Source organism: Sarcophilus harrisii, chromosome 4 (genome assembly GCF_902635505.1).
Source record: "Sarcophilus harrisii chromosome 4, mSarHar1.11, whole genome shotgun sequence".
NCBI classification, from domain to species: domain Eukaryota; kingdom Metazoa; phylum Chordata; class Mammalia; order Dasyuromorphia; family Dasyuridae; genus Sarcophilus; species Sarcophilus harrisii.
The window spans coordinates 42,605,271-42,749,449 of NC_045429.1; positions in this window are offsets into that span (position 1 = coordinate 42,605,271).

Genomic DNA, 144,179 nt, shown 5'->3' on the forward strand with positions numbered 1-144,179 from the left:
ATAACTTCTAAATTTTAAAGGATACTCTTATCATGACAATTTTGCAAGGTAAGTAGCCCCAGCAATACCACTAGTAGAACCAAATTCTAAAGAAATAAAAAATGAAAGAAATAAGGCATATATAAAATAATTTAAAAAAAGGATTTGTAGCCATTATTATGGTAGCAAACAAAACAGAAGTCAATACCCATCATTTGGACAATGACTGAATAAATGATGATTAATGAATTTAGTGAAATTTAATAGAATGGAATTGTGCCATCAGAAATGACAAAAGGGATAGTTTCATAATGTGAGAAGTTATTATTAATAACCAACATCTTAGAAAGTTTCAGAACTCTCCCTTCTTTTTTCCAAAGTCCTGACTTTGTTTCATTTTCTTGTAGGACATTAGTGATAATGAGATTGCATCAAATTTTGTCAGTCTTGGTAGAACCCAACCAGGTTGACTAGAAATTTAATCTAAGGTAGGGAGGCCCATTATGTTCTGCTAAAGTCTGGATGGAGTTAATAGGAAAGACATTTTCTCAAGTTAATTCTCTAAGTCTCAATTTCTACTATAGATGCTATTATTGAGTCATTTTTCAGCCATATGCAACTCTTTATGATCCCAATTTGGGTCTTTTTGACCAAGATATTAGATGATTTGCCAATTTACAGATGAGGAAACTCAGGCAACAGGGTTAAGTGAGTTGTCCAGAGTCACACAGTAAATGTGTGAGGCCAGATTTAAATTCATATCTTCCTAATTCCAAGACCTGGGATTCTATCTTTTGTAATCTAGCTATTCCTTGTATGGAATTAAGAATAACACTGACTATACAGAGTTGTTGTGAGGATTAAATGAGTTAATGTCTATAATTTTTTTGATGGTAATGATGATTTACCTAAACTTGACTTCCCATATCACCTACCTCCATTTTTATTTGTTTCCTTCTGAAAATTTAAATGTTTATAACTCATATTTGGCACAATCTTCCATCTCTATACTCCATCCCTTTTCCTCCCCAACCTTCAATTGATGATTTAGTTCTTCCCCTGAAAAACCATTTTTGATAAACCAACTGCTTTCTCTGATGAGCTATACAATAACAGTTTCATCTGTCCTCTGACTTTGAAAATTTTTGTTTAACATCATGAAAACCTAGGGTGTAGAGATAAAAGACATTATAGAGAGCTTCAGTCTTGTTGGAAACTCAAGTTCCTCAGAGTATCTTTAAGATAGTCTCAACATCTCAATACACATACTTTTTTTCTTCCTCATCCCCTAAGATCTTAAAAAAATGTGTATCCTGAAAAGCAAATCTCTGTTCATTTATGACTTTGTGTTGTATGTGCTTGAGCCCGTGAAGCTTTTCATGTAAAATAGAATAGCAACCTGTGCAACCTATGATGGATGTCTGGCTTGATTTCTTTATGTTAATTGAATTGTAACCAAATCTCTGTTATGTGATTTTTATATAATATTCTTTTACAGTTATGCTCTCCTAAATCTATTTTATCATTCCTGGTACTTATTTTGTATTCATATACACACATACCATATTCATATATGTGTGTTTGTATTTGTAGATATGTATACACATATATGTATGCACATATATACATATATTTATGTTTATGTGTTTATATATTTGTACACACATATATACATAAGTGTATATCTGTATGTGTACATTGATCTATGTAAATTTTCCCAGTAGATTTCTTGAAGACAGAGACTTTTTTCTTTTTTAATATTTACATTACAATATGCTGACATATGCTCCCCAAATTAGAATCATAGATCTGAAACTGGAAGGAAACTTACAAGTCATTTCATTTAACTCTTTCTTTATATATGGGAAAATTGGAACCTAATGAGGGACAAAAATTGCCTAAAGTCCCCAAAATAATACGCGTACCCAAACAATTTAATTTGATCCTTAGCTTGTTAGGTAATTGGTGAATTCACCCTATTTTATAACTAGCAAATGAAGGATCAGAAAAGTTTTGCATTTCTCAAATTCATTCTATAAGTCTAACATTATTTCTAATCCAGATGTTATTCAGTCATTTTTCAGTCATGATCCTGTGTAAGTTGATTTTAAGGTATTTTCTAGTCAGTCAGTTAATCAATGAACATTTTTTGATTGCCTACTTAAGATAGGCACTGTCTTAAACTCAGGGAATACAATTACAAAAAAAAAAAAAAGAAAGAAAGAAAGAAATGAAAAGGGAAAGGAAAAGAAAAAAAAGCTAGTCCCCTTCCTCAAGAATTTTATAATCTAATTGGGAAAAACAACTCACAAACGATGCTGTAATGAGAGAAAAAGGAAGTACCTGATATATGGGGCATGATGGAAAAGTTCAGGGAAGTGAAACCAGAAGGTAAAGGAAGAGATGGTTAGCCTGGGCATCCTTCTTAATTGGAACTTCCTCCCCTCCAATCAAATATAGTCCAAGCTTACCATTTTCTCCATTCTGCTTTCCTGTTTCTTGATTAGCTTAACTTTAGACTTGTATTATTAAAGAATACAACCTCATGTTTTGCAGACCCGGAATACATAATTTAAATGTTTCCAACTTAAAAGTTTGTTTTGTTTTGTTTTATTTGCAGAAATGAGGAAATGAGGCTCATCTATTGTCTAGCAGTTTCCCATTGCCATGTAAAGTCAAAGGAAATAGAGACCAGCCATGCTCAAGGTTCTTTGTCTGCCAGACTATTTGCTTCATAGTCTGCAAGCAGCAAATCCCCAAACACATCTTTCCCCTTCATTTTACCCCAAGGGGAAAAAAGGGAAATGGATTCCTTATGTTTTTGCTCTATTGATATTTAAATCATCAAAGTGTTTATCTTTTTTCAAGTCATTGGCCTGATGAGGTTTTAATTTTTTTTCCTTTCAGCACTGATAACTCAAATGTTACTGACAAAAAGGAAAATCAGTCCCCCTCAAAATGTTGGATTAAGAAAAAACTCGAAACCCTTGTGTTTACACTTATACCACTGCCTTGTCAACTCGAAAAAGTTTATTTTCTCCACCTTATTTGACTATTGTCTGGTGGGAATGATCAGGGGTAAAGGCAGGCTTCTGTAGTTTTAATTTTTTTCCTACTTGGAGGAGGGTATGTCATTTAAGCCAAATCAAGATTATGACAAGAAGTCTTTTAAAATGTCAAAAAAAAAAAAACTGTTAAATGAGTGGGTGGCCTTGGCCCAAGCTAGAGTTCCTTTATTCTTTGCTAATTGATTCCCTTTCAGTGATTTAACTGGAAAGTTTATTTCTGGTTTTGCCATTTACTCAAATTTCCAGTTCCAACTAGATCATTGGTTATAAACAAGCCCCACAGGGAGGGACCAAGTTTTTCAATAATCTGAACAAAATTCTGCCAATATTATTTCAGTCAATGCCTAAGAAGTTCTTTTCAAAATTGATGTGAAGTGAGTAATTAAATAGAATTATTTATGACTTCTTCATACCTATTTCACATCTTTGATTTAATTCCATCACTCTATGTTCCCATCTGATAAAGTAGTAGAGAAAAGTAAAGTGGGAGTCAGTTATATATCCTTCAGCTCCCACAGTTAGAAATACTTGTTGATTGATCATTTGTATTAATACAGGAAAGCTCTTCTACAACATAGTCAACAAGTGATCATCCAGCCAATATTTGAAGATTTCTAATGAGGAAGAACATATCACTTTTCTAAGTAATCAGCTTCCTTTAGGATAGCTCTAAGTCTTAAGAATTGTTTTCCTTCTGATATCAAGCTAAAATTTACTTCTTTTGCAACTTCTGCCTGATGTTTCTTATTCTTCATTTTGGAGTCAGGACTGAGTCCTGCTTTTTTTTTTTTTTTTTCAAACTCAGCACAGTGTTTGCATTTTACTGGTTTCAAGTATTCTGCCAATAAGCTCATGTGAAATGAAAACTGTTACCAAAAATAAATAAATAATCAGTTCTTATAATTTTGCATCCCTCAGTACTTACTTTATAAAATAAAAGAAGAAACCTTAGGCTGTAGGGAAAAAAAAATCAGTTACAACTGAATGAAATGAAAAGATAAATCTTACTTTGTCTTGATGGACCTTCTGATGCCAGACATCTAAGCTTCAATGTATATGTAATGTAGAAACACCCTATGGCCCCTCAATAGGATGTTAATCTGAGGCATAAGCATCAGCAGAGACAGAGAAGAGATAATTTGTTCACTGTCTCCAAAATAACCAAAATATAGGAAATTTAATAGTCTGCAAAAAAATTTCTCTTGCATAAGCTTCTCAAAAGCTATGATTTAATCACATGTGGCATAGCAGAAACTATTTTATTTATAAATATTTTTGAATACCTCTGAAAGTGTTTGTAAATTTAAACTTTATAAATGACTGTTGAAACCCTCAAATTTACTAAATCTGTTTCTCCTGTTTTGAGATTTTTTTTTCAGTCTCTGTGGAATGAAACTGACACATGATTTGCCTAAATGGGATTGAACTTTCCAAACAAAAGAAGCATCTGTTTTTCTAATTTCATTTGTGAATTTATGTGATTTTCACAATTGGTTATGCTGCAAACAATATATTTCAGATTACAATGACATTGATTATAATTTTGCTTTGCATTAACAGCATTTTTCATCTGACAATGACTACTGACAATAAATATGACTTTTTGCCCCTCTAAAATCAAGGAATTATTCTATCTCATATTTTTTCAGGGCTTTGAAAAATACCTTTATCACAAAGATCTTAGGAAGTAACAATCGCAATACCTGGATTATAATACATCAGAAAACTATTGGTCAAAGAGGTTATGATGTCGTTTGACCAGGGAAAGTTGTCTTTCTATCTAATATTCTGGAACAAATCACTTCTGGAACATTGTGTTCACTTCCAGGCACTGTATTTCAGAAAGGACACTGGTAAACTAGACTGTACCCCCAAGGGAGAGCAATCAGGATGGTTGGAGAACTTGAGATCAGGCTGTCTGATGATAGGGAATTGGGGATATTTAGCTGGAGAAAAGAAGAGAAAGTTGGGGTATGACAGCTGTCTTAAAATATAGGAAGGGCTGTCAGGTGGAAATAGAATCAGACTTGTTCTTTTTAGCCTCAGAGGACTGGATTAAGAACAATGGATAGAAGTGAAAAAAGGCTTAATGTAAGGAGAAAACCATCAAATCAAAACAAAGAAATAAACAAATCAAAGATGAAGGGCTTAACAAGAAAAGTTAACCCAAAATGGCATGGACTTCTTTGGGGAAAGAAAACTCCATCATTCAACATCTTCTTGCAAAAGCCAAAGAAAGGACAACCTTTTGGGTATGTTTTAAAATTAATTCTTTTTGCAGGTATGTTTTGGATTCTGATATTCTCTGAATTCTGAAATTCTGGGGTTTTGTAACTTGCTCAAGATCACTTAGCTAATAAGCAATCAAAGTAAGTGTGTCATCCAGGTCTTCTGATTCTTAGTGCAGTAGAGCTTTTGATCTTAGTGGACATTGGGTCCAACTTTCATGATTTACAGATAATAAAACTGAAGTCCTAGATGTTATATGACTTAGAATTAATCAAAGAATCAATATTTATTAAGCATCTACTATGTACTAACTACTAGAGATACAAAAAGAGTCAAAAGACAGATAAAATTCCTTCCCAGAAGGAATTTACAATCTAAGGTGGGGCAAGGGGGAGAACTATGCAACAAATATTTACAAAGAAAACAATATTCTGGTTACAGGTCATGATCTGGAAGCACTCTGATAGATAAGAAGACAATCAGGAGAAAGTTGTATACAAAATCCTAAAAATAAGAGAATATCAGGAAAAGGAAATGCTCAATAATATGAAATATTGTAAAGAAATCAAGAAGGATGAAGTTTGAGAAAAGGCTACATCATTTAGCAACTAAAAAAACACTGAAGAGAGCCATTTCAGTGGAATAAGTCTGGAAGCCAGATTATAAGGGTTAAGAAGAAAGTAAGAGAAGAGAAAGTAGAGTTAGCTATTGTAGATGGTGTTTTTGAGGAATAGCTACAAGGGACTGAAGAGATATAAGGCAAGTGTTAACAGTGGTGGATGGGTCAGGTGATTTTTTTTTTTTTTTGAAAATGAGAGACATGAACATATTTATGGGCAGTAGGAAATAAACCCATATATGGGAAGAGATGGAAAATAAGTGAAAGAATAAGGATATTTGCAGTCTGGCAGACTCTTAGAGAAGAAGGGAAATAATGGGTTAACTTGTTTAAGTAGAGGAGTTCAGTAAGGAGTAAGACCACTTAATCATGTGAGATGGTGAATGAGATAAAAGCAGCAGAAGAGTGATAGGAGAATATGAAGAGGAGAGAAGAGAGAGCTAATGGCTTAATTATTTTCCCCTGTAAAATTTGAGCAAAGGATCTCAGTTGAAATTTTGGCAGAGGGGGAGCCATAAGAGATTTGAAGAAGTATGAAAAAGGTTTGGAAAAGCAGCTGTGGAGAGTGTAAGAGTAAGTTAATAAGAGAAATACACTGGGATTGCCTAACAGCAGTGAGAGTTCAGTTGGATTGTGTATCATATATTTGTACGGAACTCTATCAGAAACATTGTGTGGTTTTCTCCACCTGTTTGGGTGATAGAATTGAAGGAGTGATCCAAGACTTGAGCTTGGCTAAACATAATTGCTAAAATGATAAGGGATCTAGGCATTCAAGAGAAGAAGGCAGTATGTAATTATATTGATTCACTAATGGGTAAAAATAGGAAGAAAAGAGAGTATAGGGGGAAGATAGCCTATGAGATTATATTGAGGGATCAAGGGATAGAAGGTCACTGTGAACATGAAGAATATGATTCATAAGGGAAGGATCATAAAGTCATACATTTAGGATTTGAATTAAATTTAGAAATCATTGAATACTTTTCTCTCAGCTTGATAGACAAGGAAACTGAGGTCCAGCTATATGTAGTGACTTGTCAAAAATAAGCCAGACAGTAAGTTTATAAAGATAGGATTTGAAACCAGGTCATACTGGTTTTTATGTTTCCTACTTATTATATTTTCATGTCAAAGTGAGGAATTCAAGGTGTCTATGAATCATATTTATTTTCATGTCAATTTCCCTAAATCTTACAGTAATCTTTCCCTGCTGTATGCACTGTGCTATTTATTTTTTTTATAATGTTTCACAATCTTTTTATGACTGTCATTTTTCCTACAATTCAATTATAGGTTCCTTAAGGACAAAGTTCAGGTTTCACAACTTTATATATCTCCATCACCGCAAACAGTGCTTTATATATAGTGGGTGGTCAATGTTTGATAATGAGGGCAATGAAAATGATGATAATGATGAGAATATGGAAAACTAACCTAACTCTAAACTCTTCTGAAGCAGTATTTTCGTTTCCCACAAAGTATGTATTTTTGTTCTTCTTTATTTCTATAGCTCTACAGTCTTGATCCTAATGAACACCATTTTGCACTCCCTTTTTTAAAAGTAGAATTTTCATTCCCACCTGAACTAAAAATGTTAAACTGTTAATAGCCTCCCCAGAGTTTTTCTTTGTTATAATATCCTTAGTGATTTCATTATAGTGTCTAGAAATACCACAATTTCTTGCTTATGCAGGAGAAACTCTCAATGGCCATGTCCTTATGATGAAAACAAGATGTTACAGGAAGAAATTAAATTGAGATCGTTTCTAACCAGAAAAATCAGAATAGCCTGCATAAATATTTTGTTAAATGTTGTTCTCTGCTACAGCAAAGAGATATTTCCAGCAAAATGTTTAATTAAAACCTAATTCAGATGGGCCAGACCCTAAATTACATGTTAAATTATTGTTACCTGTGGATAAGTTGTGTCTCTTCCAGGAGCATGTGAACTCCTGGAAGGCAAAGACTATGACTTGTTCGGTCATATTTTTTTGTACCCTCAGTTTCCAGTGGAAGATGTTGTGTATTATGGCACTTAATTAATTTTTCTCATGTTATTATTGGGTAACTAATCCCTTTGCCACCATCTTTTGATTAACTGAGATGTTATATGAAAAATCTCTTAGACTGTTGCTATTGCAACTATTCTGATCACTCAATAACTTAGTAATAATAAGTAATAGGAAGTAATAAGTAACAAATTAATTCATGAATTAACTCTTATTAAAAGCATTATAGTCTGTAATCAGGACAGGGAGACTAAAACATTTCTCTAGGGCATTAAAAGCATTTGCAGTTCTTTAGCAATATAGGTATAATGGAGGTTAGCACTCTGTTCACAGGAATAATTAGGTGAATTGTTTTTATTATTATGAGATCACAGCATTATAGATTTGAAGGCCATCCAATTCAAGGCCCTTATTTTCCACATGAAGAATCTGAAGCTCAGGGAGACTGACACTTACCTAAAGTCACATGATTCATCACTGGTAGGTTAAAGTTGGAATGTAGGCTATGGTGGGTTCCAACTCACCCTAAAGTGGCCTTCTAATGCTAAGATCTAGAAACCTCTGTTGATCCACAGGATAAAATTCTACTGAAGCCTGAGGGAACTCTTTTTGTCACTTGCCTTGGGCTTCATTTGGGGAATAAGTAAGGAGTACATAATGCTGCTTTAGTTATAGTTCTGAGTATACTAAAAACTTCTTTGTGGTAAGAAGCATTTTCATTTTCCAGGGCCTAACACAGTATCCTTCATACAATAGACATTTTTGGCCTTTATTTATTTATTTATAACTTAAATACAAAATAGGAAAAAAAAATTTCCATGTACAAGAGCATGAAGGAACATGATGATTCAAAATTATAGATTTCCATTTCAAGAAACCCTATATAATAAATACTACATACTGTTCACAATCTTTGCTTCCTTATCATTTTTTCTTGTTCTCTGATTTTATATATATGTATATATACATATATATACACACATGCATATACACATACACACATACACATATATACATATATTTGAGATATTTGTAGTAGAAGACCTATACCTTCCACTTTTAAATCCAGCTTTTAATTGATTTTTCTTCTGAAAATGAATTTCTGATACATTTAATATTCCTCTAAAATGTTAAAATTCCAGTGGAAGCACAGAGATTATCGATTTTATTTGACTTATGAAAATTTGGGTATTCAATGATTAAATCAATCCATGAGTCACTGCACTGTACTTAAAGTGACAAAATTCTGGGTATTGATAAATTTATTAAGAGAAAAATCTGTCAATTGTACACTAACTGTGAATAGGGCCTGGGTGTCTCCAGAAATCAAAGACATCTCAATTAACTGTGGCAGGAAGTCTTCTGATTGAGTAACCAATAATAACCAAAGGAACACATTTCAAACCAAAGCATGCAATCAAAACCCTGGAGAATTGATTAGCTTGAATAAGAATGAAGTGTTCCAGTGTGATCCCTGAGAAGGAATCAAGTTGGGGGAGATTTCAGGAGACATTTCACTAACTTTTGTCTCAGTATCTCCCCCAATCTCTTTATCATTAGCGGTCCTTTTGAATGTCAGAGATCTGGAAAAAAAAAAAAAAAAACATCTTTTCATTGTGATCCTAGCAGAGTGTGTGCAACAGCCTACTGTAGTATCACAGTTCAAGAATTTGAGAACCAAAGCTATCTGGACATGATAAAAAAAAAAAAAAAAAAAGAAAGATTCAGGAGTCTCCATCAACAGCTCAGCAGCAAATTTATATCATACCTAGGGAAAACAGACATGTTGAATGAAGAACTTCCAGAAGCTATGAACTATCTTCTTGTAATATGTATTAAATCTGTACCTGTTTTCCCCAGACTCTGTATCTAGTTGTAGGAGAGTAGTTCATGTAATAAAAATGTTTTTTTTTTCCTAAAAAGCTAACTAAATATGATTAATAGATAGCAATAGGTATGATCCAAATGGGGTTATGAAGAGTTGTACATGACTGAAATGAATAAACAATAACAATACTTATTACAGATTGAGTCTTTTGTCTATAACTATTGATGATTAGATTTCTTCTAAAAACTATTCATATCTTTTAGCCATTTATCAATTAAGAAATGACTCTTTTTATTTTTATATATTTACTTTTGCTCCTTGCATATCTGAGAAATGAGACTTTTGTCAGAGAAACTTGCTGTAATTTTTTCCTGCCTGGAGTTTCCTAATTTTCTTATAATTTGCCTGCATTGATTTTGTTTGTGTATCACCTTTTATAATTTAATGTAATTAAAATTATTCATTTTATCTTTCATATTCCCCTGCATTGCTTGTTTGTTCATGAACCATCTCTATCATAGAGCTCTAGGTAATTTTCTCTGTCCTCTACTAATTTATTTATGATATCACTATTTGTCTAAATCATATAACACTTTAAATTTATCTTATATGATATGAGATGTTGATCTATGCCTGATTGTTACCAGACAGTCTTCCAGTTTTCTTAGAGCAATTTTTTTTCAAATAGTAAGTTCTTGTTCCAATAACTTATATTTCTGGATTTATCAAACATGACAATATTTTACTCATATGCTTCTATATGTTGTTTACATATTCTATTGATGACACTCTATTTCTGTTAAGTCAACAAATTAATTCCCCATCTTTTGATGGATAAGGAGATACAACTCCAAACTGTTATATGCTTTGACTGAGAAATAGGGAGTAAATAACAAAATTGGTTTTAGATTGAACACTGCTTTAAATAGGAGGTTGTGGTTGACCAGTAATTATAGCATTGGTCTTAACTAAAATTACTGGGGATGGGTGTTTGGAATTAACAAATAATTAGAAACAAATAGTTAAGTTCCTCAAGGGGAAAAATACAGCTTAAGTATATTGGGGCTATGACTGATAGCCCCATATGACTGATAGTGATTCAATCCATTAATTACTTTGTTGTAATGTTCACTTGGTCTTTTAAGAAAAATGAGTCAATGCTTTCCCCCTCTTTTAACATTTCATAACATCTTTCGTGTCACCTTTTAAAATATGCATTTACACACATATGTATCTATGCATTATATGTGCAAATACTAATCCATAGTATTAGTGTATTCTAATATTATGCAAAATGTAGGCTGTTTAGTTTCTCCTCAACTCTCCATAAGGTAATTCTTGATTGGGATATATAGATATTGTATTATTTAGCGTAATATAGCATATATCAAATTATAAAAATTTTAGATTCAAGGTAAAAAAAAGTCACATACATATTTTATGTCTTAAAATGGAATTTTCACCACAACCACCATTTTCCTTTTAAATATGAGCTGCATTTTGGGAGCAGTCAGTCACAAAGATATAATGATTCTTGTTTTTGGGACACATTAAGAGAGAAGGAACCTTATCTCCAGGAAAATCCGGTCTATGACCCTTGCCAAGGATAATTGTCCCAATCCTTATCACTTTCAGTCCTGATCTAATGGAGATAATAAAGGGAATGAAAATGGAGATAATAAAAGGAATGTGGGAAGAAGAAGGGCACCAAGGTGATGGTCCCTTATATGTGCTAAGCTAAAGTCAAAAGGAGAAGCATGTAGAAGATTGTTGTGGGGAAAAACTATGGATTAGTATTAGAGAACTGAGGTAATGACCCTGTCACTTCTTTCCATTCAGAAATTGGATTAGTGGTTTCTTAGTTTTATAAATGCCAGGACCAATCACGAAAACATTTCTAAATCAAACCTAGAAGAATCTCTAGGAAATAGAGCAAAATCTAAATTACTTTCTTTTATATGGAGGGAAACTGAGGGAAAGAGTCATAACATTGCTTCTTGTTGCATATAGAGATGGGAATAGACTCTTGGCCTTCAATTCTGTACTCTAGTCATTTTCTCCTTTCCCAGAGGAAAAGTTTATAAGCAGTTAAGATGCTGGCAGCAGCAATATCAAATACTAGCATTTTTGTGGTTCTGATTTATTTGCTGTTCATTTAAGGGTGTGACTCTGTTCTCAAAGTAATTTGCACATGCCAAAATATGTTTCCGACTGCCAAGAAAATCCATAAATCTCATGCTTTCAATATGCAGAAATGCAGTACTATTGGGTACAAAACAAAGAGTTTCTGGATTTTTTTGTAGTGATGGAAGGTTTTTTAAAGCTATATTGCACTTTCATGTACATGCATATGCATATGTAAATGTGTATGTGCCTATCTATATGTATGTATACATAGATACGTAATTATTTGCCCCTCCAAGACTAGCTTTTTTTTTTTTATCATTCTGAAAAATGTTGTACTATTAGTACAAGTCAAAATATTTGGTGGCTCCAAGCATTAAGATTTTTGACTTTTGATTCACTAGGGGGTGAACATGGGAGTGTTTGATGAGAAAAGATATTGCTCTGAGGCATTTAAAAATGAAATGAATAAAATATAAATTACTCATTGGGTATTCTTTTTGCTTTTTTTTTTTTCAGGTTAGTAATTACATTAGGATTGTATGATAGTAAGCATATTCCCAGGCAAGACATTTCTGGAATGTGTCATCTGTGGCTGTCCTAACTGGTTAGCAGATGAAGGTTTTTTGAATATATAGGCTTATTTGGGCTCCAGCAGCTGCTTGATAGCATTGAATGCTTTTCTAGCTCCTAACTTTCTTCGCTATTTTTAGAATCATTGGTTCAATTAAATTTAGTTCATCAAGCATTTATCTTGTCTTCAATCAAGAGAGCCGCATGCAACCTATTTACTAAAGAAGGTCAAAGTTTGGATACACATGATCCTCGCCTTCATTGAACTTATAGGTCAGTGGAAAATGATACTACCCCTAGAAAAACAATTAAAATATTAAATTGTTCATGGAAAATGAATTAAAGAAGTGCAAGCAATGTACTAGATGAAGAATCTAGGTACTTTCCAGCTAGAAGAAATGAAAGGATACTTTCTGAAGCAGGTGGCACTTAAGTTTGCAATTAAAAATGGGCAGAAATTAAATAATTTCAAAAAGAAAGAATTCCATGTATAGGAAGCAAAGTGGAAATTAGACATTGGTAAATTCAACAAGTATTAGAGTTCATCTGAAAGTGGCATATGGAGGGGTTGAGAATAGGGTATGGAAGGTGCCATGATTGTTGAGGTCATTGATTAATATAGCAAAAAGCCAGATTTATTTTATAAATAGTAAATAACCATTACATTTTTTAAATGGTAGATATTTGCCTCACAGTGGCTTGTATGAAGGCTGAATTAGGATGAAGAAAAAGGAAATACAGCAATGATTTGAAATATTCTAAGATCACCACAAGATGAGAGAGACAGAGACAGAGAGATGGAGAGTGGAGGAGGAGAAAGAGAAGGAGGAGGAGGAGAACAAAGAGGAGGAGGAGGAGAAGAAGAGAAATAGAAATGGAAATAGATGAATAGATATAGAGAGATAGATGGGGAGATATAGATAAGGATAGATCCATAGAGATAAAGGTATAACATGAGAGAGAGAGAGAGAAAGAGAGAGAGAGAGAGAGAACTTTAGAGGTTACTTGGAACACCTCTTATTTTATAACAGAAGAAACGGAGGTAATTCATAGAGGTTAAAGGAGTTGCTGAAAGTCACATAGGTATTAAGTGGCAGAACCAGAATTTGAAGCTTGGTCACATGACTCAAAAACCTATACCCTTTCTATTCCTTGTAGTGGGAAAGTTGATGGCAGAAGACTGTAAGATCCATTATAAAGGTTAATTAAGCCCATAGAATTCTGTACCTGATTAAGAGAATAAATAGTGTAAAGTCAAAGATAATAACAAGGTCTTAAACATGCTGACACAAAAAATTAAAGAAATAAACCCATTGAGAAATAGAAAAATTCGACTGAGCACACATTGAGAGGCTATCATGATATATCCAGATAGAGTTGTTTTTTGTTTTGTCTAAGCCACCAGAAAATATTGATAATATTAACTATTAGGATGATAATAATGATGATTATGATTTATATAGTGCTTACTTTGTGTTAGGCATGTTGCAAATATTATCTCATTTGATTTTCACAGCAATCCTGGGAGGTAGGTGCTACTATCCCCATTTTACAGATGAGAGAGGTAAACAGAGTTTCAGTGACTTACCAAGTTTATATAGCTACTGTCTAAATGTAGATTTAAAATTAGGTCTTCATACCCAAAGTTGCAACCTAGTTTCCTACATACTTTCCTGTCAACATTGCTCTCTCTCAGGGCTAGCCTAAATGCAAAGCTGTGAGTTAGGGAAGTTAGTCTTTAATTGTTGATTATACCCAACATCTAACTTTGCCAATTCATCCTCTTCCATTCAAACCAATATCTCCTTCCTTATCTTCTCCATCAAATCATTCCAATCTGTTTTAAAGGGTTATGCCATAGTGCAGATTTATATTAATCTCTTGGGAACTAAAATTTTTTGCACCGAGCTGTGCAAATATAATCCAGAAAGAATAGGCAATATATTTCAGCAAAAAACAATTCTGAGTACAGTCAAAGTATTTTAGTTCACATTCTACTACTACCAATTTTATTAACTATGTGACCTTGAGCAAGTAACTTTTTTCTCAGGGTCCTCAATTTCCTCATCTATAAAATGAAGGTGTTGGATTAGATGAATCCTTATAAGCCTCTGGCTGCAAAATCTATCACATTAAAAATAAAGTAAAATCTAAGATACAGTGAAATTTGCATTTGAAAGAGTATTCATACATTTATGCTTTAACCAAAAGGCATCCTTTCCCACACATCTATTGGTCAGAAGGCAAGGTCAGTGAACAAGATATGTTGAGGCAAGAAAACTTTTCTGATTCGTTTCTATAATAAGACTATAGAGGTTCACTGCATTGTATATCTCCATTTTTGACTTATTGGTCTGGCCTCCTTCAAATTCTCCATTTGACACCTTTTTCTTAATGTCCAGTTCCTATTTTATACATAGACTACAGTAGTACATTTTGCATCTCATGGATCATGAGTCAGAGCTCCTCTGGTAATTTCCAGGGATATCTATGGATCAATACTGAAAGAACATGTTACTATAAAATGCAAAAGCATCCTATATAGGCCACCAAGCAGAAGGAGACTATTTGAACTGAGTCATAGAAAAGAAGAAATGTCATTCAATTGTCCCACAAAATACTTCAGATTCTATATTTTAAGCTTCAATCTCCTGAGATAGTGTAATAATAGGTATAATTATATTGAGATCCTCTTCCCAAATATCACAAACCAATTTTCCTCCAAAATATTTCCTTTTTAAAATTTCTTTTTTTTTCTTTTTTAAAATTTCAATGTCATTTCCTATTCACCACCAGGATTTTCCCCAATGAATGTTTACCTTAATAGAACAGGAGTCCAAACAAAAAGGTTTTTATTTACTTTAAAATGATAGATAGATTAGGAGAGGGAGAGAAAGAGAAAGGAAGAGAAAAGGAAAGAGGGGGGGGTAAGGGAGAGAGAGGAAGGGATAGAGAGAAATAGGAGTGAAAATATAAATTGGAGTCTGAGTTGGACAGGAGCATCATTGATTAAGAGGAAATGAATACCTTTGAATTCCAACTTAAAATCTGTTTTTTTTTTTTTTTGTTGGGGGGGGAGGGTTGTATATCATTCTTTTAAACAGTTTGATATAGGATTTTTAATCCTATTAAAATGCACTTGGACACTCTGGAGGCTGAAACCAGAGAACCATGTTTCTTCAATTTTTATAAGCATAAATTTCTTAAATTCAGAGAGACCTCATAAAAGTAGATCCAATTATATGAGGAAGCCATTTTTATGGGAGGTTTGTAGGTGAAAAGTGAATGTGACTCTGGTAAACAGTGTTACTTCTTTCATTTTTAAGAAAATGTGCCTATTATAGTGAGAACTTTATTTTCATTAATTTTGTTTCTTAAACAAATATACTATATTTAGAAGTTATTAAAATTTGGCTAAATTATAATTTAAAAGAAGTAAATTGCAAAGATGTTAGAAAGAAATATTAAAAATGAATTAATCCAGGCTAGAGGAACCCATTCATTGCATCTCTATACTATGTATAATTTAATTTCACAGTGCAAAAGATTTTATAGGTTTAACATTCCAAAGCCAAATGCATTATAATCTAATTAGATATTGCCTAGACTCCCCATTATTCTTATTTCTTTATATATCTTACATGTATTGTGCTATCAGGTTGTGCAATGGAATAGTTAAGAATTCAACCAGGTCTAATTTTTAAATGTGGAAAGAATTGTTAATTTACACTTCATTTTCGATATATACTAATATTTGGACTCAAATATTACAGTATCTTTATAATTCCATCTTTCACAGAGATTCATATCATAGCAATTCTATGTAGATGTTTAGAGGAGAACATTAGAATGGGTTGTTAATAAGAATTATGATTACAGTCACATACTTTTTTACTGGAACATTAATTTACTATATCCTAATATACTAAAACAGTAGTATAAAATGAAATATTATTTGCAGGGCACATAAAATAATACTGTCTATGCCAACAATCCAAATAAAATAATATTAACATACAGAATTTACAAATATATGTGGTTAATATGCTTAGCATAGCAGAAGTTCTCTGTTTTGAAAAATATTTTTGAAGCCAAAATTTGACAATAAATCTCTTAAATATGATGCATCCCAATTCAGTGTGATATACAATTCAATTCAATTCCATAAACATTTATTAGGAGCGATACTTACATGCTCTAGGCACTATGCTCAAAGTTTAGTGAGACAGTAGCAAAAATAAAACAGTTCCTGTCCTTAAAGGACTTACCATCTCCTTGGGGAAACAGTGCTGAAAAATAATACAAAATCTATACAAAATAACAAACTGTAACAATTCTATGATTCTTCTGTATATATTAAATTATTTGTGATTTGTGATGCTTAAATTCATAATAAAATGAATTTGAAAGTATGCAAAATATAAGGTTTCGGGAGGAAAGCACTAATACCTAAAGCTTATGAAAAACCTAACATTCTGCTCCCAGGATATGACATACATCCAAATATAAAGTGAAGCTGATTTGTGAGATCTATTTATATCAAACATTATGGCAAGGTCTTGAATTGATTGAGAGCTAGCCACTGAAGGCCACTTCTGATGGCACAAAGATAAAATTGGGTAAGTATATTCTATTTCCCAAACCTATTTTAAATAATCCATTTATATACCTGATGTATTAGGTCACTCAATTAATTTATTTCAGCTTCCATCTCTAATCTACAACATGGAAGATTTAGACTATAGGTCTAAAGTGGCTTCCAACTCTAAGAATATTAAATTGAAACAATCCCATATATTTTAGAGAGGTGGAGACAAAGTGAATAGTAAAGATAGGGATTCCCCTAAGCTTTTCTCCAAGCCTCACTGAATACCTTTAAATAATTATTCTAAACAAAATTTAGAGTTTCAAAACCCAAGTTGAAGTAAAATAATTTTCCAGCCAAAGACAATTTAGAATATCAGCAAGAAAGGTCTATTGCACCATAGTGCGAGAGCAGCACAATCCTGGTATAGGTAATACCAACACAGCCCTAGCCCCAGCAAGTCTTGGGGCTTCTGAATTAGTGTCAGCACTGGTGGTTTCCAGATCTTAGTCAGTAGGAAAAGTTTTTGAGAAAGCAGAAGAAAGCTTTAGGGAACCAGCAAACCAGAGGCTGGCTTGGAGAGCTATGGAATCAGCCTTGCATGTAGCAGCAAAGGTAAGCAATAACATCAGAGGCAGCAGCATCTTTCAGAAGTCTCCCACAAACAGTGGATCAAATGGCTAGTCAGGAGGAGGTCTCTTTACTAGCACACAGGAAGGACTCTGTTGCTTTGCCCATACTTAAATCAAGGATGTAGCTCACAGTGCCAGGAATTAGAGGGAGCAAAAACATACTGGAACATACAGTCAGAGTGGATTAGGGATCCTCACAATTCCAGGGCAGAAAAGAGTGGTTTTGGTCATTCACAGAGCATGGGCCAGGAGAACAACAAACACATTTCTTGAATCACATCACTTTGGAAAAGCTAGAAAGATCTTTGGAAGCAGAAGCAGCTGCACAAAACAGCTGAGATTGGGACATTGCATCCTTTACCCTGGAAACATATTCCTACTTTAATAAATTTCTAAAGTAATAGATTAGCAAAATGAGCAAATAAAGGGAAAATATTCTGACCATAGAAAGCTACAATGGTGGCAAAGAAGATCAAGACATAAAAGAAGATAACAAAGTCAAAGCTCTTACAAACAAGAATCTAAGAATCGGTCTTAAGCTATGGAAGAGCTAAAAAAGGGATTTTGAAAATCAAATAAGAGAGTAGAAGAAAAACTTGGAAGAGAAATGAAAGCAATGAAAAAGTAAGTACAACAAGTACATGAGGAGAAGCATGCTATAAAAAGCAAAACTGGCCAAAGGGAAAAGGAGACATAAAAGCTCACTGAGAAGAATATTTTCTTAAAAATTAGATTTAAGCAAATGTAAGCTAATGCCTTTATGATAAATCAAAAAAAAAAAAAAAAAAAACAACCAAAACCAAAAGAATGACAAAATAAAAAACAATATGAAATATCTTATTGGAAAAAAAAAAAACAACTCACCTGGAAAACAGATGCAGGAGAGATAATTTTTAAATTATTGGTCTACTTGAAAGCCATGATCAAAATAAAAAGATACTAGACATCATCTTTCAAGAAATTATCAAGGAGCGGCAGCTATATGGTGCAGTGGATAGAGCACCAATCCTGAAGTCAGGAGGACCTGAGTTCAAATCTCCGATTTCAGACATATAACACTTCCTAGTTGTGTGACACTGGGCAAGTCATTTAACCTCAATTGCTTTAGCAAAAAAAAAAAGAAAGAAAGAAAGAAAGAAAGAAAGAAAGAAAGAAAGAAAGAAAGAAAGAAAGAACTGATATTTTAGAATCAGAGGGTAAAATAGAAATTGAAAGAATTCATGAATCACTTCCTAAAAAAGATCTCAAGGTGAAAACTCCCAGTAATATTTTAGCCAAATAGGAGACTTTCAAGCATTTGAGATGAAAATACCAGAGCTGAATAGAAAATTTGACTTTCAAATACAGGTCTGAGGAGAAGCATCAGGGGGCAATCAGGAAAATGATATCATAAGGGACTTTATAAAGTTAATCCATTTATATTCCTATATGAGAAGATGATATTTATAACTCATAAGAACTTTCTCATTATTAGAGCAGTTACAAAAAGCATATATAGAGAGAAGGCACATGTGTGAGTTGAATATGAAGTGATTATATCTAAAAAATAAGATTAATGGGTGAGAAGGGAGGGGAAAGGGAATGACTGATCCTTACTCTCATCAGAATTAGCTCAAAGAATAAATCACTCTTTGTACAGCAAAATAACGGTTTGGTATGTATACTTATTGTGTATCTAATTTATATTTTAATATATTTAACATCTACTGGTCATCCTGCCAGCTGGGGGAGAGGGTAGGAGGAAGGAGGGGAAAAATTGGAATGAGAGGTTTGGAATTTGTCAATGCTGTAATGTTACCCATACATATAACCTGTAAATAAAAGGCTATTAAAAAATTTATGTGAAAAAAAAGAATAAATGACGTACATACTCTATCTCTTTTTGCAGAAAAGTAGGAAGAGAAGGAAATAAGAGAAAGGAAAAGCATGGGTATATAGGGGGAGAGAGTAGTCAGAAGCAAAACACTTTTGAGGAGGGACAAGGTGAAAGAAGAGAGACAAGAATAAATAGAGAATAGTAATTGTGAAAATAATTTTAAACAAATTTCTCTGAAGGCCCCATTTCTCAAACATAAAGCAAACTGAGCTAAATTTATAAAAAAGTAAAAGCCATTCCCAAATTGATAAGTGATCAAAACTATGAAGTTTTTAGATAAACTAATCAAACTATTTACAGCCATGTAAAATATTCTAATTTACTCTTGATTTGATAAATGCAAAATAAAATAATTCTGAGGTATTACCTCATACCTAGTGATTAAAGGGCTAGAGTGGGTAATGACAAATGTTGGAGGGAATTCAGGGAAAATGAGCCATTAATACATTCTCATGGAATCATAAACTGATTCAGCCATTCTCTAGAGCAGTTTGGAACAATGTCCAAATCAAATTATGCATGCCTTTTGAACTAACAACTAACTAGTAGTTTTTTATCCCAAAAGAGATTTTTAAAAAAGGAAAAGGACTTATGTGTACAAAAATATTTATAACATATTTTTTCCAAGGCAAAGAGTTGGAGATTGAGGAGATCCTCATCAATCAGCAAATGGATGAATAAATTGTGATGTCTGATGAAATGATGGGATACCATTGTTCTGTGGAAAACAATGAGCAAGATGCTCGCATAAAAACCTGGGAAGTCCTCCATGAGCTTTGCAAAATGAAATGTACTGCATACAAAGTAATAGCAATGTTATGGGAAGACCAATTGTAAATGACTTTGCTATTTCCAATAGTACACAATCATCCACAACTATTCTGAAGGACTTATGATGAAAAATCAGACCCATACCCAGAGAAAGAGCTGATTGTGTCTCAATACAGATTAAAGTCTACTTTGCCCCTACACTTAATCTTTCTTCAGGTTTTTTTTTTTTTTGATGGTAAATCTATATTTTTTTACAACATGACTTTCATGAAAATGTTTTACATAGCTTCACATGTGCCTTCTCAGTGGGGTTGGGATGGGGAGAGAGGAATGGATAGAATCCAGAACTCAAAATCTTAAAATTAAATTTTAAAATTATTTTGCATATAACTTGGAAAATAAAATATCATGTAAATGGAAAAAATAATAAGAATATATTTTAATTCAATCAACTTATTTGAATGAAATATGACTAGGCCTACACATAGGGTCAATTCCATTTGCATAAAATGAAGATGCTATCTTAGAACTGTAGGCAGAGGTTGTGATAGTATGGATTACATTGGATGGATGCTACATGGCATTTCCAGCATATGTTTTAGGAGGAAAAGAAGGTTTGAATTGTAGCAGAGAAGAGAGATTATCAATGAAATTCAATAGTTCTGTATCAAGTGAAACTTAGAGATGATTGTATTACCATGCCTCCTGTTCTTGTTGTAACACAGTATTATAATTCTATGATCAAATGACTAATTAATTAATAAGTATTTATTAAATACCTTCTATATTCTAGATACTATATTTGCCACTAGTGATACAAAGGAAAAGTCTTAAGGGCAATCTAGAGAAGAAATAAATAAATATATATATATATATATATATATATATATATATATATATATAACACACACACACATATATATATATGTATATAACATGTATACACACACAAAGATATATTACCATGAAGTAATAAATAATTTTTTTTCCTTTTCTGAACTTGTCTTATTTTGAGTCTTCCAGGATACAAATTTAATTTTATGCATAAATAATTCACTTCCATGCTTCATGGATCAATTGGCCATCTTGTGACTGGTGGCCTTCCTATAGGATGACAAAACACCATGACTAAAAGGCAGTCATTTTATGACATGATTTAAGGGGCACAGGAAAGTTCCCAAAGGCAAACAGTCATCTACATAGGCTCAGTGTCTACAAGTAAAGGAAAGAATTGGATTTCTAGCTATTACCTCATTAGGAACCCTTGGAAGAAAGTCAATATCAAGCAGTAGACATTTAATGTGGCAGGCAGCTAGACAAACCAAATGCCAGTAAAGGATAGACTTCAGACAATGGTGTTCAGAGAATGCATGATCTGTTTATGCTCCATTGCTTAGTGTTAGTAGTTATGCAGGCGATTATGGCCTTGCTAAACTCTACCATGAATAAAAGCATAGCCACAAAAAATATATACTTTCATGAAACAATAATCCTAACCAGACATTATTCCATGCAGTGTAAAGAATTTGTTTTCCCTAGGCTGAAGGGATATGGTTGGGGGGAAAGATAGAAAATATTCTAAATACAAACTGTAAGGAACAATATGTTATTTATTCTTCAATATCCAAGAGAACTGAGCAGTAACAAAAACCTTGTGGAAGCCAGTTGAAGATGCAATTAGCAAAGCATAACAGTAAAAATCATTAAAACCTCAGGATGAATTGCAGAATTGTGATGAGGAAAGGGGAAATTCTATTGTATTCTGTACTGCTCTGACCATATTTCAAACATTGTGTCCAGCTTCCATGGTCAGATTTGTGGAAGAATCCTTGAATCCTGCATAGTGTCCTGGTTAAGGTTCTAGATATTATCATTGATTGAAGGAATAGGGAATGTTTGGCTTGGAGGAATAATGGAAGAGAAGATGAAAGGAAGATCGAGAATGAGATATAATTTCACTTATATGAAGAGTTCTCATTTGAAAATAGGATTGAGCTTTTTTTGCTTTTCCTTAAAAGACATCATCATCATCTTCTTTTTCATCATCATCACAATATTAGTAACTAGTAACTAGCCTCTGTATAGTACTTCAAGGTTTGTAAAACATCTGGAAATATTACCTTATCTTATTTTCACAATTCTGGGGAATATGACATTATCCCCATTTTGCTATAAGGATATTGTGGCAGATAGATGTAAATCACTTTCTCAGAGTTACACTGCTAATAAATGTCTGAAATCCACATGTCTGACCATCTTAGGTCTTCCTGACTCCACATTCATTGCTTTTTCTATAAGAACTAAGAGAAATGTGTGAAAGTGGCAAGGAAACTAATTTAATGTTGATAAATAGAAAGAAAAAAGGTTCTAATAATTAGATCTATAAAAGCATTAAATTGGTTATATCTAGAAGAATTAGTTTGTTTCCCCTCAGTAGATGTCACTTACTCAATATTATGGCAAGAATAATTTTGTTCAGATATAAGTTGGACTAGCTAACCTCTAGAGGTATGAGATTTGATTTTCTGTGATTATTTTAGCACAAAGGATGGCAAAATATTATTATAAAATGTGAATAAAAATTAAGCAATGAAAGAAATGAAAGGATTGAAGAGTACTTTAAAAATCTTTCTCTAGAATAACATCAATTATGTCTCTTAGAGTGGAGTAATATTTTTGAACACAAAGAACATTAAATAATATTTTGAATATTCAAAACTATCTTCAAAACCTTGGATAATAAAAAAAATACTAATCATACTGATAATATGAATTAAGCAGGCATAGTTTCTACATTAGATTGCATAGTTTAGATAACAAGAAAACTAAGTTTAATAAAAAAGATTAAACTGATAGACAAGATTTAATGACATGAAATTTAATACAAATAAATGTAAATTTCTGTACCTGGGTTTAAACAATAAATACACACATATGAAATGAGGACTCTGTGGGTTTAAATAATAAATGTATGCATATGAAATGAAGACACCTATTCATATGTAAACTTAGGGTTTAGTGGAATGATGATAGAGATGAAGATGAGGATGATTATTATGATGAACTTATAGTGATAGACAAAATATAATGCTTTAAGGATTTTAGAACCTTTTATTTGCATTTTATCAACATGAATCAATCTGATGACATGATATTTTTAAAGTGTAGCCTTAACATACATTCATACCAGCTTGATGCCCACAAGAGGCCTTAGTCCTATTCAATCTTGCTCCATTCATCTAATGGTTTAGTTCTCGATGGCTCATTTTAGGGACAATAGTGACAAGCTAGTATACTCCCAGAAAAGAGCAATTGAGATTGAGACTAGGATTCATATTGTTTAGTTGAAGGTACTAGGAATGTTTATCCTGGAGAACAGAAAACAAGGGATGTATAATGGTTGCATTCAATCAAAAAAGGCTATCGAATGGAAGCACCAAGTTTTTAAACATATAAGTGTTTCATAAATTTCTGTTGAATTTAGTTGATATTAGACCTTCTGTTTTACTTGAAATGAGAAATATAAGCTATGAGTAGAAGTTGCAGAGAAACAGATTTTAACTTATGGGGAGAAAAATCCGAACACTTAAAACTGTCATAATATGAACTTATCGGTTTTGGGAGATAGTGCCTTTTTGAACAATTGAGGGTTTCTAGGGAAGGTTAGATGACCACTTGTTGAGGATTCTGTGAAAGGGATTTTGTCAAGTATGGGTGGAACAAAGTTTTCTGGGAGTATACTAGCTTGTCACTATTGTCCCTAAAATGAGGCATCGAGAACTAAACCGTTAGCTGTAACAGATGCAGTCTAGAATATTCCTGGATTCTGTTGTTGGGATCAAAATTTGGGTAAATACCACCAAATTGCATTTCAGGAGTGTGTATCAGGAGGCCTGATGCTACTACTTCTCCTGGGTCATCAATCACACATTTTTGACCTATATTGGTGACTGGGATATTTGCTACACATTCCCCAGTTTCCTACATTAGTGTATGAATGGATACTGTTTTGTAAGTACTCTCAGGAGGTGAAATGGTCAAACCTACTGTGCCTGGATGCAAGGGATATATAGGCCAGACAGGGACAGGTTTCAGTTCTCCAGGGGATATTTCAATACTCCCAAGGGCACACAAGTCTATTTTCACTAACTGTAATCCCCTTCCCCCACAGGCTTACTTAATGACTCTCTGGGTGTAATAGTAGCCAACATGCCCCAAGTGTTTTTTTGGCCTGGGTTCTTGGAGCTAAGCCCCGCCTCTTGTTATGAGTACATAGGGGATGGGCAAAGTGTTTCATGGGTGGTGCTGATGGTGTCATTGCCCCAACTACGCCTCCTCCTTCTGCCTAGGAAGGTGGAGTTGAGGAAGAAGGGTCAGGAGATGGGGAATACCTTAAGGGCACATGCTCAAGTGTAGGCAGAATTGAAACAGAACTTTGAAAGTAAAAAGCAAATTCATCAGCAAAGTACAATTAGTGCTACCCCTTTGAGATGGAAATTTGAAGATAAAACAGGAGTTTTTACTTCTTTTGTAGTTAAAAAAAATCCCCATCAATCTGTGGGGAAGAGACTATTATATCACTCTGAAAAAGGAGGATATGAAAAGATTTTCCTTTCAGTACCTAGCGTTAAATTCACTGAGCCTTATAAAAGATTTGAATGGAAGTTTTGCACAGGGAATGAAAAATAGCCCTACTATGTGCCAAATGTATGTTGCTGCTGCTCTTACACCAGTTAACAAAAGCATGTCCAAAAGTTATATGGTTATATTACATGGTTGATATCTTGGGGTGTGCACCTGAGAAGCAAATGTTAGAACATGTCTACAAAAGAACACAGAAACATTAAGGAACTATCAATTGTATATAGCCCCAGAAAAAATTCAGAGACATGCTCCTTTTCAATATTTAAGATATGAAGTATATCCTAAGATGCTTACAGTACAAAAACTTTCTTTAAGAACAGAAAAGTTGAACATCTTAAATGACTTTCAGAAATTGATAGGACATATCAGATGGATGTGTCCAGTGGTAGGCTTAACTACCTATCAATTACAACAATGATATGATTTTTTAAAGGGAGACAGTGCTTTAAACTCCCCATGCCAGCTTTCAAAAGAAGCTCAGGAGGCTTTGAGAGAAGTTGAAATGACTTTATCCAATGTGGTTGAAAGAGTCATTAAGAAATCTTTGGAAATATCAGTTTTTGCTTCAAAAAAGGCACCTACAGCAGTCCTTCATCAAAGAGACAGTGTGATCGAGTGGGTGACCCTCTAAGCACAACCAGACCATATCCTTATTCCTTTCCTAGTGCTTGTAGCTGGAATCTTATTAAAGGCCATTAAAGGAGTAATACAATTATCTGGGATAAGACCAGACAAGATATACACCTTTTATACCTATGCACAAATTAATGCATGCTATGAAAACATCTCAGACTTTATTTTTTTGGCAAATTTTATTGGCCACAGCTCCAAATTTTACTCATGGGTCTCCATTAAAGATAACCCTATTACATAGTTGGCAATGGATTCTTGAAGAAAAGGTTTCTAAAGTTCCTCTTAAAGGACCAACTATCTTTACAGATGCATCCAAACATAACATTTGTGCTGTATACTCTCATGACTTAACTATAAAGAGAGTAGTCAGAACTCCTTTTCAGTCCACTCAGCAGAATTAATTGTATGCAATCATGCTAGCTCTTACTTATTATCCAGGAGATGTAAATATAATATCTGATTGGGCCTATTCAGTAGGTTTGGTACAACCCAAATAAAATCTGTAGCTTTTAATATATATCAGTTCTTTAAGGAACTTCAAGAGCAAGTGAGAAAGCATCCAGGTAAGATTTGTATCTTGCATGTCCACTCACATAATGGACTTCCAGGTCCTATTATTTTATGGAAATTCAAAGGCAGATCACCTTTCAAATATGTTAGCCAATACTGCTTTATTTAAATCAGCTCAAGAATCTCATTCTAAATATCATCAGGCTGCTTGAGCTTTACATTTGAAGTTTGGGATAACAAAAGAGGAAACTAGGAGTATAGTAAATCCTGTACAGCTTGTCTTCCTTTCCATGTTCCTACGCTCCCTCCAGGGAAGAACCCCCGTGTTTGAGACCCAATGAAATTTGGCAAATGGATGTGACCCATTATAAATCTTTTGGTCATCTGTCTTTTATCCATGTTGTAGTAGACATATTTTTAGGATTTACTTTTGCAATACCAGCAGCAAAAGAGACAGCCCCAGTGGTCACTGAATTCCTTATTCAAGCTTTTGCAATTAAGGGTGAACCACAAGCAATAAAACAGATAATGGGCTTGCATAAACTTTTAAACATTTTGCACACCTTTGTGTACAGTATTAGATTTTATGCACCTCTGGCATACCTTTTAATCCTCAAGAACAGACAATAGCAGAGAGAAGAAACAGAGACATCAAGACTCTCCTCCAAAAACATAAGAAAGCGGGGGGAGGCACAGGTAACCCTAGAGAACTTTTAAACTTAACCCTTTATGCTATTATTTTTTTAAAATTTTTGATGGAGATGCACTGACTGCTGCAGACAGGTTTTATAATCCAACGGAAGGGCAGTGTCCAGTACGAGCAGCTCCATTATCTTTAGATAATCCCTGAGTAATGTGGAGAGAACCAGAAAGTGTTGAATGGAAGGGACCAGATAGTTTAACTGCTTGGGCGAGCTTGCTTGTATCTCTACAGAATGAGAAGGAATTGGAAAGGTGCCAATGAGCCATATTTGCCTTGTCCATCAGAGAGAGATGGAAAAAGAGAAGACCCAAGAAATGAAGGAGAAGACTTAGGAAACGTTGGGTGGTTCCATCTCTGACAATGTGTACCACTGAAAGAGCATGGCAGTTAACCCTATGTGTATGGCAATTGACCCACGAACATCAAAAATTGTTAATGAGACAGTTGCAGGACTTCAAAAACTGCAGGAATCATTGGATTCCCTGATAGGTAAAGTGATGGTCAATAGATTGGTTTTTGGACTGCCTCTTGCCTGCTGAAGGAGGTATATGTGTAATTGTTATTTATATACCCTCCTAGAAGAGAGGCATTTACATATCAATAACAAGACACTTATAGTTAACACTTGCCCAGTGTGCTGTGGTGATGTGGTGATATAATGGTTCTATAGTTGGCACATGCTCAGTGTGTTGGAGTGATGTAATTGTACTAAGGTACTTAGGGGCTGAGAGGACTTAAAATAAATGGACTCCATCTGTGATCATCCTCCTGGGTCTCTTGTAGAGGGCTGGGACTCTGAAAAGGTTTACTTGAATCCAGAACAGCAAAGTACTTAAAGCTAAGTACCTACTCAATGTGATATAATAGTTCTATAAACATATTCTTAGATGATATGGTAATGTGATGGCTCTCCTCAGTATTGGTACCTGCTGAAGGTAGTGTGGTGAGGTAATCATAGGGAAGGATTGGAGGGCTAAGGAGAAAGTCAGAGTCTCTCTGCCACAGTTAGCTCAGCAGGGAAGACTTCAAGCTCCAGACATCAGGGTCCAGGATTCATCTTTGATGAGCCATGTGGCAGCTTGCCTGCCTCCTTCACTTCTCCTCCTAAAGACCAAGGACTTTGACTGATCCTGACTCTGACTGGTCCTGAGGCCCTCTAGCAAGCTAGCCCAGGCATTATAGTCTCCTGCCTTCTACACTCATCTACTAAGACCAAGGACTTGGGCTGGTCCTGCGATCCTCCAGAGAGATAATCTGGATGTTATATTTTGGCACCCTAGTGTGGGGACTCTAGAAAGCATAGCATATTTTGGAACCCCAATATGGGGACTCTAGAAAGTAGATTACAAGTCACATTATGAGAAATAAAGAAACAATTAAAAATTTAAAAAGACAATGTGAAATATAACTGATATGGGAAATAGATCCAGAAGACATAATTTAAAAAACTATTAGAATTTAAGAAATTATCATTACAATCAGTCTGATATTCTAGAAACAGAGGATAAAATAGAAATTGAAAGAATCCACAATCACTTACTGAAAGAGATCCCCAAATGAAAATCATATCCAAATTCTAAGAGATCCTAGGTAAAGGAGAAAATATTGGAAGCAGTAAGAAACAATTCAGACATTAGGGAGTCACAGTCAAAGTAATATGAAAATACTTTTACATTAAAGAATCAGAGGGTTTTGAACAAGACATTCTGGAAGGAAAAGATGCTAGGTTTACAATCAAGAATCACCTACTCAATAAACCTTACTATAATCCTTCAGGGGGAAATGGAGATTCAATGAAATAGAGAACTTTTAAGAATTCTTGATGAAAACATCAGATCTTAATAGAAATTTTGACTTTCAAATACAAGACTCAAGTGAAACAAAAAAGGGAAACAGAAAAGGGAAATCATAAGGAATAACCTAAGGTTGAACTATTTAAATTCTTACATCAGAAGCTGATACTTGCAACTCAGAACAACTTTTTCATTAATACAGTTAGAAGCAATACATATAGTCAGAGGATGAAGATTTAGTTGAATGTGAATGATTGATATCTAAAAAATTAAATTAGCAGGTGAGGGAGGGAGCAACTTATTAGGAAAACAGAAAGGTAGAATGAGATAAATTATATCACATAAAAGAAACAAGAAAAACTTTTACAGGGGAGGGGGAAAAGGGGAGAATAAACATACATAATTAGGTAGAGAAGTTTCTCTTGCTCAACAGGAAAGAATGAAAGTAAATGAATGAGAACAGTGGGGAGGGGGCACTTAACAATACTCCTACCAGGTTTGTATCCCAAAAGAGATTAAAAAAAAAAGAAGGATCTATATGTACACAAATATTTAGAGTAGCTCTTTTCTAGGGGCAAAAGATGACCACCAATTGGGGAATGATTGAATAAATTGTGGTATGTAATTATTATGGAATACTATTGTGGTATAAGAAATGCTGACTAACTTTTCAACATTGAAATGCTTCAAAGACAATTCCAATAGACTTGTAATGGAAAGAATCATTCCCATCTAGAGAAAAGACTATGGAGACTTGAGTGTGGATTACAGCATGATATTTTCACCTTTATTTTTGTGTTGTTTGCTTGTTTTTTTTTCTTTCTCATTTTTACCCTTTTGATTTTTTTTTCTTGCACAGCATGATAAATGTAGAAATATGTTCGGAAGAACTGCACATATTTAACCTATATTGGAGATGAGGATAAAGGGAGAAAAATTTGGAACAACAAGTTTTGCAAGGGTGAATGTTGAAAACAATATTGGCATGTATTTTGAAAAATAAAAACCTATTATAAAATTTAAAAAGAAATGATAAGCAAGATAAACCAGTTAAACCTGGAAAGACTTCCATCAACTTGTGCAAAGTGAAATATACTGTGAACAAAGTAAAAGTCTTATTGTAGGATGATCATCTGTGAATGACTTGTCTATTCTCAGCCATGCATTGATCCAAGGCAGCTCTGAAGAATGCTGTTTATACCTAGAAGGGGAATTGATGATGTCTTACAGATTGAAGAATACTTCTTAAACTTTATTTTTCTTGAGAGGTTTTTTGTTTTTTGGTCTATGTTTTCTTTCAAAACATGACTATTATGGAGATGTTTTGCATGACTGCACATGTTTAATCTGTATTGAATTACTTGCCTTTTCAATAAGGGTTTGTGGGGAAAAAAAAGAGAATCTGAAGTTCAGAGTTTTTAAAATGAATGTAGAAAATTGATTTTACATGTAACTAGGGAAAATAAAATACTATATAAATGGTGGAAAAGGGATGGGAAGCATCTTGATGATGTAGATATACTTCAAAATGTGTCCTGTGTAAATATTTTTTTTTGTCAGAGAGATGGTTGCTGAACATTTATCAGAGCACGTTTGCTTGTTGACATCCCTATAGACAGGAGAACTGAAGAAGTGCAGCTTTCTTTGCTGAGAGTTTATATTTAGTGAAAAATTCCTTTAATAAAACTTATTTTACTGATAACACATTCTTTCCAGATCTTGCCCTCACTTGGGAAATACATTTTCATGTCCTAAAGTAGTTATATGGTTAATATTTGTAAGAACTGGGATTCAAACCTAAATTCTCTTAAGTCTAGCTCACTTTGTTCTATGTTGTAAAAATCTATTTTTGAGAAAAGATAATTTTAAAGATACTCATTAACTTGGAAAGAACAGCCAAAACAAGAAAAATCCTGTTCCAAAACCCAGTCAGCTACTAGTTTATTTGAAGTCAGGGTCATAGTTATTTAGGGCTTGGTTTCTTCCAGGTACTTTGCACAAGTATCTGCATGTCTTTACCAACTTATTGTTGCTCTGGAGAGAGAGAAGACATTTCTTAGATTTTCCCAGTTCATATACCTAATCATAGAACTTTTCCCAAATATCATTTATTTATCAAACATCCAAATTATATGTGTAATTATGCTTCTTCTCTTTATAAGCCTTGTATTCCTTAATCATTCAAACCTAGGGCAAACAAATAACTTCCTTAAGCATGATATGCTGGGATAAGAAGACCTGACTTCAAATACTAGTCTTACTACTTATGGCTAATATAACTGTTGCTAAATCATTTAACATTTCTAGGTTTTTATTTAGTTATCTATAAAATAAAAATATTGGGACAGATAGCATTGAGAGTCTCTTCTAGCCCTAGAATTTGACATTGTTTCTTATACAAATCACATTTTCTCAGGGCTGATTAAGAAGAAAATATAACCTTCTATTATTCAGATTTATTGTGTATATATTTTCATTCATTAAGATTGTCTCACCTCTATTAGTGTCATTTTTGTTCATTCTTCAAGCTCCCTATGAAATATTTGATTTTCTCCCTCAATGGTTCCTTGTTTTTCATTTACCCTTTATCCCCCTACTTTAGAGTAGTTCCTCTGTCTAAATTCTTTTTTTGGAGAAATCTTAGTCCCATGTGCAATTGGATTATTATTCTTTATAAACCCTAACTGCTTGAAGAAATATAAATACATGACCTAAAAGTATAAGATAAAATGGAAAATATTAAGTAACACCTACTCACTGAAGTAAAGGGATTATTTTTTGTAAAAAATCACAGTTAGGGTTTTATTTATTTTGAATTTGCGATTTTCCCTATCATATGGGATATTGTGGGTTTTTCATTGTTTTTCATTAAAGGTGTTTATTTTTAAAACATATGTAGAGATAATGTTCAACATTCATCTTTACAAACCCTTGTGTTCCAATTTCTTTTTTTCTTTTTCTTGCATTCCCCCCACTCTCTCCCCCAGATGACAAGTAATCCAATATGTAAAATGTGTGCAATTATCCTATACAAATATCATGCTGCACAAGAAAAATCAGATCAGCCAGATCTGTAAAATTGTCTTGGGAGATGAGATAAACCAAGTTTATTTTGGTGAGTTTGAGGGATGTCTATCTAGACATATGAACATTTCCCCTGATTGGATATATGGATGAAAACAATTTGTTAAAATTGTTAGTTCTTAATATATGGGCAGATACTTAACACAATGGATAGAGTGCTGGGCCTAAATTAGAAAGACCTGAGTTCAATTCAGCATCAAATAGTTTTGAGTGTTTAAGTTAAGGTGAATTAGTTAATCTTTCTTCACCTCCTTTTCTCATCTGTAAAATAGCATTTAACTCCCAGGGTTGTTGTAAAAACTAAATGAGGAAATCATTTTAAAGTACTTATTAGCACAGTTCCTGACACATAACAAGTTTCCTATAATTGTTAACTGTTATTGTTTTTGGATAATTGTTGTTGTAAATAATTCATATCCCCTATATGTATTGCTTCATTCTGAAAGAAGATCAATAGTCTATATCCCTGGCTTTTTCATTGAACATGAACAAATTTTCACATCAGTCTTATTTGACCATTTTCTTCTGATAAAATATATATATTTAAAATGTCTTTAAATTTAAACTATAATTCAATTCCACTAAAGTCAAGAGACATTTGCTAAATGTCCAATATGTTCCAGATTCTGTCCTTAGAGCTAGAGTTCAAATAACTAAGTTTAGTACTATAATGGATAAAATGTGGGAACAGATTGGTGAAGACCTGATTCTAAATTTTATTCTAGATATTTACCAATGGTGTGACCCTTGACAAGCCACTTCATCTTTTTTGTACTTCACTTTCCTCAAAAAATGAGAGGGTTGAACTTGATGCCTCCAAGGATCTTTTAAGTTCTAAATCTATTATCTTTTGATTAAAAGTGAATCCACTTCTCCCTTCAGGGAACACACATTGTACTGAGGATTGGGAGAAAGAGAGATAACATGAACAAAACTAGGTCCTGACCTATGAGTTCATTAATACATGGGATTCTTTGTAAACAAACTCCTTCCTCTAATAAAGATCAACAGCTCATATGCAACTTTTCAGAGTTAGAAATTTTTCTAGGCCATTAGGATCATTCACATCTGTCATATATCAGATATAGAACCTGAATCTAGGTTTCCAGCACTGAAAGACTGTTTATATATCCACTATGCCACACTAAATCTTGTGCATTTATGTTATATTTATCTCTGCATATATATTTATATTATATTTTAGTATAAATATGTACAAAGTAAATGCAAACTGCTTATTGGGAGGGGATAAAGAGAGCTAGGGCTAACAACTGAGAGTTGTCTGACATCAAAACCTTTTCCCATTAGTCAAAAAAATCCAAACAGATAATTTTTTTGAATTCATCCCAATTGAATGGATAAATTGAATAAGAACTGTGTCTTTTCTTCATTTGCAACTAGCCTATTGACATGAAGAGAATGATCTCAACAACGTCACTGTTACAAGCTTTCTTCAAGTAAAAGTAATAAAGCTCCTACTGTGTGCAATTAATTCTATTAGACATTGGAGGAAGGTATAATGGTACAAGAGATGCTCTGTCCTTTGAAATAAATAACCACTATGTTTGGTATGTAGAGAAAGAAAAACAAAAATGGAAAAATCTCTGCCTTCACCATTCCTAAATTTCTTTGTTCAAAACACTGTTCCCTTAATTTCACTAATTTTGTCTTCCCAAGCTTTTCTGAAGGATTTTCTATGTTCCAGACATTGAGCCATGCTTGGGGCTATAAGTAATATCAGAAAGGGAATCCAGTCTTCAGGAAGCTTCCAATCTAATAAGTGAAGACACTGCCTAAAAGGAAACTGAAAAGCATAATAGAAAAGGGAGAGAAGTCACTGATAGGATATAATAGTAAAAGAAACTGGGAAAATCAAGAACAGAAAATCTGAAAAGAATGGAGTCAACATGGCTGGCTTTATGTTAGCTTCCTTAAATTGAAAATTTCAGGAGGAAAGACTTCAGAGTTAAAGAGGTCTTCAGTATGAAAAGACTACCAAGTATAGAGGAATATTCCAGAATGAAAAGGCTGTTGGATCATGGTGGTGAAGACAACTTCCAGGGGTAGAAAGTTGATGGAATATAGATAAATATAGAATATAGAATATAAATATAGAATAAAGATATCTGGAGAACCAGGAGTAGGACCAAAGAATTCATTCTCCTTCATGATAGACTAGGGCTTTTTCCCCTTACAGAATTCATTTCAGTTCTTGAGAGATAATGAGTGCTTAAGAATTTTTCTCATTTACTTATTCATATTATAGCATGGATCAGAAACATCTATACAGATAGGTAAATGCAAAATATATGTGTAGTAAATGTAAAATATTTTTGGGAAGTGAAAACTTTGATATCTGCTCATAATTACTATTTACATGTATATCTTCTCATTTCTTCACATCTCCACTCTTATAATTCTTATGAAAAGCAAATATTCACACAATAGAAAAATATATTTTCCCCTCTGAGTCATTCTTTCCTTGCCTTCCTTTTCCTAACTTGACTTATTTCTGCAATTCACTTTTTCGTCCGCATTCAAATTTTTCTGCAAAATTTCCATTAGAAATTGATAGATGAGAATCATACAAATTTTAATAGAACGTGGAAAGTGGAAAATAACAGCAATAGCAGAGCTCAGCCTATTTGCCACTCCTCTACCATGCTATCTGTTTTCATCTTCATCTTCCTACTATGTGAACCATGGATTCTGCCTCTTTCCCACCCAAGTGCGCAACTCAGAGGTAAAATTCTACCTTATCTTAATATCACTTCTCTAAACCAGTTCCTAGACTTCTTAGGGAAAAATGTCATTTCCAGTTTAAAGAATGATTTCCAGGTCATGCGCTAGCCTGTTGAGATTTTTTAAAATTCTGATTCATTCACATAGTATTAATAACCTATCTCTATTTAGTGTCTTCTACAAGGTCAATTATGATATCATCCAAGCTTTTATCCAAATCATTAAAAAGGAAGTTAAAAACACAAAACCAATGGAAAGCCCTTCAGGCATTCAATCAAAGACCTTGCTTTGACTCAATAGTGTCCTATTAATGTCTATACTTTAGATTACTTTATGCATTTAAAAATATAATTTTGGCATAGGATATATAGATTTCTCCAGAATTCCAAAGGGGTTCATGAAAAACACAAAAGTTAACAATATGGAGACTTTTATCATGATGGTAACTCTTGTTTCAAGTCTGCAAAGCACTTTTGCATGTATAATTTTATTTGAGACTCAAATTATCTTCTGAGATAGAAATTATCTCCATTATAAGGATGAGAAGTCAAGTTCAAAGAAAATCATAAATATAGGATCTACATGCAAGTCTCATCTACCACTATATATGCAACATTGTACAGCCTACTCCTATCTTCAAGTACAAATCTGAAAGTCCTTAGAGACTAATTTTCTTCTTAAATTGTAGCTGTCCCTATGGCATCCTAGTTCCAAGATCTTGTTAGCCACTTCTTAGAGATCCCTGATACAATCCTCTATTTCATCTAGTTCCTAATGTGCCTAAATACACTAAGGAAAGATAATAACCTTCTGAATTCTCTCCTAATCTCTTTGCTGTTTGTCCTTGAAAAAAAGCACAGAGTCATTGTTTAGATTTTTCAAAGGATTTTGTTTTTTGGCTGCTGCTTACAATTGAGAAACAGATGGTTTTACAATAACAAACAAAAGGAGAAAATTACAAAGTTCCCAAAAGCTTTAAAAGTTAATTCTGGGCTGCTTAGGTCAACCACACAGTAATTCTGTTTAAGTTGTAATCCAATATATGTTAAACATGGTAAATATATGTTAAATCCAATGTATGCATACAAATTTATACAATTATCTTGCTGCACAAGAAAAATAAGATCAAAAAGGGGGAAAAAAGAAAAAAGAAAAGAAAATACAAGCAAAGAACAACAAAAAGAGTAAAAATACTATGTTGTGATCCACACTCAGTTCCCACAATTCGCTAACTGGGTGTAGATGGTTCTTTTCATCACAGGATCATTTAAAATAGCTTGAATTGTCTCATTGTTGAAAAGGACCACATCCATCAGATCATCATATAATGTTGTTGTTGACATGTACAATGGTCTCTTGGTTTTGCTTATTTCACTTAGCATCAATTTGTGTAAGTCTCTCCAGGCCTCTCTAAAATCATTCTACTGATCATTTTTTATAGAACAATAATATTCTATACCATTCATGTACCATAACTTATTCAGCCATTCCCCAACTGATGGGCATCCACTCATTTTCCAGTTTCTTGTCAATATGTAAAGGACTGCCAGAAACATGCTTGCAAATGTGGGTCCTTTTGCTTCTTTTAAGATCTCTTAGGGATATTGGCCCAATAGAAATACTGTGGGATCAAAGGGTATCCAGAATTTGATAACTTTTTGAGCATAGTTCCAAATTGCTCTTTAAAATGGCTAGATCCGTTCACATTTGCATCAACAATGTATTAGTATCCCAGTTTTCTTACACACCCTCTAACATTCATCATTATCTTTTCCTGGCTTCTTAGCCAATCTGAGAGGTATGTAGTGGTATCTCAGAGTTGTCTTAATTTGAATTTCCCTGATCAATAGTTATTTAGAACACATTTTCATATGACTAGAAATGGTTTTAATTACTTCATCTTAAAATTGTCTGTTCATATCCTTTGACCATTTATCAATTGGAAAATGACTTGAATTCTTATAAATTTGAGTCAATTCTCTATATATTTTAGAAATGAGGCCTTTATCAGATCCCTTGAATGGAAGAAAAAAAATATTTTCTCAATTTAATGCATCCCTCTGATCTTGTCTGCATTAGTTTTGTTTGTACAAAAAATTTAGCTTAATATAATCAAAATTATCTATCTGGTGTTCAATTATGACCATTTCTTCATTGAACACAAATTCCTTCCTTCTCCACAGATCTGAGAAATAAACTATCCTGTATTTTCTAATTTGCTGATATCACTCTTTCTGTCTAAATCATGAACCCATTTTGACCTTACCTTGGTATATGGTGGTAGGTGTAGGTCAATGCCTAGTTGCTTCCATGCTAGTTTTAATATTTTATCCTATCATGTTAATCTATTCCACTGATCGATTATTCTATTTCTTAGCTGGTATCAAATGGTTTTGATAACTGCTGCTTTATTATATAATTTTAGGTCTGGCACAACTAGGCCACCTTCATTGGCATTTTAAAAAAATAATTTCCCTTGAAATTCTTGACCTTTAGTTCTTTGAGATGAATTTTATTATTATTTTTCTAGGTCTGTAAAATAATTTCTTTGGAGTTTGATTGATATGGCACTAAATAAGTAGATTAATTAGGTAGTACTGTAATTTTTATTATATTTGCTTGACCTACCCATGAGCCCTTGCTATTTTCCCAACTGATTAGATCTGACTTTATTTGTGTGGAAAGTGTTTTGTAGTTGTGTTCATATAGTTCATCACTTTCTCTTGGCAGATAGATTCCCAAATATTTTATACTATCAACAATTATTTTGAATGGAATTTGTTTTGTATCTCTTGCTGCTGTTCTTTGTTGGTAATATATAAAAATGCTAATGATTTATGTGGATTTATTTTGTATCCCGAAGCTTTGCTAAAGTTTTGAATTGTTTCTAATAATTTTTAGTTGATTCTTTAGGGTTCACTAAGTATTCCATCACATCAACTGCAAAGAGTGATAATTTGGTTTCCTCATTACCTACTCTAATTCCTTTAATCTCTTTTCCTTTCCTTATTGCCAAAGAAAACATCTCTAATACAATATTAAATAGTAATGGTGATAGTGGGCAACCTTGTTTCCCTCCTGATTTTACTGGGAATGGTTATAGTTTGTCCCCATTACATATGATGCTTGCTGGTAGTTTTAAAAAAGATGCTACTGATCATTTTAAGAAAAAGTCCATTTATTCCTGTAATCTTTAGTGTTATTAATAGGCATGGGTATTGGATTTTATCAAATGCTTGTTCTGCATCTATTTAGGTAACCATAAGGTTTTTGTTAATTTGGCAATTGATATAGCCAATTGTTGGAATCTTTACAAACTGTTAAGTCATTAGAATTGATAGAGACAATAATTATCTAAGCATGGTTCAGTATGATTGATCTGATCCTACAAGGAGATGTTATGGGCCAGAACTTGAAACAAGGTACTAAGTACAACTGATAGAAACAATGCTTGTGTTCACACCTTTAGAGAGCTCATATTAGCAAGAAATATTTAAGTACTCATTGGAGTTCACAAGTTAGGGAGATTCACAAAAGTTAACTTTAACTTTGTGAATTCACACCTCCCTTAATCCCTGCCTCCAGAAGGTGGAGTCAACCTTTTACATCAGCATAAATAGAGTTTCAGTGAGCCACTTGAGAGTTTTACTTCAGAACATTCCCAGACGTCAATTATGCTAACAGTCTTCTTAATATTTAACTAACCCTGCATTCCTAGTCTACTTGGTCAATGGTGTATTATTGTGGGGATGACTTTCTGTAATCTCATTGAAAATATTTTATTTAAGATTTTTGCATCAACATTCATTAGAGAAATTGGTCTATAATTTTCTTATTGTTTTCAGCCTACCTGATTAGCTATCAGGTGCCATAAAAGGAATTTGGTAGGACTCCTTCTTTCCCTATTTTTACAAATAGTTTGCATAATATTGGAATTAATTTTTGTTTAATTTTTTGGTAGAATTCACATGCAAATCCAACTGGCCCTGAAGATCTTTTCTTAGGGAGTTGATTAGTAGCTTGTTCTATTTCTTTTTCTGAAATGGAAGTATTTAAGCAATTTACTTCCTCCTCTGTAATGGGGAATCTATATTTTTGTAGATATTACTCCATTTCATTTAGGCTATCAAATTTATTGACACAAAATTGGGCAAAATAACACCTAATTATCGCATCAACGTCCTTTTCATTTGGTTGAAAGTTCACCCTTTGCCTTTTTGAAACTAACAATTTTATTTTCTTCTTTCCTTTTTGTAATCTAATTAACTAAAAGTTTATTTTGTTGTTTTTTATAAAACCAACTCTTGTTAATTCAATAATTTTCTTATTTTCAATTTTGTTTTTATTTATTTTATTATAGCTTTTTTATTGACAGAACATATGCATGGGTAATTTTTGCAACATTGCTCCTTGCACCCACTTCTGTTTTAACTTTTCCCTTCCCTCCATCCACCCCCTTTGCTAGATGGCAGGCAGTCTCATACATATTAAACATGTTAAAGTATATCTTAGATACACTATATGTGTGTGCAGATTTGTACAGTTCTCTTGTTGCACAAGAAAAATTGAATTCAGAAGATAAAAATAACCTGGGAAGAAAAAAAAACATGCAAGTAGTTCACAATCACTTCCCAATGTTCCTTCTCTGGGTGTAGCTGATTCTGTCCATCATTAATCAATTAGAACTGAATTGGATCTTCTCTTTGTCAAAGATATCCACTTCCATCAGAATACATACTCATACAGTATTATTGTTGAAGAGTATAATCTCCTGTTTCTGCTCATTTCACTTAGCATCAGTTCGTATGTCTCTCTGTCTATCTGTATTCATCCTGCTGGTCATTTCTTACAGAACAATAATATTCCATAACATTCATATACCACAACTTGTTTAGCCATTCTCCAATTGATAGGCATCATTCAATTTCCAGTTTCCATCCACTACAAAAAGGGCTGCCACAAACATTTTGGCACATGAAGGTGCTTTTCACTTCTTTAATATCTCTTTGGGATACAAGCCCAGTAGTGACACTACTGGATCAAAGAGTATGCACAGCTTGATAACTTTTTGAGCATAATTCCCAATTGCTCTCTCAAAGGGCTGGATCTGTTCTCAGAACCACCAACAATGCATCAGTGTCCCAGTTTTCCCGCATCCCCTCCAACAGTCATCATTATTTTTTCCTGTCATCTTAGCCAATCTGACAGGTGTGTAGTGGTATCTCAGAGTTGTCTTAATTTGCATTTCTCTGATCAATAGTGATTTGGAACACCCTTTCATATGAGTAGAAATAGTTTCAATTTCATCTGAAAATTGTCTGTTCATATCATTTGACCATTTATCAATTGAAGAATGGCTTGATTTCTTATAAATTAGAGTCAATTCTCTATATATTTTGGAAATGAGGTCTTTATCAGAACCTTTAACTATAAACATATTTTCCCAGTTTATTGCTTTATTAGTTTTGTTTGCACAAAAGTTTTTTAATTTGATATAATCAAAATTTTCTATTTTGTGATCAATAATGATCTGTAGTTCTTCTTTGGTCATAAATTTCTTCCTCCTCCACAAGGCTGAGAGGTAAACTATCCTATGGTCCTCTAATTTATTTATAATCTTGTTCTTTATGCTTAAATCATGAACCCATTTTGATCTTATCTTGGAGTACGGTGTTAAGTGTAGGTCCATGCCTAGTTTCTGCCATACTAATTTCCAGTTTTCCTAGCAGTTTTTGTCAAATAGTGAATTCTTATCCCAAAAGTTGGGATCTTTGGGTTTGTCAAACACTAGATTACTATAGTTATTGATTATTTTGTCCTGTGAACCTAACTTATTACACTGATCAACTAGTCTATTTCTTAGCCAATACAAAATGGTTTGGGTGACAACTGCTTTATAATGTTGTTTTAGATCAGGTATAGCTAGGCCACCTTTATTTGATTTTTTTTCATTAGTTCCCTTGAAATTCTTTACCTTTTGTTCTTCCATATGAACTTTGTTGTCATTTTTCTAGGTCATTAAAATAGTATTTTGGCAGTCTAATGGTATAGCACTAAATAAATAGATTAGTTTAGGTAGTATTGTCATTTTTATTATATTTGCTTGCCCTATCCAAGGGCACTTAACATTTTTCCAATTGTTTAAACCTGACTTTATTTCTGTAGAAAGTGTTTTATAGTTTTGCTCATATAATTCCTCAGTTTCCTTTGGCAGATAGATTCCAAAATATTGTATGGTATCAACAGTTATTTTGAATAAGATTTCTCTTTGTATCTCTTGCTGTCAGATTTTGTTGGTGATGTATAAAAATGATCAGGATTTATGTTGATTTATTTTGTATCCTGCAACTTTGCTAAAGTTGTGGATCATTTCTAATAGCATTTTTAGTAAGTATGCCGTCTTATCATTTGTAAAGATGTGCTTTCCTCATTACCTACTCTAATTCCTTTATTCTCTTTCTCAACTTTTATTGCCACAGCTAGCATTTCTAATTCAATATTGAATAGTGAGGATGATAATGGGCAAACTTGTTTCACTCCTGATCTTACTGGGAATGGTTCCAGGTTATCCCCATTATATATGATGCTTACTGAGGGTTTAAAATATGTGCTACTGATTATTTTAAGGAAAAGTCTATTTGTTCCTATACTCTCAATTGTTTTTATTAGGCATGGATGTTGGATTTTATCAAATGCTTTTTCTGCATCTATTGAGATGATCATGTGATTTTTGTTATTTTGAGTTATTGATATAATCAATTATGCTAATAGTTATCCTAATATTGAACCAGTCCTGAATTCCTGGTATAAATCCTACTTGGTCATGGTATATTATCCTGGGGATGATTTTCTGTAATCTTTTTGTTAATATTTTATTTAGGGAGATTGGTCTATGATTTTCTTTCTATGTTTTTAACCTACCTGATTTAGGTATCAGTACCATATCTGTGTCATAAAAGGAATTTGGTAGGACTCCTTCATTTTCTATTTTTTCAAATAGTTGATATAGCATCGAAGTTAATTGTTATTTGAATGTTTTGTAGAATTCACATGTAAATTCATCTGGCCCTGGGGATTTTTTCTTAGGGAGTTGATTAATAGTTTGTTCTATTTCTTTTTCTAAAATGTGACTGTTTAACCAATTTACTTCTTCCTCTGTTAATCTGGGCAAGATATATCTTTAAAGGTATTTTTCCATTTCATTTAAGGTATCAAATTTATTGGCATAAAGTTGGGCAAAGTAACTCCTCATTATTGCTCTAGTTCCTCTTCATTAGTGGCGAGTTCTCCCTTTTCATTTTTAAGACTAACAATTTGATTTTCTTCTTTCCTTTTGTAAATGAAATTTACTAAAGGTTTATCTATTTTGTTGTTTTTTCATAAAACCAACTCTTGGTTTTATTTATTAATTAAATCATTTTTTTATTTTCAATTTTATTAATCTTTCCCTTTATTTTTAGAATTTCAAGTTTAGTATTTAATTGGGAGGTTTTAATATGTTCCTTTTTCTAGCTTTTTTAGTTGCAAGCCCAATTAATTGATCTTCTCTTTCTCTTTTATGCAAGTAGGCCTCTAGAGACATAAAATTCTCCCTATTACTGCTTTGGCTGCCTCGCACACATTTTGGTATGATGTCTTATTGTCATTTTCTTGGGTGAAATTATTTATATCTATAATTTTCTGTTTCACCCAATCATTCTTTAGGATGAGATTACTTAGTTTCCAATTATTTTTTGGTCTATTTTCCCCTTGCTTTTTATTGAATGTAATTTTCATTGCATTGTGATCTGAAAAGGATGCATTTCCCATGTCTGCCTGTCTACATTTGAATTTGAGGTTTTTATGTCCTAATATGTGGTCAATTTTTATATAGGTTCCATGAACTGCTGAGAAGAATGTGTACTCCTTTCTGTCTCCATTTAGTTTTCTACAGAGATCTATCATACCTAACTTTTCTAGTATTCTATTTACCAATTTTACTTCTCTCTTATTTATTTTGTGGTTTGATTTATCTAATTCTGAGAATGTAAGGTTGAGATCTCCCACTAGTATAGTTTTGATGTCTATTTCCTCTTGCAGCTTGTTCAATTTCTCTTTTAAGAATTTAGATGCTACACCACTTGGTGCATATATATTGATATTGCTTCATAATCTATGCTATCCTTTAGCAAGATATAGTTCCCTTCCTTATCTCTTTTAATTATATCAATTTTTTGATTTTGATTGATCTGAGATCAGGATGGCTACTCCTGTTTTTTTTTTTTTTTTTAACTTCATCTGAAGCACAATAGATTCTGCTCCAACCTTTCACCTTTACTCTGCATATATCACCCTGCTTCAAGTGTGTTTTCTGTAAACAACATATTGTAAGATTCTAGCTTTTAATCCAATCTGTTATCCACTTCTACTTTATGGAGGAATTTACCCCATTCACATTTATGGCTAAAATTACTAATTCTGTATTTCTTGCCATCTTGTTAACCCCTGCTTATGCATTTCTCCTTTCCTTCCCCTTACCTCCCCCACCCTGTATTAAACTTGTGAGCACTGCTTGTCTCTCACAGGCTTCCCTTTTTTGGGATCCCTCCCTACACCTTAGAGTTCCTCCCCTTTTCTTACCCCTTTTCCTCATAATTTCTGTATTCCCTCCTACTTAGCTTATTCCTTCCCTTTTCATTTTTCACCTCCCACTTTTCAATGAAGTGGGAGAGGTTTCTCTGTAAATAGAATATGTCTAATATTTTTCTCTTTAAGCCAATCATGATGAGAGTAAGATACACACTATGTTCATCCCCCTCCTTTCTTTCCCTCAGATAGAATAGGTTTCCTTTGCCTTTTTGTGAGATGTAGTACCCCCACTTTACCTGTTTTCTGGTACAATTTTCTTTCCACCTTTAGTTTCTTTGTTATAACTGTAAAACCAAATTATACGTGTGTTCTTTATGTATATTCATAACAGAAATGTAGTTCCCAAGATTTTTTTTACCTTTTTATGCTTCTCTTGAGTCCTATATTTGGTCATCAAACATTTTGTTTAATTCTGTTTTTTTTTTCATCAGAAATAGATGAAATTCACCTATTTCATTGAATGTCCATCTTCTTTCCTGGAAAAATGCTCATGTTGGCTGGATAAGTTATTCTTGGCTGCATACCAAGTTCCTTAGCCTTTTGGAATATCAAATTTCAGGCCTTTGATCCTTTAATGTGGATACTACTAGATCCTGAGTAATCCTTATTGTGGCTCCTCTATATTTGATTATTTTTCCCTAGCTGCTCAGAGTTCTGGAATTTAGCCACAATATTTCTTGGAGTTTTGATTTTGAGTTCTTTTTCAGTAGATGATCGATGAATTCTTTCAATGTCTATTTTACCCTCTATTCCTATATCTGAGCACTTCTCTTTGATGATTTTCTGGAAAAGTGTCTTTTGTCATATTTTTCAGGAAGTCCAATAATTCTCAGATTATCTCTCCTAGATCTGTTTTCCAGGTCTCATTTTCTTAAGTAGGGATTTAACATTTTTTTCCATCGTTTCATTTTTTTTTAGTTTTGCTTGACTGATTCTTGGTGTCTCCTCGAGTCATTTATTTCCATTTGTTCAATTCTGATTTTAATGAATAATTTTCTTCATTTACTTTTTTTATTTCTTTTTGTAATTATCCAATTGAGTTTTTCAGTGAGTTGTTTTGTTCCATGGAATTTATTTTCCATTTCGCCAATTTTATTTTTTAGAGAGCTATTTTCTTTTTCCAATTCACTAATTCTGTTTTCCTTGGACTTGTTTACCTTTTCCAATTCATTAATTCTGTTTTTCAGGGATTTGATTTCTTTATCTACTCTATCTTTAAATGAGTGGGATGGCTTATCCAGACCCTCTTGCCAAGCTTCCCTTTCCTTTCCCCATTTTTCTTCTAGCTCCCTTATAAGAGCCTTTTAAATTTCTTCTATGAGAGTCTTGTGTGGTGGGGACCAGATCATATTCCCCTTTGGGGATTCATCTGGAAACACTCTGTTTTTAGTCTCCTCAGGGTTTAAAGTCTGCTCTCTATCTGTATAGAAGCTATCTATAGTTAGAGTTCACTTTAATATTTTGGTCATTTTGACAAAAAAGAATCAAAGAAAACAATCAAACAAACAAACAAAAAAGCAAATGTGGTCTGCTTTTTGGGTAACATGGAAATACCAAGCTTCCTCTACAGACTACAGGGGATAGCAATGAAGCAGCAGTGGAACAACAATTGCTGTGCTGCTTGCATAGTGGCCACTCTCTAAGACTCTGAGAGCATGCTGAGTCTCTCAGGGTGTTGGGTGGGTGTGGTAGGTCCTGAGAGACCCCAGTGTTTCAGGATTAAATTCTTTACTCTCTGTGGTTATAGCTTCTCTGCTGATCTACTGGCTTGCTGCCAGGGCAAAGAAGGTCACCCTGGGTAAGGTTCTCACTGCAAATTTTCCAATGGCTGTGACTACACCCTGCCCCTCTCCAGTCTGCTCAGTGTGAGCTTTCTTCTGTGCTCTCACTGCCTGTCTGCAGTCTGCACCTGTGTCTAACTGTCCCTGCCCATGAGCAAAAACAGACCTTTTCTTGCAAATTTTGAGGATATCTTCTGTTGGTAATGTATTTGTGGGTTTTTTTTTTTCAGTTAAACAGTAATTCCACGGCCATATCATGAAAAAAAAGTATTCTGAGGGCAAGAAAGAGCTTAAATAGATCCATGTGTCCTCTCTGCCATCTTGACCAGAAGTCTCCTCTTATTTTCACTTTTATTAATTTCCCCTTTTATTTTCAGAATTTCAAATTTGGTATTTAATTGGGGGTTTTTAATCTGTTCTTTTTCTACCTTTTTTATTGCCAGTCCAATTTATTGATCTTCTCTTTCTCTATTTTATGCAAGTAAACAACTAGAGATATAAAATTTCCCCTGGTAACTTCTTTGTCTGCATCCCATAAATTTTGCTATGTTGTCAAATTATTGTTATTCTCTTGGATGAAATTATTAATTGTGTGTATGATTTGTTGCATTGGGTGGGCATATGAAGTCTTGATATTTTGGGATTTTGAAGCTCATTATTTGCCTTTTGTATGTTTTTGGATGCCTTACAGCTAATCTGCTGATCCACTGGTTTGTAATCACAACAGAGTAGTGCAAGAGCCTAACAGTAAATTCCCTGGTTCACAGACACTGCAAAGCCCCAGCTCCCTGCCCCAACTTCTTGTTTTAGGCTCCCCACACAGTGAATTAGGCTCTACACCCTTTGTCTCTGCCTGATTGAAAGCTTTAAAAAAATCTTCAAAAATATCTTCTGGAAATTTTTTGTATTCCAAATGTTTGTGGATTCTGTCATTCCAAAACCATTTCAAAGGTTCAATCTGCTGTTAATTTTAAAGAAGCTTGGAAGTGCTCAGATAGAGACATGTCTACTCTCCACTATCTTCCCACTGTCCTCTGTCTACAGTAATTTTAAGTATAATTTCTCTTTTTATCTCTTGCTGATATGTTTTGTCAGTAATATATAGAAATTTTGATGACTTGTGAGGATTTATTTTATATCCTTCAACTTTGCTATAGCTATGGATTGTTTCCAGTAGGTTTTTGAATGATTTTCTAGGATTTATTAAGTAGATTATCATATCATCTGCAAAGAGTGACAGTTTTATTTCTTTATTGCCTATCTTAATTACTTTATTTTTCTTTTTATTGCTAAAGCCAATATTTCTAGTACAATGTTTAATAATAGTGGGAATAATGGGCATCTTTGTTTCACCCCTGATCTTACTGGGAATGTGTCCAACTTCTCTCTATTACAAATAATGCTTGCTCTTAGTTTTAGAAAGATACTGCTCATTATTTTAAGGAAAGTCTCCTTTTTCCTATACTCTCGAGTGTTTTTAATAGGAATGGGTGCTGTATTTTTCAAAAGCTTTTTCTGCCATCTACTGAGATATGATTTCTGTTGGTCTTATTTTTAATATTTTGAACTATCCCTACATGCCTGCTATAAACCCCACTTGGTCATGGTGTGTTATTCTGTTGATAAATTGCTATAATCTCTTTGTTTATATTTTATTTATTTTTTGCATCAATATTTCTTAAGATTGGTCTGTAATTTTCTTTCTTTGTTGTGGCCTTTCCTGGTTTAGGTATCAGTGCCATATATTTGTGTTATAGAAAGAATTTGGCAGTACTCCTTTATCTCTTTTCCCAAATAGTTTACCTAGTATTGGCATTGATTTTTCATTAAATGTTTAGTAGAATTCACTTGTGCATCCATCTGGCCCATGAGATTTTTTCTTAGGGAGTACATTATTTCAAAGTTCAATTCTTTTTGTACAGCAAAATAACTGTTTGGACATGAATACTTATATTGTATTTAATTTATACTTTAGCATGTAGTGGTCAACCTGCCATCTGGGGGAGGGGATGGGGGAAAGGAAGGGGAAAATTGGAACAGAAGGTCTGGCAATTGTCAATGCTGTAAAATTATTCATGCATATAACTTTTAAATAAAAAGCTATGATGAAAAAATAAAAAATAATAACAATATTTTCATTCATACCCTATGGAATTAATTTTCTTTGGCTAAGACTCCTTGATATATGTTGTCTTCCCCTCTTAGAATGTCAAGTCATGGAGAGCAAGGACTGTATTTTTTTTCTTTATATTGCTAGACTTATCTAGTTTCTGACATATAACAAGTATTTAAAAGACACATGGTTTTTGTAAAAAAAAATGAGTCACAATGAGAATTTTCAGTGCTACAACTTTTGCCTATTTCTTTTTATCATGGAATTCTATCTTTTCAGTGTGATGGCAGCATTCATTGATTATTTTAATATTTTTGCTTAACTGGAAGCACTGTGAAGTAGAAATTTCATTGTGGTATCAGGAAAACCTCATTCCAACACTTGGTGGTTGTGTGAATGTGAAATTTCATCTGCCACTTTCTTCACTTTCCAAAGAATTTTGACATAAACATAACAAATCTTAATCAAAATCTATGACCTATGATCCCTGTTCTTTCCACATGAACTGCCAGGTCAGTTTCATTACTCATCACATATATGTTTTATGATATCTCTTCATTCTTCTTCATCTTAAGTAATAAGCGGAAGCTACTTTTCACAGAAGAGCAGAATGTGAAATTAAAAGGTAAGCTCTTTGGAGATAGGATCGTTTTCATTTTATCCTTGTATCCATAAAACTTAGCCTCATGTCTAGTATAGAATATATTAAAAGATATTTGTTGACTTTAATTTGAGCTAGAATGACGCTATAGAAATGACCTGGTAAAAGATATTATTTAATAGGTGGTAAAAATGAAATCCAGAAAAGACAAAAGACTTCCCAAAGTCATTTCCAAAGTCAATATTCCTTCCTACCTTTTAAATTCCTGTTGCACCTTTGATTTCTTGCAATTTTTGTCTTATTAAATAATGGTATTCTATTATTCAGAATCATTTACTATCACATAAGATGCTTTTAATTAGGCAGATGTGATTTAGTAGATAAAGAAGCAGCCCTTGAATCAGGAGGATGGGTTGAAGTCTGATCTCCAATACACATCACTTCACCTATCATTGTTTCAGGTGACTCTTTAAGACTCTAAGTTACAGTGAAATTGTCATATATGTCACTTTGAAAAACTTAAAGAACTGTATAAAGAATATTATTATTATTATTAAAATTCCTCTCTAGAATTTGCTACGAGGGTAAATTTATAATTCAAAGTAAAAGATGAGCTTACAATTTTATTTTAGAAGGGGAAAAACAACCATCTCATACAATGATGATATAGACAAGTACAACCATCAAGAGAATTGTGGCATGGGATTTTTCTACTCAGAGAAACAATAAGGGATATGCAAGGAAATATCTGACAATCAGATTGTCAAGAAGAAAACAAAGACACATTTAAATTTTTTGAATCTGCATTATTTACATCTTGGCCATCATTTTCTTAAGTCTAGACAATCAATAATGTATTAAATCAAACTCTGATTGATTATAATTGTCTATTTCTATTATATAAATTTTCCCACTGAAAATTTAATCACTGGGTCCTTTGAGTCAATCTGAGGCAGCACCTGAATATTACTATGCACAATAATTTTATGTCTTTTCTGCTCTTGGCCTAAAAACATTCTGCAAGTATGCATTTAGACATAAGCAAATTAAAAAAAAAGGTAGATAGATATACAAATAAAGTTATCAGTGATGTTTGCAATGGAAATTCAGCAAAAATGATCAATGATAACTCCCAAGACCAAGTGGGAAATCATGCTTCCTTCCTATCCATGGAAATAATGAATGAGACATTACTGTGCCCAATATTGCACATGTCATCAGACCTAGTTCCTTTTTACTCAATTTTGTTTGTCTAGAAGCATAATACCGAATTTCAAAACCTGAAGGCACAATTTAAAAGTGTAAGGGAGATAAAGACCTGGGGATTCCCTAGATTAGCTCACTCTCACTGTTGATCTTGGTTGGAAGAAGAACAGGAGGGTGATTACTGTGACCAGATTTTAAGAAGGCAGTCAGTCTGATATGTCAAAGTCACTTCAATGAGAAAGGTAGAACTTTGAAGAACATCTTGGAAAAGATATCATAGAATCATATATAAATATGACTATAAATGTATGACTTCTGGAAGAGTCCTGAGAGGCTATGGATTTAAATCTTATTTTACAGATGAAGAAACTGAGGCACAGAGAAATTTAGGGACTTTCCCTAGCATCATGCAAGTGTTAGATTTGATCACAGGATTTCCTTATTCAAAATTCAGTACTTTGCCAACCATTTCATGCTGCAGGCTAAGGATGAGGAACATCCTCCCTTTCTTTGGCGAGCCCCAGTACTTCCAGGGTTAGTTGTTTAAGAGGCAAAGCATACTTTCTCTTCTCCTAAGCTTTCCATCACCTGTATGATGGCAGGTGAAAAATCTGTATCCTCATGTTTACTTCCTAGGGAATATTACCCAAGCTGATTATAGCTTTTTACTTAACCATGAATATGTGGGGTTTTATTTGTTTCAATTGGTTTTGTAACAAGGAAGATTTCAGTGTGTGTGTGTGTGTGTGTGTGTGTGTGTGTGAGAGAGAGAGAGAGAGAGAGAGAGAGAGAGAGAGAGAAAGTATGCATGTGTCTGTATAGCTATAAAGAGAGTTTTGTGTGGTTATTTATATATATAAGGGGAAATGACTGTAACATGTAAAACAATTATAAAAATTAAACTTTTTTTTTAAAGTCAATAAGACTTGAAGGTCATTAAAACAAAATGTGAGATTTTCTTCTTGTTTTTTTTTTCTTTTCTTCTTTCCATTAAAAAAAAAAACAAAACCTGTATTTTTGGTTACTTAAGAAGCATGTGTTAATTCAATTTGATTCACAGAATCATAGAATTAGATTGAGAAGGGACCTTAGAAGCTCCCCGGTCCAACCCTTTCATTTCACTTTTATGGATACTAGGTCTCAGAGAAGCTGAATGGTTTGCCTAAGGCTGTAGAGTTAATACTCAGACCTAAGTCCAGTCTTCCAGCCCACTACTCAAGATAGTGAGTTAGTTTTTAATATTCAGATGCTAAGGGAGGCCTCCTAATGGGACTGAAAATTTCATTGCCATAAAAAAGAGAAGAAAAAAAAAGGAAATATCAAATCTATCTAAGTAATCCCCCTAAAATAATAAAACAATTATAAGACAACATAAAAGCCATATAAAAAGCTGGGTGAAGGGAAGATCAAAGATTCTTGTGTCAGGACAAGATAGAAGGCAAGCTTCAAAATTCAAAGCTTTTGTGAGCTCTAATCATTTCACTTGCATTCATAAAATCTTAAACATTTTCTCTTCTCGTTTTTGATGTATAATATTCGATCAATTGTAATAGAATGTAAGTGCACAGTAGTGGGAATGGGCCCTAAGCATGACATGCTGCCTGTAGGAATGAAAATTGTATTTTCTCACTGAGTATCCCTATGCCTGGTCTAGAGAAAAAGAGGAGGAAATGTCTCTGTTATTACTGGTTCTTTTTCAGGTTAAAATTGAAACAGACAGATTGTTCCCCTTGTAGTAACCATTTTGAAGTGAGGGCAATCCCTGGCTGGATCCACTAGTGGGCTGGTATAACTTCCCCAGGCAGGATCATTCTTTTAACATATGGAAACTTTGTTTTATCTATTGGAGATACAGATGATATTTTAAAACTGGCACTTCTTCACATTAAAGCAGGATAAAATGAAGTTCTATGCAATGTAAAAATGTATAGTTAATTTTGATCAAAGGAAAGGGGTAAACTTGTCATTTTAATTTAACAAATATTTAATGAATATTTTAAAACATCTAATAATTATAACTGATATTATACACTTTTGGGATACTTCTCTAGGGTATATCTGTGACTTCCAGGTTCTAATGTTACTTATTTGGTCCTTATTTCTAAAACTATATTTTACAAGTCCCCATTGATGTGCTTTTCACAAATTTTCAGCCAGCAGAAACAATTTGCTCAAAACTACAACTAAAATGACAGGATAATAATAGTAGCTATGAAATGTTCCTATTAAGATAAAAATTTCTAGTGTCCATGGGAAGAGTGGACACAAGCTTAGAGTAGGCTTAAAATGATAGTAAAGCAAGCATTTAGGAAACACATGTGGCCAAGGAAATCCATGCCTCTGTCACTGAAACACTTTCAGGTCTTTCTATTTTCATCTTTATTCTTGCTGGGTAAGTATGGCATCTGGGCTGAATTGATTGTTTCTAGACAAGTTGTTGCTAGAATGGACTTAACTCCTGAAGTTGTGCCTGAGAGACTGGGTGGACTGGTCAACTGGAATTCTTTGTCTTGTTCCTTGCTGGATAGTCTCCATTACTTCCAATTTTAGGCTCAGATGCAATCTTCAATTGAAATGCTGCTAGGTTCTTTCAGAAAGAGTAGGTATTGTGAATCTAGGAGAATTAGAAAATTGTTCAATTTATTCTCTCACCTCTAGAGACATTCACCTTCCATGTGGAGGTAGAAGAGGAAAATCCTCTCAGGAAACTAATGCCTTTTAGGCATAACTCTTCTTCTCCCCCCAATAAGTGCTTCATTCAAGTGCTTTAATTTTTTCCCTCAAATACGTGTAAAATATTTAAATATATTTTTAACTTTTGAATTCTAAATTTTATCCTCCTCTTCCTTCATTCCTCCCTTCCTGAGATGGTAAGCAATCTGATATAGGTTATACTTGTGTGATAATGTAACATATTTCCAAATTAGTCATTTTGCATGAGAAGATTACAAGAAAGAAAGAAAGGAAGGAAGGAAGGAAGGAAGGAAGGAAGGAAGGAAGGAGAGAAGAAAGAAAGAAAGAAAGAAAGAAAGAAAGAAAGAAAGAAAGAAAGAAAGAAAGAAAGAAAAGAAAAAAGGAAAGAAGGAAGGAAGGAAGAAAAGAAAAGAGGAAAGGGAAAGGAAGGATGAGGGAAGAAGGAAGGAAGAAAAGAGGAAAGAAAAAAAGGAAAGGGAAGGGAAGGGAAGAATGATGGAAGAATGAAGGAAGCAAAAAAAAGAAGAAAAAGAAAAAGAAAGAAAACAGTATTATTCAGCCTATATTCAGAAAACATTCATTCTTTCTTTAGAGGCTGATAGCATGCTTCATCATGAGATCTTTGGGATTGTCTTGGATAATTTTATTTCTTCCTTCCTTTCTTCCTTTCATTTTTTTCTCACCTGATATACACGTCCCAATTTTCGTTTCTTAGCCTCCATTTAAAAGAGCTGCTATAAATATTTCTATACAAATAAATAGCTTCTTTTCCCATTTTTCACTTCTTTGGAATACTGACATTGAAGTGATACTATTGAATCAGAGGGTATGCACAATTTTATAGTGCTTTGGATATAGTTGAAACTTTCTCTTGCATCAGTTCACAACTTCACTAATAGTGCATCAGTGTTCCAGGTTTCCCTCCAAGATTATCATTATCATTTTTTGTCATGAGGCAGTGCTTCAGAGTTGCTTTAATTTGCATTTCTCTAGTCAATAGTACATTTCATCTTTTTGACATTTTTTTTCAGATATTTGGATAGATTTCTGATGAGAGATTTACCTAACTTATGATGATGATCCATCATATTTCACAAATTGTCATCTCTGCAGCAAAGTAGCCCACAAACATACAATAAACACATATGCTCATCAGTACTGAACAATCACAAATAATATTGGAGTTAGAGATCTTAGTGTTATTTTGTTTTTGAATCAAAGGTGCCCCTATTGCTCTAACCAAACAATTAGGCAAAAAAAAGATAAGAAGAAATCTGTGCTCCAGAGAAAATTATTTTATTCCTGTTGATTGAGCAGCTGTCTCCCTGACCTTTTTGTATGCAAATGAGTTACTCATATCCTTTATAAGATGCAAAATGATCCATTCAAATATAAAAGTCTCACACTTTATTTGTTACAAAAGTAATCTGAATGAAATTTCTCCTTTCATCTCATTGTTTCTGTTACTTGTCCCTTAAATTCCAAAATCTGAAAGGGGCAGACATTTATTTATACTGCCACTTATTGGACAATTCATAAAGCCCTTTACATTACCACATTCGAACCCCATAACAACGTTAGAGTATTTCCTGTAATAACAGGAAATATTATATCCTGGCTCTTTTTTATTTATTTATTTATTTATTTATTTATTTATTTTTGGTCACGAATTTCAGGTAGTCCAATAAGTCCTAAAATAGTTCCCCTTGATCTGTTTTCTGGGACAGTGTTTTTTTTTTTTTTTTTTTTTTTTATGAGATACTTTACATTTTCATCCAGTTACTGAGACTTTTAATTTCATTCTAGTATTTCTTTTCCCCCCAGTCTTCATAGACTGAATTAACTAATTTTGACAATTTTAATTGTCAGGGAGTATGTTATTTGGATGAAGTTTTGATACTCTTACACTACAAAGCTGTTAATTCACTTTCTGTTTCTCCTCTTCAATTGCAATTTCTTTTCAAATTCTTTTCTTTCTCTGTTTCATTTTATTTATAATTTAGTCTTTAAAGGGAAATGTTCATTTTATTTCTTCTAGTAATTCAAATTGATGTTACAGGCAGGATTTGTTTTCTTTTATAACTTTCTTTAGTGGATGTTTGTACTGCCTTTTCTACTTTAATAATTCTTCAATGAATTTTTGTGCCCCTTTTGCCATTTGGCCAATTCTGTTTTTGAGGATCTTATTTTCCTCAATATGTTTTCTGCTTCTTTTAATAAACTATTGACTTTCCTTTTCATGATTTTCTTCTATCACTCTATTTTTCTCTTATTTGCTCATTTATTTCTTTTATTTTATTTTACAAATTGTTTTTGAGTGCTTCCCAGTCTCTTTTTTGGTTCTGAGACCATTTCACATTTTTTTTCATCCTTTGGATGTAGAAGTTTGACTTTGTTCTCTCTCTCTTTTTTTCTCTCTCTCTTTCTCTTTAATTTTTATTTTGATCTTTTCTGTCACCACAGTTACTTTTTATTGCCAGGTTATTTTTCATTGTTTGCTCAATTTTCCAGACCACTTGTTGACTTTTAACTATATGTTAAAGTTGTGCTCTATTCCTGGGGTGAAGGGAACCCTGTTCTAAGTTTCAGTGTTGTTTTCAGAGCTTGGTGTGATGGATAGTTTTCTTTTTTCAGTTCTTTTAACATAGTGTCATCTAAAAAGAGGTGTGCTCACTGCTTTCCTGGTCTGTGATCTGATTCATGAGTAGCCATATGCACTCTTTTCCAGCCTGGAAATGTAACTGGGTTGCTGCTCCCCTATGATTATGAGTTCTAGGGTGCTAGTATTCCTCTTTATTTTGTTGCTCACAAGTGCAACTCAGATTCTTTTATAGGTAATGAATAAAACAGAGTCCTGTACCCATTGCCAGAAAAGGGACTCTTGTAATCTCTTTCTGACCAGTTGTTCAAACCCCTTAACATCTGTGACCTGAGAGCTCTGGGAGCCACTCTTGCCAATTCAGTAACTCCCAAGGCTTGCTGCTGTCTTTTCAGGGCACTGAGCTGTACTACTTTCACCCAGGTGTGAAGGACCTTTCCTGCCAAATTTTTAAATTCTCTTGGCCTGGAAAATTATTTCACTCATCCTTCTATGGATTCTGCCATGTTAGAAATCACTTTGGGACATTATTTTTAAATTTTTAGGAGAGAAATTAGGAGAGCTTGAGCAAGTCCCTCCCTTTGTTCCGCCATCTTGATTCTAATCCTGTTAGTTGATTTTTGTGCCAGTTTTGTATATTGCAAGTTAATTGTTAGTTCCCTGAGTATAAGAATTTGTTTTTATTTTGTCTTTGTTATCCAACAACATATAATAATGATCACTTAACAATAAGTACTTACCTAATAAATGTGTGTTGAATTTAACTGTAAAAATATGAGAAGAAATATGGAATTTAGTTAAAGGAAAGAAAGGAATTAAAAAAAATCTAAATGTAGGACAAATACTAAGGTGTCTATCTTTTTTTGGGGAAATGAACAGAAGATAAAAGAAGCATTAAACAAGATTTAAACCTAGTTTCAAGTGTCAGGTGCCTCGAATAATAAAGGAAGGCCTGCTAATTCATTGGCTTTCAATATGATGGTTGGCATTGGGGAGGGAAAATGTAGGTATTGAAACTTGCACATTGGTAGGCTGAATTTTGGGCTTAGAAAATTAAGTTCCTGAAGAAAAGTAAAGTTTCTGCTTTGGGTTGCATTACGGAAGGAGTATGAGAAGACCCAGGTATCAGGAAGGATCAGATTAGAATCAATTACAAGGCACTTATTTTGCTAGTTCAGATATATACCACATCCTGGGACAGGACTATACTATGCAAGGGGTGGTTCAGCTGTAAAATTTTTGGGATTCAGGGCCAGGGAACTTGGAAGATCAATGCAACATGTGTCATCATACAAGATAAATCAGTTGTTATTCCTTGTGTTTCAGAGTTTGTTACAACCACAACTAAAACTTTCCAAGGAAAACAAATGTAAATTAATATTTAACAAATGTTGTCTTCATAAACAATAGATTATTTTTAAAATGTTACTACACTTCCAGGATCCCCTATGGGCTTTCACCAGCACATCCTCATTGCATTAATCTCTGGAAGGAAGGAGAATGTTATTAAGCAGTAGTGTCAACATGTCAAACCCTTTCTCCTGGGAGCAATGCAAAATAACTAGCATTTTTCCCCTTTAGGGAACATTGTGGTACCATTTTCTTGTATGTCTAAAGAAGTGAATATTACTTAGAGTGATGATGATTCTATTTTTAATCTCTCCCCTTTTCACCTGTCTTCTTCTCCCCATATTCCTCCTTCTGTCTTTTAGTTTTTTTTCCTCTTTATATTAGCAATTTTGGCAAAAAACATTTAGGAATTTCTTGGGAACCCCAAACCAATAGAGTTATTTAACTTCTTCATTTATTTGAGAAAATTGCTGGGTGAGAAATAGGGTTGATGGTAGTGCCATGCTCCAAAGATCTTAAGAGGGATGTGCAATAAATCCCAGAACTCTCCATCATTCCCATCATTCAATGGAAGCTAATATATATGTATGATATGTTTAAAGTGATGGATCATTTTATTATCATGTTTATTATTATTATTGACTAGTTTCTAGGCTCAGGGTTCACAAAAAAAGTAGGACAGATTTTGTTGATTTTTTTTTTGGGGGGGGGGACTAGGTCACTCTATCTTTTCCAGATAAAAAATGTAACACTCACATGTAAATTGTGGTTCTAATTTGCATAGACACCCTTACAAATTTTGTATTTGATGTGGGCCAGCAAATCTCTTCCCATTAGGCTTCTTAGTGACTCCTTTTTCCTAATGATTCACCAGTCATAATGCAGACACCTAGATGACCTCAAGCACTACAATTTTGAACAAATAAGCTCAGTGATCCACCAATTTCAACCTCCTTCTCAGCTGAAACTATAGCCATATACCACCACATCCTGTATCCAATTTCCTTGAATGATTTACTGAGTTTCTGGATGAACCACATCAGGCAGCCCTGCTGGTTCTTGTTTTTTGGTCCACGCAAGAAATCAAAATTTTCAGTGGCAGCAAGATAATCCCAGGCAGTGTTGGATCAAGGCAGTAGTCAGGAAGACCTCAGTTTCTGTGTTATCCTAGACAAGTCACAATATAGTCACAATGGGAAGAAAATTGGATTTAGAGTGTAGACAGCATAATTCTGAATCTTGCCCCCAGAATGCAAATGCTGTGCAGCACTGGGCAAATCGCTGAATCTTGCTAATCTATAGTTTTCTTATTAAAATGTATCTACTTATAAAACATGCCAGACAGATAATTATGAGAGATAATTTTAGAAAGACTTTTGCAAATATAAAAGCCTTATATAAGTGACAACTATCATTGTTATAACCTCATATTTTTTCAGTGGGGGAGAGATAGGGATGGAATAGTATATTCTGGAATTAAAAAGCCATTAAAAGGGCAGTTAGAAGAAAACTGTTTGGTTCTGCACACATATGCTTTCTTGATATGGAAATTGCTGAATATTTTGAATCCTCTCGTTCTGCTGTGCATATGACAATATTTTTTCTTTTTCCTTTCTTTTTTCTTTTTTGATTTTTTTCTATTTTGTATTTAAGTTTTAAATAAATAAACATATTTAAAAATCAAAAAAAAGGGCAGTTAGTTGGTGTAGTGGATACAGCACCAGCCCTGAAATCAGGAGGACCTGTGTTCAAATTTGATCTCAGACACTTAAAACTTCCTGGCTGTGTGACCCTGGGCAAGTCACTTAATCCTAATTGCCTCAGCAAAAAACAGACAAACCAACCAACAAAGAAAAACTATTAAGAATATATATTTGAAGACAGTTGGCAGTACAGTTAATTGTATGCTGGGCCTGAAGTGAGGCAGTCTTGTCTTCAAAATTGGCCCCAGATTTCACCCATGTGATTATGGGCAAATCATTTAACCTCTGTGTGATTCAGTTTACTCCACTGTAAAATGAAGGATAATAGTAGTGTCTACCACATAGAGTTGCTGTGAGTATCAAATGAAATGATAATTGTAAGCACTTATCATAGTGTCTGGAAGATAACATGTGATATATAAATGTTTGTTCCCTTTTCTTATATTCATATAAAATAAAATAATGGCCAATTTATTTAAAAATAATAAATATTCCAGGAACTCTAAATGTAGTTTTAGCCTTTAAAAATATGATTAATTTTTTTTTTACATTTTTTATATTTCTCTCTCTCCCCTGAGCTCTTTTAATTGGTTAATCGATACACATTTAACTTTGTACCTGATACATATATAAAGAGCGGATTGGAAATAGAAGGAAGATAGTTGGGAAAAAAAAACTTAAAGAAGGTGGAATTTTATTTGAGATTGGAAGAAAGTCAGGGATGTCAGGAAATGAAGATGTATAATAGAGGAGGACCATTCTAGTCATAAGGAATAGTTGCTGAAAATATTTAAGAATCAGAAGATAAAAGTGTCTGAAGTAAGGCATGCCCTATGCATAAGACAAAGAAGGGGAAAAAAGTTCATAAAGACTATTCATTAAAGTGCACACCACCACTACCACCACCATTACTATTACTACTCCTGCTACTACTATTACTATTATTGCTATTACTAGTAGTAGTAGTGTTATTCAGTACTACTACTGCTATCACTACTACTATTCCCACTACTCCATTCATTAGTACCACCTCCACTACCACTACTACTATTATAGCAATTACTATATTACTACCATGACCACCACTACCACAACTACCATCACCATCATAACTTGTACTCTTCCTCTCCCAATTACTATTGATACCACTATTACTATTATTGCTACTACTACTAGTGATAGTGTTATTCAGTACTACTAGTGCTACCATTATTACAACTACTGCTATTATTATTGCACTTACTATATTACTACCATGACTACCACTGTCACCACTACTACTACCATCATAACTCCTCCTCCTCTCCCAATTACTACTGATACAACTAATACTATTATTGCTGCTACTACTAGTGATAATGTTACTATTACTACTACTACTACTATTACTATTATTGCAATTACTATATTACTACCATCACTACCACCACCACCATCATAACTTCTTCTCCTCCTCTCAAATTACTACTTAAAGCACTAATACTATTACTGCTGCTTCTACTAGTGATAGTGTTATTCAGTACTACTACTGCTACCACTAGTACTACTACTTCGTTTTCTATAAAATAAGTGGTTATACTTATGATTACCATATGATAGAGAAGGCATACATTGTGATTAACAATAAAAATAATAATAAGACTAATCTCTTGAAAGGAGGGATTAGCAGAGAAGATTAGATGAGGAAGTCTGAAAGCAGGAGTCACAAGCTTCTTTACAATGAAAATGTAACTATTATTGTCAAAGGAAAGGGCAAAGCAGCAAGACCTGGGAAGACATTTCTTTTCTCTACTTCTGTCTTTGTCTCTCACTGTCTTTCTATCTCTGTCACTGTCTTTGTCTTTCTCTCTGTCTGTCTCTGTCTCTTGCTCTCTGTGTCTCTGTCTGTCTCTATCACTTTGTCTCTCTGTCTCTTCTGTCTGTCTTGTCTTTCAACAACTGGTCTTGCTGCCACCTAACAGCTGTTTTTTGCTCTCTTAATTCCCTATGAATTAACATAGGGAGTCAAAACCCACACCCTGAGAAATACTGAGCGATTTTTAAATTATTAAACCAATAAGTTTTAAATCATTCTGGAGACTGTGGAAAATGCTGTCTTCAGAAAACTAGGGTAAATGTTGGAATCTGGTGCTCTACCCTCCTTCCCGACCTGCTCCCTTGAGTCTTGGCAGTTGCCTGAGCCAAGAGGCAATATTAATCCTAAGAATTCCTTATTTCACTTATGGTGTAAGACATGGGAAGAAGAGAAATCCTTAACCACAGGTTTAGATTAAATGCTGATCTTTGCAGGTTGTATAGAAAAATCTATTTAGATATCCAGAAGTGGAGTTGGTTGTAGAACTAACTGGGCTTGAGTTTTGGAGGTTTTTGATCATTGGATGCTCTAGTAATATGTTGTGTTTTTGCTGGGCACTCCGATAGTTAACATCCCTAAAGGAACTATGCATAATCTATAGACAAGTCTACTTTGTTCTCTCTCCCAATCTCCCAGAACCCCCTTAACTCAATATTCATAAAGTAGATGTTTGTGATATTGTTGCCCAGTAAGAAAACATTGACATATTACACTAAATATTTGCCCACTGATTGTGAATGACTTGGATTTTACACAACATCTGACTTGCAACACATTTTTGAAAAGAACAATAGCACATTTGAATGTCTCCTAAAGTAAGAATAACTGGCTTTACTATCCCAGAGTGACGCTGGCTATATCCTACCTCAATGTCTGAGAGATATCCCTATGACTTGGAACCTCCAAGCTCGATTCACCAGATTCAGCTCTTCAGATTCATCCTTCTCTTGCTGTCTTTCTCGTCTGGCTTTACATTTGTCTTATCACATTTTGTTGAATTTTTTCTAAGGACTAAAAATAATACTTTCTTACTATCTTTTATTTGGAAGATTTCAATACACATGATAATTTCTAGCCTTTGATTCAATCATGAGTTACATTTAATTTTATATCAATTATTGGTTAATAGTATTTAGCATTTATATCTCAATTTTCATGTTTATAATCCTTTTTCCTTTCCCTCTCAACCACCTCCTTAAATCAATAAAAGAATCAAATGCTCATCTACAGTTTATATGTAAGGAAACTGAGGCACAGATGGATTTCCAAATCCATCCAAGGCCATGTCATGAGGGAGTTGGAACATTTGGGAATAAAGTTTCCCTTGACCCTTGAGTTTCCAAGCTGTTGTTGAATTATTGTACTGAATAGTCTTGCATCTTGGGGGTAGCAGGGGAAAGGGAACCACATATTCACAGTCTCCATCAAATTCCTTTGTGCCCTATGGGAACATTTGCATGCATTTCCAAATGGCATAAAACAAGTGATTTAAAGTTTGAATTTTTTTTTATGCAAGGAGCTTAAAAGCTCTTTTTTCTTCTATCAATTCATATTTTATACTTCTTATCAGCATATGTTTGGGAGCTCAATTCCTAAACACAAGTGTGGTTTTCATGTCAGTTCCCCTAAAGACTTGCACAATGAATTTCATATGTAACCCAGAGAAAATATGTCAAGTAATCTATTGGAATTTCTTCCTTTATCAGAGCTTACTGGTTTGAGATGGGACTTGGATCAGAACTGCTTGCAAAAAAAAAATCAAAGCATAAAGGAAAATGGCAAATATTTGAGGAAATGAAATGAAAAAGGAAGTAACAGATTGATGGATATAACATTTTTAAGTGAAAAGGGGAGAGGTACCTACAAACATATGGACTTACCATATACAACCTTGAAAGTGTTGCATGAAGAAAAATGTATAATTTCAATGACTTTTGAATCATTACTGTGAAATGTTAAGGCATGAGAGAAGTGTTTTTCAATTGTGTTGTAATGGATTAGATGCAAGATTTCTTATATCAAGAATGCATCTTTCCCTCCCTTTACTTTGAGAAAATATTTGTGTTGTGGCCAATGAGAGTGAAATATTTTTTTTCTTAGAGGACTATTAAACTCCCAGATGAATTTGCATATTATTCAGTGTAGGAGATGAATTTGTGGAAGGAGTGAATCTGGTTATATACAGTTTTAAATGACCATATTTATGTCCAGCCAAAAATGGGATAATGTGGGAGGTGAGAACAAAGGGTAAGATCCAAACTGATTTCCCATTAATTCTCATCATATACACTTACTTTATACTAAGGATAGTCTACTTTTTGTTCCCCATAGATTTAATTCAATCTCCTGCATGTGTTTGCCGAAGCTATCATGTATTTGTAACTTGATTTGCTCTTTCCCTCCTTAACAGATGCTTTTTGAAATTCCTAGCTCCCTTCAATGTTTATGTCTTGACCCACCATGCTAGGTAACATTCATTTCAAATGTGAATTAAATTTAAATGCATTTCAATTTTCAAATAAATTTAAATTTTATTTTAAAAATAAATTTACATATATTTGTATGTGTATATATGTGCCTCTGGAAACAATATATTATAAATAAATAATAGAAATGTGTTATAGAAATACACACAAAAGATGCATAAACATGTGCATTTATATATAAAATATATGTTATAATATGTAATATAATAATTATATATTTATGTACAAATGTGATATTTGTATTGATATTACTTTTGTTATTCCACATAGGTATTTTTTTATATTCATTTAGACATTATATTCTTATGTATACATATATAGATATAAGTGTATATATGTTAGTACGTTTGTGTGTTTTTATATGTCTTTATAAATGTTGTTCCATACCTTTATCTCCACCTCACTAACACTCAAGAGCTTAACTATTTCATTTTAATCTATGTATCCCCATCATTGAATGAGACTCCACCCAATGAATCTATCAGAGTAACTAAAATTAGCAATGTTCTTCTCTCAAAGTAAAAACAATTTCTTTAAAGTAGAAAGCATTGTGGTATCAAGAAAAAAAAATATGGAAAATTTCAAGTTCAGTCAAGCTCCAGCCTTGGGATCAATCCAAAGGAGACAGAATGTTAATACATCAATTCATGACTTCAAGAATCAGAAGCTACCATTCTCCACATCAAAGTTACTCTTGTGGAATAGGGAGGCTTGAAGAGGTGGGCTGCATGAAGTTTCAATTCAGGCATCTGTACTGCAGACTCAGGAGCCCATGTACAACTAGCAATGATATTAAATTAAAAAAAAAAATCAGAGACTTCCCACTTTGAGTAAAATAAAGCAGATCATACCATTTTTCCTTATTGCTTTCTTCCTTATATTATTCTTTCTTAGCCACGGTTTTAGTTATCACTATGCTTTCTCATAGGTACATGCCAACCTAGCTGGCTAATCCCATAATGTGGTCCCTAAAGCTACATTATAAGCATCCAATGAAATCAGCTCCTGGAAAATAGAATTCAAAGGAAACTTCATTACATCTACACAGCCCTTACTATAATATCACAAATTACTATGAATGAGTTCACTAGCTCTCTCTTGAATTTAGTTTATATAGGGCAATTGACAAATCATTCTCTTCAGAGAACCTTACAACTACTATTTCACAATAACTAATTCAGTAGTTCACGGTTTGTTTGTGACAAAACTTGTACTTGTATCTTATGACTCAGAATCAAAACTCATCTAATATTTTCCTAGGATAGTTACCCACTTCACAAAAGGGATCAAAACTTTAATAAAATTTTATTTTATTTAGTTGATATCCATGATTATAGTCCTTATTGACATTACACTTATTTTTTTTTCTAAAACTAATAAATAGATAGCCTACTTGTCTTTCTATCTGAACATTTAAATATTTGGATTTTTCATATTTAGAAAGTAATATACAATTATGGAATCAGAATGATAGAGTACAAAGAAATTCATCTTCAATTTAATTCAATAAGCATTTATTAAGAACCCAGAAGGAGCCAGGAACTTTACTGAATTCTTTGGTTACAAAAAAAAAGAAGAAAAGAAAAAAGAAAGTCAGACCCTGCCCTCTAATATAATACAAAATATAAAAATCTAAAATACAAAAAAATACAAAAGATAATACAAAAAAGGAATCTAAAAAAGGAGAATGTTGGGATGTTGTACTTACATTTGCATCATGATATTTTATGGAGTTGAAACTAAGCAGAATCGCTGGTGGAAAAAGTCACTTTGATACTAAATAGAAGCATTAAGATTTGACCCTCAATCCTCTGACTATCATATTATCCTTGAAGAAATATCAAGGATGTACATATGATACACATAGAGACTTAGGAGTTCTTTACAGAGAAAAGCTTTAGAAGATGTTTATTGCTCTACCCTCCTAAACTTTAATTAGTGGGAGGAGACAACTGAGGGAAATGAGAAGGTATTGAATGTCAAAATCTGCATCAGTTTTCATAGTGATGAGACTTCAAGTGATCATCTTATCCTGTGGGTGGTAGGATATTTCTAGGAGTTTAAATTAAGAAGAGTCACTGATAGAAAAAGGGGATCTGGGTCTCAGAGGGTAGAAGTAACAACAGTGGGTGAAGATGGCAAAAGAGAACTTTAGGCTCCAAGCAAGAAAATAAACAATAAACTCTATCTGAAAGTGGAATGAGAATTAATGGCTTCTTTTGCAATGGAAGTCTTGGAACATAGCCTGGATGACCACATCTTATAAATCACTCTGTCATACAGTCAAATATTTAGATCCTATAGAGAAATATTATCTATATGATAGATAGATCATTAACAAACCCCTCTAAATGTGTATATGAGGACATCGAGGCCCAGGGAAGTTAAATAAGTTTTTCAAGGTTATGGCTCCTGTAAAAGGCAAAGGGGATTTAAATACCTTTTATCAATATCCATCCTGATATTCCTTTCACTATAACACAGTGCCTCATTTTAGACTCAGAAATCTAAAGCCCAGAAAGGAAAGTTTACTTGTTCAGAAATTAAATGAAGAACAAGCCTAGAACTCAGGTCTTTCTGATGAAAAAAAAATCTATTATTGATTTTATAGAAGAGTCCTTTGCTTTAGATAGTAATTCACTTCATTGTTTGTTTGTTTGTTTGTTTGTTTTTGAATAATGAATTTCCTTAGGGTATTTGAATGAGGATTCAATTTATAAAAAAAAAAAATGTCAATCTGTGCACCTTCCAGGGAAGTCTCCAATACCTCCTTATCTCAAGGTCACTCTAGAATCTGAAAAGCATTGAGACACAAGCGCTGAAAGGATCTCATAAGATGCAAAAAGGCTTTGTTCCCTGTCCTCAATACATCAAATAGCTATTGTCCATAAACAAGTCTTGCTAGCTTCAGAGAGTATCATCATGAGGGTGATGAACTATTAGATGTTTGGAGTATTGGGATGGCATGGATGTCTCTTGATAACTGTCACTATTTTAAAAACTTAGTGTTCTGTTTTGCTGGAAGGAAAACCATTGTGGTGATCATGGAGAGATATTGATTTAGAGTTTGGAAGGACAGAGTTGTTCATTAAATCTATCCCCCTTACTTCAATAAGTTGAAAGAACTCAAGTAAAGTCACTTTGATATTAAATAGAAGTAATAAGATTTGAACCTCAATCTTCTGGTTTAAATACCAGCACTCCATTCACTTTACCACATTATTCTTGAAAAAATATCAAAGATGTACACATGGTGTTTTATGAGCATGAGCATGTCTGCTGTATAACACACTGTTACAACTCTTTTGACATTAGTATCTGTGCCTCTGTTGTCACTAAGATAGTTTTTTTTTTAATAAAATATGTTGTACAGTAGCATCTACCTTCACAAAATGAATTTAGGGGAACTTGGAGAGCCCCTCACCAAATAAGCACTACCAACAATAACTAACATTGATTTGCCCCTTAATGTTTGCAAAGCACTTTTCACAGCATCACACTTGATCCTCATAACTACCCCATGAAAGAAGAACTATTAATTTTCCTATTTTATAAATGACAGACTTGCTTAGGGTTCAATAGGATTGGATTTGCACTCAGGTCTTCCTCATTCTGAGTTCAGTACTCTATTGATTTCATCGCCCAATTGCCAACTTCTCTCCATCACTGGGAATAACAGCTGTCTACAAGACTGACATGGGTAAATGGGATTAGACTTGTTTTGCTAGGCCCCAGGAGATAGAAATAAGAGAAATGGCTAGAAGTTGAAAAAAAAATGCAACTTTAGTATCAAAGCAAAGTTTCTAACAACTAGTTCTATCTTCAACCAGAATGGACTGCCTTGAGAGGTAGAGGTTTTCCCACCTTGGATGTCTTAGAGCATAGCCTGGATGACTATATTCCAGATATCCTAAGAACAGCCTGGATTAGATATCTTTGGAAGACCTTGCCAATTCTAAGACTATGCTGCTCTGTGGTATGTGAAATTCCTTTACTGTAGATATTTGAAATGGTCACTGCAAACCTGAAAAAAAAAAAAAAACTATTTTTTAAAAATAAATCTAAGCAATAGAAATATTTTCCATGAGCATTTTGATGTTTGTAATTTTATAAGTGCTAAGAAATAAAAATGTTTTCCTGGGATTAAAACATGTATGCAAAGACTGGCCACTCAATGCATAGAAATAATGTTTGACCCTCAATATTCCTGCGCTCATATGGTATGTTAGTTAGAAAGGCACAGGAAAAAAAAAAACTGTACCCCAGATGAAAGGATTTAAGAGAAGTCAAATGTTTTTCCATGTAAGTGAATAAAGAATGAAAGTCTGCAAATGGAGTCCATCTTGTTATGCCTTCAGGGAACCTCCTCAATGTCGACTGCCGTGCAAAATTATCTCGGTGTAAATAAATCATCGTCCACTCCATCTGCAGCTCTAAATAGGGAAATGTGAGTTCCATTAACTAAATTAAAAAGTAAATGGGCAAATGAGTTGAAAATTGTGTCGAATGAAGAAATGGGGGTTCAGGTAGACAATCTGATGCAAAGCATGTGAAATTAGTGCTGCATGGAATACATCAAACATCTTCTGAAATCTGTTGTTTAGAAAGAAACACTTTTCTGTCCAGGGGGGAAAGTAAATGATATAACTCTACTGCACTTGATTCAGTGCTTCCCTGGTTGTCAGTATTCTAGACAGAGGTCACTAATGCCATAGCAACAATGATGGAAAGTGTGGTTCCATGTCCCAGACTCTTGTTTATGGCATGAAAAAGATTGTGTATTGGATAAAAATGAAGAGAGATTTCCAGACATTGTACTGTTGGTGACTAAACAGCACATAACTCTTAATGGGGAAGCAAGAACAAACCCCAACAAGAGACATGGGAACTGATGGGCTTTTTTACTCGGTTCTGATAGAGATTCTCTTTTACAAGAGAGGAGAGAGAGGAAAAAAAGAGAGCGAGAGTGACAGACAGACAGACAGAGACAGACAGATAGGATAGCCTTATTTAATAAAATGATATCTATCATCTTTAAATAGCCCCTCTGCTAACATTCCCTGCTGGCTGTTCAAAATTAGAAAAGCAAGGGAAAAGAGCATAAGGACACATGAAAGAAACAAACATTCCAATCAGAACAACAGTGCCATAAAAAATATGTGACACTCAATTGCCTTTTGGTGTTTCTGGTAATTGATAAACCATTTTTGAGACTTGAGTTATTTTTATTTCATTTTTTGGCTCACAATTTCTTGATAAAAATATGTATAACCTATGATTAAAGTATCAACTTATCTATCTATATGTATGTATATATATATATATACATATCATCAAATTATATATATATATACCTATATATCTATGTATATATAGTTTTATATATATACATATATATATATATATGAATACATGCGAGATAGAGACAGAGACAGAGATAGATAGAAAGAAAGAAAAAGAGAGGGAGGAGGGAGGGAGATAGAAAGGAAAAGAGAAAGAGAGAGAGGGAGAGAGAGAGAGAGACAAAGAGAGAGAGGCTGGCATTAATGCATATTTCTTCATACTAATACCTACTGGCATTTTTTGTTCTGTGTGCATATATATGAATATATATTCTTTAGGAAATGATGCTATATCTTAAGAAAGATCACAATCATAACAGTACCTAAAGGAGGAGAAGATATCAAGAATTCCAAGACACAGAACATATGTCCTATTTTCATTATACCTAGCACTAGGCACAGAGCTGCTTATCATACACTATTTAGACAGGTGCTAATTAGTAGACACTAACAGCTTCAAGGGAAAATCATCATGTAAATACTTATTTGGGAAAAATATTTAAAGTAATCATTACAGAGATTTTTCAAATTATAATATATTTGATAGCAATCTCTTTTCTAAAATGGATCAATAGAACCAAACTGTTCTGTTAAAAAAAAAAAAAAAACACTTGTAATGTCTCCATACAATTGAATGAGGCATTATGTTGCTTCAGACATAGATAAACCAGTGTAATTCCTTTTCCTCTCTTCTGAAAATTGTTACCTTAAAGAAATCTATTGTTATAAAGAGAATTCTAGGGACTGGGGATCACCGTTTGTGTAACTATGCATAAATTATCTGAATAATATAGTCATTCTATAGCCTAAAAATGGTTAATTGAATTCAGTGTATGTTTTCAGACCTCAGTAATCCAGGTAAGTGACACAGAAAAACACATTTCAACTTTACATAAGAAATCTAATAATCCCCAAATTGAAGTAGCTGAAAGAGGGACTCTAAAAATCCATAGTATAAGCTGAAAAACAATTCATTTTCAAATCGACTTAGGTGTCTTTTGACATTAGGAAATCTGTTTAAAGCTATCCCTAAGAGTTTGAGTACAGGGAAAAAGAGAAAAAAAAACATTGCAAATATCAGAACTAGAATAAATGGAAGGGCATTTATTAAGTGTCTTCTCTTGCAAACATGTACTGGCACAAGGAATACAAATACAAAACTAGGGCAGTTCTTATGCTTATGGAACTTATATTACTATAAGAGGAGAACACTCTTATACAAATAAGTTGTGTTGAGGGAAAGGAGTTTTTCTATAGAGTGTCCCTGTAATGGTAAAGAGCTACAGAATGATTTATTGGAGGTCGGACTCATGCTCTGAGTTTGGGTGAAGAAGGGAAGGCAGATGGGAAGATGAGGAATGCAGGCTAGGGCAGAAGGCACAATGATCCAGGTGGATAGCTTAGTTCTATGTAAAATCAGCTAGATATTATAGACCAGATAAGTAGAAAGTCACCAACTAATCATGTCAGCTCAGCCCTTGGAGGAGTATTCCAAAGCTTATTGTATTGATTTTTCCAGGACGTTTCAATAGGTCATTCAGAAGTGTTGGTCTAGGTGTGGAGAACAGCAAAGTGTCAGAGGAGGTTGCAAGAGATCCTGGAAAGAGTGAAAGATGGAAAAGCTATACCTTTTTATTGTTTGGAAAATATTGGATATATCTCATTGGTTGAAAGACTAATTAATTTCAAAATATAATGTTAAATATGGTGATATAATACACACCATAACATAATAGAATATAACATAATTTATGATATAATCTGATATATGATTTAATGTGATAGAATATAGCACATAATATAATAACAGAGTTTGACATAAAATAATCACATGAAATTACATAATTATAATATATGATGACATGACATAATATATCATATAGATACAAGTATATGCATGCATGTACTTGTGTATTTATGTGTATATATGTGTGTATAGGTTTGACCATTCTTGTAACTTTGGGATGATCTAGGACTCCCAAGGCCATTTGAACTCTTTTGGTCAGTTTCTAAACAACTGGCTATGCAGATAAAGTCTTTCTATTCCTTTTACCATGTAGCCATTTCAGAGCTACCATACTTCAATATACAATAAGCTCATTAATTTTAATAATTTCATAATTTATCATTATTGATAATATTAATAACTCGAATTTAAATGCCACCTTAAAGTTTGCAAAGCACTTCATATATAGTATCTGATTTGATTTTTACAAGAAATTCATTGAGTGATTTGTTCCCATTTCAGAGTTGTGAAAAACATGATTGAGAAATTATGTGACTTGATAAAGATCAGGATTTGAACCCTTGTCTTTTCAGTTTGAAATCTAGCATTCCATATACTATGTGATGCTGTGACTAACAATGAAATAATGAGGGCTATCATTTAATCCTCACACGTAATCCTCATAATTATTGTGGCAGATAGGACTATAGAGACAGTATGATACAGAAGATAGGGTGCTAGATTTGGAAACAGGAACATTTAGGTTCAAGTTTTGCCTCAGAAATTTATTAGTTGTGGACTGGGACAAGTTAATTTAAATCTCCATTTTTCAGTTTCTTCATCTGTGAAAAGAGTGGGTTGAACTCCATGTCCATAAAGTCCTTCCAGACCTAAACTTAAGACTTTAGGATGGCTGATATTATAGCTGCTTGACTGTTGAATACAAAGCATTTATACAATGCTTTGAGAATGGAAAATGATTTTTATCAATATCCTCACAACACCATTAAGGAAATGGGATATTATGATCATAAACTAGAGGACACTGAAGCTATCATGTGATTTATGACTTGGCAAGTCAAGTGACTTGCCCAAATCACATAGATAAAAGTGTATTGAGACCAGAATTTGAACTCAAGACTTCTTGATGGAAAGGACAGAAAACAATTAATTATATCACACTTTCTCCATAAGAAATAAAGAAAATGATCTCATAAAATGTTAACACAGACATCTTTTCTACTTTCCTTTGTCCTTTAGAAGATGTATGATTAAATCCACATAGTGGTTTTCCGTGGAGGAATATTCTCTCCCCTTATAGATTAGCACCTTCTTCAGACTTTATATTTTAAAGATTTGCTTGAGCATATCAATAATACTACTATCAATACTGCTATTATCAGTGGCAATAACAAAAATAATGAGAGTTGACATTTATAAGACAATACACTTTACAAATCATTTAAATATATTTCCCAATTGAAACACACATCCTTAATATTGTCACATATGTATTAAAGAGCTCATAATAAAAATAATACCTCAAATTTTTAGAGCATTTTAAATTCTGCAAATAACTTTACATGTATTGTCTCATTTCATCTCCACAATGACTGAGTCAGATAAGGAAACAGAAGTCTGAGATAACATAAGTGATATGCTCAGGAACATACAGCTAATAAGTACCTGAATTGGTATTCTAGTCCAGGTTTTCCTGCTTCCAGATCCAGTGATCTGTCTACTATACAACCTAGTTATAATAAGGTACAGCTGGAGGTGAATTTTCTTCTAGATTTTTTGCCCTCTGAAATTTTATGCTAGATTCTAATACTAAAATTTTATCATTTTGTGGAAACATATGATTTAGGAAAAAACTTGGTCTATTTACAAAATTCAAATTGCAGATTAGTCTTTGAGTACCTATTTGCAGATACAGTCTAGACAATTGCAACTATGACTATTCAATAATGAGAGATTCAAGTTGGCACTCAGTCTTTCTTGTTAATATCATAAATAGGCCGAGGCTTGATTGTTTTAAGTGTCAGAAAAATATTTTTATAGGTGGCCCATACAGCCACATCTTGGTAATTAAGCTTATCTGAAGTAAGGGCAAATGCATCACCATATTTATGCTTTGTACCATGCAGTCTCTTTTTAAGTTATTTTATTAACATAGGGGTGCCTTTAATTATGCAGAACTACAAACTGCATTATTGATATTCTATAAACATTAACTACTGCTGCCTCTAATGAAGCAAGAACAAAACACACTTTCTTATTTGTCAAGATTCTTTTAAAAAGGAAGTTAATGTTGTGTTACAATATAAGGGGTGCCCAAGGCTTTAACTCCATCAGAATCATTACTGCTAGGGAACTAAGGAGGGGGTTAATTTCTCCTTTGCTGATAAGTTTTCCCTAGCTTCCTATCTCTCTTTGAAACTTTATAGTATAGTCTCATGGTATTCTCATCTAAAATAAATAACATGTAAGAATGGACATAAGCAACAAGTGTGGGATAAGACAGTTTGCTTCCTCTCATTCATCACCCTTATCCCCTTAAGCTGCACTATTGCACTAGCTTTCTGTTTGGTCTTCTTGCTTCAAGTCCCTCTCTTTAGCCCAATCTATTTCCTACTCAGTTGTCCTGTTGAAATTACTAAGACACTGTCCTAACTATATCACCACTCTTTGTACTCTATTCAATAAATCCTACTGGCTCCTTATTGTCTCTAGCATCCATTATAAAATCCTCTGTTTGCAGTTCGAAACCCTTTATAACTCAACACCCACTTACGTTGACCTTCTTCTGTCACCTTCCTCCCTTCCATATACCCTATGATGCAATAACATCTTGTCTTTGATTTCCCCAAAACAAGATTCTCCATCTCTAAACTCTGGCCATTTTCTCTAGTTGTCCTCCATATCTGGAATTTTTTTTCTCCATCTCATTCTCTTAACTTTACTAGCTTCCTTCAAGTTCCATCTAATATTCTACTTTCTATGAAATTTTCCAGTCTTCCTCAATTCTAGTCTCTTCCCTCAGTCAATTTTCTCCAATTTATCCAGTCAATACCTAATGGATAGGTATTTGTTTTCATGTTTGTCAATAGATGTTGAGCTTCTTAAGAGCAGGCATACTCCCTCCTGCCTTTTCTTTGTATACAATTTCTAGCACAGAAGACAAAATGAATCATTAATAGATATTTAATAAAACCTCATTGACTGACTGACATACACTGAATCTGAGTAGAGGGAAGTATGAGGGTGAAGTGAGGTGGGGCTGGGCTGTGAGGTGGTCTATTGAAAACATCAAAAAAGCAAATGGAGAGAACTTTTAGATGTTCTATAGGAACGTCTCCAAATCATCAATGGCCTTTCTAAACTGTGGCTCCCAGACCTAAACAGATTTCCTGTTTATAGTCTGGCCAGTACAGAACATGATGGACCAATACCTCCTTTTTCCAGCAAGTCATACATCTGTTAGTACAGCCAAGTATTGCAACTTTAGCAACTTGCTAAATTGTCATATTGTCTTAGTTAAATGTTAGGATTACAATATAAGAATTTAGAGATAGAAAGTATCTTCAAAATTATCCAGAATGTTTACTTTATTTTATGGATTAGGAAGTTGAGACCAAGAAAACATAATGTAATGTCAAAACAGTACAAACTCAATCAGCACCTGACTTCAAATCCCACATCTGAAGCTTATTTATATAACCTTAGAAAAGTAAAACAAATTGTCCAAGCCTCAGTTTCATTAATTGTAAAATTAGGAGGTTCAAATAGCTATACTCCAAGATACCTGGCATATCTATATCCACAATCTTAAATAAGGGAAGTGATTTGCTCAAGATTATGCAGTTAGTAGCAGAAGCAGTATTGGAACCTGGGTCCTCTGTCTATATTCATCACTCCTCTTATTTGACAAGGAGAATTCAAATCCATCTTCCATATAACCATACTTCAACTATTTGAAAGTAATGGGTCCTTGAATATTCTCTTCTCCAGGATAAACAATCCCAATATTTTGAAGCAATTCTTTCATATGATATGATCCCTAAGTCCTTATTCATTGAGACTGCTTTCTTTATATGCCTTTGCTTTCTGCTTAACATTTGATTTAGAACTTTGTATTCCATCAGAGCTAAACTAAACTCTTAATGGATTAAAATGAAGTAACTAATTACTAGAGCTAGTTTGGTGGAGCTGTATCTCATCTTGACCTGAATTACTTCACTGGGTTCAGTTAAAATCTGGATCATTGTCTAAACTAAATGAATTTAATGTATAATCTCTCTGTGCCATCTTAGCCCAAGGGTCCAGTTGCATGCACATAAATCACATAGTATGCTAAATGTAATTTATTGCTGCTGCAAAATGTAGTAGTAGGGCACAGAACAGTGAATTATAAAAATAAGACTGTATTTTCCTAAACTTGGAGAAACTCTATCATTGAAATGATGAAAAGCCATTGTTTTGTATCAGTCTCTCTACTTCAGGATTCTTCAAACCAAAAACTTTAAACCATATGTTCAGATGAGTTAGGCAAAATGAGAATGTTATTTGAAGAAATTGAGTTATACTGCTATGTGAATCTGGCAATGAAAAAAATATAGGATTGATGAAATGAAATAGTTCCAGATAATGAGAGATATGCAAAACCGAATGGACTGTTTCAAAGAGGTAGTGACTTTCTGATCAATAGGTCTTTAAGCAAATATTGTAGAACTACTTGTGAAGAAAGTGTCAGAAGGAACTATTGTTCAGCTATGATTTGGATGGACTCTGAGGTCCTTACCAATCCAAAGAGTCCATGAGTCAAAGGGTCATTTTTTTTCATATTTTAAAAAATAAATAATATAAATGCACAATAGTTTGATTCCGTTCTCTCATAGAATATGATGTGTAGGCCCTTTCCCACCCATTGTGCCATCCTTCTATGGCTTTTGCTTCTGGTGGACACTTGATTTAGAACTCTGAAATCTATCAGCATTAAGCTAAACATTTAATGAATTTAGTCCTACCCAAAGAATCAAAGAACAACAGATCTTGATGTGGAAGAGAACTCAAGGCCATTTAATACAATATCTTCAATTGTAAAGGAGGAACGTTCTCCCCTGGAGTAGTGGGGAATTGAAATAACTTGCCTGTAGTCACATAGTTATTGTGAGATAGAGGTAAGTTCAAAAGATTATGCATTTAGCTTCTGAAAGAACCAGAGAGGCTGGTTATTCATTCAAGTTTTTTTCATTTTAAAAAGGAAGAAACTAAAAGCTGGTTAATTGCTTTGCCATGGTCATACAAGGAGTCAGTATGGGAAGCAAGCTCTAAGCCAGATCTTGACCTGAGTTTCTTACATTACTGAATGTCTCATATCCATTTCTGCGCATAGTAGGAGCCTTAATACATTCTTTTTAATTGATGTGAATTAATTGTGCATTGAATTCAGAAAAGTATTTAGTTTGTTTATATATCAATCTTAGTAGGGGAAAATAAACCCTATGTAATTCCTATTAAGTATTAGCAACTGAAGGCTTTGCAAAAAAAAAAATTGTGTAGTCCCTTTGCCCCATCTTGTTTGCTCAGCTAATTAAACAGCTACAGAATATCGTAGAGGACAATCACCTAATTTAATATACTGAACAAAAGGGTCTATTCAGGTAGAAATAGATTATATATTATGCAGTAAATGGCCACAAACCTGAAAGACTTAACATTAAAATATTCATTCAGGTCATATTAATTTAAATTTCCTGTGTTCCTTTTCCTTAAACAACACAGCTTACCAAGGTTATACTGTATGGAAAAGCTGGCCCTTCTTTTAAGAATCATCTCAGTTCAAGAACTCAGAAAGAGTGAAGGTTGATGAGTAAAGCTAAGGATAGGGGGGAAAAAAGGGTTTTGGATGCATATGTACATGTGTATGAGTACAGATTTTGTAAAATCCTTGGGAAAAGAGGAAGACCAAAGAAGGAACAGAATTACAACTTAGAGCTGATGGGACAGTAATATTTCAAAAATTACAGAAGGTAGAATAACCCAATAATTTTTTTCCAGTCTAAGTGTCAATAACTTTTGGAGTAAAAATAAATAAAAGAATAATGGCTAATGAGTTCATACCTATGGCAAATAAGGTGACAAAAAAGATAAGTGCCCAGAGTCAAGAAGACTCATTCTCCTGAGTTTAAATCTGACTTCAATCTAATTCAGTTCCAATTGATCAATGATGGACAGAATCAGCTACACCCAGAGAAGGAATACTGGGAAATGAATATGGACTACTTATATTTTTGTTTTTCTTCCCAGGTTATTTTTACCTTCTGAATCCAATTCTTCTTGTGCAACAAGGGAACTGTATGGTTCTGCACACATATACTGTATCTAGGATATACTATATTATATTTACATGTATAAGACTATCTGTCATCTAGGGGAGTGCATGGAGAGAGGGGAGGAAAAAGTCAGAACAGAAGTGAGTGCAAGGGATAATGTTGTAAAAAATTACCCATGCATATGCTCTGTCAATAAAAAGTTATTTAAAAAAATTTGGCTTCAAATTGTTATTAACTATGTGACTTTGGACAAGTCACTTAACCCTGTTTGCTTCAGTTTCCCCATCTTTAAAATGAGCTGGAGGAGGAAATAGCAAACCACTCCAATATCTTTGTCAAGAAAACCTCAATGAGATGACAAAGAGTTGAACAAGATTGAAATGACTGAACAACAAAATAAGGAATAGAGTAATAATATGCACTTGAGGAATTCATTATTTGATTCAGATGAACAACATCTTTGAATACTGAAAGAAAACAAAACAAGGAAAAACAAACAAACAAACTGGGGGTGCATGAGTGCTAATAGCCTTTCATGAAATAGGACAGATTGTGGTAAATTGGTAAGCCATTATAGTATTGAGGAAGGGCTAATTAATTTATTGTTTTTACCTAAAAGAACAATATTTGCAAACTATGAGCTTGATTTTCCATTCCTGATTAAATGTTAGACACTATTATTCAAAGGATTAATAGACAATTAGAAAAAGATATCTCTCTCTCTGTTTCACACACATGCACACACACACATGCACACATTGAAATTCAACATGACTTCATCAGAAGCTGATTATATTGAATGAACCTCATTTCTATAACATGTTGATATGTCTCCTCCATGAAAATTATGAAAAAAATGAATTTAGAACCAGCTAAATGATTGTTAATTGACTGGATATAATTAAAGAATAGGTATTAATGATTCCACATCCATTTTGCAAGTGTATAATGGAATATTTATTGATGACCCTGTGCTGACACATGTCAATGACTTGAATAAAGGGCAACCTTTATAAAACATTCAGTTGTTAGAAATCTATCAGGATAATTACCATACTACATGAAGGCATTAAGTTTCAAAAATATCTTGACAGGTTATGACAGCATCATGGATCTCCATGTTGCCAGGGTTGGATCCAAATCTTACCTCTAATCTATATAAGCCAAATGATCATGGGTAAAACAATAAACTTCTTAGTAGCTCAGAATAAGTAGTTGCTGAAGGGTAGTCCATAAACTGAAGAACAGCTGGCCATCTTCAATGACAGGGTAGGATTTCCTTATCAGGAGTTCACATGTCCATATTTCTTCCCTTATCCTTTTCCCCCTAAAAACGTGCAAGGAATAGTGCTATTATTTTGTACTGTTGTTTTGCCTTTGGAATTTCATCACTATGAAAATTCCCTGGTGAGGAAGGAAGATTCTCCTGATCTTGATGCCAATTAGAAGTAATTTTGGAATTTATAGTTCTGAAGGTTTCCTTGAATAGAAGCTAGATATCTTCCTCATATTTTTTTTTCTTTTTCCTCCATTGTTTCAGTCACGTGCAATTCTTCATGGCCCCACTTGGGATTTTCTTAGTAAAGACATCAGAGTAGTTTGCCACTTTCTTTTCCAATTCATTCTATAGATGAACAAACTAAGGAAAACAGATGTAGGTTACTTACTCAGGGTCACATATCTAATTAAATGTTCCAGGTATGATTTGAACTCATGTCATTCTGACCTGGCACTCTACCTGGCCACTGTTCCACCTGACTACCTCTCCTTATATTTATACAATCAATATATATCCAAGGGGTGAAGTTCTTTTGGGATTTTGGGACTAGCTCTCTATCCACTTTATGATTCATATACGCTTTTGTATATGGTAGTTTGCATGTTGTATCCTTCCTTAAAATATTACTTACTTTAGGACAAGGGTATTATTTGATTTTTTTTAGAATTTAGCACAATGCCTGGCATATGGTAAATACTTAAATGATTGTCCACTGACTGACTGACTGACTAATTCACATTAAGAAAATTGTTTTACTTGCCTGAGACTCAGTGACCTCATCTATAAAACAAAGGGCTATATTAAATGAATTTAAAGCCTCTGCCTATCAAGGCAGCTGAGTGGCACAGTGGATAGGACACTGGGACTAGAAAAGACAGAAACTTACTTGCTGTATGACTATGGGCAAGCCATTTAATTTTCTTTGTCTCAATTTTATAATAAGGATAAATTATAGTATACATCTCACAAGATTATTGTGAATACTAAATGATATTTGCAAAACTCTTAGCATAATTCCTGGTATGAAATAGATGCTTTATTAATGTGCTTCCTTTAAACTCTAGATCTATGTTCCTCTGCCAGGTTGCCTCTCTTTTATATAATTAATACATTTTAAGTATTATTATAGTTATCTGTCAACATGGCATTGGATAAGTCATTTAATCTGCCTCACTTTCCTCAACTAGAAAATGGGGATGATGATGATGCTAGTACCTATTACACAGGTTTGTTGTGAGGATAAAATGAGATCATATTTGTAGAGCATTTTGTATACCTTAGTATGCTATGTAAATGATAGTTATTATTTTTATAATTATCACAATCATCATTAAATAATCTAAGAATTTTTATGATGATCAAATGTAATAGAAAGAATAGTGATAAGAATAGTGCTTGAAACATAGTAGATGGTTAATAAATGATTGCTGCTTCTCCCCTCCCTTCCCAAGGTTGTTGTAAGGCTAAAATGGGATGATATTTGTAAAGTGCTTTTCAAAATTAAAATAGGTATGAAATAAAATGGTAGTGTTGGTGGAGAAAAGAAGAAGAAGAAGGAGAAGAAGAAGGAGAAGAAGAAAGAGAAGAAGAAGAAGAAGAAGAAGAAGAAGAAGAAGAAGAAGAAGAAGAAGAAGAAGAAGAAGAAGAAGAAGAAGAAGAAGAAAAAGAAGAAGAAGAAGAAGGAGGAGGAAGAAGAAGAAGGAGGAAGAGGAGGAGGAGGAAGAGGAGGAGGAGGAGGAGGAGGAGGAGGAGGAGAAGGAGGAGGAGGAGGAGGAGGAGGAGGAGAAGGAGGAGGAGGAGGAGAAGGAGAAGGAGAAGGAGAAGGAGGAGGAGAAGGAGAAGGAGAAGGAGAAGGAGAAGGAGAAGGAGAAGGAGAAGGAGAAGGAGAAGGAGAAGGAGAAGGAGAAGGAGAAGGAGAAGGAGAAGGAGAAGGAGAAGGAGAAGGAGAAGGAGAAGGAGAAGGAAAAGGCAGTAATGAGATAGAGGGAGTAGAGTAGAAAGTCATTCTCGGTATAGGCAATACCATATTAAAAAAACAGGAAAGAGGGAATGAAGGGCCCACAGTTCACATAGTAACTCATTATGACAAGGATGAAGAATCCTTGGCAAGTGCAGTATGAGATAAAACTGAAAAAGCCAGTCAGGTAGCAAATTCAGGTAGCAATAACTGAATGCCACAAAACCATGAACTTACTTGGTGATCACTGGGAGCCAGGAAAGAATTTTTGAAAAGAGAAATAGAATGATCAGAGTCACACATAGGGAAGATGAATTCATGGTTTGGAAGAGGAAGGATATGAAGACAAAACCTTGCACAGAGCTCAGTACATATTAGAATTTTCCTTAAGAAATTCTTATTGAAATGATTTCCAGTGAATTGATTTGTTAAGAAGCTATGGAACTGGTGTAGACATACAATATGAGGTACCAGTTTAGAACAGTGGCAGGGACAGTATTAGCAGAGGTTACTATCTATAAAACAATTAGCAGTCATATAAACGATGTGATCTTGGTCAAGTGACTTTACTTCCAGGGCCCCAGCTTTCTCAACTGTATCACAAAGTTTGGATTGTAGTGTCCAAGGGTCCCTTCAGCTCTCGATTTGTTACAACAATGAACCAATTTTCTTGCCCTATTTGGAATGCTTCATACTGACCTCTGTGCTTTCCCTCAAAAACTGGTAGGTAACATTATAAACCTCACCTGGATGTTTCCATTTAATGCAAATGTCAGTGGAAGGAAAATAAAATATTCAGAGACTTTTCACATCCTTTTTAACCTTGCCCTCCTATTCACTGCCTTTTTTTTTTTTTTTTTTTTTTGGTTTCATATGTGAAGCGAAGCTTATATTACAAAATCTGGGATGTATAAGCTCCTTTTGGAAACTAATGGATGATCTGAATAGTTCAGTGACTTGGGAAGCCTGAGCCATTTCTGATGCAATTCGTTTCTAGAAACCTATAACCAAAATTCAGTTTTAAGTTTACAAATCATGGTATGCCTGAGTTTCAGAAAAAAATAAATCCAACCAAAACCAAGCCAAACAAATATAAAAACAGCCATTTTCTTTCAATGATTATTTGGACTCAGAATTTAAGGAGATCTTGTAATGAGACCCAGAAAGTGAAGCGAGAGGCTGCAGCATATCAGGAGAAAGGCCAAAGGATGCAAAGCGACAACCCAATAAAAAGTGATGTGGCTCAGCAATGACTTGTCAAGGCTACACAACTGAAAGAGCTTTGGTTCTCTTAAAACCTTGGCTCCAGCCTGGTTTCACTTAGTGGCATGTATGGGACCTTCAGTATTTCAAAAACATTTATTAAAAAAAGTGCTTGCACTCAGGAAAATTTTCTTTTCTTCCCTTTCTTTTGTACAATAAACATATTCCTGAAGAAAGGGAGCCATTGGCATTGGAGTGCTATTCAGTTCTCAAATATTAATTATGTTCCAATTAAGATGATGTTAAAATTAAGAAGGATAGCAGGTTATGGGGCAGAAGAGTGAGGAGGAGACTGGGTTGCTGTTCTCTATATAAAAAGCCTATCTGGGAAAACAATCTGTGTGTTGCCAATGCTTTGAAAAATGTCCAAGGAGGCAGAAATAAGAAAAAAGAAATTAAAGTTTTTTCCATTTGTTTTTCATGTTGTTATTTGATTATAAACTTAATTCATATAAACTTATTATAAATATATTATAATTTAATTTATTATAAGTTTAATGTAAAGCATTAATGCAGAAGCACAAGTGATTTTGTAGTACTTTTCATTGCATTGCTTTGTAGTTGAGGTTCAAGGCTGATAGGTGAAAACTCCTCAGAATCACCTAGTAAAATGGCCTCATTGTATAGATGAGGAAACTAAAGATGAGGAAATATCTCATCTCTGAAGTCACAGATATGGAATTAATGTCAACTTTTGCAGCTCCTGATCCAGAACTCTCTCCACTATGCCTTGTTGATCACCATCTCCTCATGGATTCTTTCTCTGTTCTAACTTTTCCTTGACACTGCTCTGTTCTGGTACTCTTCCTACTTCTATGATGTTTCCTCAGTCTCTTCTGAACATTCACCATCCATGCCATGCCCATTGCCTATGGATGTTCCCCAAGGTTCTGCCCTTAAATTGATAATTAATTTTGAAATTATGAAATTGGGGTAGGTGTGCTCAGTTCTTTTGCTACTCTCTAAGAAAGATCACAATTGGCAGTAGGAATAGGATGGTAATCATATTTTAAGAACTGCAAAGCGTGTGAGGGAAAATAGCACAGAAAATACTTAGACCAGTGACAAAATATAGGTAGGGTTATAGAGGCAGATGGCAAGGGACAAAGGATGGAATAGTGAAATGAGGAAAGCAGCACGGGGAAGTGATAGAAAGGAGGAGAAGTAGAGAAATCATTCACCTGACTATGACTTGGTAGCATGAATCCAGTGGAGTTGAAAGAAGGCCCTGGGGCCAGAATCTTGCGGTCCCATTTTATCAGGTTTTTGTGGAAAATAGACAAATACCTATATGTGCCACCTTGAGATTAGTTAAAATAACCAAATCATCTCAAATTCATATATAAATCTTTAAATTTAACCAAAGATATCAGCACCTTTTAATTGTCTGCTGGTCCAGGAATATGGAGGTCTGAAATTTGTTTGGGATTTACGTCTTAGGACCAAGAATCTTGACCACAGCAGTAATGATCACATGATGGCTTGATATTTATATCCAGCCATAAGCATTCTATTCAGCTTTAGTTTGACATTAAAAAATGCACAGTATCTCAGATTCAACACATCCAAGGCAAAAGTCATTTTCCCCTCCCAAACTTACCCTTTTTCTGATCTTTTCTTTATCTGTAGAGGACACTTCTTTTAAACACACAGGTTCAGCCACTGTTTCCAATAGTTGAGAATTTTTTCTCTCTCCAAATCATCTCTAGCATATGTGTCCTTCTCACCACCTCTCAGTCACCCTCATAGTTTAGATATTTATCATCATCTCACTTAGGCTGTTTTGATGCTTCCCTATTGGGTCTCTTGACATCTAACCTCAGAGTGGCTAGGTGGTACAGCAGATGGAGCACTGGGCTTGGAATCAGGGAGATTCATCTATTCAAATCTGGGTCCAGATAGATACTAATACTCCAGATAATACATGTATGACTCTGGGAAAGTCACTTAGCTATGCGTGTCTTAATTTCTCATCATTAAAAACTGACCTAGAGAAAGAAAAGGGAAACCATGCTAGTATCTTTATAAAAAAAAAAAACCCAAATGATGTCACGAAGAATTGGATGTGACTGAAATGACCAAACAACAATAACAGCCTCTAACCTTTCCATTCCAATGCATTCACCACCAAGGTGATTTTTCTATAGCACAGGCCTAATCATGTCACACAAACACATTTTACTCAATAAACTTCTGTAACTCCCTATAATATCTAGGAACAGACATAAAATCTACTGCTTGCTATTTAAAATTCTTTATAATGTGGTCTTCTACATTTCCAATCTTCTCACATGCAAGTCCCTCCATGCACTGTTTTCCAAATATACAACCACACATCTAACATCTACTGGGTGTTTTCACAGGCTATCTCCTCTCTCTGATGTGCACAGACACACACAAACACATATGGTCCTACTTAAATATGTGCATGTTTTCCCACTTAAAATATAAGCATCTTGATGGCAGGTAACGGCTTACTTTGGTCTTTGTAAATCTAATGCCTGACTTATAGTTTGGGGTGAATAAATGCTTATTGATTGACTCCTTATAATTGTTTTTGCATTCCTTCTTATTCATTTTTCCTTTTAAATTGTCATGCTTCTTAGATATCCTTCAGTTATGCTTTTGTTTTGCATTATTTCATAAAGTTCATTCCATATTTCATTAAAATCTTTATGCTTATGGATCTTAATTAAATTATAATATTCCATTGAATTAATGTACTGCCATGTATTTAACTGTTTTTCCTTTTAGAGAATATTTATTTGATATCTAATTCATCTTTTCCCACCCCCATTACGGATAGTTCTTCTAAAAATATAAATTCTTGACTAGATTGTTTCTTTTAAGGTTTTGATAAATGATTTATCGTTTTGTTTACCATAGTGAAATTATTAGGTAAGTAGCAGAGTAGGTTTATATTTGTATTTATAATTCTTATTATAACTTTCCAGATTAAACTACATAAAGATTATACTATTAAATTCCTTCTGCAATACAGTTTTGTTTCCCCAACAAAGGTGGTACAAGGATTTATTGATTTTAATTATTGAAATTTTGATTCACATTAATTTCATTTATTTGTTTGTTTTTGAGGCTGAATCTCCTTATCTCAGTTATCCCAGAAGTGCAGCAATCACTTACAGGAGGATCCCACTGCTGACTATCACAGAGGTTTTGTTCTTTGATCTGGTTTCTTACTTGGATTGGTTCTCCTGTCCCTAGGCAGTGTAATGCTCCATCACTCCACTAGATCACTATATTGGTCCCAGATTTAGAGTGGCTTAGATCAGCTTTATTCCTACTACAATTTAAAACTCTCAGACTCAAGCAGTTCACTGAAGCATGCTCGAGCCTCTCCCAGTAAGCTGGATTATAGCCATATACCACCATACATGGATGTAGTAATCTAAACAAAATGTTTTTATGTCCATTTTGTAGTTGTCTCATTGTGTAATTTTGAACTTCTTTTTGAAGAAATATATTAATATTTTCTATGTCACATTCTTCTTCACCTTTAATATTGTTATGATGGTGGTTCTCTTGATTGAATACTATTTGTATAATTGTTTTATGATAGGCATATCTGGCTTTCTAAAGAATCATGAATCGATAAATGTTTTGGGCTCTTCTCCATGCCATATTCACTGCTGTGTCACCAAGATAGTTCTTGTTACATGATGTTTTCAGATTTTCCAGGTTGAAGCCCTTGAGGTTAATGGCTTGTTAATATCTGGCTGCAGAAATAAATTGCTAAAGATGGATTTTATTCTGTGGACTCTGGTTACTACAATAACTCATTAACTGCAAGATGTTTTTCATATTAGAATTGCTTGTGTTTGAGTTTTTTCAAGCATTGCTTCCTTTTTTGATTTGCTTTCATGTGGTCCAAAAATCTGTGTTAAAAGACCACAAGAAACATGTTTCTTTAGGAAAGATGTTCTCTGTAAGAATGAAATGTTATGCACATGTTGTCATAGTAAATCCTCATGATAACATTCTTTGAAAATGGCTAGAACTCAAAATTTAGACCCACTCCAGAAAGACAAAGACTGCAATTTTTCAAAACATTTCTTTTCTTTTTTTTCTTCCCTCCCTTTCTGCATAATAAATGTAGCATTTTTGTTTTGTTTTGTTTCTTTTTTGTGTTTAAGATGATAGTATTTAAATTCTGTTGATAACCACAACCCTCTTTTGTCCAACAGCTGCCAAGAGTATATCCAAAACAGAATTAGTTGACTGCAAGGCTGAATTTACTTAGCTTGGTTTGCGTTCTTCACAGTTTCAACTTGGTCACCTGGAAAATTTCATATAAATGCTTTGGAAGTGGTTACTGCAAGAGATGCTCCTTTCTCTTTAAATGATCACTCATCAGATATTGATCTTGAAGGAAAATATAGTTGAATCCTAATGAAATGCAGTTGTATTTAATTCATGACAGACATTCTTTAAGTTTTTAAGAATATTGGGTAAGAAAAAAAATCACTGGAAGAAAAAGTTGCTGAGATTCTATATTCCTGAATCTTTTATAACTCAAATGGAATCACTGAACTTGGATTTGTGTTTCAAAGAGAGTACCTTCTCTGGTCACATGGAAAGAGTATTAAAATATCATGATGGCTTATTGCTTAATAAATTGATACTTTATGCTAGCTTAAAATTCAAATCCAGAGTTATCAGGCTCAAAGGCTCCCTGAAGTCCTTAAATGCAAATATGATTAGACCCTGAAGAATAAAATTGGAAGGTGAGTTTGTGCGCAGGTTATAGATAAGGCCTTGCAGGAATTGAGGATCAGAAAACTAGACCTTGTGCTCCTGAATCAGCATTAACAGGCTGTATGCTTGGGAGAAAGCTTTACTTTTCTCTATGTTTCTATTTTTGTTTTTGTTTCTTCAGCTGGTAAAATAAAATATATAATACTTTTGTATTTATTGCACAGACCGATGATCCGATTTACTAAATGATTGTTTCCATTATTAGAGTGAGATGACTGGGACTCTACAGAAGGTGGCAGAGAACATTACTCTATCACCAGACAGAAAAAAAAAAGCGATTCTAGCACGTAGCTCATAAGAATAATTAGTCCAGCAACCCCAACTCACGCAATACTCTCTTCCGGTCTACATCTCTGATAGTATATTTATCTTTCCCCATGGGACTTGCCCTGGTTTCATTCTTACTATCAGCAGCTACTACAGTAATGTTTCCTAGGGTCCTTTCCATAGAGATCTCTCTTTCCATAAGACTTTGAATTCTCAGATCCTGTGATTTTCATTCTAATTGCATCCCTCCTTGGGAATACTCCTTGGAATTTCTCTTTGCTTCAGTCTTCAGCCCAGATTCCACCTTTCTCTCTCTCTCTCTCTCTCTCTCTCTCTCTCTCTCTCTCTCTCTCTCTCTCTCTCTCTTCATTTCTCTCTCATCTCTCTCTCTCTTCTCTCTCTCTCTCTCTCTCTCTCTCTCTCTCTCTCTCTCTCTCTCTCTCTCTCTCCTCTTCTTCCCTCCTCTCTTTCTTTCCCTCTCTCTCCCTCTCTCTTTTCCTCCCTCCCTCCCTCCCAACCTCCCCATCTCCCCACCCCTCTCCTATTTGCTTCTTCAGCTCACAATCTTTAGTTTCCATCTCCTGGGGCCAAACAAACTATACCTAATCCCTTATCTACATTGGTGTGATCAAAACCAGCCTTTTCTAAAAACTCCCTCATTTCTTCAAATAATTCCCATATGATATGGACTCTAGACATTTTATCATTCTGTTCTCTAGGTTCTTTTCAGAAAGTTCATGTCAATGTTGATATATTATGCTCACAACTAAACAGAACAGTCCAGAGGTGAAATGAGCAACACAGATAAAATACATAGACCTTATCACTCATTTTGGAAAACCACAGCACTCCCATTTCAGCCCCAACAGCATACCAGCTTTTAAAATTGCCACCATAAATTCATATCGATCATTCAGTTGACTCAGTTCTTAGGATGTTTTTTGACACAAACTATTGTTAATCCATAATTTTCCCTATTTCTATTTTATGTTTAGGAAGTTGATTTTTTGAACCCAAGTATTAGACTTTACATTTATCCCTAATAAAGTAGATTCAGCCTAGCTTTTTGGATCAGCTATGATAAATTTGAGATGCTAGCTATAAAATCCTATGTGATAACAATCTATCCTGTCTTTATCAATTTTCTAATTTGATGAGGGGATCTTTCAATCTTTTTATTCAATTGATTGATTTAAAGCATTGATGAGCCATAAGTTGCAGTAGAAAAGCATTGTATTTGAAGGTAGGACACCTGGGTTTGAACTTTGATTTTGTCATCCAATGAACTTGGGCAAGACATTCAAGCTCTCTGGACTATGAACTTCTTCATGTGTGAATTGAAAGGTTTGGACTAGATGATGACTTTTCATATCCCTTTCAATTCTAAATCTATGCTCCTTTGACATCTTTAGTAAAAAGTAATCTGAAGCCTATAACATTTGCTGTCAGAATTTACTCTTACCATGTTGTTTTTCCAAGCAGAATATAAATTACTTGATGGTAGTAACTGTTATTTTAGTCTAATCACTGGACATCAAAAACCTAGCATGGTGTCTTATGGCACAGTGCACAGAGTTCTTGGCCTTAAGTCAGGAAAACTTGAATTCAAATCTGGTCTCAAATACTGTGTGATCCTGAGCAAGTCACTGACTCTCTGTTTACTTCACTTTATCCTACTGTAATATGTGGATAATATTATCAACTGCCTCTCAGGATTGTGAGAATCAAATGGAACAATGTTTATAAAAAGGATTTATTTAGCACAGTGCCTGGCACATAATAGGACGTATATAAATGTTAGATATTGTTTCCTCTTGCCTCATATGTTCCCATATTGCTAATGATTTACATGTGTAGCATTATCAAATGTAATATGCACAACCTAATTACCAAAAATAGTTTCTTGAAAAAAACATCCCCAGTAATGGAGTTTATTCCCAGAGCAATAGCTTAGTTAGACCTTTGAGAAATTCACAAATACAAAACGTTTGTTTACATGAGTAACGGTTCCCAAGATTCCAGTTCCAGCCCTGTTCTTCACAGGTTCAATCACCTAAGAAAAAAGACCTTAATCTGTGATTGTTTGTGACTAAAGTTTATTAGCGTCTCAGGCTCAGATCATGGGACAGTCCACTCATTTGGTTTCTGGCAATGAGGGCCCGCCTTGAAAAGCAGCTGAAATATTTCCCTTTACATGAATGCAGAAATCCTCCCAAAGCCCTCCCTCTGGGAATGTGCATGATGATGGAGCAAACCCTGCCTCAAAGTCACAGCTGCTGACAGGCCGCCGGCTGCCTGGGGGAGACCCACTGTGGAGCATGCTCTCTGACAAACCCCATTGCTGACTTTCCTCCCCATCATCCTTTGGCAGGACAAGTGTCACACGAGGGATTACAAAGTCAGCACTGGTTCTCTATTGAGATACCACATGGATCCGAGTTCCACAATGGCCCAAATCAGTCACCTTCTAATGGGTCATGATGGGCCATACATGCAGTCTGGTCAGCTCTGTATTTAAAAATATAGAGTATTTCTTTCTTTGTTTCCTTGTTTCTTTCTTTCTTTGTTTCTTTCTTTCTTTGTTTCTTTCCTCCTTTCTTTCTTTCTTTCTTTCTTTCTTTCTTTCTTTCTTTCTTTCTTTCTTTGTTTCTTTCCTCCTTTCTTTCTTTCTTTCTTTCTTTCTTTCTTTCTTTCTTTCTTTCTTTCTTTCTTTCTTTCTTCCTTTCTTTCTTTCTTTCTTCCTTTCTTTCTCTCTCTCTTTCTCTCTCACTTTTTCTCTCTCTCTTTCTCTTTCTCTCTTCTTCTTTTCTTCCTTCCTTCCTCCCCCCTCCCTTCCTTCCTCCCTCCCTCCCTTCCCTCCTTCCTTTCCTCCCCTTCCTTACTCTTTCTTTCTTTTTCTTTCTTTCTTTTCCTTTCTTTCTTTCCTTCCTTCCTTTCCCTTTTCTTTTCTTCCTATCTTTCTTTTTTCTTTTTGATTCTTTTTTCTCTCTTCTTTTTCTTTTTTCTTGCTTTCAGTTTTTCTTTTTCTCTTCCTTTGTGTCTCTTCTTTTTCTCCTCTTACTCCTCTGTCATTCTCCTCCTCCTCATTCTTGTTCTTGTTCTTTTAATTCTTGTTTTTCTTCTTTTTCTCTGTGTCTCTGTCTTTGTCTCTCTGTGTCTCTGTCTCTGTCTCTCTCTGTGTCTTTACCATACACAAAATAAAACTGACACATTCATAAAATACCAAGCAGACACTCTAACAAGAAATCTCAACAACTTTTGGATAGACTATTTTTAAAAGATTAGACAGCAAGGCTTAAAAATGATTAAAACTCTAGAATTGAAATTACAATTGTGTTTAGATATTAGAAATGTTTTTTTTGAAGTCTTAGTCACAACATCTTTCTGTCTCAGTTTTCTCATCCATTAAGTGGGGGTTATAAAATGTATGCAATTTATAATGAGAAGAATGAGGTTTTCTATATTTAAAAAAAATCAGCTTCTTAAATCAGATGCATAACTAAGCTAGAATGACAAAAGCTCTCTTAGATTTTGAGAGCATGACTAAAATTTGCAGTTCTTCCGTTCAGAAACAGCAGTGGTTATTGCCAAGTTAGTGAGAAAAGAATCACAGCTGACTGGTCATAACCAGGGCAGGAAGAAGCTTCAGAAGCAATTTAATCCAAATTTATTAATTGTACAGTTTAGGAAACTGAGGGTTAATGAAGTAAAATGACTTGTCCTAGGTCATAGAGGTAGTAAAGAAATGATTGCTTTAAGAAAAGTAGAAAAGAGACAAAGAAGGAGAAGGGGCACACATATAGAGAAAAGCAGATGGACAGAAACAGGAAGACAGAGACAGAAGCAGAGAGAAGAAGGACAGACAAAGAAAAAGACAGAGAGTCAGAGAGAAAAAGAGAAAGAGACAGAAGCAATGAGGCAGACAGACAAATAGAGACAGAGAGGGACATAAGGGAAATACACACACAGAAAGATAGACAAATAGAGCCAGAGAGACAGATACAGAACCAGAGAGAAAGAGAGAGACAGAGACAGAGAGAAGGCATGCAGAAAGACAGACAGCGACAGAAATAGAGTCAGAAAGACAGACAGACCGACAAACTCAGAGATAGTGACAGAAAGAAAGAGATAGAGAAAATCAGAGCCAGAAAGGTTGATAAAGAATTGAAAACTTGGAAGATGTCCACTAATTGTGATGTGTGAATGGAATAAAATCTAGATCTCTGGATAAGAGAAAAGGGAAGGGATATTTTAGAAAAGAAAAGTTATCTAGAAAGAAATGATATCCTTTAATCAATAATTAAAACTTTAATAGAGAGCAGGAACCTGAAATATATATGAAAGATTACTGGACAGTGATCTCCAAAGGATTTCTCTTATCTGTCTCAACTAGGGGCACAAAATCATACTACTGCACACCAAGGGCATAGTTAGTATTAGTTATTTTTGAAAGAGTTTTCAAAATTTGAAAATCAAAATCTTGTAAAAATGAATGCTAAAAACTATCTTTACATGTAGTTGGAAAAAATAAAATAATATTTACCAAAAATAAAAATTAAAAAATTAAAAAAGAAAATTTTCATTAATTGTACTGGTAAAAAACATTTATGTTCATTTTATACTTTACCAGTTTCATCCAAGGTTGAAGTTTGTGAGTTTTTTTGATGTTAGTCTCTTCTGGCAGTCTGGGAAAGTCTATGGATCTCTTCTCAGAAAGATAGATGAAATGCAAAAAAGAAAATTTGTAAGGTGACAAAACTAATTATATGGAAATAACAGCTATTCAAATAGATGCACATATATGTGAGCATGTATGTATTTATGTAAAATATATGTGTGCATGCATGGATAAAGTTCATGGGTCCCAAGTTAGCAATCACTGATGTAAAAATCAGAAAGCATCATTCAACATATTTTCTTAATTAACTTCAGAATCCTGGTGTTCATATACCCATGGCGGCTGGCACCTTCCACATGATCCCTTGCCACCAAAAGTTTTGCCTCAGATGTCAGCCAAACAAGTCATGGTAAGAAAAGTCTTGTTGACATAAATCCAGGACCTATAATCATGTGCTTTCTGATCCACTCTCAGTTTTATAGTTTCGGGGTATTGCCCTGAGAAAGCCCGTTCCCTTTAATAAGAATCATTCATTTCACAGAACTTATGTTATACAAATTTCCCTGAGGGGGAAAAATTAGAATGGTGTGTGGTAACTTATTCCCCTTCCCCAAGAGTATCTGGAAATGCGTTAGATTTAGAAACCAAGGAAATCCATGCCATATGTTTTTTTTTCTTAAAATGAATAAACATAGACACATTTCATATGGAAAGATAATTTTCCTTTTGTCTTCACATGAAAATACTCTCTGTGGTTGAGTAGCTTCACTTGTATTTTGTACATCTAGTCCATCTTTCTTTGGAAATTGATGTCTTTAAACTTGTCCTGAGTGGTGGCAAGTATTTGTATGTAATCAAATGTATTTGGTCTTGAAAACTGATGAAAGCTTTTCTCTCTAGAGAGAACAGATGAAGAACATTGCAGATGGACCTAGCCTTATTATATATGTTACTCATTAGTGTCAAATAGAGAACAGTGTTCAGATTTTTTTTTTTTCCTGAAGGACAGGTGCAGTGCATAAGTTGAAAGTAAGATGGAGTGGGTGAAAGACTATGATATAATAAGAAGCTTTGGAAAAAGCAGTGGGTTTGAATCTCAGCTCTATGATTTTGGGCAGTCTTAAAAATCTTCTCTGAGATCAGAACAATTTCTTAGATTTCCTTTGGCTTCAAATCCTATAAGTAACATGATTTAGTAAATAAAATGCTGGAATTGGAGTCAAGAAGACCTCTGTTAAAATCAAACCAAAAAAGTTTGTGACTGTGCTTATGCCATTTAAGAGTTCCTTAGTTTCTTCATCTATAAATTAAAGAGATTAGAATATATATACTTTAATAAACATATAGCAATGGTCATATCAACATATGCATATGTATACGTGTATATCTACATGCATGGATGCTTATGGATCAAGGGATAAAGTTCTGGATTAGAAGTCATCTCAGATGCTTACTAGCCATGTAATCCTCGCCAAATGACTTACCTTCTTTCTGCCTCAGTTTCTTCATTTGTAAAAACAAGGTTAACAGTAGCACCTACTTCTTAAGCTTGGTATGAGGAACAAGTAGGATAATATTTGCAAAGCATTTTACAAATTTTAAAGGGTTATATAGATATTAGGAATTTGTATATTATATATGCATATGCAAATATGGATATACTTAGTGTATATATATATATATATATATATGTGTGTGTGTGTGTGTGTGTATACATGTGCCAGTATACATGCACATGTATACCCAGGAGGGCAACTAAGTGGCAGAGTAGATACAGCACTGGGCTTGGAATGAGGAAGATCTGAGTTCACTTCTGGCCTAAAAGACTTAATAACTATATGACCCGGTTTACCCCAGTTTTCTCATCTGTAAAATGGGCTAGAGAAGAAAATGACAAACCATTCTAATATATTTGCCAAGAAAACCCTAAATGGAATCATGAAAAGTCAGAAATAACTGAAATGACTGAACAACAAGAAGTAGGGCCATATGTTATCATATGGGTATATAAATCCATACACATATGTGTGCCAACTTTCACAAATTCATGCAATATTGCTAAAATATATACACATACATATATACATATACATGTGTATTGTGTATGTATGTATCTATATACACCTATACACACACACACACATATATATACATACATACAAACTCTCTCTCTCTCTATATATATATATATGTTTATATATGTATTTTTACTACCTGAGGTTGGGGATATTTAGTTAAATTATTAAACCTTTCTGGACAAAGAAAAGAGGAACAGTGGACTCAATGACTTCTACAATTTCCTCCAATAGTAAATATGTTTGTTATTCAATGTTCCCTTCCAATTGGAAATCTAAGATTCTTTGAACTCAGTCCAGTACCTAGCACAAAATCTGGCATAGCATAGGCATTTAATAAAAGATTGGTGATTTAATGTTTGAAGTTTCATGATTTCAGAATGTTCCTTCTTCTCCAAATTGTGACATAACTAAGTTACAGAACTCAAGTTGATGGTTTCCTACATTCAGCACCTATAAGGAGATGCTGAGCACCTTGGTGAAAAAGTCAGAATGAAGTTATTCATTTAAATGCATTTACATGAGATCTTTCAAGCTATATATGGGGTATTCTGAGTGAAGACTTCACCTGAATCAAATGACTGGTTTTCATAAATAATAATACACAAAATCTGTTTGTTTGAAGTAGACACCTAATAGCTCCAGATTATTAAGCTTTTAATTACCTTTATTTTAAAATTAGCAGTTTTATTAAGCAATTCAAGTTCCAGTTTCTCAAAAATACTTTCTTCACCTGAATCAAATGACTAGTTTTCATAGATAATAATACACAAAATCTGCTTGTTTGGAGTAGACACCTAATAGCTCCAGATTATTAAGCTTTTAATTACCATTACTTTAAAATTAGCAGTTTTATTAAACAATTCAAGTTCCAGTTTCTCAAAAATACTTTCCCAGTTATAAAATTTCCCTTATTCCTATAATCTAACAGGAAGAGGAGAGGTATTGGGATACCCCCAAAGTAAAGCTTTCTACTTCCCAGTAATGGTTAAATAGGCTGCCCATTTGCTACCTCTCCTGACACTCCCTTAAGACATTAGCCAGCTTCATTAGCGTGGGCTCACCTATTTTATCAGAGGAGTTGAGCTTTAGTAATTCAGACAATAATTAGATGTAGTGCAAAATAGCCCCTGGCAATCGAGATGTATATTTAAAAGCACTTTAGACCAAATGTGCCAGTTTGCAGGATTTTTTCCCCTTTCTATCTTCCACTTTAGAGCAGTTGCAGGGCTCAATCTTATAAATGAAAGAAAATTTAATCCTGTTTTAAACATTTCATCACTTGGCAGCACTACTACAGAACTACACTCTGTCTTCTTTGTGGAGAAAAGCGGGTGTAGTTTTTAATTTTCATTTATTTATATATTTACATTAATGCTGTGAGTTTTCATGCAGAATGGGGAAGAAATGGGGAAGTCTATTTTGCCCTTCTTTCTGAAACAATACAATTTAAATGTTTTATACTTAGGACCTTCTCTACGTTCCAGGAAAGCTATGAAGGGATCCTCCCAAATTTATTATAGTTACATAGATCCCTACTTGGCACGATTCATCAGAATCGTAATGGAGAGTTAAAGCTGTGGACTGGGTCTCTTGTTTCTTCATTACCTCATTCAGGACTTATATAGTCTTTGGATAAAGCCTAGCATACCACCATGTGCAATTAGAAACTTTAAAAAATCATTTAGATGATGGCTTCATTTAAGATACAATGCTACTATAACTGAATTACTTCCTTTTACTCAAATAAGGGATAGTTACTTGAGATTTGAGCCAGAAATTAAAAAAAAAAAAGAACAGAAAGCTTTCCCATTTCATCTAATGCCTTTAGGTTCATAAAATATTTGAACAGGAGTTGGTCTTGGAGGCCATTTAGAGGACTTCTTAACCTTTGTTGTGTTCTGGACCCCTCTTTGGCAGTCATTCTGGCAAATCCCACGGTGCTGTTCTCAGAATCATATTTTAAACACATTAAGTAAAATACATAGGATTTCAAAGGAAACCAAATGTTAATGAAAATAGAGATACATTTTCCCCTATCTGACTTTATGGAAAGTTGGAAATCTATTCCCACTTCATAATCCCTTAACCTAATCCAAAACCATTTTTTAAACAGATGAGAATCAATACACATTTTTTTCAAAGTCTGCTCTCTTTCAATCACTATACAATCAAGGCATTAAGAAAACAAAAGCAAAAATAAATCAGTACCTGCCCTCAAGAAGCTTATATTCTAAATTATGTGACTTGAAAATCCATTGCCTATGAGAGGTAGAACCAGGATTATATTGTTAGACTAAGGCTGGGATGACAGGGGTCATCCATTCTAAACACATCTTTTTGCTTATGAGGCAATTTAGGGCTAGAGATTACAGACCTCTACCATGGCCTCCTACAAAGGACCATAGTTGCTGCACCTTCCCTCTAATACCCAAAATTGGCACTGTATATATCTTATAGTTAATCATCTGCCCATGTTCTATGATTATTCAGTAAAGCAAAGCTGCAGGAAATGTTTTCTTTCTTATGTTTGGATTTCTGACACCTATAAGAGTGTTACATACAATAGGCACCATACTCATGCTTATGGAATAGGCTAGAATATCTGGAAATACCTGGCCCACAATTTATGCTTGCTCACAATAGACATTGAAAAATATTCTCACCAAATTAAATTAAAATAACAGAACTAGCATTCTGATATTCTTTGGACTACGCAACCCAATCTTCCTGATTTCAAGGATATCATTAACTAAAAGAAATATATCCTATAGTCTGTGATGAGATAATCTATCATGGTATTTGAGTTTTAGAATTGGAAGAGGGTATAGGGACCATTAAGTTCAACATCCTCATTTTATAAATGAAGAATCTGAGTTGCTCAGGGTCACATAGGTAACGTATCTGAGACATAATTTGAATCCAATTCCTCTTGAGATTATGAAATGCTTAGTGCTAGATGGAGGACAATCATAACTATCTAAAATTCTATGGTACTACAAAGGTAGGATGGTCCACCAATAATGACTTAGAATCAGAAGACACTGGGATTGAAAACACACATCTGGAAATTGCTAACTCTATGTCCTGAAACTAATCAAGTGACTAATCTATAAGATTGGAGTAATGATTTTATGGATACCTTTTCTTAACCTTATGAGTTAATCTTGAGAATTAAGTGAGATAACATGCATAATGATTTTTGTAAAAGTTAAAGTATTTAATGAATGTCAGTTTTTATATCATCATTGTTATTTTGTATCTTCAGCTGCATCCCATTCTTCTTGATCTCAGTTGGGGTTTTCTTGCAAAGATATTTGAATGATTTATCATTTCTTTTTTCCACTTATTTTACAGATGAATAAAAGGAGACAAATCAGGAAAGTAACTTATCCATGGTTACCCAGAAAGTATGTGTCTAAAGTCATATTTGAACTCAGGAAGATGAGTCTTCCTGACTGCAGAGCAAACATTTTGTCTGCTGTGCCACCCAGCTGTCCCTTATTGTCATTATTATCACTTCTTATTATACCATTTATTAATGATAAAAGAAAATGCTAGAATATGATCCTCAAATTGAATAATTGGAATGGAATTAGCTTAGAGTAAAATATATATTATTTTTTTCAGTCCAGGACTTTTTAAGGAGCAGAGGTGGCTGGGTGAATAAACAAAAACCTTGATGGGATTTAGAGATGATAGAATAATATTTTTAGATTTAAAAGGAATCTTAGAGGTAATAAAGTCCATATTCTAATTTTATAGATGAGGAAAGTGAGGGATGGAGAAATTAAATGACATATCCTTCATCTTTTTGTCTTAAAGTCAAGTACTGCATTCATTACAAGTATAGATTAGCAGTGTTCTTCCCCTTAAATTATACATCTAAAGGAGAAGCAGTGTGGTAAAGTAGGAAGAGTGATGTACTTGTCGTTAGACAGATATATGTTTAATTCTCATCTGACATTTCCTGGCTATCTGAAAATGGGAAAGTTACTTAATGTCTCAGAGCTTTGGTTGCAAACTCAACACTCAAGACTCATGCCTTTTCTTGGATCCAGTTTTCTCATCTGTAAAAATGAGGATTATAATAGCAGCAACTATTTCAATGAGTCAATAATCAATTTCTCTCACAGGGTTGCTGTGAGAAACAAAATTTTAAAATGATATAGTTTGAAACTATATATATTAGTTGCTAGTATTATTTATTTTTCAATGATCTTTACAAGACACTAATATTAAGAGTTGGCTCCAAGGAAGCCAGAGTGTGTAGTTATTTGGCATAGAACTTCCCTACCTACTTCTTGCCTGGAGCAGAACATGCTTCTCACTGTTTAACAAAAGATTTCTCTCTGAAAACTAAACTCAAGACAGGACATCAAACATTTAGAGTTTGAAGGGATTTCAGATATATGACACTGGAACCCCTTTATTTTATAGGTAAAAAAACAGAAGTCAGAAGAGTATCTTCCTTGTCATTTATATAGGTTCTCATAGCATTTATTAAAGGATACTTCTGCTCATTAATTAATTGAAAGGGATGTTCTAAACAATCATAATACTTGATCATGGACCGAGAAGAGAATTCCCTTTATTAGACATACTCAGGAATATTTCTATTCCCATCTTGAACAAACATTTTTTTTTTTATTCATGACCATACCTGAACCCCTCTCAACATCACTCCATATTCTTTCCTGGCTAAGAGAAGTTGAGTTATATTGAGCTGGCACTTCTCATTTTAATTTATGCATGAGTATGTACATTGTTTTTCTCCTGCAGTTCTCAAAGAATTTTATGGGCCATTACTGAGTGACTAAAATGGGTGCAGATTTTGCAAGCCTCTGCCAGAAGATGTTTATTACCATCATCATTCTTAGGAAAATCATGTTCCAGCAGGTTCAGGCAGTGTGCAAAACGTGGCACATGTGTGAATTGGCCATTTCACATCGCTCCTACAATATTGTCAGGAATAATAAAACCAGAGGAAAGACCTTAGGGAAAGGGATCAGCCACACATTAATTTGGTCCTGAAGCTTTGATGTGTGATCTTTGTTAAGCCTAGGGATGCAAAGTGCATATTGTTTTATGAACTTCCTGCCAATGGCTGAAGCATTTTTGTCATTATTGTTGTCAATGGTTTTTTGTTGTTGTTGTTGTCATTTAAAAAAAAAAAAAAGGCTAGCACTACTTGGCATGATATCCTAGACTCATAATGTCAGCTTTTGTCCATTTACAGCATCTGCTATCTAGTTATTAGGAAATAGCTATGTGTTTGGTCCTCACCTATCTCCATGCTTTTTAGAAAGTCTTGATATGGTGCTTTCACAATGTTCTTTGACATTGCATAGACACTGATGGAAAATATTCTTAAATTAGCTTTTTTGTATTTCAGATACACATATCACTGGTTTCTTCTATCCAATGACAAGCTTTTCAGCCTTATCTCTTCTTTCCTACACATATTCTCTCTCTCTCTCTCTTTCTCTTTACCAAACTGGAAAAATAAATAGTCTCTAGATCATGCTTTATAAAGATAAGCTGAAATAACTTGGAATTAATAGTTGAGAGAAGAATAAGGGAAGACATGATTGCTGTCTTTCAGTATATGAAGGGGTGTCTCACAAAGGAATGCTTATGAGCCATTATGTTTTGATTATTATTTGGTTATTTTTCCCAGAGAGAATAACTGGAAGTGATAGAAGGAAGCAATATAAAGGGTAAACACATTAGCTTTAGAGTCTCTGGAGAAAATCTTGATTCAGATCTCACCTCTGACACTTAACTATCTCAGTTATTCTGGATTTGTATGACTTTTACCTCACTGAATCTCACTTTCTTCATTTATGATAAGAAAGGTAAACATGAAAGAGCTTTTGAAGTCCTTTTATAAGTTACTTAGGTTTGAAATAAAGGGGGAATAACAACTTGATTGATTCAAATATGAAATAATTTCAGGAATATCCTAATAATTTTTTAAATAACTGGCTTCCCAAGAGAAAGTAAAACAACAAAAAAATCATGTAAACACAATACATTTTAAAATCTAATCTCTGCTGTTAACATTTTTCCATTACTTAAGTCTAACCAATCAACAAAATAACAAATCAATTTCTGATTTGTAGCATCTACAAATTTCTAAAGATTAAATTCCTTTACTCCCTCTCATTGGAAAAATGATGAAAGGCAAAAAGTCAACCTTTCTCTCAGGGAGCTCAAAGTCTCTGTTATTTGATTTAAAAAAAACAACCTGAGTTAAAAGGAAAGGAAACAATTTACAGCAGAGAGGTAAGAATGTAATGAATAGAAAACTGGCTTAAGAGTCCAAAAGATTTGGATTCAGATTCTCACACCTATAGGCACCTACTTCCATGGTTAAAGAGAATATGATTACTGCAAAATACCAATAAAATTATATACAGTCATAAAGCAACCAATGATAGAAACAAGTAAAAACTTAAAGCTCTCAGTTGGGGAATGGTCAAATAAATTCTGATACATGAATTTCTTGAAAGTTACTTTGCTATAAGAATGATGAATGTGATTGATGCAAAGAATCATGAGAAGATCAATATCAACTGATTAAGAGTGAAAAAAAGAGCCAAGAAAGTAAACTACAGAATAATTCCAAGAATGAAAGTGTAAAGCTTAAACAAAAAATAAATATAACAAAATTATAAAATTAAGTGGGAATCAAATGAAGAGATATAAGAAGATATTTCCAACATATCTTTTGGTAAAAGAGGTAACTCTTCAGATTGATTCTTCAGTTAGTGGTGTTATTATTTTTTTTTTTGTAGAAACACTCTTTGTCATATAGGGTGACTCTTTGGGAGAGAGACAAATACCTAGGATGATACAGTGATGTAACAAACAGAAAATATTATGTAAAAACAATAAAATGAAAATAAAAAAGCCCTTAAATCTCAGGTTTTAGAGAAGGTTTTTTTTCCCCCCAGTCCCCTAGGTTGTTAGTGTCTTCCCCTCTCAAATTACTTTTCATTTACTCTGTACATACTTTATACATACCTAATTATTTACATATTGTGGCCATTAGACCATGAGGTCCTTGAAGGCAGGGAATATTTTTGCCTTTGCATGTACAGTGTTAGGCCAATGCTTGACACATAGCAACCACTTAATACATGTCTTTTGAAAACTATACTGACAAACAAAATGAAACTTCTACTGAGATTTTCATTTTAATCTTCAACATCCTTCCAGATTGATTTTGATTTTTGCTTTGAGTAGTTAAAAAGCCATTCTTTGACTCATTTTTTTTTACCTTGCCTTAATCATTGAATGGGCATTACCTCAAACTGTTACCTGGGAAAGACCTTAATATGATAAGATCAAAGTCTCCCATTGAATCCAGGGTCATCTGTAGTCATCCTATAGTAGAAAGTGAGCTTGGTGACTTTGCACAATCCTGCCTAATTTAAATCTAATTCACTTGCAAATGATGACATCACCTCCCTGATGTCAAGCAGTGAATAAACAAATAAGTGAACAAAAATGTAGGTACTCATGTTGAAATTTTAAATATTGCCTCTTGCAAGCCTGTTCAAATTGGCTCCAGAAGATTTTGGGATATCTCCTCATTTCAGATGTTCAAGCAAAGATTTGCTGTGAATATATTAGTAGGAACTTTTGTTCAAATAGGATTACATGGCCTCTGAGATTCTTTACATGTTGAGGAGTGCATGATTATAGCCACCAGTTCTTTATGCTTTGTAAAAACCCTTTCAGATAACCACAGCCTGAAGTGATCTCTTATTTGGTTGTCTGTACCAAAACCACAACTGATTATATCTGTACATAGGAGAGAAGCAACTGTGGTGCAAGTAAAGGGAGTTTAATCTGGATGAGGTTCTGTAGGGAGGAAATCACATCTTATAAATTAAAGGCCACGATCTAGTGAAGTGAAGGTCCTGAAATGAAGCCATTTCCACTATTGCCATTATGGCAGGATGGGCAAGGGAAGAAGTGTCCCATCCCTGTGAGAGAGGTTAAATTATTCTCTAAACTTTCTATTCTGGAGCAGAGTTATCATACCTTGCCTGGATCAAATTTATAAAATTCACTATGCAATTTAGAACTGCCTTAGGATATATTCTCTTATTCTTTGAACATCTTTCAATATTTAATTATTTTGTAAGGATAAAGACTCCTTGAAAGCAGGGATCTTATATTGTATTCCTTGAAGAAGTTCTGGCCCCAACCCCAGGAGTAGTCATTGTCTTTTGCATATATTAGTTATTTAATGCATATTTTATAGAGAAATGTCTACCGATTTCAGAAACTGAAAGATAAATTCTGCACACTCTACATTGGTTTTCAAAAGTATGGCTGATAAATCAATTTTTGGACATAAATTTCAATTTGGATGGGTTTTAGTAAAATTGTTTAATTTTAGGAAATTTAGGCGCAGAAAGATTAAATTATTTATCCAATGCCTAACACTAGATAGCAGGGTGATAATTTGAACACAGAACTCTTGACTCAAAATTCAGCATTCTTTCCCACTGAAATATACAATTTCCTATATTATGTTCATCCTAAGAAAGAATCTTTGATTTAGTACTTTTTCAAATATAGTTGTTTTTTTCTTCTAGCCTACGAAGACTTATAGTGCTTCAGAAATAGGAAAAAAAATTTTTTTTCTAGTGCAGTGGAGGTGAATCTGTATGAAGACTGCATTCAAGGGAGGAAGGGATAAGTGTATGGCATTACTTAAAAAATACATTGCAATGATGTTTTTAATATTGTGATTCCTGAAGCACTTTTTTTACCTGTTGTTTATCAACTATGATACATAATTATTTATATATATTTCATATATTCCAACTAGAATGAAGATACCATTAGAGTAAGACCATGTTTTATTTAATCTATATATCTTACTCTGCCAGGAAGGGAAGCTTGAAAACTACTAGATTCAAAATCATAACATGATAATAATAAACAGAAAATCTTGTCTCTAGCCTCAAAAACTAAACTGTACAAGAGCAAAATAGGTAAATCTTGCTTGAAATCATTTCATATGCTGAAACCAAGATCTTTTAATTAAATAGAAATACATTTGAGTTGATAAAATAAGGTAACAAAAGTTAAAATTATAGCATGTTGCAATAATGAATGAATGTTGTCCAAACTGATGGAGTTACTTTCTCAGAATTCCTACAACTTCATGAAAGAGATCTATTTATGTATCAATGACATCATTGATAACATAGAATAACAGAAAAAGCAAACTATCTCAGGTGATTTACCAGAGTTAACCTTATAATTAGTCATCCAATCCATGGTTGCAGAGCTAATAGAAAGTTCAGCAAGATAGAAAAGTCTATGGTATCTTTCATGTATTAATTTCAAATGAGTTTTTGATTCATAAACCAAAATAAAGTGTTTAAGGAACATCCACATAAAGGTGTCTCTCATATAGATCATAAAACCATACAACTAGGCAAAAGAGTTAAGTTAAAATCTCACCTCAGTTACTTAGAAGCTATGTAATCCCAAGTTAATTGATTTCAGCCTCAGTTTCTTCATCAATGTAATGGGGATACCTCACAGGGTTGTTATGAAGATCAAATGAGATAATCGATTTAAAGTTCCTTTGCACATTTTGCAAACCTTAAAATGTCATTGTTAGTTATTATTGACAATATTAATATTTATTAAGCAATTAATACTGTTACTACTTTTTTAAGATTAAGAAATAGATGAATCCATGAAAATAATTTCTCTTTGATATTAAATGAGAGACAAACTTAAGTATTCATTAATTTCATGAGATATACATTACTTAGAATGTAAATAGAAAATGATTATTCCCAAATGGTGAGGGTTTCACACGTTTCTTTCATATATTACATTATTCTCTAAAGCACTAACACTTTGATGAAATCCATAAAAATCTGTAAAAATTTGTTCTCACTATTAATTCTTAAGAAAAAAAATAGAGACAATACACATACATATACATACATATATGTAAATATATGTAGATAGAGAGATAAAATTCCCCTTTGTATAACATGCAATTAATGGGCAATACATTTAGCTTCTTCAGCTGATGTACACACCCTGTCTTTTTGTCTGTGTCTCTATCTCTTTCTCTGAGGGAGGGGAGAAGACTAAGCTGGATTACATTTTAAAGCACAGTACTTTCAGTGGTACAAAGTGGCTCATGTCACCAATGCCCATGGAATATGAATACTTCTTTAATGATAACTTTTTAATACACATTTCTTTATGGAACATGTTGGAAGAGAAAAATCAGAACAAAAGGAAAAAAAATAGAGAAAAAAACAGAAAAACAATGAACATAGTATGTGTTGATTTAAATTCAATCTCCATAGTTCTCTTTCTGAATGCAGATAGCATTTTCCATCTAAAGTTTATTGGGTATTGCCTTGGATCACTGAAACACTGAGAAAAACCATGTCTTTCCTAGATGATTATTATGCAATCTGTTTTTTTTTTCACAAGAATGAAATGGGTATTTAATTTTATTATTCATTCCTTCTGCCCAAATTCAAAGTGGAGCTATGTTGGCACTGGTTCCAAGATTCTGCACCAGTATCAGAAATATTTATGTCTCATTTATTCAAGAGTTTAGATTGCCATACTTTCAGGTCACTTTATGAAGTCTTTTTAAAAATTACTGCTAGATAATGTTACTGAAGAAGCATTGGAAAATGAAAATTAAAAAAAAAAATACTCCAAGGTATCACCTTATACCTCTCAGATTATACCTAAGAGACAGGGAACAATAATGATAAATGCTAGAAAGGTTACGGGAAAACTGGGATACTAATGCATTGTTGATGAAGTTGATCCACTCAGTAGTAGATCTGTATCCCAAGAAAATCATAAAGGAGGGAAAAGGATACACATTTGCTAAACATGTTTGTAATAGCTCTTTTTGTGGTAATAAAGAATTGGAAATTAATAGAGGCCCATCAATTGGGGAATGGCTGAATAAACTGTGGTATACGGTGGTAATGGAATATTTATCATTCTATAAAAATGATAAACAAGCTGATCTTAGGAAAGGCTTTGCAATATTTACATGAACTGATGCTGAGTGAAACAAGCAGAAAAAAGGTAACAGCAAGATTATGAGTTGATTCTGAATCCAGAAAAAGAAATATAGATATTGGCCTCAGAAAAATCAAATTTTCAAGTTACTCTGATAGGATTGAAAAGATGTATTACAGATAACAGTAGATAACAAGATGTGTATCAATAGTCTTGATTTTAAAGATTGGCCTATTCTTAGGACCTGGCTGACAGAAGTAACTCCATGTTGGTCACTGATTCACCTATTTATATGCTTGGAAGTTTTTATGTACTCAAATAGATGGTTTAATCCAGAGTCTGAAAGGTTTTCCTAATTATAATCAGCACATCAAACTTCATTTAATTCATGTATGTAAATATGTAAGGCTATTCTCATGATAATCAATTTAGTAAAATTACCTAATCACAATGCCATTAAGGTTGATAAGAACATCACAGTCTAACTACCTGCTAATTGTCTGCCCCAAAGTTCCCCTCTCACTTGGTTCTTTTGCCTCTGCTCAGCAACAGTGATCTAAGGACAAAGACTGAGTTTAAGGCTCTTAGCTATGATAACGTTTCCATCATATGTTCATATTACTGACATCCGTGGTTTTCCATGGGTTTCAAGGACTGAGGACCCACATGATTTCATAGCTGTGAGTAATAAGCTGCAAGACTTGGGATCCTTAAGCAGTGGTCTTTCTTGCTGGTAGTTTACTAATGATCTCCTCAATAACTGCTGATTGATCTACCAATCAATCCTTTATTACCATGCTCTCAATAAGTGGCTAAAAACAAGTATTTTATACAAGGAACACATAGTTAGAAGTCTTATGTGTGGTTGTTTTCAATTGCAAAGTGATTCAGGCCAGTTCCAATGGTTTTGTGATAAAAAGAGCCATCTGCACACACAGAGAAGACTGTAGGGACTGAGTGGGGACCATAACATGATATTTTTACTTTGTTGTGCTAGTTTGCTTGCATTTTGTTTCCTTTCTCATTTTTTCCCTTTTTGATCTGATTTTTCTTATGCACCATGATAATTGTGGAAATATGTATGGAAGAATTAGACATGTTTAACATATCAGTTTACTTGCTACCTAGAGGGGGTCAAGGGAAGAAAAGAGAAAAAATTGCAACACAAGGCTTTGAAAAGGTGGCTGTTGAAAATTATGAATATGTTTTGAAAATAAACAGCTTTAATTTAAAAATTAATTAAAAATAAAAAGTGTCTTGTAGAGTGAGGGGGGGAAGGGAGAGGACAGATTGTCTCAGTGTCATACTGGGCCTCCAAAATAGGAAAAAAAAAAGAAATGAGTCCTACACATTGGTATGTGCACTATGAAAGATTTAAATAAACACATGGATATAAATCACATAGAATAAGAGAGTATTAAAATTCTATTCATACAAGTGAAGGGATACTCATACTAATGAATTTAGCAAACTACTGAATGATGTTCTCCAAATTATACTTTGTTTCAGCAATCCCCTATCTTTCAGACTGTGTTCAGCTTGGGGTACCATATTTTAGAAATGGCATTAATGAAGTAAAACATGGTTAAAAAGGATGATCAAGAAGCATAAGCAACTTGAAACCATATTATCTGGGCTAACTGGAGATGATTAACCTGGAAAGGAGACTGTGGGGAGAGCTCTTTTTCTTTTTCTTTCTTTCTTTCTATTTTTCTATTTTTCTTTCTTTCTTTCTTTCTTTCTTTCTTTCTTTCTTTCTTTCTTTCTTTCTTTCTTTCTTTCTTTCTTTTAGAGAACAATTTAATAGTTTATTAAATGGAGAGATTTACTGGGATCCATATTTGGTCCCAGGGCTGAAAGAGACTATCATCTCAGTATCAGACAGCAAGATTATTTTTATAGTATAACAAGAATAATGACATAATGGGGAAGGTAACTGGATGGGGATAACCTAATTCAGGGGAGGTACCTAGGATGATACAATGGAGGGAGGTACTGGAGAGGTTACTGATATTCTGATGATGTCTAAAATGGATAGACCTTTATCCTGTCAAACATTAAGAGGAATGATTACAGCTTAAAGATATAAAATCTTTATCTCATCAAACATTAAGAGGGAAAGGTTATAACCTGAGGCAGAGTAACTAAATAGGACAATGGGGAAACTGGGTCAGGACATTAAAAGGAAACTGTGACACAAGATTCCACACTCTCTCTCTTCCTCTAGAAGGTCTTAGCACCATAATTTTGACCAACCCTATGTGAAGTAAATAGACCAAATAAAAATCAACATAAAGCTAGAACAATGCAAGGACTTATGGCAAAGTCAAGTTTCTCCCTGATAATCCCAGAGTTAATCAGCAACACACAAAGCTCCTTATTGCAATCATATCAGGTCCTCTGCAGTTGGGGAGCATCACTGTGAGTTAGGTCTGTGATCATTTGTGCATGACTCGGCCTCTGCTTACAGAACAGCAGGACTCAAGACAGTTGTGCTGCCCATTCAGAGGGGCAATCTGCTCCAGGGGAGAAGGGTGAAGCTTGGAGTAGCTCCACCTGTCCCTGCCCAGTGGAACAGACAGGGCTGCAGAAAGGATCAGATTTCTGCAGATTATGCAGTTAGACCAAGACAGGCAAACCCCAAACTTTTAGAGGCCTAATATCAAACTACAAGGTCCTTTTAAGTGTAATGAAATACTAATTAAGAAATACTAATACCCACTCCTGGGGTAACAGGAGTGGAGAAACAGATCAGAGAGACTGCCAGTCCCAAGACAGGTATTCAATTTCTGGTTGTTTCTAAAAAATCATTCCCAAAACTGAGTCTGCCAGGGCAATTCCAACAGAATAAGGGATTTCAAAGTTAAAGCATAATCAGCAAATCATAGTCCAGTGAATTTAAGCAAGGAGTAAAAAATGAAAAGGACTGTGTAAAGGACTTCCAATTAAATTTGAATTAGTAAGATAGGAGGTAGGACAGAAGAAAGGCCTGAGAAAATACACCAGTTTCCCCAATTTCCTATTTCTTCCTTCTGTGGGGAGAGCTCTTGAAGGTTTTTTCAAACATCTTGAAAATCATTTGTAAGAAAGATCCAACTTTATGTGTAATATCATTAAATATATGTATTAATCAATATGAAAGAACATTCATTAAAGATAAATGTTATAATAAGGGAATTTCAGTTCAATATAGGGAAAAACATTCTAATAGATATCTCATAACAGAACAGCTTATTTCATAGGTCCACAGATATCCTCTAATGTAGATCCTTTGAGAGTCAGAGATCAAACAAGTAGTAGATGGCAATTCCTCTGATTTGTATCCATGCATCCCACTGCTTAAATAAATGAATTCCTTGCCCTTGGAAACTTTAAAGAGGAGATGACTGCTTTGGGAATGTTATAAAAGTTATTTCAATTAGAGGCAGAGGGGTTATATTAGGTTATATTAGTGTATCCTAAAGATCTTTTCTAACTTTGAGTTCCTATGATCTTTGTGTCTAGGATGGTACTGATAACTGTACCTATATGGTGTAAGGTTGAAATCCTTGTTCTGCTTAGCAACTATGTGAATTCCCTTGACTTATTGGGGACTCAGTTTCCTCTTTATGAAATGGAGAATTTCTTAATGACCTCTTAGGTGGATGTGAACATATACCATATATATATGCATATATAACTTTGATGTATATAAATAGACATTATGTAATTTATACATTTGAATGTGTATGTGGAGATATGTACATTAGTATATACAAAATAGGTCTGTCATTTTTATGTAGATAATAATTTTCAGATCTGTTTTTACAATTCTAAACTTTTTCCTGATCTCTAGCCTACCTACTGGGCATTTCAAACTGGATGTCACCTTGGAATCTTCAGCTTTACACATCCAAAACCAAGCTCTTGTTCCTCCACAAAATTATTCACTCATTTCAACTTGTTTTAAAGGTATCATCAACCTTCAGATTGATCTTACCTCCTGCCTCTTCCAAATCTAATCCAACTGTGTATGTAAACTTAATATTTCTAACATGAATGTCTGGTCATTTTCCCTTCTATTCATTCAAATCTAGTGATTCCCTATTACCTCTAGGATCAAATACAAATTTCTCTATTTTTTCTTTTAAAAGTCATCTTATGACCAAGATACCCTTGACAGTAATCTTATGCATTTCTCCTGTATGTACTCTGTGATCTAGTGACAATAGCTTTCTTGAACTTTCTTGGACACAACATTGCTAACTTCTATCATTTTTGCTGGCTGTCTTCCATGACTGAAAAGTTTCCATCTCTTCCTCTTAACATCCTGATTTTCTCTATGTTTCAGCTAAAATTCAAAATGCTGCAATTATATTTTTTCAGTCCTTCATCTTGGTGTCTTCTCTCTGAGATTATTTTTAACAAGGGTTTTATATATGTATGTGAGCGCATGTATATATGCATGTAGACATGAATATATGCATACACACACACACACATATATATATATATATATATATATATATATATATATACTTACATACATATATACACATACATATACACACACACATATCACGTAGTTGATTACATGCTGTTTCTCCTAGTAGACTGAGAAATACTTGGAAACAGAGACTATTTTTTGACGTTTCTTTGCACATAATAAGCGGTCATTTAAATGCCTGTTGGCTTGCTTGATACCTATATGAGCCTATACATGTGTATTTATCAAATACAACTGAGTCATTTTATCTTCCTTTTGGTTTTCTTGTGTCCTTTTTATTTTTTTTATTTTTTTGGAGGAGATGAGAATGGCAGAAATGGTAACTTACAAAAAATGGAAAAGCCTGAGGTAGATATATTGGTTTCATGCAGTCCTACCTTTCCTCTATTTCCAATACTTTTCATGTATTTCCATATATTTTAGGACTTTATGAATTACAATCAATGTTAGGCTAAGATCTTTTTCACCTTACTTACACATTGTCATTTAGTCATCTAGTGTTATTGAGGTAGTTATTAGCACAATTTAAAACAGAATGTGAGTGCCCTAACTTACCTGCATCCTGTTCTATACAACATAATATAGCAGAAAAGGCCATAAAAAAAAAAAAAATCTCATCTAGGGAACTGAACCTACTCACCCATCAGGAGATGATCTGACAGTTCTGGTGACAGACTTAGTAGAATCTCTCTATTTCACCCAATCCCCGTTAGGATCAATGTCATACATATTACAATAAGATGTCTGGTTAGTGTTATTGGTGTAGTCTCATGGCTTGCAAAATGTAGAAACTCAATAAATATTTATTTATTTGAACTGAACATAGAAATATGAGCAAATTTAAATGACCCTTTTGAAGATAACACCTATAGTCTTGCCTCCTTAACACTGAGCTAACATACTAATATTGATACTAATATGTAGGACCAAGAGTGGTACTGAAGTCAGAGGTAATTGTTTAATTTTCACTATGAACATTTACAATCAGGAACTGACAATCAGTTTATAATTGTGTTCTTCAGGGGAAAAAAATCTAGGCTATATATTTATATATAATCTGCATCATTAGACTTTACTAAGTATAGATAGGCAACTAGGTGATGTAATGAATAGATTGCTGGGCCTAGCATCTACAATTTAAATTTGGCCTCAGTTTCCTTATCTATAAAATGTGTGGGGAAAGAAAATGGCAAACCACTACAGTATCTCTAATAAGCAAAGGATCACAAAGAATTCAACCTAACTATGATTCAGCAGCAAGAATGATGTAAACAATCAAAACAGCAACTTAATTGCCAAGTATAGACAAACAATACTGAGGAAAGTCTTAATTATGCAGATTAAACTTAAATGTATGTACTATTTGTCATTCCATGCCTTCTTAGAACCTGGTTGTTAAATATTTACCAGCTTACCATTGATTAGAATTCACCATAAAGAAGCTTTTCTCTTGCTAAATCCATGTCAAAGAACAAGCTTATTTCTCTGTAGTCTAGGATATCAGTCTGCTAAAAGAAAAGTAGGGAATGTGTGGAATGTTCCTTGTAAATGGATTAGCCTGTGAAACCTTGTGTTTAGATAAATAAACAAATAAATATTTGTTTTATGAATAATTTCCAAAAGAACCAGTGTTTTCCTTTTAGGAGATATAGGAGAAACATCTATTTTAACAATTTTGTCATGTCAAAGATGGACTTCTCATCTTTCTGAATTTGGGTCATGATGTTCAATTATGTCTTTAAAATCCTATGTAATATGAAAAAATACTCTAAATTGATAATAATTGGAGTAAATAAAGACAACTCTTGGGTGCCACTATATACCACTCATTGATTAAGATGGCAGGAAAAGATAAAGCTAAATATAGGAGGGAATGTGGGAAAACTGGGCAGATCACTTAAAATCTTTCTACCTATTCCTCAGATGTTAAATGTGAACAAAACACCAACTTCCCTGTGCTGTTGTACATTAAATGAGATATTTGTAAATAACTTAGTACATACTTGGACATGTATCAAATACTCCTTTCCTTCCCTTCCCTTTAAAGGATATCTCTGAGGATTTATAACATCTAATATTATCCCTCAAGAGTCCCTCAGTTAAGATCTTCCCAATAACAATGAACCTAAGTTATGTTTAAATTAAATTTTTAAAAGCATTTTTTCTGACAACATAATAGAACAATATCTTTCCTCTTCCCACATTTCAAATGTAATCTCCTTTCTACATATTCATTTGAACGTTGAAAAATTTCAATTAAAAGTGGTTGTTATGGTCAGCTTGGTAGGTAGATAGAGTGACAAGCTTTGTCTTCCTGAGTTCAAATTTGACTTCAGACACCAACAAAATGTGTGATTCTAGGCAAGTCACTTAATACTGTTTACCTTGATTTCCTCATCTCTAAAATGAGCTAGGGAGGAAATGGCAAATCACTGCAGTATTTTTAACTATAAGACCTCAAAAGGGATCATGAAGAATTGGAGATGACTGAACTACAAATGAAACATTCCTGTACCCAGCTCTGAAGGAATATTTCCTGTCCTGGTAGTCCTTTTCTCTTTTCTTGAAGCCTTCACCAATTTAATTTCTCTGTGTAGAATATTAAATTAAGGAATTCTGCCTTGCTTATCTAGGCTGAGCCAAGAAGGTTATGCTTCAAAGATAGATATTCCCAAACTTGGATACTATTGTCACAAGTGACAAAATGTCAGTTGTTAGAAAGATTCTGGCTCTCATTTATGTCTCTTCTTGTCTTACTTTTCATTAGGTCTCTATATCTATGCTCTACATTTTGGGTCTTATGATCTTAAATAATTCATAAATCATTGTGAAATAAAGCAGAGCAAAAGTATATAAGAAAATTATAACAACATGTAAATGAGCTTTAAAAGAAAAAATGGTTCAGGGAATGTCAGAGAATTCAATGCAGTACTTAGAACATAGAAATGGGTTAAAAGATAGAGATAATTTTCATAATTTGATATGGGGAAAGGGGAATTTGATGCATTTTAGGTGTAGGGAATAGCATGAACTAAACAGATTCCCCTCTCAATCCCCAAATTATAGGTATAAATAATTTAATTTTATTATAAGAATTGTTTCTTTTACATTATCACCAAATCTTTGTGATCTCTTTAAGTACCAGAGTAAAAGGATGGGAGGAACATTTTTATGTGATGTATAGAGGAGAGTGAGAGCAGACATTGTTAACAGAAAGGATTGGCCCAGAGGGGTTAGGAATTCATCATACTTCTTTGAAAACCTGGTAAATGTTGTACCTTCCTTAACTTTATTTTCCTACCCTTAGACATCTAACCTATCTGTTTATTTTCATTTTGTTTTGCCATTTGTATAGTTATTTCTCCATCTTCACTGTTGTTCAGAACAACAACAACAACAACAACAAAAATGGCAAATGTGAGATGTGTCCCAGATGTGGAGAAAATCAAGTATCTTGATTTTTAGAAAGGGGTATAATATGCAGTCTGCAAAATAGAGACAAATGATCTTGATGGCAGAGAGTAGGCAGGAATTGTCTAGAGCTCTTCTTGGCTTCCCTCAGAATCAATATGAGTTCAAGCCTCTGAACAGATTTTGGTGTGATAGAACTCAAAATATTTGGAATACAACAAATTTCCAGCATAAGATATCTTTACAGGACTTCTAAAAAGGTGTGTCTAAATTGGTTGGAGTGGGGTGAATGACCCAGTGCATGCATAGTGCAGGGAGGGCCAAAGTAGAGAGGCCCCATGTGGGAAATAGAGTGAGAGGTTCTTAGCGGCCAATAAATAGATCAGCAGACTAGGTCTGAAACCTGCAAAGCAATAACAAAAGGCAAATGGTGAGCCTTGAAAACCAGCATAGTTAGACTTGGGCGAGGTCCACCTAGCAGGGAGGGGGAAGCCTGCAGCAACATTGGGCCCAGGGCAGTGAGCAGTCCCTGTCACCCTATAGAAGAAGCTCAGGACGATCTGCCTTGTGCCCTAGGAGTAGACCTCAATTTTTAAAAATGAGCAAAAACTAAAAAGAGCTCTAACCATAGGTAGCTATTATGGAGACAGGAAAAGAGGGAAGTAAAATACTGAAAATAATAAAGTCAAAATGCCCTCAGATGAAGCCTCAAAGGGGAATATGAACTGGTCTCCAACTCAAAAGGCTTTCTTGGAAGAATTCAAAAAAGGATCTTAAAAGAAGCAAGAAAATGGAAAAAAAAGAAATGAGAGCTCTGAAGGAGAATTTGGAAAAGGAAACAGAAATTGAAGAAAACAACTTCTTAAAAATAGAATTAATAGAATTAAAAATTAGAAATAGAATTGCTGAAGTGGACAAAAAAAAAGATACTGAAGAAAACCACTTCTGAAAAAAAAATGATTTGGTGAAATGAAAAAAGAAAACAACTTCTTTAAAAATAGAATTGGTGAACTAGGGAAAAAAATCCAACAAACAAAACAGCTTATTTAAATATTTAATTGGCTAAATGCAAATTGAGGTAAAAAATTTAACTGAGGAAAATACTTCACCAAAAAGTAGAATTGAGCAAATGGAAGCAAAGAACATGAGACATCAAGAAACAGTTAACAAAACAAAATGAAAAAATGAAAAAAAAAAAAAGAGAGAGAAGAAAATATAAAATAACTCATTGGAAAAAAACAATTGACCAGGAAAATAGATCCAGAAGATACAATCTAAGAATTATTGGACTACCTGAAAACCACAATGAAAAAAAAAACCTACACAACATCTTTCAAGAAATTGTCAAGGAAAACTTTTCTGATATCCTAGAACCAGAGGCTAAAATAACCATTGAAAGAATCCACAGATCACCCCATGAAAAACACCCCAAGATAAAAACTCCAAGGAATATTGTAGCTAAGTTGCAGAATTATCAGATCAAGGAGAAAATATTGCAAGCAGTCAGAAAGAAACAATTCAAATATTGAGGAAAGACAATCAAGATTACTCAGGATCTAGCACCTTCCACTTTAAAGGATCAAAGATCTGGAATATAATATTCAGGACAGCAAAAGAGCTTGGACTGCAGGAAAGATTTAATTACCTAGAAAATTAAGCATTATATTTCAGGGAAAGGGTAGAATCCAATAAATTGGGCATTTTCAATTATTTTTGATGAAAATATCGGCGCCAAAAAGAGCATTTGATCTTTAAATACAGAACTCAAGAGAAGCATGAGAAGGTAAAAAGGGGAGAAAAAATATATATTTTTAAAGATTAAAAGTTTACATCCCTAATTGGGAAGATGATACATGTAATTCTATAGAACTATATCTTTGTTAGAGTTTACTTAGAGGCTGCAGGTATAAGTTGATTTTAATGTGATGATATAAAAAACAAACTAATGGTGGAAAGAGGATTGTACTGGAAGCAGAGAAAAGGGGAGATAAAATGGGGTAAATTACATCACAAAAAGAGACTTAAAAAGACTTATTACAGTTAAGGGAAAGAAGGGAGGGAAATGAGCAGTGTTTGAACTTTAATCTCATTGGATTTGCCTTAAAGAGGGAATATCATAAATATTTATTTTGGAGTAGAAACTTGCCTCACTCTATAAGGAAGTATGATAGGAAAGGGGAAAAGAAAGAGGGAGGCTAATGGAAGGAAAGGTAGACACAGAAGTGGAAATAAATAAGAAAGGGGGCGGAGCTGCAAAAAGGGAGAGCAGATAGAGAGAGGTGGTGACCAGGAACAAAATACTGGTAAGGAGGGAAAGGAGAAAATGAGAGAGAAACTTATAATTTGAGGAAAATAAGATGATTGGAAATACAGAGTTAGTAATAACTGTGAATGTAAATGGGATGAATGTTCCCTTAAAATGGAAGTTGATAACAGAGTGAATTAAAAGCCACAATCTTTTTTCCCCCTGAGGCAATTGGTGTTAAATGATTTGTCCAGGGTCACACAGCTAGAAAGTATTAAGTGTCTGAGACCAGAGTTGAACTCAGATCCTCCTGACTTCAGGACTGGTGCTCTATCCACTGGGGCACCTAGCTGCCCCCTTAAAACCCAGAATCTTACAATATGTTGTTTACCACAATCACAGCTAAAGCAGAAAGATACATAGAGAGGAAAGAGAAAAGGCTGGAACAGAATCTATTACGCTTAAGTTGAAGTAAAAATATATATATTATAAAGAAGCAGTAATCAAAACCATTTGGTATTGATTAAGAAATAAAGTAATGGATCAGTGGAATAGATTAGGTTCACAAGAAATGGTAGTTAATGACTATAGTAATCTAGCACTTGCTAAACCCAAAGACTCCAGCTTCTGCAATAAGAACTCACTATTTGACAAAAATTGCCGGGAAAATTGGTATGGCAGAAACTAGGCATTGACCAGCACCTAACAACCTATACCAATATAAGGTTGACATTGGTTCATGATTTATACAAAAAGAGTTATACTATAAGCAAATTAGGATAACAAGGCATATCAGACTCTCATACTGTGGAGAAGGAGGGAACTTATGGCCAAAGAAAATTATGAAAGGTAAAAGTATAATTTTGATTATAAAATTAAAAAAAAAACATTTTGTATAAACAAAATCAATGAAGCCAAGATTAGAAGGGAAGCAGAAAACTGGGAAAATATGTCCAAGTTTTCTGATAAAGGTCTCATTTAAAAAATATGTAAAGAATTGATCCAAATTTATAAGAATAAAATCCATTCCCAAATTGATAAATGGTCAAAGGATATGAACACATGACTTTCAGACAAAGAAATTATGCCATTTCTGGTCATTTGAAAAAATATTTTAAATAACTGTTGTTTAGGGAAATGCAAATTAATACAATATCACATCTCTCAAAATGGCTTCGATGACAGTAAAAGGTAATAATAAATGTTGGAGGGTATATTTAAAAACCGATTCACTAACACATTGTTGGTGGAGTTGCAAACTGATCTAACCATTATGAAAAGCAATTTGGGACTATGCCAAAAGGCTAAAAAACAGTATGTACCCATTGTTTCTACTATGTTTGTATGCTAAAGAGATCACAAAAATGGAAACGACCCACATGTGCAAAAATGTTTTTAGGAGCCCTTTTAATAATGTAGTGGCAAGGACCTGAAAACTGAGTGGACATTCATCAGTTTAGGAATGACAGAATGAGCTATGGTAAATGAATGTAAGGAAATAGTATTGTTTTATAAAATCGGCAGGCTGATTTTAGACAAGCGTGGAGAGACTTACATGAACTGATGCTAAGCAAAGTGACTAGAACCAAGAGAAAATCATTCACAATAACAAAAAAGAATGTGATGATCTGCTGTGATGCACATGGCTCTTTTCAACAATAAACTGATTCAGGCCAATTCCAATAGACTTGTGATAGAGAGAGCCAGCTGCATCCAAAAAGAGAACTATGGGGACTGAATGATAATGTAACAGTATTTTCACCTTTTTTTTTAGTTGCTTGTGTTTCTCTTTATCATTTCCCCCTTTTGATCTGATTTTTCTTGTGCAGTTAAATGTGGAAATAAGTTTAGAAAGATTGCACATATTTTTGTGAGGAAATTGGCATTAAGTGACATACTAATGGTCACACAGCTAGGAAGTGTTAAATATCTGAGGCTAGATTTGAACTCAGGTGTTCCTGACTTTAGGCCCAGTGCTCTATCCACTGTACCTTCTAACTCTCCCATACATCTTTAATCTATATTGGATTACTTGCTGTCTAGGGAAGTAGGGTAGGGAGGGAGGGAAAAAAATTTGAAATACAAGTGTTTGCAAAGATAGATGTTAAAAACTATCTTTTCATGAATTTTGAAAAATAAAAAAGCTATTATTAAAATTGAATGATTATTACTAAGGTGGCTAGTGATTTTAGGCTTTATTAAGAGAGATTTAATTTCTAGGACTGTGGAGGTGAGAATTCCACTGTAATTCTGTAAATCAGACTACATATGGTATATTATGTTACATTCTAGGTAACACAGTTTAGAAAAGTCAATGTTAAACTTTGGAACATCCATAGAAGGGCAAATACAGAATGAATGAAGATCTTTGGCTGCCTAAATATCTAATTATTTATCTGAGTCACATTGTCTTAACTGTCATCTCTTCTGAACGCCTGAAGATACGTTGAAGGATTTAGAGCTATTTCTTGAACAAGAGAAGGCTGTAGGAGGACAATAGAGACAAGCTGTATCATAGAACTGTTTTTGTAGGGATAACTACGTATGAAAGGAAATAGCCTACTTTTTCTTGGTCTCAAAGGGAAGAATTAACTTGGTGGCTGGTAATTCAAAGAGGCATATTCTGGCTTGGGAAAACATCTTATAATTACAACTAAGCTATGGAATAGACTCCTTCTGGAGTTTATGAGGTCCTATTTTTTTCCTAAAAGTCTTTGTATATAAGTGGTTAATAACCTGTCATTTATATTGCAAAGTGACTTGTATATACAAGTATATACAAATTGAACAAGATGGTATCTGAAGTACATTGTAATATTAAAACTTCGTGATCTTTATTTTAGACAAAGATGTAATTCTTGAGTAATTTATAGAAGTATACTTAGTGTATATAATTGACATCCTGATTTTGACATGTATTGCCATTATCTTGCCTTTGAAAAACATCTTCCAATTTTGATTTTTCTCCTTTCTATTGTTTGTTTAATTTTTTGTTATTTTGTATTTTATTGTGAATTGAAATGTAAATGTAAAAAAATGAAATTTTCCACATGTACAGAATAGAAAAAAAGGTTATACAGGATTAATATATCTCTCACAAAAAGCATGCATTTTTCAAAGTATAATAAATTAAATATTCTAATTTCAAAGGTGTCCTTTTTCTCTGGATCTCATTCTGAAGCTCCATTTATTCCTTCTATACTTTTATAAAATGCTAAAATAAAATTATTTTCTTTTGTTTTAGTACCATTATCAATTGTTCTCTCTCCTTCACTTAAAAATACAACCCCATACTCTCAAATCATAAAATTATGCATAATCAAACAAAACAAATCCATACATTCATTAGGCATCTTGAATTCCTCACCCTGTCTAGGGAGATGGGGAGCATGTTTCATTACTCATCTCTTGAAACCATGATCATTGCATCAATGAAGTGCATAAGCCTTTCAACTAATTTTCTTTACAATTTTCTAATTATTATATGGATTCTTTTCCTGATTCTGCTCACTTCACTCTACATTAACTTTTCAAGTAACTCACAATCTCTCTCAAATACAATTTATTCTGAATCCTCAGAGAGGCTGTGGGAAATGTGATTATCACCTTATGAAGTGCTTTGAGATCCTGTAGTCAAAGACCTTACAAAATATATTTGAATGCAAATTAAAACTTTATGTTTTCTTGTGGGCTGACACAGATTTAAAAAAACTCTCACAAGCAAAAGGCTTTAAATTAAACTTCAGTGACATAGCAAACCAGGTCAGAAAAATGTGGATACCTCTAAATTCAACTACCACCCACAGGCAACAGAAACATTTCACAACCTATGTACCAGCTAGCCACTGCCAATGGGGTAGTTTAAACAACTCCTTTAGGGCCAATTTGAAAGGGTAAACATGAGAGAAGCTTTTATTAATGCTTCCCTTCATCACAAAAGCAATTTCCCACTGTCATCTGAGCTTTTTACGATGGCCCATACCAGCGGAAGCCATTCCACTTCACTTCTGACTGTGAACCAAGTGGTATTGAGTGGAAAAGAAAACAAATCAAATAATTAAAATGGTACCCCCCCCCAAAAAAAAAAGATACCACTTTAAAACATGTGAAAGATCTTTAGTTTGCTAAGAACTAAGGCATCAAAGCAAATAAACTGATTTTTTTCCTTCTTGTCAATGGGAGTCAGAAAAATTACTAGACTCAGTTTCTAGTGAAATTTAATTAATTCTCTCTCTCTCTCTCTTTCTCTCTCTCTCTCTCTCTCTCTCTCTCTCTCTCTCTCTCTCTCTCTCTCTCTCTCTTTTTCCCTGTTTCTTTTTTTCTATATCTGTCTCTCTGTCCTTCTTCCCTACTTCCCTTCTTTTTTCTCTCCCTCTTCTTCCTCTCCCTCTCTCTCTACTTCTCTTTCTCTCTCCATTCACAATTCCATCCTAATTGGGCCAGTTTCTCCCAATTCATCTCTAAGGAATCTTCTGATACCAAGCTGAGTTAGTATATGTTTTGATTATTTCTAAGCCCAAATGTATTGATATCATGGTTAGTAAGAGCTACCATTACCAGTCCATTTACCGAGTTATTTCTCTTTTGGATGCCATCATTTGGCAGAAATAGAGTTAATGTTTTTTTTCCCCTTAGTCAGTAGCTACCACACCTGTCAACCATCAGAGCAGAGTTTGCCAGGAATCAATGGGGATGGGCTCAGCTGGAGCAAATTAGTCTATCCTGAGGAGGTCCACTATATGAGAAGTGAGCTCTTGACTATGTCTCTATGGGGTTTTGGCAGATCCAAGAGCTCAATTGCTATAGGCAAAAGGGGATGTTGATGCTGCAGGGACTTCAAAACACTGTTTCCCTGAAATACATGTATGGCTACATAGATAGATGCAAATACATACATAGATCCTGGTCTTTGATATATACAATAGATCTTTTGTGATGACTGAAAGGCAGTATCCTGTTTGGTTTGTGTTTATGAGAAATATCTTATTATGTAAAACTTGAGAAACAATTCTTGTTGCAAGGTAGCATGGGGAGCAATGATAAAACCAACCTTTTAGCTATTTCATTCTTAGAGTATTAGAACCACATAAGTGTTGTCCAACAACATTTGATGTTTTTCATCAAAGTACCATTTTCAAAGGATTCCAGACTGTGACAGTTTGGCAATCATATCCATGAATGGTTGAATAAGAGGAATCAACAATGAATAATTGGGGGTTGGCAGTGAATGAAATAATGGTCAATACTGTAATGCATATCTATCATCACTCATTCATCTGTATCTTTAAAATGCTTAAAATTAAACAAAATTATTAAAATTTAGACTGTGGTACATTTATATCTCCATCCATATTTACATAAGATATTCTTATAGTTCCTTTTTAAAATAAGAAAAATAATCAAAGTGTTATGTTAGAACCAAGCTTCTCTTTATATTGTTTCTATTTTTTTTGACATTTCTTCAATTTTCAGGCTTTTACATAAATTAAAGTGCATAGACAAAGGAAAGCAAGATTCTTAGGAAGAATATGAAATATGGAAGGGAACAAGTATGATTATTTCTGCATTAATTTTGCTTCTGGGTCTTAGTCAATTTCTAAAATGGTACCTAGAATGACTAATTCTGGCAATACCAGAAGTGAAACAGTTCAGTGTGTACTGTTTTTCTCTCTTTGTACTGAGCAGGGATCCCTTATTTTAAATATCATTTGCAACTTACCACAGTGATTCCACAGACCAGCACGAATTCTCATTACTGAAGAAGAAAGGTAAATATAATTAATTGGTGGGAAAAGTTAGGCATGTTGACAATGGCTTAATTACAGTCTACCACCAAATGGTACATTAATATAGGAAGAAAAAAGTACATCTTCAAAAGGGTAACATGAAATGACATTTTGGCTTTTCAAAAGTTCCATAGTCCTGCTGGGTCATGACTTAATGTCTCACACATACTATAAGCTTCATTAATAGCAGGGATATAATGAAATCAATTTGAAGGCATCTTTTTTCCTAGGGCTCTCTGTTTAGTTATTGAGTTTCTTTGAAGAGTAAGACGGCAATTGAAGGAATAAGTTTCAGATTTGGCCCAGCACAGTTGCACAGAGAAAATAAAAAAAGACCATCTGAATTGCTATTTGAAAATTGCAGTAACTTATATACATAATTGATTTGGAGACTTCATCTTACATCAAGATATCCCAAGCATCTTTGCCAAGAAGTGGTTTTAATTACTGCGACTATTATCGGACATTGCAGAAGCCATTTCTTCAGGACCTGCAGAGTCTGCAAGTTCCTGCTGAGCTGGCCACTGCATTGCAATGGAGATTCCTAGCAGGAACTGTAACCGACTCAGCAAGACCCAGGTGACCTGCAGAAAAGAAATCACACCTGCTGAGATTTTCCCCCCATTCTGTTGACCTTGCTCTATCATTGCCCCTCAACAATGCCCACATAGAGATTCACAGGACTAGAAATTCTTGGATATGGAAGATAATTTAGAGGAATTGAAACACAGATCAGCATTACAATATACTTGCCAGAGAGTCATTTAGTCACTGCTTGAAGACCTCCAATAAAAGGTGAAAGTACTAACTTTGAACCAAGCTTATTCTACTTGTGGAGAGCCCTAATAGTTAGGAAGTTTTTCTTTACCCTAAGCCTAAATAAACCTGTCTCTTACTTGTGCCTATTATTTTTATTTCTTTTCTCTGGCACTAAGCAGAATGAATTTAATATTGGTTTCATGTTACCATATTTAGATAAGTGAAGACATTTATTATGTCTGTCTTAAGTCTTCCTCTTGGAGAATTGGAGAAGATAGCTCATTTCTTCTCAAAGGAAAATCATTGTATTTTTTATTACTGAAAAGCAAAGATCTTCTTTTTTATACAGTAACAGAATAAGTCCCATTGCATCTTCCATCCACTGGTACTATTTCTTTTTCTTGTGGGCAAATAATGAAAATTTATTATATTTTTGCATAAATGACAGGCCTTCAAATATTGAACAATGGCAGATAAACAGTTTCAGGTCCTTAACGCAACCATTATATTCCATTACTTCAAGTATTCTCATCATCCATACTATCATCCTCTGAATATGTTCCAGCTTATGAGATTATTCTGTCAAATATAGCAATCATGGATGCCATAAGATTTCTTTGTTCTATTCAGATGGGACTATTTCAGATGAGCTACAGTTAAAATATTATCCTTTGTCCCTTTTCCAAGATTAGAGAATTTAGGCTGTATACAGATACATTAGATAGATAGATAAAGTGAGAGAGAGAGAGAGAGGGAGAGAGAGAGAGAGAGAGAGAGAGAAAGAGAGAAAGAGAGAGAGATGCATATATCGAAATTCCTACATCTACTCACGATGCAAATTATTTCTATCACATCTGCTGATAACTATCCATTGATTAATCATTACTTTGCTTTACTGGATGAAAGATGTCACCGACTTGAAGGAGAATTATAGTTTGTTCACATTCATTCATGTATCACTACTCTTGTATTCATCTGTGATATGAATTTACCCTGCATGCGTAAGTATGGCTAAGCCCTTTATTTGGAATGTATTTGCCCCTTAAAAGGAGAAGCAGGAACAGCATTCAGAAATTATAAGAAGGTAATGTAAGCATGATGTCAGGATAAAATTCCTAATGACTTAGAGCCCTGTAAAACTAGACTGAGCTTTCCAAATAATAGTCATTTTTCTTTTCCTGCAGGTCTTCAAGAAGAGACTAGATAATCACATGTTTAATATTCTATAGCAGTGACTCATTTTTATGTATGTGTTACAATAGCTTGTGACTGGTTACAATAGTCTCTTCCAACTTACATATGCTCTGATTCTGAATAAGGGTGAGTAATTTCATCTGAGGTCATAACTGTTCCAGGGTTCTAGTTAATGTTAGTTATGAGATAGACAGAGTCATTAAAAAACTAAAATATAATTGGTAAGAAATAAGAGGTTTTCAAATAAATTTTTAAAAAATGTGCCAAATTAATAAAGTCTACAGTGAACCTATTTGGTTAATTATCTGTGGTTCTAAATTGTTGATAAAGCTATATTTGAGTTCTAAGTTTATTTTGTGTCACACGATAGACAAGTCTACTAATACTCTCATGCTTCTATATATGCTTGTAAATGTAGAAGTCAATCACTGGCTCCATTTCCCAGTTACTATGTAAGAAAGGTAGAGGTAGAATTAGAGAATTAGATTCTGACATAACTCTGTGTTATTCTTCCAACTGCTTCTGAGGTCTTATCAGTTAGCAAGCTGATGTACTTCTAAATGTTCATGTGCTATTATGAGGAAACCTAGGGACTAAGTACTTTTTTCATGAGATTACATAGCAAATGGCCATTTTTATTTGGTTGTTTCCATCAGGTTTGAAATAAAAATGTTTCCTTTAGGGACTTATGCCATTGAATCTTATCTGAATGAATAGTTCATTATGTCATCATGCCGCCATAGAAGACATTGAGTCTTCTATGCATAAGATAAATCTTAAAACACATTCCTTTTAGTAACTTCACAACCTTCTAGCTTCACCCCCATTAGGATGACACATCCCTTATAACTCTTCAAATATATAGGATGGATATGATTCCACATTTTAACATTCCTATAATCAAGGTGAACCTGTGTTCTTTTCAAAGTCTACGCCAATGGAGTGTGAGCTTTTTGAGATCCTACCTATTTGGAACTTTTTCAAATGGAAGCTAAAAAAAGAAATCTGTGATTTGCATACCTATATAGGCCTGTTCAGACAGATTCCTTCTGAAATTAGTCTCATGGTGATGAATTCTGGGCCCATAGTCACTATTATCTGCTAAGCTTTTGAAGAGTTGCTTTGTGCTTCAGTAGAAGTGTTCAGGATGACAAAATTATGGATTCTTGAAGCATTGAAGGTTAAGAATAATCAAATTCTAGATTGAATGTTTACATAGGTATATAATTTTAGGACAAAATTATCTTATGTTTATGTAGCTTCAGAACAAAACTTTCATAACCCTTAAAGCCTCCACTATATGCAAATTTTGCAGGGTTCTCTGAGTTTACAAATAGTTAATTGTCCTTAGAGATGTTTGAAATAGAGAGATCAGGAACAGGTATTCAAACAGGGTAAAAATCTTATAAACACACATGAGTGGGAAGAGCAATGGTACATCAAATGCATAATAAATAAGAATTTTAATTCAACTCATCATGAAAACAATAAGAAATGAGAAATGAGAGGACAGAGGCCTTGGATGCCCAGAATTATAGACTTAACTCGGATCAACACTGTCTGTCAGACTTAATGAATGTTGTTTATAAACATAGTTTTTTTGCATATTTTAAAGAGAGATGTTTGAGTAATTTATTCCATAGCTGTTCAGGTTGTTCAGGTAATATATAAGGATATCCTTCTCTAATTTACACAGGAGGGTTATCTGACCAGGGAAATGGTACAACAGATACTTTCATCAAACCTCAATGGAATCCCATATCTTAAAAGAAAATAATTATGTGCTAAATAGAATAAATATGCTTGACTCCATAAAATAAATAAATATGCAGAATTCATCTTCTCTTATAATTTGTGGACTCCTAGCCTTAATACAAGAGAAATTTACTTCTTAAGGTTCCTTCTGCCTGCTTATTTTACATTTAATTCCATTATCCTCAGTCATGGGGAAAAAAAAGAATAAGGAATAGAGGATTTGGGTGGGATGAAACATGCCATACATACCTATCTTCCAAGAGTATAGGCAGAGTAGAACAATTCCTGAGATCCAATGGAAAGAGAAAGAGAAAACTAATTGGGGCCCATGCTCTCCTAGAGTTTACTCACAAAAGAGAACTGGCCAGGTCAATATTATCTAGTGGATGAATATAAGGTAAGTGAATGAAGAGTAAATGCAAAAAAAAGGTCAAAATAGGCCCCCAAATGCACAACGTTTCAACAAAACCCCAGAGCACAAGCAGATTAATCACTAGTCTGATATCACAGCATGCTAAAGAGGTGCAAAATTTATGCCAGAATTATAGCTCCTTAAAATCTCAAGAGATTTTTCACCCATCAAGCCCAAACTGAGAATCCTCTTAAAATCTGAAAAATCCAAATGTCACTAGAAGATCTCTCCTGAGTCAGAACTCCCTTTTTTCCTCCTTCCTAAGAAATGTTCTATTTTATAATTCAAGAGATTTTCCCTTATATTGGACTGAATTTTGGCCTCCCTACAACTCCCACCCCTTCATCATGGTTTTATTCTCTGGGTCCAAGCTGAAGAAATCTATTCTCCCTTTTACATGAAAACCCTTGCTATGCTTACAGGCATCCTTCCCTTCCTCTCTTCCAAGTTGAAACATTCCAAATTACTTCAACTGATCCTTGCATCTCATCATCTCCAACTTTTCAGAAATCTGGTTGTTCTACTATTGTTCTCCAATTTCTTTTTAAAATATGATATTCAAAATTTAACAGTCACATGTGGACTGACCAGAGCAAAGCTCAGTGAGCAGTGAGATTAGTATATCCTCACTGGGGATTCTCAGCCTTTTTTAATGGAACCTAAGCTATTTGAACTGCTATTTTGAACTTTTGACATATTGAGTTTGAAGTTCCCTCAAAAAAACTCCATATCTTTTCCAGATGGATTTTGTGGAGGGGGGGGGGGATTGTGCCTCATAATTCCTGGATCCTGATTGGTAAGCTTTTACTTTATCTGTACTGGAACCAGGATTTAACCATTATTTTCTGCCAGTTTCTTCCTACCTCTACAACCGGCACATTCCCTCCCCACCCATGCCTTGGTTCTGTTGCTGTCCATATTCCTACCTCACCCTTCTGTCTCCTTTTTTATAGATTATCTTTCTTCTTTGAAAATTAAAGTCTTTGAAGGCAGAAGATCTTTTGCTTCATTGTATTCAATTTCCAGAGTATAGCCCAGTTCCTGGCACAAGGAAATATTTAATAAATGCTTTACCATTCATTCCTTTATTATTTGCTTGTCTCCCCTGACTTGTACTTTTGCAATACTTTAAAACAAGCATGTGGTTATTTAAATTTATTTAAATATCCTTATTGATTTCATTGTATTAGATTTGGCTCAGTGCTTTGACATGTCAGAATCTTTGGGATTCTGGCACATCTAAAACCTTTTAGTTATCTTTCCCAGTTTAATGTCATCTGCAGATTTGAAAAGTATTCCACATATACCCTAAGTCACCGATAAAAATTTCAATAGCATCATACCAAGACCAAGTCCTAAGAGGAACTGAACTAGCGAACTCTTTCAAGTTCATAGTGACCCATTAGTCAGTGATCTTTGTGTCAGATCATTTAGTTAGTTTTAAATCCATGTAAACTAGCCATTACCTACAATATATTTCTCTATCTCTTGAACAGGAGTAGCATAAAAGATTTTGTCATTGAAGTAAGGGCCTCGGCAGGATCTACCAATCCAGAAAAACTGGAAAGTGTATGGTTCAAGAAGTAATATTGCTCTCTCGCCTGAGAGGTAGCCTAAATAACCATAGAGAGGCTCATCTTGGACACAAGGTATAATTAATTTTTTGACCATGTAAAATGGAAATCAAAATGTCCCTCAGTCCCATAAAGATCCCATATGTTTTTACAGGAATCTTGGTGGAACAAAAGAGATCAAAGTGTATAAATAGATGGTTTAACCAAAAAAAAAAAAAAAAAAAAAAGAAAGAAAGAAATCCAATCTATCAATAGCCATTTTAAAATACTCTAAAAAATTAGAGGAATGCAAATTCAACCTCCTCTGTAGTTTTACCTCATACCTATCAAATTGGGCAAAGATAATAAAGGAGGAAAATCAAAAATGATGGAAAGCCTGAAAGGAAAATAAATATTACTTGTTCCCTTTTGGTATGAATTAGTCCATCCATTCATAAAAGCAATTTGGAATCATTCCACGAAAGTTACTAAATTGTGTATACCTTTGATCTAGGTATACTACTACTAGACTTATACCACAATGAAATCACAAAAAAAAAGGAATAGGATTCATATTATGAAAATATTCATAGTAGCTCTTTTTATGATCGTCCCCATATAGAAACTAAGGAGTATACTCTGATTGGGGAATGGTTAAAAAAATGTGTTATCTGAATGTAAAAGAGTAATATTATAAGAAATGATGAAATGAATAATTTAAGTCAAAATTGGGAAAACATCTATGAACTGATACATAATACAGTGACCAGAATGAGTGAACCAATTATACAATAATAATAACATAAAGAAAAGCAACTTTGAAAGGCTTTAGAATCCCGATCAATACAATAATAAATTTTGGTTCCAAAATCAAAATGAAAGGGAAAAAAGCATCACTGATCTTAGAGAATAGTAACTAATATAAAATGTGAAGAGATGCATTTTTCCAACACGACCTTTGTTTTGGAGAAATAGATAGATAGATAATTAGATAACTAGATAGAGATGTAATTCACACATATGTTATATATGTATTGAAAGATTTTGTTTCTTTTGCTCAATGAGAGAATGAGATAGGAATACTTTAATTTAAAAAAAAAACTATATGCTATGTTTTATTACAATTTTCCATTTAAGTTTTTTGCTGTGTAGTAGTACTGCTCTGCACTAAAACTCAGGCACTGAGCCATACTATCTAAGAAAAATGGTAGTTGCCTTAATGGCATAAGATAATATCGATATAACTTTAATTGGAGATGTCTTGGAATGTTAAGTACACCAAATTCCAAGTAATACCATATATATTAATATATCATTATTTTGTTGATACATGTGTTGTGAAATAAAAGTATTTTAAATAATGCTGGATATGTTGAAAAGAGGGAAGATACAAGTTTCACAACATTTATAAGGCTTTTCATATTAATTTATCTATCAATAAGCAATCCCCAAACATTTCTGAACTATGGACAAGAGTCAACACAAATGAGGAACTGTGCCACATTCATCTATACTGCCTATTAAAATTATTTCTAAAGTCAAACTAAATGTGAAAGCACATATACATGCACACATAATGTGTGAGCACATAATCACACACCAAGAAATTACAAGTACATGGAGATATCTATGTATAGTTAATCCACAGATTCTCCTCAGAGATACGAATAAATAGATTTTATTAACCACCCAAAGGCAAAAAAGAAAAATAAATTCATATGACAATTTGTCATTTGTCCTCGTTGTATAGCCCTCACAAGCATTGGATGCAAACATATTATAGTGGAGATCACTGATGTTTTTGAAACACCTATTGCAGAAGATGAAGAGGCAGAGAATTAGTAAAGGAGTACAGAAAAAAAGAAAACAGAGAACTAAGTATTTTTCAATTTCTTCAATATAATATATACCTCTGTACTTCACTGACTTTACTAAGAAAGTCAACAGAGGGAAAACAGGGAAAACTACATTGACAAAAAATACAAATTCAAGAAATAAAAAATGATAATTAAAAAAAACGTTGTCGTTTATTCTGAAGTCTCATGTCTCATGCATATCAGAAATACTTTCTTAAAATTAAAAGGATTTATAAGATATTGAATATGACTTTCCCCAATGGATTTGGACCACATGTATATTTCTGAGGCTGTGATCATTAGACTTAGTTTTCATTGCTCTCAAACTCTTACCAGATAGTCAATCAATGAACATTTATTAAGCATCTACTAGGTGCCAGGCACTATGCTAACTGTTAGAGATACAAAGAAATACAAAACCCAGTATTTGATACCAAGAAGCTCATAGTATTATGGATAGACAATATGAAATCTATGTACAAGTAGGCTACATACAAGGGCATTTTAAATAATCAAAAAAAAATAGTCACTAAAATTAGAGGAATTGGGAAAGGTTCCCAGAGGAGATGAAATTTTTTCTGGGACTTGAAGGAACCAGGAAGGAATCCAGGTCCTATCTTGGATAATTCCTTTCACCCCCAGGCCTCAGTTGTCTCATTTTGTAAATTGTGAAAGCTAATAGCTCTAATACCTACCTAGGATCATTAAGATGGAGAGCTCAAAGAGGCCTCAGGGTTATCTAGTTTAATACCCTAAAAAGGAGGCTGTAAGAAACTTATTTTGTACTAACATACTATTATGATCACATCATTTCATCAGACCAGAAAGAACTGATTCCTGACATGGCAGTCATTCTGAGATGTATGTAATCACATCAACTAATTAGAGCAAAAGTTAAAATCAATACTAAATTAGGAAAATGGATGAAAATGACAGAGTACTGGGCACAATTAAAATCATCCTGACCTAAATAGCCATTGACTATGAAAAATTGGAAATGAACAAGAATGATTAAATTTTATACTTTTCCATCCATGTTCAAAACAACAGCATACTCATACCTTCTGTATTTCTTTTATGCCTCTTTCTTTTCCTGAACCAATAATACGGGTATTCTCCAAGGATCTCCCCTTGATATTTTTTTCTCTTTTATTTGTTCATTTCAACAGACCCTTCCAGTTTCAACTATTACCTATTCATCTAAAAAATCTTATTATACATCTCAACTCTGATCTCTGTCCTTTTCTTTATGTTCAATTCTACCTACTATTTCCCATTTAAAAGCTGCTGAAATTCAATACATTTTTCAGTATTTAACCCATTCCTCATCCAGGACCTGTCTATGTTAAAACCCTCTTCTTTAAGTAGTTATTGAAATTCTCTGAGTCTGTTTCTACATTTGGAAAAATTGAGGGATTGAAGGAGACTTCAAGATACTTCTAGTATTAAATCTATGGTTCTATTATCTCTTCAGTTAGAAATGATCATTCTGTCCCTGGATTCCACTTAGTATGTAATTTGTACCATTCTACAGACCCAACATATTCTAATCCATATTATATGTATATATATATATATATATATATAATCAGAAAAGGTGGGTGAAAATTCTGAATGGTGCTAAAATTGTGAAGATAAGCAACTGATAAGATATAAGGGTAGACCTGAAATAGGAAAGACTTGATTTTGAGCCCAGAATCTGACAGTTACAAGTTTTGTGACACTGGTAAAGTCATAATTTCCCTCAGTCTCAGTTTTTTTTTCATCTGTAAAATCAGTCAGTCAATAAATGTTTATTTAATGTCAAGCAATGTGCTAAGCATTAAAGATGCAAAAATGGGAGGGGGGTTCATGTACTCAAGAAACTCATAAAGTAATGGAAAAAAATAAACCAACTATATTTACATTAGATATAATAGGTGATTTCATAAGCAAATTTAGAGAGGGCATAGTAGTTTATTTCTCATATTGATGGAATAGGAAAATATTTAAAATTTAACAAAATATAGAGATAATAATAAAATGTAAAATTAATAATTTTATTTAAAAAATTGCAAACAAAACCAATTCAACCAAAATTATAAGTAAGCAAAGAACTGGGGGGAAATGACTCCCATTTTTGTCTTTCCTATTTCAGGTCTACCCTTATATCTTCTCTGTTGCTTATCTTCACAATTTTAGTACCATTCAGAATTTTCACCCATCTTTTCTGATTATATATATAATTTTCCTTTCTTGTCATTAGCTAATCTGATGGGTGTGAAGTGGTAACTCAAGAATTTTTTTAATTTTCAATTCTCTAATCAATGGTGATTTAGAGTATTTTCACATTACTATAGATAGCTTTAATATCCTCATCTGAAAACTGCCTGTTTATATTTTATGATCATTTATACAGATATATAAAACTAAAATATAGATTAGAATATGTTGGGTCTGTAGAATGGTACAAATTACATACTAAGTGGAATCCAGGGACAGAATGATCATTTCTAACCGAAGAGATAATAGAACCATATATGAGAAAACTGGGGCACTACTGTAATGTTTTTTGTTTGGTTTTCTTGAGGTCTCTGAGGTTGCTTTGTTTCAGTAGAGTCATCATCACAAGAATAGCCAGGTGTTAAATTTCAAAATTCTTTATTGTCTCCTTCCCCTGATGCTCAGCTAGCTTTCTTCTGGCCTTCAGAGGGAACTTGGTTTCAGTGGAGAAAATGCAGGAAGCCAGGTCAGTCACCACAAGGCTGATGAAGATGGACATGAATCTCTCTTTCCTTGGCTATAAGAGCTTGAGCTCCTGCCTCTAATCTACTGTCTTCTCTAGCTTCTGAAGCCCAGTGTAGAATATTCTCTACACTGAGTATAAACCAATCATTATATTACTAGGAATCCATTATTTGTTCTAAGATAAAATCAATCATACTGAACTTAGGGAACTATTAATTATCATTTGAGAAATCAATTTGGAACTATGTTCAAGGACTATAAAACTGTGCATAACTTTTGATCCAATAATTATACTAATAGGTCTATATTTTAAAGAGATCATAAAAAGTAAAGAAAAAAGACTTATGTACAAAAATATTTATAGCAGTCCTTTTTGTGGTGCCTAAGAATTGGAAATTGAGGAGATAGTCAATAAGTGGGGAATGTACCACAAATTGTGATATAAAATTGTAATAGAATATTATTGTGTTGTTAAGAAATGCTTATGAGGATACTCTCAGAAAAACCTGAAAAAATTTAATGAACCAATACAAAGTAAAGTGAGGAAAACCAAATACTGTATACAGTAACAGAATTATTGTACAATGAACACTGTGAATGATTTAGTTATTCTTAACAATACAATGAACTAAGATAATTCCAAAAGATTTATAATGAAAAATGCTATTTTTCACTTTCAAAGTATTTTTTGCTTTTCCTTCTTTTTTATGTGTGTATTTTCTTTAAGAAAGAGGAATAATAAGGAAATGTATAATCTGTTGTAGATTGCTTACTATATTAGGGAAAGGCAAGGGTAAAGAAAAAATGACAGAATTTGGAATTCAAAATTTACAAAAAGAATGTTAAAATTGTTTTTGTATGTAATAGGGGAAAATAAAACATTATTTTAAAAGGAAAATGCATAGAGTGATTTGAAGACATAACTTTCAAAACATTATTGAGTCAAAAACACAAGTAGCTACATTAAGGAATAAATAAAAATAGTTCAGAGGAAGAATTAATAAAGATCAGAAAAACTTCCTAAAGAAAATTGGATTTTAGTTGGCATAGAAAGAAAACTAGAAAACTCAATAAGCTGAGGAGAATAGGAAGAGCATTCCAGGTATAGCCAAAGAAAATGCTTGGAACCAAGACCATCTTTTTTATGGAATGCCAAGGGGAAAAGTGCCAGTGATACAAATAGTAAATGCCAAGGATTAAGATGGATGAAAACTGGAAAAATAAATTATGAAAATTTGAGTGCCACATAGAAGATTTTGTATTTGATCCTGAAGGAGATAAAGATCTGTAATGCCAGAGAAACTGAAGCAAGATAGAGATTAGAGAGTTTTTAATATTTTATTTGAAAGAGAGAGATACACTGGGACCAAACGGATCCATGGTTTGGTCCTAGGGCTGAATGAGACTATTGTCTCCAATAATTCAGCATCCAGCCAGCATCCAGCAGCCAATGTGAGTTCTCAATGACATATTTATATACAATAGCTAAACAAAGGCAAGAGGGTGGAGTCCAATCTCTAGTGAATGGGAATCTCTAGGTAGGAACCATCAATTTGTCTCTGACAAGTGGGGGTGGGGATGGGTAGGACCATAATTCTAACAAGCTGGGAGTTAAGAAAGTGTCTGAATACAGACACAAAGACTTTGTGTCTGGAGAACCCCTTTCTGAGTTTACACATTGACAATTTATAATAGCGCAAATAGCCCTGAGTGATATCAGTCTTCATGAACCGGGGTGAGAGGGGGTTGCAACCAAGGGGATTGAGACAGAACAATTAGGGAAACTGAGACAGGACCAATTAGGGAAACTGAGTCGAGACAATTAGAAGAGAACTGTGGCACAACAGATCCATTGAATAGGTATTGACATGATCAGAATATGCACATTAGGAAAATCACTTTAGTGGCTGAAGACAGCATGGATTGAAGAAGGGAGAGATTTGAAGTAGGCAGACTCATCATTAGGCTATTGTAATAATTTAGGCATGAGGTAATAAGGGGCTGAATCAAAGGGGTCAGAATATCAGTAAAGAGAAGGGGATAAGATGTTTTCAAGAGACACTTAAATAAAATTTATAGGCCTGGACAACAGAATAGATATTAGTGAGTGAGGGATAGCAAGGAATCAGGATGACAACTAGATTGTGAGCCTGAAGGACTAGAAAGATAGTGCTACTCTCTATAGCAATAGGAAAGGTAAGAGAGGAGAAGGACTTGAGGAAACATAATGAGTTTTGTTTAGGTAGGCTCTGCTTAGAATGTCCCCAGGACATTTATTTTGAGCTGTCTGAAAACAAGTTGGAGATGCGTTATTGGAGGTGAATAGAGATTTTGAAATAGGGCAAATAGATCTGAGAATCATCAGCATAGAAATGATAATTAAATCCATAGGAGCTTATGAGATCATGAAGTGATATAGTTTAGAAGGAAATGAAAAGAGGGCCTAAGTCAGAACTTTGTGGGACACCTAAGGTTAGAGGGGATGATCTTTAACATCTAAAGGTGGGAGAAGAACCAGAAAAAAGTATTATCCTGAAAACACAGAGAGTAGAGTACGTTAAGGAAGAGAGAAAGATCAACAATGACAAGGGTTACAGAATAGTTGAAGAGATGGAGGAATAGGAAAAAAAAAAAGAACACAGTGTTTGGTAATTAAGAGATCACTGGTAACTTGGTAAACAGCAATTTTTCACTTGGTTGTACAACAGTCGAAATTCTTCAGTCTTCCTTTCATGTCTCTAGTTTATGTAGCTGCCCAGGCCACCCACCCCTCCTAACTTTTCAGCTTCTTTTACGTTCTTCCTCTATTAGATTGCAAATTTTAGGGCTAACTTTCTTTTTTTGGTTTGTATTCCTAGCATTTAGCACAGTTCTTGGCACCTAGTGGGTGCTTAATAAATGTTTGTTGATTGAATTAGTGGAATAATGAGGTCAAAAGTCAAATTGTAAGAGGCCAAGAGAAAAAACAAAATGGAGATACTATTCAACTATAGTTGACCTTTGCAAACAAATGAATAACTGTTAACATGGGCTCTGTAATGATCATAGGGACTAGTCAGAATAACACAAAAACTAGCTAATTAGAAAGATTACTGAAGCCCAGAGCTGCTAGACAAACCAGTGATCCATTGTGAATGAACTCTCAACTGAATTTGGAGATTCCTGTAGCTTCTATCAGCTTTGATCAGCTTAAGCACAACCTTGAGCACAAACTGCAGATGAACTCTTGCTTGGTAGTTTCTAAACATCCTCCTGTCTGGATTATTGTGTCTAAAGATGTTTTCTTCTTTAATCTTCTATTCCCACCTAAAAACCTCCAGAAACTATATTACATCATCCTTTCCCCACTCTCTTTGTATCTCTATTTCTCTCTCTGTCTTTAACTTTCTTTCTGTCTCTCTGATTCTGCTTCTCTGTCTCTCTCTTTGTCTCTCTGTGTGTGTCTCTCTCCTTTCTTGGAAGATTTCTCTTATATGTTCTTCTCAGACTGTAAGTATCTGGAAATTTAGGAGATAGTCAACAAGTGGGGAATGTGCCACATATTGTGGTATATAATTATAATAGAATATCATTTTGTTATTAAGAAATACTGATAAGGTTACTTTCAGAAAAACATGAAAAGAACTAAATGAACTGATACAAAGTAAAGTGAGGAAAACCAGAATATTGTATACAGTAACAGAATTATTGTACAAGTAACACTGTGAATGATTTAGTTATTCTGTGACCAGACTCAATTTCATTTCAGGTCCCTTTAAGGGTATGAGGGGTCTTTTGTTAACACCACAAAAAGCACAAAGTATGTTTGACATAGAGTTATGATGAACAAGTGGGTTGTTTTTGTTTGTTTAAGATGGAGAGACATGATTTATTTGTATGTAGGCAGTAGAGAAAGAGCCAGTAGATAGAGATTGAAAATAAATAAATAAGTGGGAGAATAGGGCTAACAGGGGGCAGTCTGTTGGAGGAAATTGGACAGAATGAAATCACTTGAGTAGATTGCAGGCTTGGCCTTGGTAGGGCATGGGTGAAAGAGAAAAAAGGAGCAGAAGGCATCTGAGCCATATGAGAGAAGGAAAAGGGAAGAAGAGGAAATTTGTGGCTACTGGTCTCATGCATTTTTGTAAAATATAAAACAAAGTTCTCATCTGAAAGAGTAGAGGAGAGGGACACAGCATTAATTAAGACCACAGGTAAAACACTGTGCAAACCTTGAATGGCTACATAAGTATTCTCTATATACTTATTCAAATGTTTGTGGGTTGCTAGCTTCAAAGAAAGCAGCTATTCATTCATTCCTTCAACCGATAATGAAATTATAATATGATAGAGCAGGGCACATTTTTTTGGACACCATCCAGAATATTATTTTGTAACATTCTAATTAACTCACAGAGAACTATATAATAATTATCCATGTCTTATTCTCCTAAGAGATTATCAACAGAATGAGGACAGGGGCCATATCTTATTTAAACTATTAACAAAACAAAACAAGACAAAACAAACAAACAAACAAAAAAAAAACTTTCTTCTGGAATTTATATAGTTCTTCCCACCTAGTAGATGCCTAAATGGATTCCCAAGCATACATTTTTAATTCCTTTCATTATTTTATAGTCACTCTTCCTCAAAATCAGTCTACTATTGGCCTGGGATTTATGAAATTATTTTGACTCCTTTCTATGTTAGTGATGGCAATCATTGTTGTAGCTATCCCATCCAGAAAAAGTTAAAAGATTAAAGAATTGGGGACTTCCAGCCAAGATGGCAGAGAGGACACATACATCCCTTAAGCTCCACCTTTTCTCTCAGAATTTATTTCATGACAAGCCTCAGAATTAATGCTTGACTGAAAAAAAAAAAAAAAAAACAATAATTACTAAGAGAAGACATCCTTGAAATTTGCCAGAAAAGTTCTGTTTTTGCTCCAGGGTGAGGACGGTTGGACTGGGCACAGGCTGAGAGCCAGCAGCGACAGTGAGAGCACAGCAGGCAGCTCACACTGAGCAGATCAAAAGGGGGTAGGGTGTGATCTCAGCCGTCTCTACAGGGAGAGCTTTACTACAGTATTGGCTACTTTGCCCTGGCAGCAAACCAGTAGACAAGCAGAGAACCTAAAAGCACAGGGGGTAAAGACTATAACACCAAAAAGCTAGGGTCTCTCTGGACTTGGCCACACCCACTTGGTGTGGGCTCTCAGTGGGCTCTCAGAGTCTCAGAGCCCAGATGCAGTGCAGCCATTGCTGTCCTGCTAGTGCCTCGCTGCTGCCCCACCGCAGTCTGTAGAGGAAGCTCGGTAACACCATCCACGCCCCCCCCCCCAAAAAAAAAAAGAAATCAGACTGCATTTTGTGTGTGTGTGTGTATGTGTGTGTGTGCGTGTGTTTTGTCTTCTTTGATTCTTCTCTGAGAAAATGAGCAAAAAAATTTAAAAGGACCTTAACCATTGATAGCTTCTATATGGATAGAGAGCAGACTTTTAAACCCTGAGGAGACAAAAAACAGATTGTCTCCAGATGAATCCCCAAAGGGGGATATGATCTGCCCCTCAACACATAAGATTCTCATAGAAGAAATTACAAAGGCTCTCACAAGAGAGCTAGAAGAAAAATGGGAAAAGGAAAGGGAAGCTTGGCAAGAGAGTCAGTATAAATCATCCCACTCATTTAAAGATAGAGTGGATAAAGAAATCAAATCCTTGAAAAACAGAATTAGTGACTGAAAAAAGAAAATATCTCTCTAAAAAATAAAATAGGTGAAATGGAAAAAAAAATTCCATAGAACAAAGCAACTCACTTAAAAACTCAATTGAATAATTAGAAAAAGATATTTAAAAAAGTGAGTGAAGAAAATACTTCATTGCACATCAGAATCAAACAAATGGAATTGAATGACTTGAAGAGGCACCAAGAATCAGTCAAGCAAAACCGAAAAAAAAAATGAAACAATGGAAAAAAATGTCAAATGATTTCTTGGGAAAACAACAGACCTGGAAAATAGATCTAGGAGACACTATCTGAGAATTATTGGACTCCCTGAAAAATATGATGAAAAAAAGAGCCTGGACACTATTTTCCAGGAAATTATCAAAGAGAACTGCCCAGAAGTTATAGAAACATAGAAACATAAAATAGAAATTGAAAGAATTCATCAATCACCTACCGAAAGGGATCCTAACATCAAAACACCATGAAATACAGTGGTCAAGTCCAGAACTATCAGATGAAGGAAAAAATCCTGCAAGCTTCTAGAAAAAATAAATTCAAATGTAGAGGAGCCACAATAAGAATTACCCAGAATCTAGCAGAGTCCACATTAAAGTATCGAAGGGCCTGGAATATGATATTCCGAAAGGCTAAACAACTTGTTATGCAGACAAAAATAACTTGCCCAGCCAAAATAAGCATATCTTTCCAGGAAAGAAGATAGACATTCAATGAAATAAGTGAATTTCACCTATTTTTGATGAAAAAAATGGAACTAAACAAAAAGTTTGATCTACAAATATAGAACTCAAGAGCAAACTAAAAAGTAAAAAGAAATCTTGGGAACTATATTTTTGCTACAAAGATACATAAAGAATACATATACACTTTGTTCTAGAAACTAGAGGTGGAAAGGAAATTGTACCTGGAAAATGGTAAAGCAGGGGTACTACATCTCACGAAGAGGCAAAAGAAACCTATTATATCTGAGAGAAAGAATGGAGGGGGATGAACATAATGTGTATCTTACTGACATCAGAAGTGGATTAAAGAGAAAAATATTAGACATATTCGATTTACGGTGAAACTTCTCCTAACTCATTGAAAAGTGGGAGGGGAAAAGTGAAAAGGGAAGTAGTAAGCTAAGTGGAAGGGAATTTAGAAATTGTGAGGAAAAGGAGTAAGATGGGGGAGGAACTGTAAGGTGGGGGAAGGAATACTAAAAAGGGAGGGCTGTGAGAAGCAAGTGGTGCTCACAGATTTAATAGTGGGAGAGGGGAATAAGGGGAAAGGAAAGGAGAAAAGGATAAACAGAGAAATTAAGAGCTGTAAGAAGAAATAGATAGCAAAACTATAATAGTGGGAGATCTCAACTTTGCACTCTCAGAATTAGATAAATCAAACCACAAAATAAACAAGAAAGAAGTCAAAGAGGTAAATAGGATTCTAGAAAAGTTAGATTTGATAGATCTGTGGAGAAAACTAAGTGGAGAGAGAAATGAGTACACTTTCTTCTCAGCAGTTCATGGAACCTATACAAAAATTGACTATATTAGTAGGACATAAAAACCTCAGACTCAAATGCAGTAAGGCAGAAATAGTAAAGGCATCCTTTTCAGACTACGATGCAATGAAAATTACATTCAATAAAAAGCCAGGAGAAAATAGACCAAAAAAATTGGAAACTAAATAATCTCTTACTAAAGAATGTTTGGGTGAAACAGGAAATCATAGACATAATAACTTCACCCAAGAAAATGACAATAATGAGACATCATATCACAATGTGTGGGATGCAGCCAAAGTGGTAATAAGGGGAAATTTCATATCTCTAGAGGCCTACTTGCATAAAATAGAGAAAGAGAAGATCAACGAATTGGCCTTGCAACTAAAAATGCTAGAAAAGGAACAAATTAAAAACCCCCAGTCAAACACTAAACTTGAAATTCTAAAAATAAAAGGAGAGATCAATAAAATTGAAAATAAAAAAAAAAACTATTGAATTAATTAATAAAACTAAGAGTTGATTCTATGATAAAAACAACAAAATAGACAAATCCTTAGTAAATCTGATTACAAAAAGGAAAGAGGAAAATCAAATTGTCAATCTTAAAAATGAAAAGGGAGAACTTGCCACTAATGAAGAGGAAATTAGACCAATAATTAGGAGTTTCTTTGCCCAACTTAATGCAATAAATTCGACAACTTAAATGAAATGGAAGAATACCTTCAAAAATATAGCTCTTCCAGAATAACAGAGGAAGAAATAAATAGACTAAACAGTCCCCTTTTAGAAAAAGAAATAGAGCAAGCTATTAACCAAAGCCCTAAGAAAAAATCCCCAGGACCAGATGGATTTATATGTGAATTCTACCAAACATTTAAATAACAATTAACTCCAATGCTATATAAACTACTTGAAAAAATAGGAATTGAAGGAATCCTACCAAATTCCTTTTATGATACAGACATGGTACTGATACCTAAACAAGGTAGGTTGAAAACAGAGAAAGAAAATTATAGACCAATCTCCCTAATGGATATTGATGCTAAAATCTTAAATAAAATATTAGCAAAAAGATTACAGAAAATGATCCCCAGGATAATACACTATGACAAAGTAGGATTTATACCAGGAATGCAGGGCTGGTTCAATATTAGGAAAACTATTAGCATAATTGACTATATCAATAACCAAACTAACAAAAATGATCATCTCAATAGATGAAGAAAAAGCATTTGATAAAATCCAACATCTATTCCTAATAAAAACACTTGAGAGGATAGGAATAAATGGACTTTTCCTTAAAATAGTCAGGAGCATATATTTAAAATCATCAGTAAGCATCATATGCAATGGAGAAAAACTGGAACCTTTGCCAGTAAGATCAGGAGTGAAACAAGGTTGCCCACTATCACCATTATTATTCAATATTGTATTAGAAATGCTAGCCTCGGCAATAAAAGTTGAGAAAGAGATTAAAAGAATTAGAGTAGGTAATGAGGAAACCGATTCGATAGCATACTTAGAAAACCCCAGAGATTCTACTATGAAGCTATTGGAAATAATACATAACTTTAGAAAAGTTGCAGGATACAAAATAAATCCATATAAATCCTAAGCATTTTTATACATCACCAACAAAATCCAACAGGAAGATATACAAAGAGAAATTTCATTCAAAATAACTGTTGATAGGATAAAATATTTGGGAATCTATCTAGCAAAGGAAAGTCAGGAATTATATGAGCAAAATTACAAAACACTTTCCATCCAAATAAAGTCAGATTTAAATAATTGGAAAAATATTAAGTGCTCTTGGATAGGCCGACCACATATAATAAAGATGACAATACTCCCTAAACTAATCTATTTATTTAGTGCTATACCGATCTGACTCCCAAGAAACGGTTTTAATGACCTAGAAAAAATAACAACAAAATTCATATGGAAGAATAAAAAGTCAAGAATTTCAAGGAAATTAATGAAAAAAAAATCAAGTGAAGGTGGTCTAGCTGTACCTGATCTAAAACTATATTATACAGCAGCAGTCACCAACACCTTTTGGTATTGGCTAAGAAACACATTAGTTGATCAGTGGAATAGGTTAGGTTCACAAGATAAAATAGTCAATAACTATTGAAATCTAATGTTTGACAAACCAAAAGATCCCAACTTTTGGGATAAGAATTCATTATTTGACAAAAACTGCTGGGAAAAATGGAAATTAGTATGGCAGAAATTAGGCATGGACCCACACTTAACACCATATCCCAAGATAAGATCAAAATGGGTCTATGATTTAGGCATAAAGAATGAGATTGTAAATAAATTAGAGGAACATAGGATAGTTTACTTTTCAGACTTCTGGAGGAGGAAGGGATTTGTGGACCAAAGATGAACTAGAGATCATTATTGATCACAAAATAGAAAATTTTGATCATATCAAATTAAAAAGACTTTGTACAAACAAAACTAATGCAAACAAGATTAGAAGGGAAGCAACAAACTGGGAGAACATTTTCACAGTTAAAGGTTCTGATAAAGGCCTCATTTCCAAAATATTTAGAGAATTGACTCTAATTTATAAGAAATCAAGCCATTCTCCAATTGATAAATGGTCAAAGGATATGAACAGACAATTTTCAGATGATGAAATTGAAACTATTTCCACTCATATGAAAGAGTGCTCCAAATCATTATTGATCAGAGAAATGCAAATTAAGATAACTCTGAGATACCATTACACACCTGTCAGATTGGCTAAGATGACAGGAAAAAATAATGATGAATGTTGGAGGGGATATGGGAAAACTGGGACACTGATGCATTGTTGGAGGAGTTGTGAATGAATCCAACCATTCTGTAGAGCAATCTGGAATTGTGCCCCAAAAGTTATCAAACTGTGTATGACCTTGGATCCAGCACTGCTACTACTGGGCTTATGCCCCAAAGAGATACTAAAGAAGGGAAAGGGACCTGTATGTGCCAAAATGTTTGTGGCAGCCCTATTTGTAGTGGCTAAAAACTGGAAGATGAATGGATATCCATCAACTGGAGAATGGTTGGGTAAATTGTGGTATATGAATGTTATGGAATATTATTTTTCTGTAATAAATGACCAGCAGGATGAATACAGAGAGGATTGGAGAGACTTACATGAACTGATGCTAAGTGAAATGAGCAGAACCAGGAGATCATCATATACTTCCACAATGATACTCTATGAGGATGTATTCTGATGGAAATGGATTTCTTCAACAAAGAGAAGATTTAATTCAGTTACAGTTGATCAATGATGGACAGAAGCAGCTACACCCAAAGAAAGAACACTGGGAAATGAGTGTAAACTGTTTGCATTTTTGTTTTTCTTCCCAGGTTATTTTTACCTTCTGAATCCAATTATTCCTGTACAACAAGAGAACTTTTCAGTTCTGCACACATATATTGTATCTAGGATATACTGTGACATATTTAACATGTGTAAGACTTCTTGCCATCTAGGGGAAGGGGATGGAGGGAGGAAATGGAAAAGTCAGAACAGAAGTGAGTGCAAAGGATAATGTTGCAAAAAATTAACCAGGGATATGTTCTGTCAATAAAAAAGTTACAATAAAACAACAACAACAACAAAAAAAAAAAGATTCAAGAATTGCATACTCAGAACTCAGAATAGGGCAGCCTGCTTAGATGAAAGACTTAGTTTTAGTGTGTGTGTGTGAGTCAAATTTGAAGAAGCTATTTAGGGGATCGCCTGTACACACATTCACATATATATTCACACATGTATTTATACATTCACACACACATACACACACAGAAACACACACATACACAGGAAACACAAAAAGAATGTTAAAAGGCTTGTCTAATACAAAGAAATTAAGTGAAAATTATTTTGCATATCCTTTGTCTACTGACTATAGTGTTCATTGAAATGAAATGTGTTAGTAATTCAAAGGATAATATTGCTAGGGGAAAAAAAAAGTGTTTCAGGCCTTATCTGATACTGTTTGCTTTTAAATTAGTTCTAGAATACCAATAGATGCACAACATCGTTCCATGTTGTCTCATTGCTATATTTTCAAGTTTCTGTCCTGATCTTAATTTTGGATTAATTTAAATTTCACATGGGATTTACTTATTGACATTTAGGAGGTGAATCGATATAATTAGTAGCATTACACTTATTACTGTTGCTTTGATTTCAGCTGTTAGTGATTTGAAAATCTTAATTTCTCAGTGAATTATATAGATTGTTTTTGTTGCCTGAGTTGATCTATTTTTTGTATAATTAGAATGTACTAATTTACTTTATCTTTTCTGTTTAATTGAGTTAATGATGTCTGCTAAAACATAGTACCATACCATTAACTGATTTGTGAGAATGCCAAGACTTAACACTCTTATTGGACAATATTAAAAGTATAACTGAGTTTCAATCAGGCCTATTTGTCTGCAAAGAGTGATAAAGTGTTTCAGTGCATATATTGCTAGTCTCACATTCAGGAATACTTGTGTTCAAGTCCAACCTTTGACAGGGCTGGATGTGTTATATTGGCCAAGTTCCTTAACTTTTCAATGGGGTAGACAATCTTGAAACTGCAACTTACCACAAAGGTGCCACCCTGTTTGGTTTAAAAAAAAGTTTTCCTATATAGAAATTACCAAAACCAATGAAATCATAAATTCAATCCCTAACCCTTTATATTTAAAACTGGCATTTATTTTCAATGAGCATTGACAATTTAATTGAAAGGTTAGGTACTCTATTATGGGTCTCAATTTTAAATAAGCCTAAGAAGCATGATATCTACAACTAAATTAATAATGAGATTTGTCAGTATGATTTAAAGTATAGTATGACTACCTCAACTTATCAGGGAGGTGGTGGACAATAATATGTAGAGAGAAGCAGATGTTGTCAGACGTGGTATTCATTTTGCCTAATTATATTTCTTTACTTCAACTAAAAGTTCAATGTTAGAAGAAAATAATAATGATGGCTATTCCTCCTCCCCTACAAAAGTTTCAACAAAACACAATTAAAAAATTATTATTGCGGACTGAACAACAAAGGTTTTATATGAATTTAAGAAAAATAAATTCTTTCAGAAAATGTGAAGTAGAAAAACAATTTAGTGCAGTGATCATAGGATCATACAAGCCATCAAAAGATCTATTTTACAGATGATGTACCTGAAGCATCCAGAAAGAAAGAGATTTGCTCAAGGTAACATAGCTAGAGGTAGAATTTGAACTCAGATCTCCCTGATCTTGTCAGTTCTTTGTCCTTTACACCATGCTTAGGAAGTTCTAAATTCAAATCCTGACCATGTTCTAGATACTATGCTAAATACTGGGGCACAAGGACAAAAATTGGAATAGTTCCTTCTCTCAAGCTCCCACTGAAACTAATGGCTACCAAAGTGATCTTCTTAAACCCCAGTTCTACTTTTGACTTCCCTCCATCCACCAATCTCCTGTAATACTAGATAATTGTCTTCAGGTTCAACTATAAAATTCTCTTTTTTCGTAAAAAAGTCTTCCCTCCAATCTTTCCAGCCTTCTGACATTTTTCTTGCCTCCAAATAATTTACACCCTTCTGTAGTTTAGTGACACTAGCCTTCTTCATGATTCTCATATATAATATATTCCTCCTGATTTTTTCCTGTGTGCCATTCTTGCAATATTTTCCCTCTCTCTCCTTTCTATTGGCTTCTTTCAAGTCACTTTACAATTCTTGGTCTTCTGTAAGATGTTTATCTTGGTAAGACACCCCACCCCTATCCCTTATTGCTATTTTCTTCCTTGTAAAATTACCTCCCATTTACATTATTCACATTTTGTATGTACACAGCTGAAAAAAGAAGAGGCTAAAGATATCTATTCTGCTGCCCTTCATTCCACACAACACCAAATCCATTCTCCATGTGAGGGACAACTTGTGCCATGCATTTGTATTGATTTGAAACATTCTCTCATGTGACTGTTAATACTTTACAATTCTGTTGAGAACTGTTTGTTTATATTCTTTACCCTCTTATCTATCTATTTGGGAATGATTATTAGTTTCACATGTATTTGTTAATTGTTTAAAATGTTTTAGATACCAGCTATTTCTTAGAAAAAAATGATATGAAGGTTTTCTCTTTTGCTTCCATTTTATTCTAGGTGAATTTTGTCTCTAAAGAAACTTTTCAGTTTCATTTAATCAGTTAATCCATCTCATTTGGGGGAGAATACATCTCCTACCTATTGTTGTGAGAGGTATATCATCTATTTCACTTCTACTTTTTGGTAGTATGGTCTTCAATATTAAGTTCATGTATCCATAAATGGATAAGGGGGTATGAATGTATTGTGACCTAAGTGTTTTCATCTGTTTTGGATTCAATTGTTTCTAAGATCCCTTCTAGCTCTAAGCCTATGAAATGGATCCTTCTATATCCACAAGATTTATCCACTTGGCACAGTATCTGTTGGCATAACAATGTCAGGAAGTTGACTAGACAGATACCAGAAAAACAAAAAAGAGCCTCTGCACCCTAAAAACAAACAAACAAAAAAACCCTTCACTTTCCTCCTGGAAAGGAAAGCAAATTGACACTTTTTTTTTCTTTCATATAGCAAAAGTCTGATTTTGCAGAGATGGGAAATGCTCTGATCTGTGATGTTTAGAACCCAGATGACCCCCTAATTTCTAGCTAAATCATTTGCCAAAAGATATGACCCATCAAAGTACAAGCTAGGGACGTGTACTCTTCCACACCAGTGACTCATACCAATCAATATGAATCCAATCTTCACAAGATTCAGGCAGAGGCTATTACTAGACATCCAAGACTGCATTTCAGTCAAAGAATTAGACATCCAGAAGACTGAAGTGTCTGAGTATGATGCGAAAACAAAATCAAATACAAGTTCAGCATCTGAGTGGAAAAGAAAACACAGGGCAAAACTGGTGATGAAGAATGAACCCAAGAAAGATGTAAATGCTGTGTTTGCTTGAGGAAGAATGACACAAGTGCACACATAAATCAATAATTTAAAAAATGGAAACCAAATTCACACCCTTAAGGATACCATATGCCCTTTCAGCTGCAGAAGAAATAGATTTAATGCTATTCAAATAAATAAAATAGATTTCAGAGATGAGAGTTGGACCAGGAATAGATTGAGCAGCAGTCAGGCAAAGCCATTCAGAAGTCTTAATTCTCAAATCCACTGCAAAAATAGATAACTTCCATAATATTGGTCACTAACAGTGTCATTATTTTAATGCCTATATGTGAAGACCGAGTTAGTACCCTGGATGCCTTAGAATCAGCTGGAGTCAGGATAAGCAAAAGTCCTTGGTCTTTATTCTTGGTCTTAGGAGTAGAATTGAAGGGAATGGACACAACAATCTCCACACCTTCTTTCTCTTCTTCTCCCTCCCAAAAATAACTGGCTTGTCTTACTCCACCCTCTAATCCAGGGGTCCTCAAACTACAGCCCACGGACCAGATGCAGCAGCTGAGGACGATTATCCCCCTCACCCAAGGCTATGAAGCTTCTTTATTTAAAGGCACACAAAACAAAGGTTTTATTTTTACTATAGTCTGGCCCTCCAACAGTCTGAGGGACAGTGAACTGGCCCCCTATTTAAAAAGTTTGAGGACCCCTGCTCTAATCCTTCCTACAATTCTCTGTAAATACCAAAAGACTGAGCCAGCACAGAATAGTGGGGCAGGCCATTTTCCAAGCATATGCTAATAGAGTATTGCCCAATAAGTAATTAGCCTTAAGTGCTTGGTTGTCCAAGTGTATCTGCTCAGATTTTCAGCCCTTCACATCCATGTACAAAAGTGGCCTTGAATATAATCAGACTAAAATCATATGTGTGTGTGTATGTATGTGTATACATTGTATAATGTATGTATATGTGTGTTATAGTTATATGTATAGAAATACATACCCATACAAATGTGTATGTTTGTGTGTATATATGTATACCTGCATATATACATATATGTGTATATCCATGTATATATATGCACACACATACACACAAACACATACTTTTTAAGAAGAAAAAAAAAACAGCCAGGGATTTAAAGTCATAGTAAAGGTGGAGAATAACTTGAAAGAATAGTGCTCTTTTGAGGAATAACTATTTCTGAGGCATTTTCGATATTCTTTCTCATAAATCTCTAGGGTTTCCATGGGAATTTATATCATGTCAAAAAAGAGAAACAAAATGGAATAGCATATTTTTTCCACCTCATAACTTTCATGAGTAAAACATCCATCTTGCTTGCTGAAGGAAGGAGGGAAACAGGACATTATCTTCCTAGGAGGCCTATCTAACCAACAACCTTTTCATGATGTAACTTCTCAGAGATCAGTCTTCGTATGAACAATATTAAGTACAGTGTTTTTTTTTTAATATAACAATCTTTTCACATCCACTGAGAGTGGGTGTCATTCTTTCCCCCAATAGAATTAAAACAACTTGGGGGCAGGCAGAGTTCCATTTTCAAATGTGTATCTCCAGAGCCTAGCATGGGGTCTGCATCATAGTGGAGACTTATTTGTTGAGTGATTGGTCAGATAGAAGGAATTATACTGCAGAGTTCCAGCTTTTCCCTGAGTTATTATGGAGAAGAAAAAAAAAAGAAAGAGAGAGACTGATAAA